The sequence below is a fragment of the Gossypium hirsutum genome, chromosome D12 (assembly GCF_007990345.1).
Source record: "Gossypium hirsutum isolate 1008001.06 chromosome D12, Gossypium_hirsutum_v2.1, whole genome shotgun sequence".
Taxonomy (NCBI): domain Eukaryota; kingdom Viridiplantae; phylum Streptophyta; class Magnoliopsida; order Malvales; family Malvaceae; genus Gossypium; species Gossypium hirsutum.
Window position 1 is genome coordinate 43,263,534 of NC_053448.1, and position 144,179 is coordinate 43,407,712.

The 144,179-nt window shown below is 32.3% G+C and overlaps 9 protein-coding genes and 3 long non-coding RNA genes across 21 annotated transcripts; 7 read left to right on the forward strand and 5 right to left on the reverse strand.

The window, feature by feature from the left end:
* The first annotated feature begins 2,290 nt into the window (after positions 1 to 2,290).
* LOC107946020 (ADP-ribosylation factor) lies at positions 2,291 to 5,140 on the forward strand. Of its 5 annotated transcripts, none has more exons than XM_016880201.2 (7): positions 2,291 to 2,512; positions 3,599 to 3,755; positions 3,848 to 3,918; positions 4,322 to 4,441; positions 4,543 to 4,661; positions 4,761 to 4,842; positions 4,912 to 5,140. In XM_016880201.2, the coding sequence occupies exons 2-7, from the start codon at positions 3,608 to 3,610 to the stop codon at positions 4,915 to 4,917; spliced, it is 546 nt and encodes a 181-aa protein (XP_016735690.1). In that variant the 5' UTR covers positions 2,291 to 2,512; positions 3,599 to 3,607; the 3' UTR covers positions 4,918 to 5,140. The 5 variants fall into 5 exon arrangements, with proteins under 5 accessions (XP_016735690.1, XP_040962746.1, XP_040962747.1 ...); XM_041106812.1 differs by lacking the exon at positions 2,291 to 2,512 and adding an exon at positions 2,538 to 2,724; XM_041106813.1 differs by lacking the exon at positions 2,291 to 2,512 and adding an exon at positions 2,580 to 2,728.
* A 2,506-nt stretch (positions 5,141 to 7,646) lies between these two features.
* On the forward strand, positions 7,647 to 9,697 carry LOC107947546 (pectinesterase). Its single transcript, XM_041106816.1, has 2 exons — positions 7,647 to 8,746; positions 8,831 to 9,697. Exons 1-2 carry the CDS (start codon positions 7,771 to 7,773, stop codon positions 9,526 to 9,528), a joined length of 1,674 nt encoding a protein of 557 aa, XP_040962750.1. The 5' UTR covers positions 7,647 to 7,770; the 3' UTR covers positions 9,529 to 9,697.
* Positions 9,698 to 16,499: 6,802 nt separating this feature from the next.
* Positions 16,500 to 18,337, reverse strand: LOC107947545 (galactinol synthase 2-like). The gene is made up of 2 exons (XM_016882163.2): positions 17,995 to 18,337; positions 16,500 to 17,160 (listed from the first exon to the last, which is right to left on the reverse strand). The coding sequence occupies exons 1-2, from the start codon at positions 18,037 to 18,039 to the stop codon at positions 16,831 to 16,833; spliced, it is 375 nt and encodes a 124-aa protein (XP_016737652.1). The 5' UTR covers positions 18,040 to 18,337; the 3' UTR covers positions 16,500 to 16,830.
* A 50,750-nt stretch (positions 18,338 to 69,087) lies between these two features.
* Positions 69,088 to 70,322, forward strand: LOC107947544 (transcription factor MYB108). Its single transcript, XM_016882162.2, has 3 exons — positions 69,088 to 69,377; positions 69,459 to 69,588; positions 69,685 to 70,322. Exons 1-3 carry the CDS (start codon positions 69,272 to 69,274, stop codon positions 70,124 to 70,126), a joined length of 678 nt encoding a protein of 225 aa, XP_016737651.2. The 5' UTR covers positions 69,088 to 69,271; the 3' UTR covers positions 70,127 to 70,322.
* A 12,274-nt stretch (positions 70,323 to 82,596) lies between these two features.
* On the forward strand, positions 82,597 to 84,329 carry LOC107946019 (probable pectinesterase 53). The gene is made up of 5 exons (XM_016880200.2): positions 82,597 to 83,014; positions 83,087 to 83,276; positions 83,362 to 83,565; positions 83,641 to 83,882; positions 83,968 to 84,329. Exons 1-5 carry the CDS (start codon positions 82,653 to 82,655, stop codon positions 84,119 to 84,121), a joined length of 1,152 nt encoding a protein of 383 aa, XP_016735689.1. The 5' UTR covers positions 82,597 to 82,652; the 3' UTR covers positions 84,122 to 84,329.
* A 5,223-nt stretch (positions 84,330 to 89,552) lies between these two features.
* Positions 89,553 to 91,967, forward strand: LOC107946018 (gibberellin 2-beta-dioxygenase 2). Its single transcript, XM_016880199.2, has 2 exons — positions 89,553 to 90,034; positions 91,169 to 91,967. Exons 1-2 carry the CDS (start codon positions 89,652 to 89,654, stop codon positions 91,806 to 91,808), a joined length of 1,023 nt encoding a protein of 340 aa, XP_016735688.1. The 5' UTR covers positions 89,553 to 89,651; the 3' UTR covers positions 91,809 to 91,967.
* A 15,624-nt stretch (positions 91,968 to 107,591) lies between these two features.
* LOC107946017 (uncharacterized) lies at positions 107,592 to 108,889 on the reverse strand. Its single transcript, XR_001696804.2, has 2 exons — positions 108,616 to 108,889; positions 107,592 to 108,338 (listed from the first exon to the last, which is right to left on the reverse strand). It is a non-coding gene; the product is annotated as an uncharacterized lncRNA (long non-coding RNA).
* A 1,227-nt stretch (positions 108,890 to 110,116) lies between these two features.
* LOC107946015 (nifU-like protein 1, chloroplastic) lies at positions 110,117 to 111,365 on the reverse strand. Its single transcript, XM_016880198.2, has 3 exons — positions 110,864 to 111,365; positions 110,611 to 110,747; positions 110,117 to 110,516 (listed from the first exon to the last, which is right to left on the reverse strand). The coding sequence occupies exons 1-3, from the start codon at positions 111,210 to 111,212 to the stop codon at positions 110,328 to 110,330; spliced, it is 675 nt and encodes a 224-aa protein (XP_016735687.2). The 5' UTR covers positions 111,213 to 111,365; the 3' UTR covers positions 110,117 to 110,327.
* A 15,362-nt stretch (positions 111,366 to 126,727) lies between these two features.
* Positions 126,728 to 128,974, forward strand: LOC107946013 (pentatricopeptide repeat-containing protein At1g53600, mitochondrial). 3 transcript variants are annotated; one of them, XM_041106819.1, is made up of 3 exons: positions 126,728 to 128,125; positions 128,222 to 128,413; positions 128,515 to 128,974. In XM_041106819.1, the coding sequence occupies exons 1-2, from the start codon at positions 126,763 to 126,765 to the stop codon at positions 128,368 to 128,370; spliced, it is 1,512 nt and encodes a 503-aa protein (XP_040962753.1). In that variant the 5' UTR covers positions 126,728 to 126,762; the 3' UTR covers positions 128,371 to 128,413; positions 128,515 to 128,974. The 3 variants fall into 3 exon arrangements, with proteins under 3 accessions (XP_040962753.1, XP_016735683.2, XP_016735684.2); XM_016880194.2 differs by having other exon boundaries at positions 126,728 to 128,413; XM_016880195.2 differs by having other exon boundaries at positions 128,222 to 128,974.
* A 1,654-nt stretch (positions 128,975 to 130,628) lies between these two features.
* Positions 130,629 to 134,229, reverse strand: LOC107946014 (probable pre-mRNA-splicing factor ATP-dependent RNA helicase DEAH2). Of its 4 annotated transcripts, XM_041106817.1 has the most exons (7): positions 133,779 to 134,229; positions 133,436 to 133,638; positions 132,254 to 133,338; positions 131,730 to 131,855; positions 131,399 to 131,637; positions 131,154 to 131,272; positions 130,629 to 131,023 (listed from the first exon to the last, which is right to left on the reverse strand). In XM_041106817.1, the coding sequence occupies exons 1-7, from the start codon at positions 134,055 to 134,057 to the stop codon at positions 130,897 to 130,899; spliced, it is 2,178 nt and encodes a 725-aa protein (XP_040962751.1). In that variant the 5' UTR covers positions 134,058 to 134,229; the 3' UTR covers positions 130,629 to 130,896. The 4 variants fall into 4 exon arrangements, 2 of the variants coding, with proteins under 2 accessions (XP_040962751.1, XP_040962752.1); XR_005921667.1 differs by lacking the exons at positions 130,629 to 131,023; positions 131,154 to 131,272 and having other exon boundaries at positions 131,416 to 131,637; positions 131,730 to 131,948; XR_005921666.1 differs by lacking the exons at positions 130,629 to 131,023; positions 131,154 to 131,272 and having other exon boundaries at positions 131,416 to 131,637; positions 131,730 to 131,956.
* Positions 134,230 to 136,178: 1,949 nt separating this feature from the next.
* On the reverse strand, positions 136,179 to 137,594 carry LOC107946012 (uncharacterized). Its single transcript, XR_001696803.2, has 2 exons — positions 136,769 to 137,594; positions 136,179 to 136,409 (listed from the first exon to the last, which is right to left on the reverse strand). It is a non-coding gene; the product is annotated as an uncharacterized lncRNA (long non-coding RNA).
* A 173-nt stretch (positions 137,595 to 137,767) lies between these two features.
* On the forward strand, positions 137,768 to 139,686 carry LOC121224132 (uncharacterized). The gene is made up of 2 exons (XR_005921668.1): positions 137,768 to 139,126; positions 139,410 to 139,686. It is a non-coding gene; the product is annotated as an uncharacterized lncRNA (long non-coding RNA).
* The last annotated feature ends 4,493 nt before the right edge of the window (positions 139,687 to 144,179 follow it).

Here is a 144,179-nt window from a genome sequence, read left to right on the forward strand (position 1 = left end):
AAATATATTTATTAAAATTTTACATAAAAACTAAAGTTTACTTTAGTTGAAATGGAAAGAAAAAGTTTTACATGTATATTGTATTTAGTTTAAATCTTGAGAATTATTTTATTGATTTATAAAAATATAAAAAGTTAAAAAGACCCACGTAATTATATAATTTATTTTGCAAATAAAACATTTTTTTAGTGATTTTCTAATTGAGTTGAGACTCGATTGATAGATGACATTAACTCAGTAAAGAGCTTTAGATGAATATTAATTACCATATTACTAATCTATTATTTATCTTATATTTGAAAATTACTTAGAAATGATTTTTGTTGCAACATTTCACATAAACTTATGTATTTTATATTGATAATAAATTCATACTACTATTTAAAGTGTTTGACTGAATTTGTACCACTCATCAACGAGTTTCAACCTAGTTTTTCTTTTTACAAGATAAAGAAATAATACAAGGGTGTTTATGTTTTTTTTTTTGCTTCATATTTTTATATTTATATAAAATTTTAAAAAAATCTACCATAAATTTGAACCTAAGACAACATGATTATTTTTAATATATTAACTTTATCATTTTAAAGAAAACTTTTTTTATTACATAATTTTGAAAAAAAAATTGTTATATATAATTTTTTTCTCTTATTGTGTGTGCCATAGTTTAGTATATATTTTATTTATTTATTTATCATTTTTAATTATTTTTTGTGTGTTTAAAGATAGATTTTTTTAATATTAATCTTTGATTTAATAAGAAAATATTTTATATTATTTGATTAAATAAAAATTAGGGTAAACAATACAAGTGGTTACCTAATTATGCTCGTAATTCTGTTTTAATCACAACTTTAAAATTTTTCAGTTTAATCTCTAATGTTCGAATTCGTTTCTATTTTGGTCACCCATCGTTAAATTGATAATGGAAAGCCTTTTTTTTAACTAACATAATAATACGTTTACTCCTCAATACTTACATATTCTATCAGTTTGATCCTCAAACTTCCTAACCAAAGATTTCAGCTTTTAAAATAGAGGCATTCCATATCTATTAATTATTTTATTTATGGTTAAAATTATCTAATTTGGTACATAACTCTTTTTGTTTATACTTTTAAGAAGTTTTAACAAACCACTATTAAAAATAATATAAAATAAAAAATTTAAAAGTATAATATATAATAAAATTATATAAATAATTTAATATTTGTAAAAATAATTTTTCACTCTAGCTAGCATAATTTTAGTTTTTAATTACTTTGATAAATGATTTGACAATAAATCAGATTCTTAGTGATAATTATTGCTTATTGTGGATTTAAAAATTAATAACAAATAATTAAAAATAAATAGAACACATATAATCTCTTAATTAGTTTATAAAATTTAAAAAAGGATTATAAATGTAACAAAAGGAAATTTAATTAATTCTTTCACATTTTTTTTCTTATGAAAAAATTAAATGCTCATAGTTTTTCTTATATAATTATTGATTGAATAATTGAATATTTTAAAATCATATTTTTTTAACTCTGGATTTAATTTTTAATTTCAAATACCAACTTCGAGGACTATTTTTATATACTTTGAAGGAAATATCACACTATTAACAATAAGAGTAAATCTAAATTGCTTTTTTAAAGGTTTCTTCATTTTCTTTGGCCAAAATTTTATCAATAAAATGGTTATAAATATTGTATTTAGAATTAAAAAAATGAAAAAAGAAAAGAAAAGAAAAGAAAAGAAAATAAATAAAGTTTCAAGATAAACTTATTGATATTAAGAATTGGCTTGGAAATTGACTTGTCAATCAAGAAAAGTTTTTTATTTTTTTTATTTTTTAGGTTTTACAAATTTATAGACGTGGAATGTCTCTGTTTTAACTGAAGTTTGAGCATTAAATTTATTGAATTATTTAGAATTAGGATCAAATTGATAGAATATATAGCTATTGAGAACTAAATATGTTATGCCAGTTAGAAAAAGGCTTTCCATTATCAATTTAATAAAATGTGACCAAAGCTAGAATGAATTCAAACGTTAGTACTTAAATTAAAAAATTTTAAAGTTGAGTGACCAAACAGAAATGCGGACATAGTTGGGAGATCATTTGTACAGTTTACCCAAAAATAAATATATTTTTAACTTTTGTCCACGTGGATTAAAACTTAAAACGATATTTAAAAATTTATCCCGCGATGGAATACCGACCTCCCATTCGCCCAACAGACAGCGATTCTAAAACGCGTGCATATCAAGCGTCGTCATAACGGCGTCATAAGGGACGAAGCTAACTAATGGCCGAAAATTTTTGAAAATTCAAAACGGGAAGACGGCGTTCCGTTAAAATACGATCCCTTTTTGAGATCTATAAATAGTTAAATTGCTCGGAGCTTTAACTCCGTGTAAAATTACACTGAAGGACGGTTCCTTTGATTTCGAGAGTAGATCTTCGCTCGCTTCTCTCTTTCGTCGAACTCCCCGTAATAATCGCTCATATTTCTCGCAGGTAAATTTCCATCTCTCTTTCTCAAATTTCCTCAAATATTTTTCGTTTCTCACTTTGTTTTATATATCTCTCCCGATCTGCATCTTACTTCTTTTTCTAAAGAGTTTTTCTTTTAAGATTTGACTTCAATTTTGTTTCGAAATTGTTGTGTCAAATCTTTTGAATTTTGAATTCTTCGCGTAGTTTAATCTGATCTAAATCTCGGAAGCGTCGTGAGTTCGTTCGTTTGCTCAGATTTGTATTTCTCAAATTGAATTTATGTTTGTTATAGATTGGATTTAGATTTCTCCTTTAAGTGTTGATCTGCTCAGAAATTGATGTGTCAAATCTTTTGAATTCTGAATTATTCGCGTAGTGGTATCTTATCTGAATCTCTGATCTTGAGTTCGTTGGTTTGTAATTCTCGAATTGAATTTATGTTTGTTACAGATTGGATTTAGATTATTTTTTACATGTTACTCTGCTCAGAAATTGTTGTGTCAAATCATTTTGAATTATTCGAGTAGAGTCATCTGATCTAAATCTCGGAAGTGAGCTCGTTGGTTTGCTCAGATTTGTATTTTTCGAATTGAATTTATGTTTGTTACAGATTGGATTTAGATTATCTTCTTTTGGTTGATCTGCTCAGAAATTGTCGTGTCAAATCTTTTGAATTTTGAATTATTCGCGTAGTGTCATCTGATCTAATTCTCAGAAGCGTAGTGAGTTCCTTGGTTTGCTCGGATTTGTATTTCTCTATTTGAATTTATGTTTGTTACGGATTGGATTTAGCTTCTTTTTATGTGTTGATCTGCTCAGAAATTGTGTCAAATATTTTGAATTTTGAACTATTCACGTAGTGTCATCTGATCAGAATCTCAGAAGCGACTTGAGCTTGTTGGTTTGCTCAGATTTGTATATCTCGAAATGAATTTATGTTTGTTACAGATTGGACTTGGGTTTTTTTGTGTTGATCTGGTCAATTCTGGCCTGTTTGGCTTCAAATCATTCCTCGAACAATCTTAATTTTGTTTTGAATTTTGTTCGTTGGATCTGCTTTTTTATTTTAAAATTAAGTTTGATGATTTGCAATTTCGTGTTTGGCAGACGTGAAGAATGGGGCTGTCTTTCACAAAGCTGTTCAGCCGGCTTTTTGCCAAGAAGGAGATGCGTATATTGATGGTTGGACTTGATGCTGCTGGTAAAACCACCATTCTTTACAAGCTCAAGTTGGGAGAGATTGTCACCACAATTCCAACCATTGGTAAGTCAATGATTTGCCCCATGGAGTTGTAACATTTTTTTTTCCTTCATTTGAGTTTTATTTCAAATTGAGATAACATTATAATCTTGTAGGTTTCAATGTGGAAACTGTGGAATACAAGAACATCAGCTTTACTGTCTGGGATGTTGGTGGCCAGGACAAGGTAACTAGTTTTAGTTTTTATTCAAACATATCACCATTGACTGTAAAGATTAAAGATTGCATGAAAGGAAAATCTGGTGTCTCTTTTGATGTCTTCTAGTTATTGCATTCTTACCATAGCTTGTAAAAGGGGATGATTATGGATGGGATTGTTTGCTTTCATACATTCTATGAGCAATTATCTTGACTACCTGAATATGGTGTTGTTCCGATAAAGGTAAAACACATGTTTGATGTCTGTGAAGTATATGCATAGGTTGATTGTGAGCGGTTAACATTGGTGTTTATGTTTTGAGTACATCTTAGATCTTGTTAGGTCTGTTAGATTTATAAACAAAGTGCTTATGGATTTTGTTCATCTCAATTATACACCTTGCTTCTTCTTTTTTTGACTTTCTTCAAAGATTCGTCCATTGTGGAGGCATTACTTCCAAAACACACAAGGACTCATTTTTGTGGTTGATAGCAATGATCGTGATCGTGTGGTCGAAGCCAGGGATGAGTTGCACAGGATGTTGAACGAGGTACTTGAGTACAAATTTTCTTATTACTGGTGCAATGATTCCAAAGAAACTATGGTTGCGAGTTTACTAAAAACATATTATTATTTTATGTTCATTAACAGGATGAGTTGAGGGATGCTGTGCTACTGGTATTTGCAAACAAGCAAGATCTTCCAAATGCTATGAATGCTGCCGAGATCACTGACAAGCTTGGCCTTCATTCTCTCCGTCAGCGCCACTGGTAAGATGAACAATTGTCTTCATCTCTCTCGCTGTCTTTATCTGACCCTCTCTGTTCATAAATCCATGTCACCCTCTATAATATATATATGTTTTGCAGGTACATACAGAGCACATGTGCCACTTCCGGTGAAGGACTGTATGAGGGACTGGATTGGCTCTCAAACAACATTGCGAACAAGGTAAGTTCATGCAAATCATGCTGATTATACCTTCTGTTTGTTTGTGCTGATAAATTTACATGATTGCAGGCTTAAATGAAACGATTGAACCGACGGTCACACTAACAATGGCCCCATTTTGATGTTCTGGATGTCCATCTCGTTCAAGTGTTCTAGCTTTCTTTTTTTTATATTTCTTATTCCCTGCAAACATTACCCATTTGTCACTTGTAGTTTAAAGAATAATTTGAGTAAATTTCGATTTCCTTTGTTGTATTACCTCCATAGCTGCAAAAGGAAAGAAAAAGGTTTTCTCCTAGTTTGGGGCAGTTTCTGCGTTGTGGCAAAATTATATACATAATCTAGTACATCTTTTTTTGAAGCAGTACATGAATCCCAAGGTTTTGTAGCTTTGGAGAATGGATTTGATATGCTCCAAAATTTGATGAAAATTTATATATTCAATTGTAAGAGTGGTTTTGTTTTCTTTTTCTCCAAAATTTATTTCTAATTCACAATGTCTTTTTGTTTTTTGTTTTTTTAATCATTAAATTAACATAAATTTTCATTTTTACCTCTTAATTATGAATGCGCGCAGATGTGTTGATAACATACTCGATTTGAACTCAACAGTTCAATTTTTTTTTAAAACAACGGAGACAGTTTCAATTAAGTAAAAAGAATAGAATTAAAACATCAACATATAAGAATGATTATATTGCTTGGTATTAATAAAATATTATTATATTAAAACGTGCTAAATATTATTATATTTATAATAATTTTTTATTTTTAATTTCTAAAAATATTAAAATATTTATCTCAAATATTATAATTTTTAATATTATAGAACATACATGTTTATTAATAATAAATATTAATATAATTAATTATTTTAATAAAATCATTTAATATTATAATTTTATTTTTTATAATAATTTTAAATTTTAAATAATATTTTAATATTTTATTAAAAATATTTTAATAATAAATATGTAGCTTATAATTTATAAATATTTAGTAGTAAATGTTTAATAATATAAAATATGAATATATTTACTAATATTTAATCCTTTACGGAAGCCACGAGTCAACCATGCATCAACTTAATTGAAAAATGATAAAAATATCCTCATTTTTATCAAATAAATTATATTAATTTAAGAATAGTTTTGTCATTTCATATATTTTAAATAGGATATATAAATATAAATACATATAATAATCCTAGCCTTTATAGTTTTCCATATTTGTTATAGTATTGAACCAAAGAACCAAAGACTCATTTATTAATTTTATTATTTTGTAAAATATATTTATTACTTTATTTGTTATATTATTGAACCAAAAATTCGTATATTTATCATGGGTGTGTCATCATCTAATTTAATGATGCAAATACAAGTAGTTTTAAAAATCTTGTTTATCTATACTTATTATAAAACCTTTGACTGAGCGGGTGTCACGGGTTAATCGAATACCAACTTAGTTGAGAAAAGACAAAAATATTCTCACATTACAAAGTAAATTGTATTGTTTTGAAAGTGTTTTTTTAATCATTTTATATCTTTTATATAGAAAAAAAAACCATAATAAGATGCTATTGAGTCTTTCATATATAATGTAATTATCTTGTACATGGTAGAGTAAAAAAAACTTCACGAACAAGTCTAAGATACTACTAAGTCTTTTTTTTATTAATGGATTATGACATATCTACAACGTGAGTGAAAAAAATTATGTAATAAATATATGTATAAAACATGGATACAAAAACAAATGAGGCTCTAGTTAAAAGGGTAAATTTGAGATATTAAAAACAATGTCGTCTTAGGTTTAAATCCTATCACATGTATATATTCTAGATTTTATATAAAAAATATAAAACGATATAAATATCTTGATAGTAATATTTCTTACTTTGTGAAATGAATAAATTTTTGATAATTTCACAATTTAGTTGAGACCTGATTGATAGGTGACACCAAGTCAGTAAAACATTTAAATAATAGTAAAATTATTATTTACTACATTTAGGGACAAATGACAACATAACTCTCACTTGTGGAGTTTTTATTATTATTATTTAAATTTACTCTTTTTGACACAAAATTTAAATAAAAAAATACTTTTTTAGAAAATATTTGGTACATTGTCAATGAAAATTTTTATTCCATAAATAAAATTAAGGTGATGATAAGTATTTTATAGGGTATAGTAAAGTATTAAAATAAATACATGACAATTTTTAAGTCTATTTGTGAAATTAAAAAGATTACATTGTTAATATACTAAATATTAACCTATTTTTTATGTGAAAGAAAAATACTTTGGTTTTAAAAAACTCAATAGTAATATATTGAAGAGCGTCTCATCTTAAACAGAGTTTGCTTTATATAATTTCTTTTATGTGAAAGAAAAATACATTGAAATGATTATTAGGTAAGATCTTCCACTTAACCAACAATAGCACAGTGATAGTGACTTTTGGGGGTTTTTTTTTTTAATCAATTTCCTTTTTTATATTTTAACACAATTGTGAGTGTGATAGGTTGTAGTACATAAAATACAGCGATGAGCGAAGAACAAATTTTATGTTTGGTATAAAGTGAAAGCCGATCCTAGTTAAACGTTGTGTCTCAAATCATGAAATTCAACGCAATCCACAAAGAAAAATGGGATAAAAACCACTCAATCTTGTAACCTTCTATTTCTATATATCCATAAAAAATAAACAAAGAAACCCTAATTTTAGACCTTCCCACTTTGCTATAAATCGCAACATGCATCAACAATTCCATCAATCAAATGAACAAAGGGTAACTTTTAATTAGGCCCTTCTTCCATCCGAGCCCCGTTTGAAGTGTTTGGGAATCGGATTGTTGGGCTATATTTGCCAATTACCGTAGTCAATCATAGCGAGAGAGAAATTTATTTTAGGGTAGATCAATGTCGGTCAAAGTAGTAATAACAGCGGTTTCCGTTATTCTTTTGGTGGGAGTCGTCGCTGGCTTTTTTGCCGTAATTCAACATCGAAAACACAGTGGTGGTACCGAATTGTCTCTGCAAATGAAGGCTGTTTCTAATTTTTGTTCAGCTACAAGTTACAAAGAAGCTTGCCAAAAGTCCCTCAACTCTGTTAATAGCACTGATCCTGAACAATTTATCGGTCGGTCGATTTTAGTGGCTGAAGAAGCTGTTAAGAAGTTCTTTAATTATTCCGACTCGTTGATTGTTAAGGTCAAGAATAATAGCAGGACTAAGATGGCTTTGGATGATTGTAAGGACATGATGAGCTATGCGGTTCAATCCCTTCAAGCATCGTACTCCGAGGTGGGTAATGCTCAATTGCACAGCATTTCTGACCGTGTATCGGATCTCAGGACCTGGTTAAGTGCTGTTATATCGTACCAAGAGTCTTGCTTGGATGGTTTCGAAAGTGATGAAGGCATGAAAGAAAACATGACAATCGGCATTACTGATGCTAGAGAACTCACTTCCAATGCTTTGGCAATTGTGTCCAAGTTATCGGAAATTCTTTCAAAATTTGGTCTCCAACTTAAGGCTCCTAAGACATCCCGTAGACTTCTTTCCACAGGGAAAGATAAGTATCCATCATGGTTCTCGAATGTAGACCGTAAGCTTTTGGCTAAAATTGATAATAGTAACATAAAACCAAATGCTATTGTGGCTATGGATGGAAGTGGCCATTTCAAGACCATTGCTGAAGCCCTAGCTGCAGCTCCCAAGCAATCCAATGTCCGTCATGTGATCTATGTTAAGGCTGGAGTCTATAAAGAATACATCACCGTGGACAAAAAAACCATTAACATCCTTATGTATGGTGATGGCCCAAGAAAGACTATAGTCACTGGTAATAAGAATTATGTCGACGGCACACCAACATGGAAAACTTCTACTTTTTGTAAGTTTCCAAAGAATCGAAGCCAATTATTTCATCTTAAATCTCCCTAATAAATTTTTAATTTCGTAAATTTTAATGATGCAGCTGCTATTGGAGATGGATTCATTTGTAGATCTATGGGGTTCCAAAACACTGCTGGTCCTTCGAAGCATCAGGCTGTGGCTCTTCGTATTCAATCTGATAGATCAGCGTTCTTTGATTGCCGAATGGATGGCAATCAAGACACATTGTACAATCATGCAAATCGTCAGTTTTTTCGCAACTGTGTCATTTCTGGAACCATTGACTTCATCTTTGGTGACTCCCCTACTCTTATCCAAAACACATTGATAATTGCAAGGAGACCAATGGATAATCAACTTAACACAGTGACCGCACAGGGCAAGACCGATGCTAATGAGAACACCGGTATTGTAATCCAAAATTGCAGGATCGTCCCTGAGCAAATACTCTTTCCCGATAGGTTCAAGATTGCAACATACTTAGGCAGGCCATGGAAGCAATATTCTACAACTGTGGTCATGGAGTCCACTTTGGCAGACTTCATTCGGTCCGAGGGATGGACACCATGGGCTGGAGAAGCCTTCGAAGACACTCTTTATTATGCTGAGTACAATAACCGTGGCCCTGGTGCTAGTCTCGATAGGAGAGTTGACTGGAAGGGTTATCACAAGATCGATAAAAACACTGCTATGAGATTCACGGCTCAATCATTCCTTTTGAGTCGTGAGAATTGGTTGCCCCAAACTGGCATTCCTTACATAGCTGGTTTGAGATCTTGAAAACATTCCGGTGATAAACGTACAAAATAGATCTTTGCCGATGATGTATAGAATTAAGTTTGTAGACCTAATTACGTTTAAATTATTTTTATTAATGTTTAAGGAAGTTGGTATAATTAGATATTGAGGGTTGAGATCTTGTGGATAGTAATTAATTTTCTTTTTTGAAGTTACATGGTAATTAATTTGATACTAAGAGATGAAAAATAATGAGAAGCTTGCTACAAAATGAAGTTTCATGAATTTTGTTATGCAAACCTTAGTAAAATAAATCAGAAAGAAAAAAATACTCATTTTTTAAATAAAATATATAAATACAAATTAGGTTATAATATGCTATTAGTCCCTCTGTTTTGACAACATTTAAGATTTAGTCCATGTACTTCAAAAGTTAAAAATTAATTTATTCTTTTCATTGATTTAAAAATCCCAATCCAATCATTAAAATTGCAAGTATTTTCTATTAAAATTTATTAACTTGGAATTTTGATTAGATTGTCCTCCTATGACATGACATAAGATTGACAAAAAATAAACATTTAAATTGACAAATTTTGATAGAAACTGCCAACAACGATATTGATTGGACTAAGATTTTTAAATTGAAAATGTAGGAGGATTGATTTTTTAACGTTTAAAGTACAAAGACTAAATATCAAATTCTATACATGTACAATGACTAACAACACATTCTGATATCAATACCATTCGTACCAGCTGGAACATCTTAGTCCAGTAGTCAATTGGAACAAAAAAAAATCCAACTGTTGCTTCGATGGTTGTACCAATGTCTTTCGGTTTTATCAGCCCGTACCAATTGGTACAAGATTTTTATATTTTAAATTGATTTTTAATATTTTCTATCTTAACTATTTAATTTTTAATAATGACATTTAAAATAAAATATAATCATTTAATTAAGTTATTAAACATAATTAATAATTTTAAATTTTATTATTTTTAAATAATTTTTATGTATGTAATTGAGATATATTTACATATATATGATTTATATGAAAAAAATTTAAAAATATAGGTAAACTCGAAATTATATATTGAAACATACTAGTATTAGTATGTACCGGTATCAAAACAAAGATAGTATGTTCATTGGTAGGAGTGAGCAAAATCCGATTCAATTCGAAAAATTTGAAAAAAATTAAAATTTATAATTAAATAGTTCGAGCTGTTTGAGTTAATTGAGTTATTCGGATTAACTTGAATAAAAAATCAAGTTTTTCGATTTAACTTGAATATGAATTACACAATTCGAGTTATCCGAAGAAAAGGAAAAACTACGTCGTTTTGATAAATATTTACTTTTTTTTGAAGTTAAAAGTCAAAACCATTAAGTTAAAAGGTAAAACCATTATATTGTTTATGTAATTAAATAATCTTCTACTTCATCTACTAGTTAAATAATCGGTCTATAGAAACGTAACATTGAGTATAAATAATAGGATTTGTTAACTCGACTCGACTTGACTCGAAACTTTTTTACTTGATTCGATTCGATTTTTTGAAAAAAAAATCGAATTGAGTTCGGTTCCTAAAATAGGATTCGTCAAGTCGACTAACTCGAAATTCTTTTACTTGATTCGACTTGACTCGATCGAATACTCACCCCTATTCATTGGTATGGTATTGATTACTTGCCTATGACTCCAACTTAGTTGAAAAAAGATAAAAAAAAATTATTAGATAAAATAATATATTAATAAAGTTATTTACATGATTTAAAATTTCAAATATATAAAAAATTATTTATATTTTTTCCATTTAAAAATCACTATATGCAATTACTTAACCACTTTTGTGTGTGTTTAATGGTCTTTTTTCTTTTAAGGGGCAGGGGTTGTTGAGGCATTGTTTCATAATAGATGTCACTTCAGGACTAGAATACAAATTTTTTGTCACTCCATTTGTGGTTTAGTTAACTAACATGATCTAGTTAAATTAGATCCATTTTTTATTATGTATTAGAGAGTATTGAGGGGTAAATGTTGGAAGCGTCTAAGGTGGCGGTTCACACAAAGGGTTGAGAGTTGCAAATGTTGTTTGAGATGGAGGAAATGGGGAGACTATAGCAAGTTGGTTGTGTTGTGATCGTCCCTTGTCATAGAGCTTAGATAGGTACTTAAGGGATACATTTGTAGGCCATGTGGCTTCTCCTGATTGGTTGGTCATCATTTGGTGTATGTCTATCCTTAAGTTAGCTATGCAGCTTGATGTGATTCAGTTGTAGGTATGTTAATGATGGGTGATATTGGTTTTGTCAGGGTGGTTCAACTTGCGTGGCCCTGGTCCTGGTAAGACATGGTACTTGACAGTGTAGTCTACATGGCGAAGTATGTGTAACAATTACCCCTCAATCGAAAGGAATGTTATAAAGTGACCTCACCCAAGATCAAGGGATTGACGATGTGTCTTGCTTATGTGGCGCAATAAGGGATGATATTGCATTGAAAATTTTTAAATTTATTTTTGGAGATTGTAAGTTTTGGCTTAATGGCATGGCATGATTTATAGAGGGGTGTATTAACCATTACTTAGGTTGTGCACGTCATAAGTATCATGACACATTATAGGCTATATGACAATTGGTTGTTGTTATTGCCTTTGGAGGAACATGCATTGATGGTGCATGAAATATGCACTATGGAGTAGTGGGGGAGCATTAGGTTTCTTTAGTGATTTCTTCTAAAATTTTCTTTTGAATCCTTTGCTACTTCTTACGAATTTTATTTTTGCTTTTTTTCTTCTTCTTTTTATTTGTGGCTTGAAGCTATTTGATGCTTCTTGTTTGGGTTGCTTGCAATGTTTGTGTTATATGATTTCTTCGTTACTTTTGTTTTGTTTTTTTCTTCATCTTCTTTGTTTTGTTCGAATTATCTTCATGGTCGGCATAAGCAAAAGTGTTTGGGAAGGGTAAGGGTGCTGTAAGGAAAAAGAAGAGGAAGGGGAGGGGAAGAAAAGGTCTATAAATATCTTTGTTAGTAGCGACGTCTTCAAGTACATGACAACTGAAGAAGAGATGGAAGCAATGTTGGAATGTTGAGACCTTCAACTAGGCAACTACAAGTTTGAGTTTTCAATTACCAATGGGGAGAATTTGTTGAGCGTAGTATTTACACCAAGTGGCGATAAGAGGTAGGCTATTTTTAAAGCCATTTTACGATTTTGGAGCTAGTTTTAATCTCCATCGTACCCTTTTTTAGTTGAAGTGTTGAATTTCTATGATTTTGCACCTAGATGATTAGTGGGAACATGATGGTGGATCTTCGTGAAGTACTTCATTGACCCCAAAAAATGTGTGGAAGAGCTTTTGCTAATTTTTTTTTGAAATGTCTATATTCTATCTCTAGCTAGTGACAAATATTTGAAGGTGTTCCATTTTTTCATGATGCGAAAGGGTAAGAATATCATGTTCGACAACATAAAGAGTAATATGCATCTTTCTAAGGAGAATATATTTTGGTGCGGCATAGGTTTGCAAAGCAACTCTAGTTTTTTGGTAAGGTGGATGTTTCCCTCTATGATTGGTTTACACTATGTCTATCACTGGCTTTTAAATTAGCTTGTCAACAATTTGAGCTATAGCATATAGGTTTACCTTTGAGAGTAGAGGGTACTATTACAATATGCAATTTCTAGCAAAATTGTGTAGAGGGAATGAGCCTAAAAGGCTACAAAACCATTGACATATGAGGGGTTTTAAGATGTTGGATTTGAAGCTCTAAATGTAGTATTTTCGTTTATATACACTTGTAATTTTTGTATGAATAAATTTGTTAATAAAAAAATTATTGATTATATTAATATACTTTGTATAATTTTCTTTAGGTGGTTTTTGCATGCAAAGCAAAATAGAAGAAAATGTTGCTCACTTGTTATTTAATGTTTAAGCTAACACTAAACGGTATTATGTGGTAGGATCGTAATACGAAAAGACAACTTATATTAGTAGATGAACCTAAACATGTCATTAGTCTAATTGAAAATGAGCAAACTGATTGAAAGACTAATTTGTTGTCTATCAAGTCCAATTTGGGTGATGCTTTGTCTTGGGCATCGGAGTGGATGACTCCTAGAAGATAAATACATAGATATGACTGATTGGACTGACTGTACATCAGACTAGACTCAAGAAGCATAAATCCTGAATCCGTTTATGTATTTATTCACTTGTGACATTCATAGTGTGATATACTTAAATCCTGAGTGGATGACAGACTATGTATGCGTGACTAGTGTACTTTAATATGAGTAAAAGCCTGAGTTCAAATAGATAATGACATTTTTGTAAGCTATGGTCATTTTCCTATTTGTTATTGGGAATATAAGAGTGATAAGGGTGAGGGAGTGGGGGAGAAAAGAAAAGAGGGCCCCTAGAGAAGGATATGGTCATGTTGTAGTATTGGGAGATAATGTTTTTATTGTTGCAAGATCTCGTGTTAGCTTCATCGCTAAAGGTAAAATATAAAATCTCCTAATATTTTATTTGTGTGTATGTAGGTTTTGCTTGTGTTGTTGAAGTCCATTGTGATAAAGGCGAGAACCTTTAGAAGGATATATAAGATTTTTATCATAAGTCTTACTTCAGATGGAAAAGGAATGTATATACCAATTTTGGACAATTACTTTGACAATGATGAATATATAAGGGTTCACGATCTCAACTATGAGAGGCCATCTTTTAGCTCAAGTTCTAGTATGTTTAGGAATCATATGTTTTCTTTCTCAAATTAAAATTACAATAATTTTTTTTTTGTGTTTTATAGGTAGCGGATTGGCAATGAGGAAATGGTGGAGATACCCATAACCTTTTTAACAAATGAATCAACAAAATTTGTGGCCACGATTATGCCAGACACAACTGTACCAATAACAATTATGCTAGCAACAATTGCGTTGAATCTTGATGTGTTTATGCAAGGGTCGATGGTGAATTTTATTAACATAGGTCTCCACTTAGGTGAATGTTGAGGTTTAGATTGACAATAAAGATCAAACTATGCTATTCTTGTGCTCTTTACCCCTTTCATACAAGTCTTTTAGGGAGACTCTGATTTATGACAGAGATAAACTCTCGTTCGAGGATGTGAAGGGTCATTTATTAAATAAAGACAACGGCAATGAGCTTGGTCTGGATAACAAGTCAGATAGGCAAGCATCGATTTTGGTAGTATTAAGGAAACGAGACAAAAGATGTCGCTATTGTAAGAAGTTAGGTCACGTCACGGCAGATTGTTACAAACTGCAAAATAAAAGGATTGCTGAGAGCAATGAGGAAGATTTAACTGGTGCTAATTTGGATGATGACAAGGGTGATGATTTCTTGGTGTCAAAAAGCGAAAGCTCCGAGCTTGCATCTGAGTGGATCCTAGATTCGGGATGTTCTTTCCACATTTGTCCCAACAAGGACTGGTTCTCCATATACAATTCAATTGAAGGTGGAGTTGTGCATATAAGGAATGGTTCACCCAGTAAGGTAATTGTTAGTGGTACTGTTCAGATAATGATGCACGACGAGGTAATCAGGACACTGTCAGACGTCAAGTATGCACCTGATTTAAAGAAAAATCTCATCTCCTTGGGAAATTTAGACTCGAAGGGTTGTAGAATTAACATCTAGTCAAATGACATTAATGTATATTGTGGGGATCTCGTTTTGATTAAAGGTAAAAAGATTGACAATCTTTATGTTCAGGAAGGATCAGTGGTGATCGGTGAAACAGGACATCCCTCGTCTGTTAAGGAGTCAAAGTCAACTAGTTTGAAGCGGAGGCAACTTGGTCATAGGAGGGAAAAAAGTATGACCATTTCAAATAAGAGAGGTTCTCTTTTGGGTGCAGGTTTTGAAAAAATAGGGCACTACATTCGTGGCAATCAGAACCAAGTTAGTTTTGATTTGGTAGTGCACAAGTTGAAGACTAGAAGTCTTTCAGCTTCAAAGTTCAAGCACAGATTCGACTCAGTTAATATCCTGCATAGTTCAAGATAGGCCCGTGACGAGCTTTGGGAAAAAAAGGCATTATGGAAATACGAGTCAAGGTGTAGATTTGTGAAGTATGCCTCGCATTTCAATCAAATTTAGGCACAAACAAAGAGCAACGTCGCGGCGACGAAAACATGGGAGAAGTAAAAACGACGTCACGATGACACAATAGGGGAGGTCGCGACGTGGTGATGTGTCGAGCAATTTTCTTGGTTTTCTTCTCCTAGTTAAACTCTGAGTATTTGTTTCAGTCGAACTCTGATTAGTGTAGATTATTTTAAAGATTATTTAACCTACGAATTTAACTTATAAATAAAGGCTTTTACAACCCTAGAAAGATTAATCCATTACACATTTAGGTATTAGCTTTTAACAATTTTTTGAGAATTTTATGTTTACGTTTTGAAAGGTTCTTATTTTCGAGTTTCGGGGTTTAGTTTTATTTCCATCTTTGTACTCTTTGTTTTTGCCGTTATAGTGAAATTATCTTTACCCGTGATTTTTTTATCCTCTTCAGAGAGGTTTTTTCACGGAAAATATTTGTGTTCGATCTTTTCAATCAATATTTTACTTTTTTGTTGCTTAATCGGGTTTATCCCCCAACATATATCATCCTAATTAAATTTTTCTCAAATCTGGTGCACTTGTCTGTTTAATGATTAAGACTCAGGGATGGTATCAAAGGTCGACTTCATAAAATGAAAATTTTCACTTTTAATTCTTTAAAATTTTATATATAGTAAAATTACGCTTTAACCTCCTAAAAATGATAAAATTTTAATTTAATTATATAAAATAAAAATATAAGTTATTAAAACGATAAAATTATATTTTAACTCTCATAAAAATATAAAACTTTTTTAACTTCATCCCAACTGAAACTAATCATATTCGAGTCAGAGTCCCAACAATAAATTGTTCCATGGTTTCTATCACCAGCCATAAACACCAAAATGGATAAATTTACCATGTCCTAAAAAAAAGAATATTTTATTTATTATTGATATAGGGTTAAAATTTTTTGTATAAGTTACAAATTTTGGTAATTTTTAAGTGTGTAACAAACGCTCCGGTAAAACTCAGAAGCTTTCATTCCTTGAAAAAAAAAAGGGGGTATTCCCCCTTTTTTTACTGTATTTTTTTTACAACATCTATAAGAAGTTGCTTTTTTTTCTTTCTTTTTAACCGTCTCTTTGTACTTTATTTATTTATTGTTCTAAAATGAGAGCTATCCAAGTTTTTCTATGCGGCTGATGGTGCCGTCACGTCTTTAACTTGGCCAACTTCTGAGAATTCTGCCGCCATTAGCAACGGTTGCAAATTTGCCGGTTCCGCCTCCCCTTCACTATTACTTGGTTTTTTATAGGTGGTGAGGTTGGGTTCGAAGATGAACATGCCGGCGTTGAAGTATAGGGAAGGGAGTTGTTGACCCATCTCGTCAGGTCATTTGATATTGTCGGGACATTGTTGACAGTAATCGAGGTTGTATTGTGGGGTGTGGCTCCTAGTTTGTTCTCACAAAAACAGTCCATTACTGCGTAGAAATGCCCGTTTGGCAAATTAAATAAGTGATCGATGTTGTCATATAATTGTATGTCGCCGTCCAGGTATAGCATTTTACTGTACTCGACGAACTGCAACAAAAAAAAAGGTAAATTTATAATTTAATCCCTTTAAAAAATAGTAAAGTTACATTCTAATATAAAGGTAAAAACATTTCTCTGATACTTATGTATTTCGATATTAAGCAAATTGGTTCGGTCTTAAAAAATCAGAATAATTTCATCTTTTTCAATTTCGAAAATTAGCAGCTAAAAACAGTTAAAGCATGTCAATTAATTTTTTTTTGTCAATTTTACATAATTTTTAATTGATATAATCAGTGATGGATCTTGAGACTAAATTTGGGGACCTAATTAAAATTTTCAAAAATTTTAACAACTTAATGAATTTGTTTTTTAAAAAATTGGGAGTTGAATTAATTTTTTTTTTAAAAATTAAAATTAATGAGAATTTCCAAAAAATTTATCAGAACTTAATTAAAATCTTCAAAGAAAAATTGAGGAGCCTTCAAAAAAATTTCTAAAGAGAAATGAAATTTAAATAATAAAAAATTTGGGTTGGGGAAAGGACTCCTAAGCCACCATTAATGCAAACAATTTCTTCTTGATTCTAAATAAAATTAGGTGTAATATTTTTAATAAAATCTAAATAATTTAAAAAGAATCTACATAAAAATATATAAATGGACAACCATAAGTAAATTTTAAAATCTAAATTTATTACTATACCAATTAAAACCATATAAATTTGATAAAATAATTTGTTGTTGTGATTAATTATCTTTAAATTTTCACTTTCGAAATTATCATAATTAAGTTGCTTCGATTTAGACTAATTTAGTTAATATGAAAATTGAGATCACGAAAGAGATATTTTCACCTAATATGAGCTACAAATTAAAGTACCTCCCAAAGACGGAGCTTGGAATAGTTAATGCCGTAATAAGCCATGGCGAACTGGGTCTGATTCACCGGCGGGTAAACGGGTTGATATACAACCCTGGTTCTCAAGAATCAGCCTATGCTCCCCAGACCACCAATGGGGATTTGACTTTCCTCAACCCTTTGCCTAATGCTACTACGCCTTACAACAAGTTCAGGAGCCATTGAAATTGTTGCTTTTCTTGTCTGAAAACTTGCGAAGTAAAGCGGTGGCTGGGGAGAAAGATAAAGATAAGGCTAAAATTCAAGAGGAAGGAAGCAGTTTCTGCTTTGATTTCTTCGTTAAATCTTTCCTTGAGTATTTACGAATGGTACGAGGTGTTTATATAGAACACTGTAATCAAGGCGGGGAGTGTTCATCGAGTTCCAATTGCGGGTGTTCTCCGTACACGTGTCTTTCAAGATGATCGGACAGTGGAAGTATTGGTGCAGAGAAGGTTCCGGTGAGGCACACATATGTTTAATTGTTGGAATGGTAGACGTTAGAAGGTGTTTATTTTTAGCTAGTTTGTTAATGAATATTTTAAATGGATGGAGTGTGTTATTATGTATAATTTAAAATTCTGCTAAATTTGGGATTTACTTTTTAGGGTTAACTATACCTAATGTCACTAAACTATTAATAAATTTATGTTTTAGTCACTTAACTTAAAAAAGTTACAAAATAATCACTGGATAATTTGAAAGTTTTCATTTAAGTCACTGGGTTATTAAAATCGTTGTTGTATGGTATTCCATGTTTGCACTGCCTGCACCAATCAAAAGCACTCTTTGCCCCTTCTCTTCTATGGTTAATTTTTTTATAAAATAACTTTGAACGCCACCTATTCAAAACCCAAACAACTTTCTTTTCCAATCTCCAACATTGACCATCAAATCAACTTGGATCTAATGTATATTCTTCTACTTGTTGATGGGGAATGAACCGCCTTACCAATCATCGAATTGTCGCTTGGAGCACGTTAGTTGGACTTAAAAAAAACTTAACAACCTAGTGACTTGAATAAAAAATTCAAATAGTTCAATGATTATTTTATAATTTTTTGAAGTTAAGTGATCAAAACATAAACGTACTAATAGTTTAGTAACCTTGAGTGTAATTTACCCTATTTTTATATATTTTTTAACATTAATCTCATTATAGGTTCTTATCATATTTGTTTTTTTTATACAATGTCTAAAACTACCCATAGCCCTCTCTAACCCTTAAATAGGAGGATAATGCACTTCAGCGCACTCGAACCCACGTCCTCCTACATTGGCAACAATATCGATGACAATCGAGTTAAGACTCAACCGACCCTAATTTTTATACTTAGGCATAATAAACTAATTCCATAATTCAACCTTGTATAAAAAAACATAATTAAAATTCAAAGAGTATAAATATTAAAATCGTTCAAATTAAACTATAAACACTAAATTCGCAACCTATGCGTAGTATAAGGATTGATAGCATAATTTGCCCTTATTATAATTACATGTGATTTGAAATATGATCATCAAATTTGGTCTAAATTCGTTTATATTTGTAAGATTTATCCATATTTTTAACTTTTAAAAATAAATTATACTATTTGTAATTTACTATTTAATAATTATATATATTTTTCATTAAAATTCTAAAAATAATAAACATAATTTTTTAATATTTACATATAATATTATATATTTATTTTGGGTGAAGTACAAAAACGGTCATTAAAGTATTGCTAGCGTTTTATTTTGGTCATTGAACTTTTAATTTTTTTTTTCTATTTTTGTCACTAAACTATTTAAAACCAAAATTCTTTGTCACCAAACATTAATGAATTTGAAGAAACTGGATGTGGATTTTTTATTGGTCTAATAACAAGTTTAGCCCTCTAATGTTTACATATTCTATCAATTTGATCTTAAATATAAAAAAATCAACAAATTTAGCCCTCAATGTTTACAACATTTGTCATTTAGTTCAAATTCTAATAAATTCAATAAATTTAGCTCTCAACATTTACAAAAATAAAAAATTATTTTTAAAAATTTTGTAATTATTTTAAAATTTTACAAAATGACAAATTTGTTGGATCTAGTGCCCTAAGTGTCGTATATTTGTTTGTATAATTGTATTTTTTCGAATAGATTGGTTTAATAAAATTATTTATTAATTACATAAATACCCTTTGTATATTGTCCTCAATGGTTATTGCATGCAAAGCAAAATGGAACCAAATATTAGCTCATTGATTATCTAATGTTTAATTAATACTAAGCGGTATTACGTGATTGGATCATAATACTGAAAGACAGTTTATTTTAGTAGATGAACCTAAACATGTCTTTAGTCTAATTGGAAATGAACAAACCAATTGAAAGACTAATATGTCATCTATCAAGTCCAATTGGGGAGATGCTTTATCTTAAGCATCAGAGCGGATGACTCCCAGAAGATAAAAATATAGATGTGACTGACTGGACTATGAGTACATCAGAATGACCCAAATAGAATATATTTTGAATCCATTTATGAATTTATTCACTTGTGACGTTCATAGTGACATACCTCAATCCTGAGTGGATGATGGACTATGTATGCATAACTCGTATACTTTTATGTAAGTAAAAGTCTAAGTTCAAATAAATAAGGAACCGAAAGCTGGTGCATTTGGTATATGACTTCTGTAGAATGTAGCATCATTCACAATAGTGTAATTCATAACCCAAGAAATGGGTAAATGATATCCTTTCATTGACATTACATGATAGATGAAAAGTTACTATGAGATAAAATATGAGCATATTGGGAGAATGAATTTATCCCAAAGAGATTAAAGATATCCTATAAGGGTAACACACTTATGACAAAGTCATTGGAAGAGCGTTGAACGAATAGCTTTCGTAATGGTATGTAATCGGGGAGAGCTCAGTCACAATACTATAGTGGAATGACTTTGTGACTAAATGAGTTTATATGTTTTTTTTATCTAAATAATACAAAAAATAAAATTCATAATTGAAATGGCATGCCAATGAGATTATTTACCAAAATGGTATGTTTACTACAGTGTTTTGCTGGTGCCGCTTGACAAATTGGCGGCACTGAATTGAAATGTAATGATATAAAATATTTAGGGACTTAATATGCAAATTTTCCATTTTGAGTGGCTGCTGAAAAAAAGAGAAAATGTGCATCCTGACAATGTGGCGTCACCAAACCTTAAATGTGGCTAATTATCTTGTAAACTCTCCTTATTTATTATTTCCTTTTTATTTCCCTTCAACTCACTACGTTATGTTTAAACAAGCCTTTAACCTATTTTTGTAGTTAAATAAGCCCTTAACCTATGATTTTTACTCATAAAAGCCCTTTATTTTAATATTAAAGTAAATATATTTTGAATTTCAAACTCTTGTCTTAATTTCTTGTTGATGCAATAAAAATTATATACACTTTAACATCAACATAAAATCTAAAAAAGTAATCAAAATTTTCAAAAGAGTAGTTAAGAATGTCATGTATATAATCACTCTCAAGAAATTTTAAAATTTTATTTTTTATTTAATAAACTCTTCTTGTCAAATTCACATAAGCATAAAATGCGAATTAGTTTATATATTTTTTAAATAGTTTTACTTTAATATTAAAATTAAGGACTTTCATGGGTAAAAATCATAGTTTGAGGGCCTATTTAACTATAAAAATAATATAAAGGATTGTTTAAACAAAGTATAATAGTTTAAGGGCTTTTTAGTAAGTTAGGCTTCCATCTATGTTTTCATCGGTTTCTAAGCATTGAAATTAATCAAACAATTTTTGCAATGCAGATGCCGAGTTCAACAACATACAGTCTAACAGGGCTAATGTACTAAAAAGCCCTTTAATATGGGTAAAATATATTTACTTTAATATTAAAATAAAGGGTTTTTATGAGTAAAAATCATAAGTTAAGGGCTTATTTAACTACAAAAATAGGTTAAAGGCTTGTTTAAACATAATGTAGTGAGTTGAAGGGGAATAAAAAAAAATAAGTAAGGAGGGTTTACAAGGCAATTAGCCATATTTAAGGTTTGGTGCCGCCACACTATCAGGCCGCAGCATTTCACCTTTTTTTTCCAAAAGCCACTCAAAACAAAAAATTTGCATATTAGGTCCCTGAATACTTTAGATAATTACATTTTAGTCTGGTGCCGCCTAGCAAACATACCATTTTGGTAAATAATCTCATGGGCATACCATTTTAGTTATTAATTTTATTTTTTGTATTATTTAGGTAAAAAAGCCAAGTTTATATTTAATAGGAAAAAAACTGAAACTTAATTATAAATCATTTGAGCCCTAATCACATATGTCTAATGGGTCCCTCCATTAGCTCCTTAAAATAAAAAAATGAATTGCAATGAAGAAAAATAGATAGAAATGATAAAGTTAAAGAAATGTGTTACGTTCGAAAATAAATGTGGTTCCTCACTAAGTATGGAAATGACTTGAGAATTAATTTAAGTTTTTAGAATTATTATTTAAGTAAATAATTAAAGTTTGAAAATTGAATTAAATTAATTGTCCATTGAATATAGAAACTGAATATATTTTCTTATAAATTTATTTACGGTAAAGTTGACATTATTTTAGCGGAATTAGAATTGAGTTGAAAAAAATTATTTAATTGGATAATTAATTAATTTAATAATATTTATTTTTGAAAATAAAAAATACATCGTGTTGGATTAAATTATAAAATGTTGGGTTAAAAATCTAAGAAGCACGTATAATTAAACTCGATACAAGAGAGACCCAAAATCCCTCATAATATGTATGATGGGCGACAATCCTAGTGTATTTAACTAGGGTTAGCTGCCCATTTCTCCTAATTCAAATAGGGGATTGGTTTTTCTATTAAATAAGTATTGTTTGTATTCTACTAATTCAACTAGAGTTCTTCTATCTCTCCCTAGAAACAGATGACACTAGTAGAATTAAAAATATACAAATTTACTGAAAGTAAAAAAATTATTTATGGTTCTTTATTTTATTCATAATTATTTGAGCACACACTCGAAAAGATTTGTGGTATGAAAATAACAGAGAAGACCATTCGTTTGAAAGTTGGGAACATCAATGATTCATCTTGGACAAAGCACAAGTACCTTTCAAGAAAAGTTTATTGCTATAAATATTACTAACCGACTCTATTTTTAAATTTTTGTTTTTCACTGCACAAGAAAATCATTTTCAAACTGGATTTTTTCCAACAAAATTTTGATAGAATATTTTTAATAAAAAAAGAGACAATTGAAATAAAAGAAAAGATTTATAAAAAAAAACAAAAAGGGAATAAATTATATAATAGTTGTAGAGAGATTTTTTTATGTTTTAAAAATTATAAAATTTATTCACTAAGATCATCCTGGAACAAAAAAATCTTATAGTTAAAATGAAATTGATTTTGTCGATTGCGTCTTAACTCGATTGTCATGAACATTATTGTCAATGCAAGAGGATGTGAGTTCGAGTGCGTTGAAGCGCATTATCCTCCTATTTATGAGTTGGGAAGGGATTATGGATAATTCTAATTATTGTGTCAAAAAGAAAACATATATAATCAGAACCTATAATGGAATTGTTAAAAAAAATGGATTTTAATTTACAATACTTACTATTTTATCAAATAATTACCACCAGTAATGAACTCCAAGATTATATAAATCTTAGTTCGGCTTGACCTAACAAATAAAAAAGTTCCATTTTTAGAAACAGGCCAAGCATGCAGATTATGAAATTTCATACATTAATAATACTTCTAAATTAAAGAACTTCCTCATAAAATTTCTAAGTAAAATAAATGAAAAAAAGTAGTCATCAACCATCTTGTGTTGACAATGGTGCTACGATGGAGGACTTTCATATACTTCTTTTTTTTTTCTTTCATATAATTTATTTTGTTTTTACAAATGTTTTCATTTATTTTGAATTGTCTCACATTCTATATATATTTTCTATTATGTAATTATTGAGGACTAAATTTATTGAATTTTTTTTAGAATTTAAACTAAAATAAAAAAATTTATAAAAATTAAAAGGTTAAATTTATTATTAAACCATTTAAAAAAACACACACAATCAAATTTCAAATGTCTGTTAATATTCAGTGACCAAATATTTTGATTTAATAATTAAAATAATAAAAAATAAAAAAAAATTAATTATCAAAATAAAGCGCGGATAATACTTTAGTGATCATTTCTGTATTTTACCTTTATATATATACAACCCACTAAACTCATCCTTGTAATGGCCTGTCAAGTCCTTTCAATCTATTTGGTGTCCTTATAAAAATTTGACCTAATGGGCTACAAGGATACAATCCCCCAATTTTTTTTTCAGTTCCAAGTTGAATTTTATATAATTACAAATAATAACAATTTACATTATATTTTATTATAATCATATGTTAAAAATAATATGGTTTTCAATTAATATAAGTGAGGTTTTTTTAAAATTACACGTATAATCATAATTGTAATTATAAATATTATATTTGAATAACTATAATCAAAATTAATAATTATCAAATACGATCGGCCTGATAATTATAATATATTTATCTTATATCAAAATTGATCTATGCACACATGATTTACGTAGAATAAGCCAATTAAATTTTCTTTATTTTTCACAAATAAAATTAAAAAATTGATATACGCATTATATTTTTTAATTATCCCTCAAATAGATACATGCCTTATGATTTTTTCTTTTTGGGTAAACTATTAAAATAGTCACTTTTGTTTCCCTTAGGTTACATTTAGTCACTTATGTTTGAAATGTTATGTTTCAGTCACTAAGTCATTAATTTTCGTTGACTGTGTAACAGTAAGCTGACGTGGCACGTTAAATCATCATATCAAACAAAAATTTTAGATTAAATTATACAATTTATTTCCATATCTTTTTTTCGTTTTGAGCAATTTTTTTATGTTCTTTTAACTTTTTTTTTCTTTTTTTTTCATTCCTTATGCTTCTCCCTTTATTTTCCTCCATTTTCCATATCTTTTGATGTAAAAGAAAAAAATTTAAATTCCTCAAAACAAAAAAAATATAGGGACCAATTGTATAATTTAACTTAAAATTTTCGTTTGAAATGATGATTTAGCGTGACGCGTCAGCTTACCGTTACACTGTTAATGGCAATTAACGCTCAGTGACTCAAATGTTACAACATAATAACGTAAGTGACTAAAATGTAATATTTCAAACATAAATAACTAAAATATAACTCGAGGGAAACAAAATTGACTAATTTAATAGTTTACCCTTTTTTATGATTTACTTAACCCGATTCTCTCCTTATCATCCCTTAATGATAATTCTATATTCTTATAGCATACATATTCTAGAATGCCTTCTTTAATTGAATCTATTAGTGCCGTCTTCTTTCCCACTTAAGGAATTTAAGGGATCATTATATTTAATGTTTTACTATATAAAAAAGAAAAGAGGTTTGAGATAGAATTTTTGTGCAAGAAGCTTCTATTTTGAGTAGGAAAAATAGATTATCCAATTTATGGTGCTAGTGTCATGGGTTGCGCAAGCGAGCATGCCACCATGACAAACTTGTGCGAACCATCGCATTTGAGGGAGGTCACTTGGCCCAATCAAACTGGCCCATTGCTTGGAGAGATTAAAAGCCCATCTCAAGAGCCTGGTAAAAATGGGAAGTGATCTAGAAGATATAATTATGGAATCTTAGAGTTCTAGTTGTATATAGCTAGTTAAGTAAGCTTAGAGTTCTAATTGTATACAGCTTTTAATTGTAGCCATTGATGTACTGTGAGGCTCAACTATAAATAGAGACCTCTTTGCTAATTGTAATTCATTCAGTTGTTAATAAGAATTTTGAGAAGTATTCACTCAAACTTTTCTCTCAAGTGTTCTTGCTTTTGTTCATCTTTCAAGGCTCGTTCTTACTTCGTTCTTCTGCTGTTCTTCGTGAAAATCTTAAGGGAATTCTATTGAATCCGTTATTGTTGCGAGTTAAGCTGACTTGGGCGTTTTTTGCTGTTGAATCCTTTTTTTGTTTCAAGTTAGGCTGACTTAGGCATTTTAAGCAGAGAAACTGCCTAAGACCGCACGGATCGCGTGGGAAAACTCTAAGTCCGTGACAGTTGGTATCCGAGCTAAGGTTCGTAGCTACAATTGAAAGATGTCGAAAGAAATTGAGGGAATGGAGACCCGTGGGAGGGCAAGGAAAGCTAGTCGCTTGAGGGACATATTGTCAGCTTTAGAGGATCGTGTCGTCACTCTCGAAAATTTCGCAGGGGATATCAAGGAGAGGATTGATGATGTTAATGATAGGCTCCATGATGGATTACAGTCCATGCAGGAGCAGCTCAAAGTGTATGTGACTGATAATGTGGAACAGTTGACTGGTAGAGATGATGCCATTGAGGCTATGGTGGCGGCCTTGAAGGGAGAGATTGTAGAGCTCAAGGGTGAACTCACAATCTACAAGGTTGCTTTGGGCAATGGTGGGTTAGCAGTGTCGCACCCAAGCCCAATATTGATGTTCCCAAGCCCAAGGAGTTCAAGGGAACAAGGTCCGCAAGAGATATGGACAACTTTTTGTGGGGAATCGAGCAATACTTCTGTGCCAAAGGCATCACGGAGGATGTCACTAAGGTAACTACTGCTGTAATGTATTTATCTGACGTTGATTTGTTGTTGTGGCGTTATAGGTCCACCGATGTGAGACGCGGTGGGACCGAAATCAAAACATGGGAGGAGTTTCGATGTGAGTTCAAAGTACAGTTTTACCCAGAGTATGCCGAGGATGAGGCTCGGGCAAAGTTGCGTCGGCTTGCGCAACAATGCACTGTAAGGGAGTATGTGCAGGAGTTTAGCGAGCTTATGCTCCAAATCTCAGATATGGGGGAGAAAGGGGCATTCTTTTCCTTCATGGATGGATTAAAACCGTGGGCGAAGCAAGAGTTGCAACGCCGAGGAGTTCAAGAACTCACCAAGGCTATGTCAGTAGCAGAATCACTTGCTGAATTTGGTGGAAAGAAAGATAGTCCCAATTCTTCTAAGCCCGGATTCAACCAAAAGAGTAATAGTGGGGGAGATAAAGAAAGGCCCACTAGGAACGGCAATGGTAAGAAGCCTTGGGACAAGAGAAAGAGTGGGCCTATAAGTTGCTTTCACTGTGATGGTCCACATATGATCAAGGACTGCCCAAAGAAGGCCGCTCTCACGGCTATGGAAGCAAAAGGGGAGTCCGACGTGGAGGATAACAATCTTGGTTCAATACTAGGGGCTGTCGAAGATAAAATGAGCCATGGTTTGATGTTTGTAGACATCATTATGGCTGGCAGAAAATTGAATGCTCTCGTTGACACAGGCGCTTCTGATTTGTTCATGTCCGAGGAGGCTGCTTGTAAACTGGGCCTCAAGATAGATAATGAAGTGGGTCGGATCAAAACAGTGAACTCAGAAAGTGTTCCAATCAAGGAGGTTGCAAAGGGAGTGGATCTTCAGCTCTGCAATTGGTTAGGGAATGTATCCATTAAGGTAATACCACTGGATGACTATGACTTTGTGGTTGGACTAAGCTTCCTTGATCAGGTTAATGCTCTTATTGCCCCTTCGAGCAATTAAATGGTGATTTCAGACGCGAAACATCAATGCATGGTGAAAGTGACAAGGAAGAGAAGCTTTGAGAGAAAAAACACAGTCAGCAATTCAGTTTGCTAAAGGTGTACAGAGAAATGAAGTCTCATATTTAGCCACCTTGAAGATCGAAGAAACCGCTGAGTCTGTTAGTGAGACCCCGAAAGAAGTGGGACAATTGTTGCAATCATTCCGAGATGTAATGCCTGCTCAGTTTCCTAAAAGTTTACCACCCAAGAGGGAGGTGGACCACAAAATCGAGTTAGTGTCCAATGTGGTGCCGCCAGCAAGGGCCCCCTATCGTATGTCTCCGCCAGAATTAGAAGAGTTGCGGAAACAATTGAAGGAACTTTTGGATACGGGATTCATTAGACCATCTAAATCCTCATATGGTATGCCAGTGTTGTTCCAAAAGAAACATGATGGGTCCTTGAGAATGTGCATCGATTATCGAGCTTTAAACAAGATCACTGTGAAGAATAGGTACCCTATTCCTCTTATTGCAGATTTGTTTGATCAGCTTGGTAGTGCAAGATGGTTTACCAAGTTAGATTTGAGATCGGGGTATCATCAAGTTCGGATAGCTGAGGGGGACGAACCAAAGACAGCTTGTGTGACACGGTACGGTTCGTATGAGTTCCTTGTGATGCCTTTCGGACTCACGAATGCTCCAGCTACATTCTGCACCCTAATGAATAAGGTACTTCAACCCTTTCTTGATCGTTTTGTGGTTGTTTACCTTGACGATATTGTGGTGTATAGCAAGTCGCTTGAAGAGCACATAGGACACTTGAGGGAGGTGTTCCAAACTTTGAGGGAAAATGAGCTGTTCATCAATGAGGAGAAATGCTCATTTGCCCAACAAGAGGTGTCATTCCTAGGCCACATTGTGGGAAGTGGTAAGATCCGAATGGACAAGAGCAATGTTCTAGCCATTTCAGAGTGGGAGCATCCAACCAAGGTAACGGAGCTGAGATCTTTCCTTGGGTTGGCAAATTACTATCGACGCTTTGTCGAAGGTTACTCTAGAATTGCCACTCTCTTGACAGACATGTTGAAAAAGGGGAAGGTATGGGATTGGAATCCAGAATGCGAGAAGACCTTCAATCAATTGAAGCAAGAAATGACGAGGGAACCTGTACTTGCCTTGCCAGATTTTGCAAAGCCTTATGAAGTACGCACGGATGCATCAGATTATGCTATTGGGGGAGTACTGATGCAAGATGGGCACCCAATTACTTTCGAGAGTCGAAAGCTTAATGAGACGGAGCGTAGATATACGGTCCAAGAGAAAGAGATGACTACGGTAGTACACTGCTTGCGCACATGGAGACACTATCTATTGGGTTCCAAGTTTGTGGTCCTTACCAATAATGTTGCCAATAGTTATTTTCTAAACCAAAAAAAGTTTTCTCCCAAGCAGGCTCGTTGGCAGGTTTTACTAGCGGAGTTTGATTTTACAATGAAATATAAACCAGGAAGTGCCAACATTGTGGCTGATGCACTCAGTCGCAAGATGGAATTTGCAGCAATTAGTCAACCTGAGGGTTCTTTGCTGGAACGCATTCGAGAGGGATTGTCCCATGATCCCACAGCCAAAAATTTGAGTGAGCTGGCCAAATAGGGAAAAACGAGAAGATTTTGGCTTGATGGGGAGCTATTATACACTCATGGACACCGCCTCTATGTGCCCCATTATGGGAAACTCCATGAGGAAGTTATGAAGGAGTGTCATGACTCGAAATGGGCAGGCCATCTAGGGATGCATCGCACTTTGGCCCTTTTGGAGGATCGTTATTACTGGCCTCACATGGGTGCTGATGTGGAAACCTATGTGAAAACTTGTCTAGTGTGCCAACAAGACAAGGTTGAGTTAAAGACTCCAGCCGGCTTGCTTCAACCCTTGCCAGTTCCAGAAAGGCCATGGGAGAGTTTATCCATGGATTTTATTATTGGTTTGCCTAAGTCTGACGGGTTTGCTAGTATTCTTGTTGTGGTGGATAGGTTTTCAAAGTATGCGACTTTTATTCCGGTGACCAAAGAGTGCCCTACTGAGGAAGCAGCTCGGTTGTTCCTTAAACACGTAGTGAAATATTGGGGAGTGCCACTGTCTATTATCAGCGATCGAGATGGGTGATTTACTGGCCGGTTCTGGACGGAGTTGTTCAAGTCAATGGGCTCAGATTTGAACTTCTCCACGAGCATGCATCCACAAACCGATGGGCAAACTGAATGAGTAAATGCACTGTTGGAGACGTATCTTCGACACAATGTGAGTGCCACACAAAGGGATTGACCAAAGTTGCTGAATGTGGCCCAATTTTCATACAACTTGCAACGAAGTGGGGCCACGAATCAAAGTCCATTTGAAATAGTGACGGGTCAATAGCCACTCACACCCAATGCTGTTGTGATCCATTATACAGGACCAAATCCAGCAGCCTATCGATTCGTAAAAGATTGGCCAGAGAAGAATGACTTGGCTAGGGCTTGTTTACATAAGGCAAGTAAGCGTAGCAAGAAGTGGGCCGATCAAAACCGAAGGGATGTACAATTTCAAGTGGGTGACTCAGTCCTTACTAAACTACACTTGATTTTACGATATACTGGCTTGTACAAGGGTCTTGTGCGAAGGTATGAAGGGCCGTTTAAAGTTGTAAAGAGAGTGAGCAAGGTGGCCTACAAGTTGGAGTTGCCACCAAAACTTAAAATACACCCAGTCTTCTATGTAAGCATGCTTAAGCCGTTTCATGGGGATCAAGAGGATCCGAATCGAGGCAAGTCCGAACGAGCACCAATGGAGGTAAAGGTGTCGTATGATCGTGAAGTTGAAAACGTTGAAGCAGATCGAGTAATTAGACAAAAGCACCACCGACCACGACATGAGTACTTAGTTCGATGGAAAGGACTTCCTGATAGCGAAGCAAGTTGGGAACTCGCCGAAGCATTGTGGCAATTCCAAGGAAAGATTGATCAGTTCCATCAGGAGGATGCGACGAGGGCGTCGCTAGAACAAGTGGGGGAGAATGTCATAGGTTGCGCATGCGAGCACGCCACCATGACAAACTTGTGCGAACCATCGCATTTGAGGGAGGTCACTTGGCCCAATCAAACTGGCCCGTTTCTTGGAGAGATTAAAAGCCCATCTCAAGAGCCTGGTAAAAATGGGAAGTGATCTAGAAGATATAATTATGGAATCTTAGAGTTCTAGTTGTATATAGCTAGTTAAGTAAGCTTAGAGTTCTAATTGTATACAGCTTTTAATTGTAGCCATTGATGTACTGTGAGGCTCAACTATAAATAGAGACCTCTTTGCTAATTGTAATTCATTCAGTTGTTAATAAGAATTTTGAGAAGTATTCACTCAAACTTTTCTCTCAAGTGTTCTTGCTTTTGTTCATCTTTCAAGGCTCGTTCTTACTTCGTTCTTCTGTTGTTCTTCGTGAAAATCTTAAGGGAATTCTATCGAATCCGTTATTGTTGCGAGTTAAGCTGACTTGGGCTTTTTTGCTGTTGAATCCTTTTTTTGTTTCAAGTTAGGCTGACTTAGGCGTTTTAAGCAGAGAAACTGCCTAAGGCTGCACGGATCGCGTGGGAAAACTCTAAGTCCGTGACACTAGGACTTGGTCTTTTAAATCTTTCACCATTAATTTTTTTGATAAAATTATTAATTAATAATATAATTTAATAAGAAATTAGATAGTAGGGTTCAAGGGGTGATGTAGCTAATTAGATAAGTTATTTGTTTTTTAATGTATATACTTTGAAATTCATTTAGTTTTCAAATATAATTTTATTTGAAAATTTTAATTTCATTAGGAACATCATCAAATACATGTAAGCTTGACTTCTATGCTAAATCCAGCTTAGCAAACTATTCGCAGTTGTATTGTCTTCTTTAGGTATATACCTAATCCACCATTGTCCTTTAGATTTCAAAATTTGCTAGATCTTCCTAAGCATTGTGATACCTAAATCTTTTAACCCATTATCAATCAAGGCTTTGACCACATCTGGGTTATTAGATTGATTGTGGCCCGTTTATAACATTTACTTAGCAGAACGAGTATCCCATCTAAAATACCCTAAAATTCAGCTTCGAAATGTGTGCATCGACCCAAATATCGATTAAACCCCAAGATTCAATTTTTCCCCTGATCAAGCACCATACCGTCGATAAACGCATTCCCGATAATTCTAGCCACTTATGCTTTTATATTATTAATCAAATGGTTTATTCAATAACTGGAGTTTAATATAATGTATTGGCCAAAGAAAGTGGAGACCAAAATTTATTATATAATCCTTCGTCGACTTTACCATGTATACCAAATGGAAGACCAGATAAGGTCTTTTTTAAAAAAAATTATTATTAATTAATCAATAACAATAATTTTTTAACTGTTTTTTCACGTACTTGACAAAATTGGGACAATTTTCAACAAAGAAATCAAGTGAAAAAACTGTGGTAAATCAAATTATTGTATGTTATTGTTGGGTTATTTACTAAATTATGTAAATATCAATATAATATAGCTCTTGAAATATCAGTTTCATATCAATGAAATTTTCCATCGATTAGCTGTGAATTTAGATGTTAAATGTCATTTCAAATATGATGTGGATCATATTTAAAACACGTGGATTAAATTATAAACACGTTTATACCTACTATATGGACAACTTAGATATAACATATTAAAAAGAAAAAAGAAACTCTAAAATTTATGACACTTCTATCCATATAATAACAACACATTTTACAATTTGGCTCATTGTTTTAAATATGACCTTGACAAATTCAAGTGGCATTTATCGCCTAAACAAATGGTTAAGCATATGAAAGAGTCTTAAACTTCAAATTTTCTATGCAATAAATACATATGTATTTGCAATTTGTTCTATATTTTTTAAATACTATTTACTTTCATATCACAACAACATTTAACACAGGACTTAACTACAATTGTTGAAAATCTCGACGAAAGTTTAGAAATTTTGGATGGAATTAACCCTAAAATTTTATTTGTTTGGGACAGAAAGAGATCTCTTTCCAACGCATGGGCCTCTCTACTATAAAGATGCCTCGAAACTAGACTTATAGACTAAACAAAAATCTACACTATTATTCTCATTTAATGTTTTCTTCACTGTTGAGAGACACAACACCATTATTTTTTGTTTTATATGTTCTTCTCGACATTGTCACCATCTTTACCTCATTCTCGTCACAAAAAAGAAACGGGTCGGGTCGGGTATCCTACTTGCAACATGCATGTGGATGTGTGATGTGTGTGATTCGGACCTCTTTTTTACCCTAAGTCATTTGGTTATCCATTGCATAAGCCTCATAAGCATAACATATCATAATCGTTGACTTAGTCTATGTCACTTGTCTTATTAATCGTGACAATACAATACAAATTATAATGGCATATTGTTCAATGATTTCGTGTTCAAGGCAGCAACAAACGGACCCTAGAAAACTAAGGCATTAAAGATTTTCAATATCTCACTTGTCTTCACGGCAACGAATATGAAGGGAACAACATTAGCATCCCATTCTCCACTTCAGTAATTTTTTGTCAAATGTCAACTGCTGGTTCATTGATCGAAAGGTGGAGAGAATTTTGACACAGTGTTAGCCGACCACGTGCCCCCATAAGACTTGGAAGTTTAACAAGACATAAACTAAGGTTATTTCAAAGTAGTAAACTGAGAGTGACACTTTGATAATGTCTGTCCCTTTTGTCGCCTGTGTATTATTTGCAACTTGTGTTTTTAGGTCAACTATCGAATCTCCTTTCCATTTCCGTTTCCTTTTGTTATGTTTCATTTTTCTTTGGAATTTACAGGCAAAAAGTAAAGAGGAGCATAGAATCTTTATTTCCTACTAAAGGACATGACAATTACTGCATTGTTTCTCTGGTCTTCTTTCTATTGTTACGCCTGAAAATGGTGGAAAATCCTGTATGGCTCGTTTATACAGTTAGGTTATTATAATTTGCCAGTTAAATTTCTTAGGAGCATTTCGTGGTTTGGATGAGCGATGAGGATGGGTTTGGATGAGCAATGCGTTTATTTGCAATCAGTGTAAAAACAGTGGTGACGATAAAATTAGATACTATAACGATACTGTAGCATGAAACAAAAACTAATTAGCTAAACACACTACACTGTACCTCCCTGCCCATCTAAACTCTCCCTAATATTCAATATAATATTAATATATTTTAAGGATAAACTAGTATTTTAATTTTCCTTAAAATAAATAATCATGTTTTTTTTATAATTTTCTTTATTATATATTTAATTCAAAAAATTAAAATATTTTAAATATCATTTTAATTTTTAATTGTCAGTTTTTTCAAAAAAAAATTGTGATATTTAGACGTTGAAGTTGTGTATAATCTACATCTAATGTTCAATATACAAAAGAAGCATAGGTCTGCTACAAAGATCAATTTGTAAAATAAAAACAGATCAGTTATATCCTATACAATTAGAGCCTAATCTAGGGTTAGGGCCGCTGGCAGGGGCTCCGGTCCCCCTAAAATAGAAAATTACTATTTAGGTCCTTTAAATTTTTTTAAAAATTTAAATTAAAAAAGGTAAAATTGTACTTTGGCCTCCCTAAAATTATAAAAATTTGATTTAATCCTTTAAAAATTATAAAGATATAGACTATTAAAAACTAAAATTTCATTCGACCCCCAAAATTTTTTTCTGACTTCACCCCTATATACAATGCAATTACTCTATAATACCCTAGTCAATAAAAGTTATCTTCTATTCTTCTCCCAGCTCCAAATCAAGTAAATATAAGCACACCAAGCAATCACTACTTCACACTAAACTTTCTTAGGAAAATTACACTAAAAAAAAGAGATGATTCCTATTTTCATAACCCCTATAACAAAGAATGCATTGGTGATCAAACATTTAAGATCAATTTTATTAATTAAGTCATTTGGTGATCAAATATTTTCAAAGCATTTCAAAGGCTTACAAAACACTTTAAAAAATTGTTTCAAAAGTGTTTTAACGTATCTAAATATTTTTGAATTAATGCCAAAGTGTTTTTAAATATTTTAAAAAAAGATTTTATGCAAGTCTAATATCAATTTTGATACTTATCTTAAGTGTATCAAAACATATGAAGTTAGTAGCCTTAGAATGCAAATTGCAAGCAAGGTTCTGGTACATAAGCTATTAGGTATCGGAACCAATCCATGAGGTACCGAAACATGTCCTCAAATTCCAATACATGTGAGACTAACAATCATATTTTTAAAAACATGTGTCGATACCTAGCAACAATGTATCGAAACATGTTTTGCAACTGCAATTAATGCCAGAATTAATACTCCGAATAGCTCCAAAATATCCCAACGACTATAAACAACTATAAATCACTTCCTTGATATAAATACTCATCAAGAACACTTCAAGGCTTAAGAGACTAATATCCAAACATCCAAATCAGGAGAAAAACTTCTAGTTCTTCATTTTTTTTTAATTTTCTCTTATACATATCCATTAAGAGCTTATTGTCAAATCTTTTCTTTCTCTCATATATTTATATTTCGAGCTTCAATATGTGAACACACACCTAATTGAGGTTCATTGTTACTTTACTCATTTTCTCTTGTTGTAAAGAGTATCCTTTAAAGTTTTTGAGGTGTAAAATCTTAAGTGGATTGTAAAGGGTTTCTAGTTGAGCCACAAAAGTCAGAAAGTTTTAGTTTAGCCACAAAAACTAGATGGAATGTTTTATCTTAGATTTTTTTAAAAGATAGACATTGTAAAGGCTATACTTTTTCCTTGAAAGGTGTCAATTCAAATTTAGTGAATTAGGAAATCTTTAGTGGTGGAAAGCTAAGGTAGGAAATTGGGCCAAAACCACTATAAATCGAAGTGCCCAAGCTATTCTCTCTTGTTCTTTTATTTTAGAATTTTTTTGTAGAAATTTTCAGAATATCAATTCACCCCCTCTTGGTATTTTCAAGCTTAACAATTGATATCAGAGCTAGTATTCCAACAAAGGTTTCACCACCAAGAGAGGCGATTCAAGAAGAAAATACCAAGTTTGAAAATGACACAAGATTTCGGTTCAACTAGTTTGAGAGAGGGTTAATCCGTTGTTAGACTTCCTTATTTTAATAGAGAGTGCTATTCATATTGGAAGATAATGATGATGTTATTCATTCAAGCCAATCACTACCATAAATGGAGGATCATCTCAAATGGAGACTTGAAGGTGCTCGGTGATGAAAATGGGTGGGAAGAATGTGACAAAAAGAAGGCTCAACTCAATGCCAAGTTCATGCACACTACCTTTTGTTCATTAGGGCTGAATAGGCATAATAGAGTGTCCCAATGTTAAAGTGCTAAGAAGGTTTGGGATAAGTGTAACACCACATACTCAGTTTGATGATCCAACTTGAGTACGAAACGTTACAAGCTATTGGGACATTAATCAACATCTTTTGAGTTAAAGCAGGCCTTATAAAGGATGTTGGAAGCCCTAAAAAGTGACATTGTGACCCAAGTACTGATACTAGGGTCAAGGGTACTGATATAAGCAAGACAATAAACTCTTAAGTCAGAAGTATCGATACTTCAAAATTGTGGTACCAAAATTTTGCCTAGGGTATCGATACCTTAAGCCCTTGTTTTGATACCCTCGACTTTTGAAGTCGCAAACAATTCATTATCGATGTTGTACTAGTACGTTGGGACATAAGTACCAAAAAAATCCCGTAAAGTACTAATACTAGGCTAGAAATATTAATACTTCTTGCCATACTTGTAGAGTTTCTAGAAAAACACTTCGAGACTTGTAAAGATATTTCTCTAGGGTACTTACACAAGCCTAAAAGACTACTCAAGTATTAATAGCATAAATAAACCATCAAATCATGTCCACAACTTATACTTAGCAATTTAGAGAAATTTTTAATAGTGATTCAACCAATAGCATGGACATAAACCAAATCAAACCACAACATGTTCCGATAAACAAACAAAGTCCCAAAAATATCGGTGAACAACTCCATACTCACAATACTAAGAAATCAACCATAAAAACTATATAACCATCAAGGTTTGAGCCAATCAATCAGTAGTGATTCAAGAAAGTAGAAATGGAAAGTAAATGAATCTAGGATTAACTAGTCTTACAGGCAACAATGTATCATTAATATGATGATTTCAATATCAACACAAACTTTAGTTGAAGAAAGGTGTTGCTTAGAAATTGGTAACATCGTTCATATACAAGGGAGTGCCTAAGAATACCATTATAAAATGTCAATGTCTGTTCAATGATGGTGGTATATTGTTGAAGAGCATAGTAGTGACCATTGGAGAATTGCATTATCCACTAGTTCTAGATCATAGTAAACTATTTATGCATCTAGTTTCCTTATAAGAATATCATTATATTAAAATAATAATAAATTAAACCATGCAATGCCTAATATTCCTATTAGTACTCATATGAAACAGATTTTGAACCATATATTTTTTTTTATAAATTTGGTCTAATAAAATTTATAATTTAATAGTCATGTTTTTATTTATATTTATTTACAAAAAATTTAAAAACTTAATTTTTTTAATAGGAAAAATTACTTAAACTTTGGGTAAGAAATTGAAAAAAAAAAAGAAAAAAGAGTGATCTTGATAAAAAAAATTTGACATTCATTTCACATCAATATTTGATAGATTTGCCTCTTGTTTGTGGTTTCACTTAAGATGTTAGCTTTGATGTCTCAAAATTTTGATATAACAATGACATTTAAGATAAAATTTGATTAACCAAGTCATTTAGTGATCAAACATTTTCAAAGCATTTCAAACAAAGACTTGCAAATACTCAAAAACATGTCTCAAATGTGTTTCATAATTAACCAATTGTTTGTGAGTCAATACCAAAGTGTTCTAAGGTGTTTAAAATATTTTTAATACATTTTGATAGCCAAGTCTCAATACCCAACATTGCAAGTAATAAGACTAGCAAGTTAGTAGCCTTAAACCAATTCTAGAAAGCCAAGCATCGAGACTTAACTTGCAAGTATTAAAAGTCTTGAGACTTGGCTTGTAAGTTTCAAGAGTTAGCCTTATAACGACTATACATGACTACTTTTATGAGAGGTATCATGACCCCCTTGGTAAGTCTCAAGACCTTAGTTGCAGGGGCACTTTTCTAACTCAAATTTAATGTTTTCAAAGGCTCTATTTCACCCCCCAATGGCTACAAACTCCCACAAACTCATAACTTGTTATAAATACAACTCAAAGACACATCAAGATGTAAGAAAGAAACATCCAAGAAAAATGTTTTCTAAAGAAAATTATTCAATTCTTCTTTTTCTCTTGTACATACTTTTGGAAGCTCATTGTAAAATCTTTCATCTTTCATATTTCTTTGTATTTAGATCTTCAACTTGCAAACACATGACTACTAGGGGTTGAATTATTGTTTGCTTATCTTCTCTTTGTCGTGAATAGTGCACTTAAGGTTTTTGGGTAGACATAGGAAAAATCACTTACCATTTGTTGGTTATTAGGGGCACCCTGAAACCATCTAGGTCGAAATATAGCTTTCAAATTAAGTTCTAAATTAGTGGACGATGCCAAAAGGAGTGGCGATGCCATACGCAAAAAGGAAGAGACTAATAGAATGGCAAAGGCAATTAGAGCTTTTACACATTTTCGTTAATCCAGGAACAATATCAATATAGATACATATATAGATTCATGGATCCATACATCTTGATCTGAAAAGAATCAATGGGAAAAGAAAGAATCAGAATCAATCGATATATATTTCTCGAAACAAACGAAAAGGAAATGAAAGTTGTAACATAAATCATGGATCAATTAGTCCCTCTCAGGGATCTGCTTAAGAATAAGAAAGAGGAAACTCATGTAATTACAATGGAATAAGGTTTGATCCTATTCATGGGGATTCTATAAATATTTTCATTTCAAAAATAGAAAGTTCGAAACAATTAAGATTATGTTTTGGGTAAAAAACGTTAAGGGGATTTAAAGGGTTAGTACTTGAGCCTTGTAAAAAGTTAGAGAATTCTAGTCTAACCACAAAAACTAGGGGAGAGATTCTATTTTAGACTTTAACAAAAAGATAGAGTGATAAAAGTTATACCTTGTCATCAAAATGTATCAATTTTTTAAATACGAATTCACCCCTCTTGAAATTTTCGTGTCTAACATAGAATAAAAGCAAATTAACCCCTCGAAAAGAAGTAGGAGAAACCGAGGAAAGAAACAAGTAGAAATTTTTATATATTTTTTGAAATTATAACTTATTAGCTATATTATTAATTTCCATAAGAATTAATTAATAGAATTGTTTTTCTCAAAAGAAATTATTAGAATATTTTTTGATTGCATTGTTGGTACATGAATCTCATGTACCTTAATAACATAATGATTTATTATCAAATAAAGAAAAATTATAAAGAACTTATAAATAAATAATACTTTTATTTAAACATTAATTGATTATGTATAAATATTAATACTTTAAACTCTAAACTCAAGATCCTAAATCGAGATTTATTGATATTTATCTACAATAGTTATAATTAATTAATATGTAATTGTATTTAAATAAAATTATAAGTATTTATTTATAAGACACCCGCTATATTTTATTTTACTCAATAAAAATGATATGTTATGTTATTATTCATTTATGTTACATAAAACTCATGCGCTGACGGTACATCAAATATTTTCTCTCCATCATCATTATAAACATTTAATTGAACAACTTAACCGAACTCTAATTAATTAACCAACTAACTAGCTCAGACACTAGGGCTAAGCAAGAACAATCGAAAATTGACTCAAACCGAACCGAACCGAATTCTATTTTTTATATTTAAAATAGTAAAAATAATTTAAAAGTTCTTAAAAAATTATTGGTCTTTAGAAAATATTTATGAAAAATACATTAAAAATTTGTGAAATAATATTCAAAAATCATAAAACAAAGCTCATATTTAAAAAATTTTAAAAAACCCAATCGAACCGAATCATATCACATACATAATTCTTTACAAAGTAAAACTCCAACATTTTAACTTCAAAAAATTCAATACTCACAGATTAGTTCTAGAATTTGTGCAACATAATACGTACAATTGTAGGATGATGGGATGACATGACGACGTCGACTTTAATAACTTATAGAAAGAAATAGCAATATAAGAAAGGTAAATTTAGGTTGGGATAAGATTGAACCTTTGTGTACTTTAAGCTGAAAAACAAGTTTGACGAACATTCTGCTCTAAATAACTAAAATATAAAATATGCTATATTGGTACACTTGTACTCCATGTTATGAAAACAACTTGATGATCAAGCTTCTTTTATTTTAATCTTTTTACCTTTGATTTCTTTTGACCATTATTCGCAAATTCATCTGTCACCAGGTTGAGTGCCTACTTTTTATTTATTCTACTCATGGATTCCACCAAAGGCATTAATCTGAATATGTATTCATCACAGATAGGGTTACATTATCAGTTTTGTTGTTTTCCATTTAAACCCTAAAATTTAAATGCTAGACCCATAATTCATAAAATTTAAACCCAAATTTTTTAGATTTTTAAAATCTAAAACCCTTATCTTAAAATGTTTTAAAAAATTGAATGGCCAAGATTTGTCCATGACTCTACTTTGAAATCACCCCTTAAAAGTAGTTGAATAGCAATGCTTAAAAAAAGTACAACACCTAGCTCCTTAAGTGAAAATGGAAAAGTCACCAAAGCATTCCAATTATTAAATAAATTTCAATTTTATGGGGACCTTTTACCACCGCATTAAAAGATGGCACGGCGGATGTTCTTTGCTTTTGAGTCCTTACTATTGCTATGTGCTTATGGAATATTTTCACTCTTTGGTAAAAAAATAAATTTCCTTACTCCAATTTCCATATTAAATAATTTATTTTTTAAAAAATTAAAGTAATTTTCATATAGTTGAAGTTAAAGTTCTTTTTATATATTTTAAAAGAAATTTATATTTTTATAATTTTTTATAATTTTTCAGATGACTTTTTAAAATCAAAATCAAATTAATAGAATATGTAAATATAGTGAGGAATTTCTAATTTTTTTTTACATTATGAAACTGAGAGTTTAGTCCCCTTAATGGGGGTAAGATACTAAGAATTTGCTTTAAGAATAAATTAAGAATCGTTACTTTGACTATGTATTGTTGAAAGTTAGAAGAAAAGAACAAAAAAAAAAGAGAGAGAAAAGAGCTTTTGCTTTAATTGGAATAATCTGATATTAAAATTAGGATAATTCATGAATGTTATTGCGAACAGGTCCCTAATGGGCAAATTACATATAAAATCCCATTTTTTAAAAAATTTACCGAAATAGACCCGGTAAATAATTATTTACCGGAATGATCCTATTTCCCCGAAAGCGCGTCCATGTCAGCGCGATGTCAGGGGACATGGCAAGAAAACGCGTCCCTGAGGAAGCGTTTTGCCTGTGTCTCCTGCGATAGAGTTTTGGGTTATTGGTTTAGGGTTAGGGTTAGGGTTAGGGTTTTGGTGTTTTTAAGTTTAAGGTTTTAGAGAAAAAAATTAAATAAATAAGAGTTTAGAGTTTAGGGTTTGTTAATTAAATTAATTAAAAAAATTCAAAATTGGATTAGTTTTCGTGTTTATTATTTTTTAAGAAAAAAATAATTAAATTAGGGTTTAGGGTTACTTGAGTAATTTAATTAAAAATTTTAAAAATCAGATTAGGATTTAGAGTTAAGGGTTTTTAAGGAAAAATCAAATAAATTAGGGTTTAGGGTTACTTGAGTAATTTAATTAAAAAAAATTGAAAATCATATTAGGATTTAGAGTTAAGGGTTTTTTTAAAAAAATTAAATAAATTAGAGTTCAGGGTTACTTGAGTAAATTAATTATAAATTTATAATAAATTAGTTTAGGGTTTATGGTTTTTAAGTAAAAACTCAAATAAATTAGGGTTTGGGGTTTACGGTTACTTAATTAAATTATTTGTTAATTTAAAGAAGCTCCCATGTGGACGCGCTTTTGCTACAGTGGCTCCTCAGAAAATAATTTCAAGTAGACGTTTCTGAGCAAACAGTGTCAAAAACGCTTTAAGCAGGATGCTTTGTCAGCAGAAGTACTGAAAAAAGCTCCCACGTGGATGCGTTTTTGCTACAGTAGCTACTGAAAAAATAATTTCGAGTAGACATTTCTGAGCAAACAGTGTCAAAAAAGCTTTAAGCAGGATGCTTTGTCAGCAGAGGTACTGAAAAAAGCTTCCACGTGGACGCGCTTTTGCTACAGTAGCTCCTGAAAAAATAATTTCGAGTAGACGTTTCTGAGCAAACAGTGTCAAAAACGCTTTAAGCAGGATGCTTTATCAGCAGAAGTACTAAAAGAAACTCCCATGTGGACGCCTTTTTGCTACAGTAACTCCTAAAAAAAGCTCTCACGTGAACTCGCTTTTGCTACAGTGACGCATGCCCTGAGGCTATAAATAAGGCAAAATTTTCCCTCAGATTGCATAAGTTACTTACAGCAAAAAAAATTTAGAGAGGCTAAGAATGATAGAAATTGAAGATGAGTGAACGTATTAGTGCTGTTATTTACTATGATGGTGAGGTTTGCCACACCGAGAACGGTGTTGTTTTTTTGTCGGAGGATATAGTGCGACTAGTTTTTAACCAAAACATAGGTTTGACAGAACTTCGTAAAAGAATTAGGCATAAAATATTCGAAACGAAGCCAATGAAAGTTCTGTCTATTACGTATCGATTTTGTTCTTCTGTTGATCTGGTGACATATGACTCGTTCGATATAAAATGTGCTCATAGCTTGGAGGCAATGGTGCGGACTAATCTCGCTAGTGGAGCACCGCATATTGAGTTATATGTACAATTTATATCACCAAATGATGCACTTGCTACTGGTGTTCGAGAGGTATACGCGACCCTTGCCCGACACTCGGTTAGTGGGTTACAAAACACGGAGTAGCCCATGTTTGGTAGCGGTGTGGAATACACAACCCCTGCACGACACTCTATCGGTGGATAGGACATGCACCTCAGTAGGTCGGTGTTTGATGCTGGAAATACGTACTGGGGAACGGCATCAACTTCTACTGGTTGGCAATCTACATATAATTGGGGACGTTATGAAATGCCCAAAGAAGGGATGATATACTCCCTACGATGTCCACCGGTGAGGGGACCTCATACGTTGTAGATGATGGTGGGTTAGAAGATGACTCTGATGTGGATCCATCTCGAGAGCCCGGGCCCGATGGTACAGAAGTTGGATTATTTTCTGAACTGGAGCCTATTCCAACCTAACCTGATGATGTTGAATGGGGTTCAGATGAAGACGAAGATCCACGATTCAGGGCATACTCACCTCCAGCCCACATGCATAATGTCGATCTGTCTGTAAATGATGAGTTAGAGTTTCCAGACCTACCACACCGGTTGCGTGATCATACAAGTTTGGTACTAGATTCGGGTGAATTTGAAGTTGGTAATCAGTTTTCCAACAATGATAGTTTTATTGGTGCTTTGAAATAACATAGCATCAATAACGGCGTTAACTACCACGTTGTTAAGTCCAAAACTGATAAGTTTGAAGCGAAGTGTGCAGTGCAAGATGGTACATGTTCATGGAAAATCTACGTCTCGTTAAGGAAAATGACAGGGTTGTGGGAGATTAAAAAGTAAAAAGGTCTACATACATGTGCTGCAGGTATAGTATTTAGGGTTTCTGAATAATACTGTTATTATGTAATGTTGCATTATTTAATGTACTCTGTTTATAGGTATTTCACAAGATCATCTCAAGATGGATTCACCTATGTTAGCTAGCTTGATACTGCCCACGGTGAAGGCATATCCCAGGACTTCAGTACCGGTGTTAATTGCCAATATTCGTAGGCAAATGGGGTACACGCCTCTTACCGCAAGGCTTGGATAGCTAAGCAGAAGGCGTTGGAGAATATGCATAGTGGGTGGGATGCTTCATATAATGAAATATGGCAGTGGTGTCAAGTGTTAAAGAGATACGTCCCAGGTTGCATAACGGACCTTCAAACCGAACATGCGTACTACAACGACCGATTGCTACGTGGATGCCAAGTGTTCAAACGCCTATTTTTGACCTTTAAACAATGCCGAGACGCATTTCCATACTGCAAACCATTGGTACAAATTGACGGTACCTTTATGTTCGGTAGATATACCCATCGGCTAGTGGTAGCAGTGGTACAGGATGGCAGTGGGAGAATTCTTCCACTTACGTTTGCAATAACACTGGGGGAGTCAACTGATGACTGGGATTTCTTTCTATCTAGGTTAAGGAGGCATGTGTGCCTCCAACCTGATATCTGTGTTATTTTGGATCGGGGCACCTGCATACTAGCTGCAATTGATCGACAGGGAAGCTTATGGCAGGGCACACACCATCGGTATTGCCTAAGGCACGTTGCTTCCAACTACTATAGGCAATATCCATCTAAGAGTGAACGACGACAAGTGACCAACATGGGTATTTAGTCTCTATTAATGTAATTCTATTTGTCATTTTAAATTTATTCTAATTGAAAGAGTGGCATGTAATATTCGCTATGAACTTATATTGGCAGGGTATAAAATAAATAAAGATCGTTTTCATGAGATGTTGGCAGTTTTGCGTTCAATTAACGGTGAATGGACGGACTACCTTTGCAACATATCTTTCGAACAGTGGGCACAAGCATACGACGGCGGCCTACGATATGGTTATATGACCTCAAACCTGGTTGAATGCATAAATTTCGTTCTAAAAAGAATGCTCCATCTACCGATAACATCGGTTGTGCGAGAGATATTTTCGTTTAGTGGCGTTATTTCCAAAGCGAGCAGAGAGTTATGCAGGCCAGATGCAGGGAGGCTATGTATGGTGTAGTAAGGTAGTGCAAGAAATTAACAAGGCCAAGGTGCGGGCGAACACCATGCACACAGTCTATCACGACGGAGAGAACTTAAGGTTTCGCGTGACAGAGTTTGACAGGCTGCACTTATGGTTATTGGCGGGAAATATCGGGTACACTTGCAAAATAGGACTTCCAACTGTAGGATGTTTGACTTATTTCGTTATCCATGCGCTCATGTAATTGCAGCTTGTCAGAATCTCCGTATGGATCCGATGAGCTATGTCGACGAATTTTACAAATTAGAAACATGTACAAAGTCTGGAGACACATATTCACACCGGTCCCAAATGAACGTAAGTGGCCGTCATAAGTTGTGCGGATGGTGTAGGAACCCAGGCCATACAAGCCGATCATGCCCAAATCGTAATAGTTGAACGTTATTGTAAAAAACTTTGTATTATTTATATTTTGTTAAATCAAAAATTGCTTTATTTAAAACGTGTCGGTGTAAAGAATTTTGATTATATTAAAAATATTAAAGTAAATTACAATTACTTTATTCAACATATTACCTTATTTAAAAGAATTTCTATTATATTAAAAATGTAAAAGTAAATTTCTATTTTAGTACATGAAATAATATAGAAGAATTTCTATTTTATTACATCAAATAATATCAAATTATTTAAAATGTTTGTATAAATATATTAAAATAAAAATCAATCTCCGTGCCCGCCGGATTCAGTGCTACATGGCAGCCGTCGACGGTTACGCACTGGATTCTTCCTTTGTCCAGCTTTCGGTGGGGGTTGTGGTTGCTCCAGCTGAGATTCTGGTTCCTCTGGCAGGGTATCTGGTTGTCGGTGTTGGGACGATGAGCCACATTGATAGAATAGTGACTGTGGAGATGTTTGCATCACCAATGGCGAAGTTGTTTGAAACTCATACGGTGACGGCGATTGGTAAAAAAAAGAGCTCCCCGATGACCCCTCTTGTGATCCCTCGTGCGACGTTGACCTATACATCGGCGGTCCACTCGGCGTAACAAAAAATAGAGATGAACCAGGCCATGGACTCCAACCTGTCATAGGATTCGAAAAAGGAAACATATAAGGGCTAGGATACATAAAATGGCTAGGATACGCACCTCACATCATCTGAAAAAGCTGTACCGTGGGTATCATCGGTTGAACTGCTAGGTCGGGTGACTGTGTCGATGCTCTCGCTGGGCCTGGTGATTGAATGGCCGCTGATGATGGGTCGGGTGAATGTCTGGACCTCGTTGATGGGCCTGCGCCGTCGTCTCTTCGTCTTGGATTTAAAGGGCCACGTCGTTCCCTTTGGACACGTAATTGCTGCTGTCTCTCCTCTGTCGACAGAAAATATGGCTTGCCATGGATCCTAAACCATGACATGTATTTCGGCACGCACGCTACCTTTGGACATGTGCATGATAAACGGCGCCTTCAATGTGTTGATGAAAAGCATCGTCATTTCTTTTTCCAAAAGTGGTGGCTGAACTTGAACTGCAATCTCTCTCCACCTCTGTGCATACTGTCTAAAACTTTCGTTTGACTTATTTTCCAAGTTCTGCAAAGTGATTCTATCAGGCATTATTTTAGATACATGACTGTATTGTCTCATAAAAGCCTGCGCCAAATCCCTCCAAGTGCTGATTTTGGCTCGACTCAACTGGTTATACCATTTAGACGCCGCCCCAATGAGGCTATCCTGAAAACAATGTATTAATAGCTAATCATTGTTAATGTACCCAGTCATTCTCCTACAGAACATTGTAATATGGGCTTCAGGGCAATTGGTCCCTACTATACTTCTCAAATTATGGCACTTTGAACTTATACGGGAGCACTAAATCTGGGACTAGACTCAGATCTTTTGCATCTATTCCATGATAACTTTCAGTGTTTTCTATTGCCTTAAACTTCTCTTCGATCCATTTCCATTTCTCCTCAAACTGTTTTGGTAATTCTTCCTTTTCTTTATCCTTCTTAGCTACTTCATCGAAGTCCGAGACAGCAAGATTAACCGGGTTCTCACCAGGGTTAGAACCTGATCCAGCTTGGGAGTTCATTGGTATTGGAATATCGATTTGAAACTACTGAGGCCTTATTGAAACAGAGGATCTACGCAGATGCACCTCAGTCTGAACCTGCGCATGTGGAGATGTAAAGCCTGGAGGATAGGTGGGTCCATTCTTGTCTTCTTCTTCATCATTAATCATAGGACTTTTCCCCTTATTTATTCCTTTTAGTAATTGCGTCAGCTCAGTCATCATGTCCTTTTGAGACTCTAGCATCCTTTCTGTCATGTCATGTTGAATTTTTTCCAATTGCTCCTTCATTTGCATTTGTAACTGATCTTGCATTTCCTTTTGAAGTAGCTCCAACTTTTCCAATCTTTGATCCATAATCTTTGATTTTGCACGAGTACCGTAGCGGTGCTTGATTGTCGAGTTTTTGTTGGTTTCCAGATTAACTGTAATAATTTTAATCAATTAGGGTCTTTCGGTGGACCTTAATGCATATGATGCAATGTAATGCAATGCATGAATGCAAAGAGGCGTCGATTCTAATTCAATTTCATTTAGAAAACTTTCACTAGAAAACAAAATTCTTTACATAAAACAGGTTACATATATACTCTTGCCTTAATGCTCAGAACTTTAATATTCCTAAGTAATGAAGCTAATTCCTGTCCTCGAATTGATTCCAGCTCATACTTTACGCTCAGTGCATCAGCTTGTACCGCCAAAGTCTGCAGCTACCTCCCGGATCTAAACCACGGCTTCTCCCATGATACGATCTCTATTTTCAACTTGATTCTGAAGATGGTAAAGCTGCTCATTCTGATGACTTTCATTGGTTTCCAAATACTCAGTCCGAATCTCACAACTTCGCAATATCGATTCCAACTCTTCTATTCTTCCTTTCATTTCTTCGATCTTTCCCAAGCTCGCCCTTAATTCCATCGCAGAATTTTGACTTCGATACTGATGCAGAGATCTTTCCAACTCAGCCACTCTATCTTTTAGTTCACATTTTTCCTTTTGGCTTTCTGACAAACTTTTTTCTAAAGCTCAATTTCGCGTCTGAACCTCTCAGAATTTCTTTTCCCATCCATCAGCCTTGATCTTTTCTTCCCGAATCTCTTGATGCCATTGTTCTGGAGTTTTCCGTAGCCCAACAATTCTTATTGATAACCTCAACTTCTTGTAGTCTGTCTTCAAACTGTCCAAGTCTTCCTCAGCCTTGTTCTTTCCTTTTATTAATTTTTCGGTCTCTAGCTTTTGAATATCCATATCTAATCCCAAGTGCATCTTTTCTTCTTCCAACTGCTCAATCTTCTTTTGTATTCCTCTTCTCAAAATCTTGCTTCATAATTTCCAATTCAGAGGGAACAACCCGCAAATGTTCTTCTATTGACTAACTATCTCCTTGACTTGGCCTTGGGATGTTATCATTGATCCTTCTAACCCACCATTCATTATATTCAAGAGTCGTCGTCGGGCCTACGACTAATCTCTTTATCTATCGAGTTTGGTCTCATGCACTGGTTATCTCTCAAATCTTCTTTTTATAGCCATTGTCTTTATACGAGAATTCAAACTCAGCTAAACCTTGGGTTGCAGGTATAAACTGCCTTGACCTGTACTGTCTTAGCACCATCAATGGAACATAACCAAAAGCTCTCCAGATTCCAAGTAACAGGACCCAATCAAAGTTACCACATCAGTACAAGATCTTGTCCGGAAGCAACCATGGGGCTCTCCACTCGACGTCCTCCTCATGAAGATTTTGAAGAATGACCAGCCATTTCTCTTCCGAGATGTCATCTCTCCTTGGTGTAACTGCTATCTCCTTTAACGGCGAATAATTTTCAGAGAAGACTTCATACGAAACCTTATCAATTTTCCAAAAATGACTGTGGAATTATGCAAGTAGAAGCTGCACACACCCAATGAATCTGCCTTCACCCGCCCTTCGACTTGCATTTAATGATCTGAAGGTTTCTGCCAAAATTGCCGGAACTGGTGTAACCCTCTTATCAAGTCGGTCAAAGAGATCTGAGGTTGCCTCATCTACGTGCCCTAGTGCCTTAGAAAAAATTACTAGCTCATAAATGCTCAGAGCAAAGGCATCGACCCTTTTCCTCGCATCAGGGTGCCCCAAAATCAGCTCTTGCAGGCTTTTCCAAGGGATACATTTGCTTTACCCCTTCTGCTTGATCCGTGCTGTAACCCACTGCTCACTCATTCTAGTGATGTTCATCAACTTCTTTATTAAAGTTGGGATATTAACGGCTCTAAAGTAGACTTTATCAACTTTGACCTTTGGACAACGTAGCAAAGCTGTATATTCTTTTATAGTGGGCACTAAATCAACCCTTCCAAAGGTAAAACAATCATACGCGGGGTTCCAAAATTGAGCGATGGCCCGGAACAAATGTACGTCTACCTTAATGTCGAGTAGATACGGCAAATCCCCATAACTAGAGTTGAACAATTGCTTAGTTTTGTCATTCCAATAGTCCCATATTACCTTTAATTCTTGAAGGCTATTTTGCGTTGCACTGGTACGGGTGTAGTCTCATAACTCCGACGTGTACCCCCCGGCTAGACTATCTCCTTTCTCTAATTGTGTTTTCTCTGACCACACACGGACAGCAGCATTGTCCTCTACTTTATCAAGAAATCCGTTCTCCATGCCAACCTTTCTAATTTAGTAATCGAACCTGAATCGGCACTCTTTTGAATATGAAATGACATGCAAACATAAAAAACACAATAAATTAGTGCAACAAAAAACGCAACTTTAAGTAAGTAAAATAAAGAATCAAACATCTATCGGGGCAATCGCTAGGGTCTCCGCAGTACGATCAATAGTGGGCTCCTAAGTTTTTCTACATGCAGCCCGGTTCTAAAGTTGAGGTACCCGAACCAGTAGATTCCTCGATCCTCACCCATTATAGGCTCATACGGACCGAGTTCGGTTCAGGGGAATATATTTCCCTATGGCTGCACGGAGATGAAAATCTCACGAAGACATAGGTACGGATGTATCCCGGAAGCGATCCACTATCCTGCACGGAGGTGAAAACCTCACGAAGGAGTAGCTTCTCACTCCCACTTAAAGGGGTAAGACCTGAATAGCTTTTATGCAATATGATGCAAAGATATTAAAACCAAATTTACAGTAATCATACAAACAAATGCAAAGAGAATCGTAATTTTTCAAATCAAATTTCAATTTTTGACAATAAGGCAAAAGACAATCAATTTTACGGCTTGACTCCTTTATCGTCCCCAGTGGAGTCGCCAAGCTGTCGAAACCATTTTCTTGAAAACAAAAACGCAATTGTCAACTTATTAAAAAATGAAAATTGGAGAAACCACTGACCTTCTATTGAGGTGTGATCGGACCACCTTGAAAACGATTATGGTCTACGGATTTTGAGGAAATAGGTTCGGGAGTCGGTTACGCACGAGGAAGGTTTAGCACCCTCGTAACGCCCAAGATTGGTACCGAATTGATTGTTTAATGTCCTAGTGTCGAAAATTTGAAAAGATTTAAAAATACGATCCTTCCCTTTTTATTAATGTTAATTTTATAAAAGATGCGTGGATAAATCAATGCGGATACCAAAGACCTCATTGTCTCAGAGTAATAAAATAACACACCCAATACATTAGGGCACGACATTTTTAGTCCTCGAGAATAAGTTTGTATTATGATTTTCAAAACTTGAGTGGTGAAGTTTTAAAAAAGGATATTCAATTGCTTTAAGTTAGATGAAAAATCGAAACCCAATATGTTAGGGCACAATTTCTCAAAATTCCGAGCATTGAATATCACACTTATTATTTTTTTAAAATCTTCGTTTTGAGAAAACGACATGCCACATCCAATACATTAGGACATGACGTATCGAATTCCCGAGAATGAGTTTTTGGTTTATTTATTTTGATTGAAGAAAATTTTCGATTATTTAGATTCAACGAGGAAAAATAAAACCCAATACATTAGGGCTCCATTCTCTCGAAGATTTCAAATTTCGAGTATTGTGTTATTTTGAAAATTTGATTTCTAAACTTAAGCCATATTAAACACAATCTTTTGACCGAATGGAGCGCGATGGAATAACAATGCTCAATACGAAGCAATAAGCTAAAGTATGTACCAATAATCATCAATAACCAATAAACACGAATAAATAATATAATACATATGTGGGCCATATTATCTAACACACATCATGCCAACATAAATATCAACATTCAAAAAATCATAAGCATTAACAATCAATCCTAAAATACATATTGAAAGACAAAAGAAGGAATGATAATCAACAAATTACAAGCACAAAATTTTAAAATAACTTCATATGAATTTATAACAAATTCAAAATAAAGTTAATAAAACAAGCACCATATAAGCAATAGTTTTTAAATACATTTTTGGAAGAAAATCAAAATTTATAATCATACTAGTACACGTATTAATTTAAATAAGTAATAGCTATAAAGCGAACAATTTGATATAAATAATACATATATATATATAATAATAATAGAAAGTTGAACTAAATAAAATATATAATAAAGTAGGATTAAAAATATATGAAACCTAAAATATATGTATAAAGTGATAAATTAAAATAATACCAATACATATTGAGTTTCAAAATAAGGATACATGAAAAAAAAATTTAAAAAATTAAGAAATGTGATAAATTCATACTATTAATAATGATATGTTATAGAATTTTTAAACAAAGTAATAATACCTAAAATTTAAAAAAAAAACTTAAAACATTAATATATATAAAACATGAAACAATATCGGATAAAAATTTAATTGTAAAATAACATTAGATTTAAAATAATGGTATTAAAAATAATGGAATATTAAATAATTAAATGAAACAAGACGCAACATTGGACCAAAACGAAACAAAAGCAAAATATGGCGCTCAATTGAAAAGAACAAAAAAACGATTTAAAAAAATATCAAAACATATGGACCGATCACGCAAATATCCCTCTCCATGCCAAGACGCGTGGATCTAGCCGCATCTGGGTCGGGTCCTCGGGTCGTTGCCTAAACGGCGTCGTTTGGATGCTAGGAACCCTAGCCCAGAACGGCGTCGTATGGTATTATTATTTAAAAAAAATTCCTAACAAAAAAATATTAGCAGCCTTGTTTAAAAAAAATATTCTTGTTTCCTCTGCTAGGGTTTCAACCCTAGCCTTCAGCTCCTCCCGAGACTCCGTCGATCCTCGCCGCGATTACCCCGTCAATGGCGGTCGAAGCTGCACCCCTAGGGGCTTTTTAGCTCTTCCTTGCGCGGATCCGAAGGCGCTACCAGGTAAGACCCTTTTTACCCCTCTTTGTACGCGATTCAAAAAAATAAAAAAAAAGAAGAAAACGGTAATGAAAAACCGAATAAGAAAGAAAATATCACCTTCCCCGAAAACTCTTTGATTTTCTGCTGTTGTATTCTTTTGTATTGATTTTTTTGTGTGTAAAAACTACAAAATGTTTTCTCTCTGATCTTATAGTCGAATATTCAGAATGAGAAAAAAAGAATAAATAGACAGAAATACAATATTTGTTCTCTCTGCTGCGTTGTTTGCTCCATTTGCAGGTACAGCGTACGAGATCGGGGACGTGGCGCGTACGGAGGCACGGACGTGGCACGTACGGAGGCGTGCGGTGCTGGGGGTCACTGTTGCGGCGCTCGTGCCATTTCCGAAACCCTGGGGCTCCTATTTTGTTTCGGTCTTGGGCTAGGGATATTCGGGCTTGATGTTGGGTAGTGGGTTTAGTTTGGGCCATATTGAGCCCAGTGTAAATGGACTATTTTTGGACTTTTAATAACTTGGTTATTATTATTATTATTATTATTATTTTTGTTTATTTATTTCTGGTTTGGGCCGGGCAAATTTGGGTTATTACACTCTCATTGAATAATTCTTATGATCGTCCAATTTCATTCCTTATCGAATAAATCAACTTAATTAAATTGTTTCCAAAGTCGTAGAATTTTTTCTAATTCAAATGCAGTCTGATCAAGCTTTTATTGAGCTAGCGGAGGGACCAATTGGACATATGCAATTAGGCTCTAGTAATTGCAATTATGTCCAAAAACATCGTTTCGATAATTCGCAATTACTTAATTATGGAGTTAGTCTACAAAAAGTACCATTATTGAAAACTCCTTATTGTATACTCTTTATGAAAGCAATTCATCCAACTACTTTTTCCAATGACCTTGTCATGTATGTGTTACCCTCATAAGATATCCTTAATTCCTTTGAATTAAATCCGTTTACTCAGTACAATCCTATTTTATCTCATTGTCATCATTGTCTTCTTAATGATTAGTATGACCACTGTCAACAAATCACTATGATAAATTACTCGTTCGAGAACAAGCAACCTATGGCTATGTTCTATATTTATCAATCCACACAATGCCAATGAGAAGATATCGTTAACTCTTTAATTGGGCTATGAATTCTACTGTTGCTAGTAAAGTCATGTCATACACAAGTCATATGCCAAACATACTAGCTATCGGCTCGATCATCTTTTGAGCATAAGTCTCCACTTATATCAAAGTACATGAGTTACATATGCATGGTTAGTGACTGACTCGGGATTTTGGTAAATCATACCATAAATGTCACAAGTGAATTAATTCACAAATAGATTCAAAATTAATTCATCTTGGCTCCAGTCTAACGTATTATTCTGCCAATGAATACATCTATTTCGATTTTAGGGACTAAATTGAATAAATTGCAAAAATGTATGACACTTTTGAAAAATGAAATTGAATTAATATATGATCACAATTGGCTGTTACAAGATGTTTCGAATTGATAAATTGAAATGAATTATCTTATAGGTCGAGAATTGAACCAATCAGAGGATAATCGCGAAAAAAAAATTACGGATTAATCATTGACGTCTTACTTGTTATTGTTTTTGACAGGTAAGTTCATATAAGGCTTACTCTATTATTTCGCAATATGTTCATATTGTCACATCCCAAAAACTGGACTAGTAGAAATTGAGTTAGTGAAACCAGGGGTGGTCACGACCTGATTTTGAATTAAAAATTGTGAACATTTTGTCAAGTGATTTATATTGGTTCAATGGTTAAGTGCTCTGGATGCGTGTCTAAGGTCTTGTGTTCAAATCCTTCTCTTTAAATTTTTTATTTTTTTTCCTAACCTTATCCTTAAATCATCTAGCATAAATAATATTTTCACTCAACTGTTAGCAAGAATGAGTCTGTTAGTTTAGTGGTAAGGCTTCAGCTTACCCTTTGGTCTTGTGTTTGAATCTTCGTGCAAGCAAATGGAAATATTTATTCTCATACACTATTCAAGTCATATGGATGAGTTTAGGTCAATGTCAAACTTTGAATAATTTGATTGGTTATCAGAAATAGAAAATTTAGATAGTAGGTTATTGTTGTTGTTTTTTAAATAAAAAGAAATGATAATAATAACTAATAATTAGTTTTCCCCAAAAGTTCTCCAATTTCCTCTCAAGTTGCTACCCACTTCTAAAGTTCTCCAATTTCCTCTCAAGTTGCTACCCACTTCTAAAGTTCTCCAATTTCCTATCATTATTTTTATTTTATTTTCTCTCTTTCTATCTCTTTCAATTTTGTTTTTTTCATTTGAATTTTGGTAAAGGATTTTTCTTAGTTTCATTAATTTTTTTCTTTTTCTTTCTCTGGAAATTGTCCTTTAATTTTTCAATTATTGTTATTTTTTAATCCGTTCACCATCCCTGTCAAGGAATTTCATTATTGCAATATCAAGTTTCGGTGTAAGTAAAATTGTTTCGTGGTTTTATGAAGTGGGAATGCGAAGTTTTGATTTTGTGGTCTAATTAATTATTAAGGGGTTAAGTATTGGTTTTGATTGATTATGTGTTAGGAACTATCGTTTCTTCCAAGGGTAAGTGATTAATCACCACTAATAGAGGTTAATTTCATTGTAGGGTAGTTCAATTGTCGACATAGGTTTTTGAATTAGTGTTTTGGGTTTGGAAAAATCGTGTAAATTAATTCGTGTGAATTGTCAATTTAAGGTTATGGAATTCTTGCTGTGGTGTTTGCTTCGGAATTAGTAAGGTGTGTAACAAAAACCCGAGAAATCAACAATTAGCAAATGCCAAAATTGGGACTGCCAATGCCACACAGTCATGTGCCAAACCGTGTGAGGTCGTGTGGGCTACACGAGCTTATGGTCCCATTTTTAAAAAATTATCATTTTGGGTTGTTTTGTTTCGTGAACTGTATTTAGCCTCTCTGTAGGATCTATACCACTTAATTAAGACCTAAAAACAAGGTATAGGTGAATATGTTTCTATGTTGATGTGTTTAAGGTATTTGTAATATATATTTGCAAGTTAGGAGACTAGTAGTTTTGATGGTATGTTTTGGTTTGATATCTTTGTATAAGTTTGCATAATGTATGATTTTGTTAATTTGTATTTTTGAATCTATTATGTAACCATTCATGTGATTTCATGGCAAAACTGATGTGTTTCTAAAAGGGTTAATCAATTTGTTTGTAGAGCATGGACTTCCATGCCATCTGCTTATGTTACTATACTTTAGCATGTCCTACATGCTCACCATTCTGTTTTTGTACATGCATGCCATGACACATTGCATGGGGTTTGGGATAATGTTAAAGGAGAAAGATTTTGTACTGGCAGTTTAATGATCTGCGTATTTAGTGGCTTGACCACATATATTTGGTTTGACAGTTTAACTGCATATTGATAAGCCATCGTTGCCGGGCAACTTGGGGTGGCAAGTCATCATTACCAGGATCCCCGGGATGACTTTATTGGTGTGTTTTGGATGGATGAGTTTAGGGGAGAATCCTATTTTTGCCACAACCCGATTTTGACCCTAATCGGACAAAGTGGTTTCGGGATCACAAATTTGAGTCAGAAAAATTTTTTAAAATTATTTTTGGTATTTGCAATATGTGAATTACTATGTGTGAAAATTTCGTATAAAAATTTGATCGTTTGAGTGCTCAATTTGATAAAAAAGGTTTAATCGCGTAAAATGAAAACTTAGAGAATTTAATTTAAAAGCATCTATTTGTTGATGTCTTTTTAAATGAGAGGTTTAAAAGTGAAATTTAACCACTATATAGATAGTGGACAGTTGAAGACAAGACTAACCTTAGTGTTTTAATATTATATATTAGATAAGTAAGGTTAATAAAGTAAATAAAGATATATTATAATATATGATAATTAAATTAAACAAAAATCTTTATGTTATCATCTTCCTAAAAGTCGAAAGTGAGAAACCAAAAAAAAAGAAACATCCAAGCTAGGGTTCGGCTATTAGGAAGCTTAAATTAAGGTTCGTTTTTGTTCGGTTTTTGATAATTTCTACGTTTTTGAGATCGTTGCTTTGTGTACTACAAGACCCATGCTTTAATTTTTGAATTTGGTGTTGACTTTGAGATATGTCATTAATGAATGCTTGAGCTTTGTGATAGTTGATGATGAATATGAAAGATATGTGAAAAATTAACATGTTTTGTCTTTGAATTTTTGGTGAAATTGAGAAATTAGGGCTAAATTGTGAAATTAAATTTTTAAGGAACTAAAATGTGAAATAAATGAAATATGTGGACTTGTATGAGCGCTAGGTACATTCAGCCCTTGTATAGTGTGGACAAATTTATTGTATTTTGTGTTTTATGCAATAGGGACTAAATTACAAAAAGTGTAAATGTCAGGGGCAAAATGGTAATTTTTCCATTTATGTGTTTTTGAACTAAATTGAATGTAATAATATTTAAACTAGCTCATTTTGAATATATTTAGATCAAGAACCAAAGAAATCGGAGTTGGATCGGGGAAAAGCTAAAGTCATCGACTAATTATCCGGTTTCGATTTTACACTATTCGAGGTAAGTCTATTAGTTATTTGATGTTTTTAAATCAGTATATATGTATGTATATCTATTGTATTTTGTTGACCTATAGTTAAAATAATTTGATTGAATAAATTTGAAGTATAAATGGTATATATGTATATACAATGTTCGAATATATAGGTAAATGCTTATATATATACACTGTTTGAATATTTAAATATGTATCTATATGTTTATGTTCTTGAATTTATTTGATGGTATGAGGATTATATATGTATATACAAGATTTGAATACATATATGTATATACATGTATAAATTCTTGGTTTAATCAAAGGTATGTATAATATATATGTATACATAAGGCCCGAATATATATAAATATACACGTATAAACTTTTTGGTTTGATTAAAGGCATGTATATTATATTTGTATAGGTAATTTTGAATAAGTCTGTATATGTGAGTTGGAATGTATATGTATATACTTGAATAAGTCTTGATTATATTTTAAGGTATGAATGTTAAGTATACATGTGTAGTTTTGAATATGTATGAATATACATGTATATGTTATTTTCAAATAAGCGTGTATATATACATGTAAATTCCTTGTATTGAATTTAGTTAAGTAATTATATATGAATATATACATGAATAAGTTATGAACTTAGATAAAGGCAAGAATGTGTATATTTATATATATACATATAGGTTCGAATGTAAATGTATATACATGTATGAGTTTTTTTATTTTTGTTAAAGGTATAAATGTTAAATATGTACATGGGAGTTCGAATATATCTATATGTATATTTGTATATAGGTTATTAGATTGAATTAAAGATTTAAATTCTTATATTTTTATAAGTGTGGTTCAATTATAAATATATATTTATATATGCTTATAAATTATAAGTACTTGAATTGAATTAAATTGAAAATATGATTTGTAAACTATTTTATGATTGAACATGGACTACAAAGAACATGTGTTTGCTATTAAGAATTATTTGAGGAATTATTTTGTATATGTGAAATTGAGATTTTCAGGCTTAGCACCTAGCAGGCTTATTGCCAGTGAAACAATTCAGACTTTATGTCTAGCAGGCTTAATGCCGGTGAAACATTTCAGACTATATGTCTGGCAGGCTAAGTGTCGATGTACTGAATCAGGCTTTAAGCCTAACAGGCTAAGTGCTGGTGAATCTGTTTAAAGTATATGATTAAGTGTACAGTTATATGATTTTGGTTATCTTTAATTGATGAGCATATATACATTCGATTAAGTGTGTTTAATGAATATTATATATTCGATCTATGCATTTGTAAAATATACATATATGATTTCGGTTTATGCAGATGATAAATGTATACATATAAATATTCGGTATATGTATTTGATAAGTATCTACATATGCGAATGAGATTTATATACCTTTGTTTATAAGTATTTGATGGAGATGAATGCATTTGGTCATATGTATTAGATTTGTATTTGGTTATAAGTTTATCATGAATATACATACACAATCGGATATCATATGTATTTAAGATATATATATGCTCAGTTATATACATTCGGTTGTAATGTTGTTTGGTATAAATATACATATATTCAGTTGAACGCATTCGACTGGTATACATATTTGACTATAAATAAAATGGTCTGAATACAGCAAATGTATGAATATTAGTTATATGTGTTAATTGCAATCTCGATGAATTAAATTAAAAAGTTATATTATATATATGTTTAGTTATGCTATAGACTTACTAAGCTATAAAAGATTACTTTGTTTGTTTATGTCTTTTCATTTTAGACTTAAAAATCAAGCTTCAAGCTCGGGGATCGTCAGCAAGATCATCACTCTAACTACTGTCTCGGTATTAAAATGTTTAAATTTTAACTTATGGCATGTACAGGCTAGATAATGTTTTGAAGGTCGTACTTCTATAAATATTGTATATGAGATTAATAGCCATATTAAAATGGCTTATTTTCTTATGGTTTATTTGTATTGCAATGTCTTTGTTTTGTTCAAAATGGTCAAAAGAGAAGCTTAAAATTTTGCATGTTTAACATTAGACCTAGTTTACTGTAATGGCCCAAATTTGCCCGGCCCGTTTTATTAAACAAAATAAAATAAAATAATAGTCCAAAAAACCATAGTGTCCAAGATTACAAACCAAGTTAAATTAAGCCCAAACCCGATTACAAAAATACCCAACCCACTGAACTAAGCCCAAATTAGCCTAGCCCAAACCCGATTACAATAGAAGGGGAAACCCTAGCATTTAGCCTCCAGCACCGCAGCCAACAGTAGCCTCCCACACACGCGCCTCCACGCCACGCTCCTCCGTACGGCCGTACACCTACAACACACAAAGCAACAAGAGACGGACAAAAAGAAGGAGCAGAAATAGACAGCAAATCAGAGAAAAACTAGCAGAAAATAAGAAAAATGTAAAAAATAGACGGATTTCATTTTTGTTTTTCTTTTTCTTTTTCTCAGTTCGACTATAAAGGAGGCCGATTGGAAATCTGTAAGAGGGGGGAATACAAAAAAGACATGCATATTGTATACAAAGAAAAATATTCAGAGAAATCGAAAAAAAGAGTTCGAAAGGTGTTTGTTAATCTTTTTGTTTTTCTTTGTTTTTCTTTCTCTGCTCCTTTGTTCATTGATTAGTACTAAAATAGAAGAGAAAGAAGGGAAGTGAGACGCTTACCTGGTCTCCGTTCGCTCTGTCGCAATCGGGGTCGGACGAGGTTGAGGGTCCCCTGAGCAGTCAATCCACAGATGCGGCGAGGTTGGGTCATCTATGTTAGTTTTTTTAAAAAATAGGTCGTCTTAGGCTAGGGTTTATTTTAGCTTTTATATAGTGAAAAACGGCGTCATTTGAGACCAATTTTGATGGTCTCAAAACGGCATCGTGAGGGGCTGGTATTCGTGCGGTGACCCGACCCGAGGAAAGGATCCGCACATTTTCGTGTGATGGTTTATTTCTCATTTGGTCCCTCCGCATTGAATGCTGTTTTAAATAAGTTTTTCTTCAGGTTTTTTTAATTTTGCCGCATATTTTATGCTGATTTCGTTTTAATCCGCAAACAAACGACATCGTTTTTGTCGACTGGATTTGAATGCCCAGACCTGTTCGTTTATTTCCTGTTTTAGTCCCTCGAGTTTTGTGGAATTTCGATTTGATTTTCTTCAATCTTTTTCTATTTCGTACCGCATATTTAATTTTGTTTTCATTTGAACCCAAGTTTAAACGGTGTCGCTTTCTACGTTGGATTTTGATTATTCTAAATTTCTGTGTTAATTTACTATAATAGTCCCTATGATTTTCAGTAGTTTTCAATGCGGACGTTTGGTCATTTCTTTCAAATCAACCCTTAAAATTTTGTTTGAATTCAAAATAAATTCATTTTCATTAAATTAACTGGTTTATTATTATTAATTTCATTTGTTGTTATTATATTTATTAGTATTTTATATATATATATATCGGTTAACCTAATTTTACTAAATGCTTTTGTTATATAATATTATTTTATGTATTCATCACTTAATTTTATAAACGTTTTTATATATGTTTTTATATACTATCTTAGCATAATTTACACATATTTTTTGTTCATGTATGTATATATATACAATTAATTTCAAAATTTTTATAATAATATCTCATATTTTTTATATATATGTATATATAATATTTTTTAGTATACGTATGTGTATATGCAATAATATATTATTAATTTCAAATGATTTTTTTTATGCATAGAAATCTTATTCCTTAGATTTTTTATTTTATTTCATTTATTTAACTTTTGTATATTATTACTATGTATGTATTATTATTTATGCTAGATTTTATTCTTATAAATCAAAATGTAGGTACTAATTTTGTGTTATTCACTTTTATTTTCTTTCCTTTTTTAAATTTTTCATTAGAATTTATTCAAACTTGTTATTATTATTATTTTTCATTGTTTCGAAGATTTTTTTTATTTATTGATTATTAATTTTTAAGTTGCTTAATTATTAATATGGATGTTTGTATAACATGATTAAAGAATGTTTGTATTAGCTTAAATTTAGATTGTATTTCATCTTTTACATTGTATGTATTGTTATCCAATCATGTTCTTTTTGCGAGAATTGTATTTATTAAGGCATCATAGTTGTTTTATTACTTAATTCCTAAAAGCTTGATGTTCATAAATTCTCGAAAGAATGGTGCCTTAACTTACTAGGCTTCGATTCTTCTTGTAGAACTCAAATAGCAAAGTGTTTTTTTTAAAACCATACAACTTCTAAACAAAGCTCTTCGGGATTTCAAAATTTTGGATCCTAACTTACTGGATCTGATGTTTTGCTACCCCGAATCAAGGATTTTTAAAATAAAGGCAATATTCAATATTTAGGAATTTTGTGAAATCGAACCCTAACTTACTGGGTTTTGATTTTTCTCATTTGACCCGAATAATCAAATATCATTCTCAAATGCATGGGTTTTAAAAGTTAAAAGATAAACTTAATTTTGAAGATTAAAAATGTTGCGCCCTAACTCACTGGGTGTGACATTTTATTTCTTTGAAATAAGAGTGTTTTATTATTCATTTTATTCAAGATAAGAGGATCAAATTTTAAAATCTTTTCAAAATTTCGACATTAAGACATTAAACAATCAATTCGATACCAATTTTGGGCGTCACGAGGGTGCTAACCCTTCCTCGTGCGTAACCGACTCCCGCACCTGTTTTCTCAAAATTCGTAGACCTAAAATCATTTTTAAGGTGATCCGATCACACCAAAATAAAAGATCGGTGGCGACTCCAATTTCCATTTTCAAAGCCGATCCCCATTTTTTTTAAAATTTAAAAACGGTTTCGACATCTTATATGTAACTGTAAAAAAATTGAACTTTAATGAATGTTTGTTTTGATTTGTGTTTTGATTAGTAATGCCTCTTAACCCTAATTCGGCGACGGATACGGGTTAGGGGTGTTACAATTTTGGTGTGCAGCGGAGTTGGGTAGGACATTTTCTAAAAAATCCGCATTATGATTTTCTGAAAAATACCGCACTGGCATAATCATGCATACTCAATTCTGTTTGACTGATCATTATGAAATTTTCTATGATTTTATGTTTTGTATATCATAATGTGTGTGATCTCAATTTGATTTTTAGTTATACACTGAGCTCTATAGCTCACCCCTTTGTTTTATTTCTAACGTTTCAGTTAATCTATACAATTAGAATCGGATGGCATACGGGAGCTTAGATGGTTTTATCAGTTAAATTAAAATTGGTGATTTTCATAATTATTTATTTTAGACATTTGGGGACTGTAATTTATTTTTGGGTTTGTTTTGGGTTTTTGTTTAATTTGTCGATGTTGATATCTGCACACATGATAATGCAAGACCTCGCGGGTTAAAATTTAAAATTTGATTTTCAAAATTAAAACTCTAAAATTTTTTCACTGCAAATTAAGTAATTCTTAAGTGTTTTTCTATAAACAAATAATTTTTTAAAAAAATACATTAGCGTTAACCTAAAAAGATTTATCCAAAATTGGTAATTTTGAAACAAACGAAACTTAATTAAATTTCTGTGTTTGAAATAAGTGTTTTTAGGTTTAAGTTTTCCTAAACATGTGTGAAAGTTTTGTCAAATATTATGTTTCTGGAACGTACTTTGAGTTTGATCGAGACGAAAGTTTTTAAACAAACTAATGTAATTTCTCTAGATTCGGCCATAACATCTAGGTCAGGGTTGGGGTGTTACACGTATTATAATATTTTTTGCTTCGTAATTGAATTTCTTATGTATATAATATTTTTGGCATCTAATGGACTAAATTATAAGATATGAAATATATGATACATATGAATAATGTGGTATTGGATGGATGTGGAACTGTTATATGATGGGATGATATGTACATGATGAGGTTACAAGGTTTAAAATGTATATGGATTGCTATTTGAAATATGAAAATCGTGTATACTACTTCAGAAATTGAAATGGTACGAATGCAATAAAAGCACCTGTGTGAACTTAGTAAATGATTGGGATACGAATAGTATGGCTTTGAGTTCAAAAGGAATCAGGTGTTTGATCTGGGATTTAATGACCGATGGCATGAGATCCGACATATGTTGTGAATTCTCTCAAGTTTGTGTGAGCAGAATAGAATCTTTCTTTACTGATGGATTGAGATCGGACATATGTTGCAGATTCTTTAAAGCTTGTGTGAGAAGCATCGAACCATTCTTTATCGATGGCTTGAGATTTGGCATATGTTGCATTCTCTGAAGTTTGTGTGAGCATCATGGAATCATTCTTTATCTGTGGCTTGAGATTCAACATATGTTGCGGATTCTCTGAAGTTTGTGTGAGCAGCATCGAATCATTCTTTATCGGTGGCTTGAGATCCAACACATGTTATGGATTCTCTAAAGCTTGTGTGAGCAACACCCAATAAAGCTTATAAATGTGTCCCAGATCTGAAGCTTGTGTGAGCAGCCTGAATATGTCAGCGTATTTGAGCAAATCAATATCGTGTGTCTGAGTTCAATTTACTAGGGTTCTCCGAGCAAAAATAGAAATGAAACAATATTTAAACGGAAATGAAAGGATTGAAATGATTGGATATGGAATGAATTGTTATATTTGCAAATTTAGCATAGCTTACATATTATTTGATATAAGATGGAATGATTGTATATATATGTATATGTATTTTTGATTTGATTATCATGATATAGTTATCCAAGTGAACTAACCTTTTTGGGTGTATTGTGGAATTGTACATAAAAGTATAACGATGTCAAAAGATGCCATATTAGATACCAATGTATTACAATTGTTTAAATTGTTGTGATGTCAAGGTAAGTTAAGTAAATTTTATTATAAACTTACTAAGCACTCAAAATGCTTACCCTTTGTTTCCCTTTTTCCTTGTAGATTTCTAACTTGTGGAACTTGTCGATCGAATCACCTCAAAGCTCACACTATCCCATTATTGCCTTGGTAGTCTTTTATTCGTTTTGGACTCGGTTATGTGGCATGTACATAGGTGTTAAAATATGTGTAATCTTTAAGTTATTAGTTTGGTTGAACCTTAGTTAATGGTTATACATGTTATATGTGAATATGTTTGGTGATGTATTAAGTTATACATATGGTATATGAATGATAAACATGAATGTGAATTGGTATGGTAAGATGATAAGTTTGAATGGTACGTAAATGTCATGTTGAGTATGAAATGGTATGTTAAATTATGGTAATAAATGGATAAGTGTATGAATGGTATAACTTGAACTAGATTGGTTTGGTACTAATTGTGATGTATTGAATTGGTAATGGTGTTATGCTATGTTTGGTATGCATTTTGGCATGTTTTTATGCAGGGAAGTTAATGATTATGCATTAGTTGTATAAGGCTTGTTTCGGTTTGAATTGAAGAATGTTCTAAGTACCAAATTTATCATTTTTGTCTTGAGGTATCAATACCTCGATGGAAAGTATCGATACTTAAAAAATTTCACCATTTCTTGAAACTTCGAACCTCAAAACAGTATTGATACTGTTATAAGGTACTGATACATTACATAGAGTATCGATACCTTATGACATGTATCGATACTTGTGATTTTTACTCAATTTTCTTCAAACATCGATGTTAAAAATAGTATCGATACCTATTAGGGGTATCGATACCTGCTCAAAAATTTTGAAAGCTTACATTTTGGTCCTACTTCATACTCGGGTCAATATAAGAGCTTCCTTAAGCTCGCTTAAGACTCAAATTTAAATGATTTTTTTTACTATATTAAATGTTTTAGTTGGTTTATTTACAGAGTACTTGTCAGTGAATGCTCCGGTATCGACTATAGCACCCTGTAACTCAAACCCGGTGATCAGGTCGGGCGAGAGGTGTTACAATATTAGTTCAGTTCAATCAAGCTTTTTGAATTTTTTGAACTCTCCATCATAATTCGATATGGTTTAGTTCAATTCTCGATTTTTGCATATTAATTTTTTGTTTTCAATTTTTAGATTTATTTCAACAAAACGAGTTTTGTTTTATAACTTTCAATTTTTTTTGCAAGGTTTTAAATTTATTTTTCTCTATTTTAAATATAAAATATTTATTTTTATATCATGATAATTATAATTAATTATAATTTAAATAAAAATAGAATTTTATTCGTTTCTAGCTAATAATAGTTTTTTAGCTTGCATTTCATAAACCATCTAAACACCTTAGTTTATAGATTTTCGATTTTTCTTGTTTAGGCATTCTAACCAAAATGAGATTTTTTTTTTCAATGAAGTCAATATTGTAAGCTAAGAAACATTTTTTCCCTCTTGTCATCACACCATTTGCAAAAAATAAAAATTGTATCAATCTTTCTCCACTTTTAATTTCACTTCATCACTCAAAAAGGGTATACACAAGTCAAAATCCACACCTATCTCACTTGTTAGTAGCTTTGAGTTTTTATCTTGTTTCACTTCATATTCGAACAGTAGTTAGTTTTGGGAAATGTGCCCATATTGTGATAAACATGTAATTATTTTCTATTTATTTGAACAATGAATAAATAAATAAATTTAATTTCACATTTCACTATTATATCTTTTGTATTTTTGTCTTTTATATTTTGAATGCATAGCGAAATTGTGACAAGCAAATATTAACTCATTGATTGTCTAAGTTCAAACTGATGATAAGTGGCAATGTTTACATTGCAAGAAAGACAACTTACTTCAGTAGATAATCTAAATAAGTCCATAATCCCGTAAAAGAATCGAAGTGAGCATTTGATTCAACTACTAAGAAGGATTATTATGTCGTCTACAATTCCAATTGGGGAGATGGCTAGTCTTGGCTATTGGAGCAATTGACTCCACGGTTAGAGACATAGATGTATTCATTGGTAGAATGATACATTGGACTGGATCCAAGATGAATTAATTCTGAATTCGTTTGTGAATTAATTCACTTGTGACGTTCATGGTGTGATTTACCTAAATCCTAAGTTAGTCACTGACCATGCGTATGCAACTCATGGGCTTTGATATAAGTGGAGGCTTATGCTCTAAAGATGATCGAGCCCATAGCTAGTATGTTGGATATATGACTTGTTTATGGCATGGTTTTACTAGCAACATGGAATTCATAGCTCAATTAAAGAGTTAATGATATCCTTTCATTGGCATTGTGTGAATTGATAAATATAGAACATGGCCATGGGTTGTTTGTTCTCGAACGAGCAATTTGTCGCAGTCATTTGTTGACAGTGATCATATTAATCATTAAGAAGACTATGGTGACAATGAGATAAAATAGGATTGTATTGAGTGAATGGATTTAACTCAAAAGAATCAAGAATATCTTATGAGGGTAACACACACATGACAAGATGAGATGGGGGTAATATTCAAATAAAACCATGAGATGAGAATATCTTGTTTGAGTCAGGGTGATATTCAAATAAAATCATGAGATGGAAGCTTTTCCTCAATGATAATGCTAAGTGGTTTTATACTTTTAAAATGGGCCTAAAAATCTATGTATCTAATAAAAACATGTAAAATCGGTATCTTTCTAATAAAAGAAAATCTTGTTAGTTCTATTTGTTGGATTTAATTAGATAGTGTGACATTAGTTAAAAATACAACATGACATGTTCAATGGATCTATTATAGCTTTAAAAACCTCAAGCTATTGCATTTAGGTAGAAATATGCTCCTAATTCTTTTACTCTTCGTGCATTTGGAATTTAATGCTCCTATTTTTATTTTAAAAAATTTATTCCTTCAACTTTTTTATTTAAAAATTCAAGTCCAATTGTCAACACTGTTAAAATTCTTTTATTAAATTCAAGTTCATTACAAACACCATTTTTTGTTACATGTCTATCAAGTGAGGTTTTTTTTTAATTTCAAAATATCACACTAGTGAATTTAACAGAAGAATTTAGTCGAAATTAACAATTGGACCTAAATTTTGAAATATGAAAAGTACATAGAATAAAAGCATGAGAACTAAATGATACAAATATACAAAGAGTATAGAGACTTAAAGCAAAATTTAACCTTGCATTTAACTATTGCAAAAAAAAAAATTAAAGCTAATATAGGTCAAGTAGATATGCTATGTCACTTAAAAATTGACATTAAAATTTTAGCTTAGCGCCTGATTAATAAACTGAAAAATTAAGTGTTAAAAAATTAAATACTGAATTTTGTAAGCATTGAATTTATATTATAAAACCATTTGATATATGTAATTATTTTGTTTAATAGTAGTAAATCTTGATTTTTGTAAATTCATTATTTCATAATTTTAATCTTATTAATATAGTATTTTTTTTATTTTGAATGGTTTTGGTTAAAAGTTAAAATAATCTACTTACTTATCAATATCATACTCAACACTTTTTTATTGAAAATCTTAAGTAAAAAGTTAATGAATATGGTTATCAAACACAATTAAAAAAATTAAATGTTCAATGAAATGAAATTTTTCAATAACTTATCAACCACACCCTTAATACACATCCTTCCAACTTTTACAAAAATACCAATTTGCTAATTGTTTTTCTAATGCACATAAACATTTACGATCATTTTAAAAATACAGATATGCTATAAATATATATATTACACATTAAACTTGTATAATATTTATATCCAATGGCGAAGTCAAAAATTTATTAATAGGGTTTTAGTATGTTTTAGATATCACTTGCCTTTTATTTATCTTTAATTATTTTTGTTTTAATTTTATCTTTACCCAATAATAACATATTACAAGCACAACTAGTTACGAGTCAGGTGACCCAACTGATCAAGTCAACCCAACCCATGTTTTTTTTGTTTTCAGGTCAACCTAACCCGCCCAAATTTAAATTAAATGATTTTTAAAAATATTTTTATTTAGATTTAATTATAAAATATATAAATATTAATTTAAATTTAAATTTAAATCATACATTTTAATATTTATATTAATATATTAACATTGATATAAAATTATATATTTTATGTTTTTAGAAAGTAATAATATTAATATATTGTTTTAGTAGTAGTACTTTTATTTTATTGTTTTAATATTAATATAAAATTAAATATTATAATATTTTTATTTTATTATATTTTAATATAAATATTTTTAAATAGTAATATTTTATTATATTTTATTTTAAATTATATAGAAATAAAAATGCTAAAAGTAAAATGGTACATTAACAAATAACACTTGTGTTTTAACTCATAGAAAACACATGGTAAGAAGAGCGACATATATCACAATTTTTAACTACCTATCACTTTTATCAGTCATTTTGAAACGTGTTATTTAACATAACACTCCTCTTTTACATCAAACCTACCAAATACGACTTTAGAATTATATTCAAATAATAACTCTATTTCACACCAATAAACTTAGTACATCTTTTTATTTCAAACCATAATTCTATTTTAAAATTAGCACAATTTTTTAATTAATAATTTTAATTATAATTATTTTTAAATGTATAATTATCACAACTTTAATTTTATTTCAATTTTTTTAGTAATAATTCTAAATTAAATATTATAATTATTTTTAATATAAATTTAATAATATAATGAAATTTTTTTCCAAACCTATACCTTTATATATTATACATTACAGATTATAGATTAATGGGTTTACTTATTTTATTATACATTAAAAATGAGTATTTCTTTTTGTTAAAGTTTATATGGTCTTAGTATGACTCTAGAATAAGAATATTGCTTATATTTCTATTAATTACTGTATATTAAAATGTTTTGTCCAATTTTGCGTGTGGGATAGGTATAGGAAAGTCCAAACACAAACATGCACCACATGGGTTCAATAAAATATCAATTTTATGCTTTTAACTAAATCACTTCATTATTTACTTTGATTATCACTTTGGAGTGAGTTTGGATAGGTGGTTTATCTACTGTTAATGTAAAAATAGTGGTGACAGTGAGATTAGATACTATAATGATATTATAGCGTGAGACAAAAAATAAGTTAAACGCACCGCACCCACCGTCTATCTAAACTCACCCTTAGTAGTAACATTTTATTATGATAGTTAGGTATTTGATAATGACATTTAATATCAATTAAATTTAGTGTTGATTCGGATAAATTTTTTAAATAGAGATAAAACTCTTCCTAGCAGACTATTTTCTTATTAAAATTTAAAATTTTATTTAAGACAAATTAAGCTTCTTATTAAGTATTTATATCCTATTTTTACTCTCTTTTTTTATGTATGTATAACATTTAAATATAATTATCTGGTATCCGATAATCATATTAAATCTTAATTAAATATTTTCGATAATTACTTTTTCATTCACGATAGTAACACTCAAAATCTTACTTATATCCATCTTTACCCCCCCCCCCCAACTCTATATATAACCTCCACTTATCTAATATCACCATAAGCTCAGCTTCATTGTCTACAACACTAATCAAAATCCCCCTCCAAAAATAGAAATAACAATAAAACCCTCTTTCTGTCTCTTTGTCTCTTAGATTCCAACCCTTTCTTCTCCCAAAATCAACGGAAGTTTACGAGAGAGGTTTCTTCTCCATATCTGAAAGTGGTCACCAAATTGAAGAAGTGATGGACGTAAGGAAAGGTCAGTGGACTGAAGAAGAAGACTCCATGCTCAAGGCTTATGTCACTCTTCACGGTGAAGGTCGCTGGAATTCCGCCGCTCGTTTCTCAGGTATTTCATAGTTTCTCCCGCCATTTATTTATGCATCTTTTTGGAGTTTTCTTACTTGTATAAATTGTAACTATGTTACAGGGTTAAGAAGAACAGGGAAAAGTTGCAGATTGAGATGGCTGAATTACTTGAGACCTGCTGTTAGACGAGGCAGCATCACCCTTGAAGAACAATTATTGATTATTCAACTCCATTCTATTTGGGGCAACAGGTTTATTATTATTATTATTTGTGAATTCAATAAACATATATATATGGTGGGGTTTTTGTGAATTTGACTAAGTTTGAGCATGGAACCCTGTTTAAGGTGGTCGAAGATTGCCGAACACTTGCCTGGAAGGACAGACAATGAAATAAAGAACTACTGGAGAACCAAAGTCCAGAAACAGGCAAAGAAGCTTGAATGCGACGTTAACAGCCCCAAATTCAGGGACGCCTTGCGTTACGAGTATACCCCTCGTTTAATAGAACAGATCAGCCGTGCTAAACACGAGTCACCCTCTGGTCAATTGACCTATGGAAACGAAACTGAGTCGGTCCAGGTCGACCAGATTCTCCTACCTGAGTCTTCGTCGGAAACCCAAGTCACATACGGTTCAACTGTAGCAGAGACATGGGGTATAGATGAGCAGAGCAATGGCAATGGTTGGCTTGGTGGTGGAGATTACTGGATGGAGAGTGAGTGGTGTGAAGAGAATATTTGGTTCTTACAACAGCAGCTTTATGATGATGAGGATGATGTGATCTAATCAGATTAATCATATATATGAATAAACCAAAGTAAAAAAATGAAAGGGTTTCTTTTGGAGATTCTGTTCTCGAATGGACTCTTTTTCATATGGAAATTCACTACTTTTTGGAATGTAAATATTTCACTCAACAATCAAAAAAGAAAATGCCTGGCATCATCACGACAAATAATAATATTCTCTACTTTACGATTACAACAGTTTAGTTTTGGTTAAATTCCCATTACATTAATTTACTCAATTTTTTTTGCGGAGATTAATAGTAAGAGTGTTTAGGGGTGAGCATTCGATCGAATCGAATCGAAAATTTTCGAGTTAATCGAGTTTTCGAATCTCATTTTATCATCCTAACTTTATTTGAAGTTTTTTCAAATCGAGTCGAGTGAGATGGAATTCGAATCGAATCAAATCGAATATATTTGTTCGAGTTAAATTTTAAAAAATAATTTTGGATCCTTGTAACCATTGTCACCCATCATAATAAAATTTGTACACCTTAATCAAATTTTTTATTAACTTTCATCACTTCATAATTTATTTATTAATTTTTTATATATTGGTTAGCTTTTTTGCTTGTTTAGTTGTTTCAATTATCTTCAGATTCTTGTTACTATATATTTTAGAATTAAAAAATATATTAAATGTAAAAATATGATTTTTTAATAAAATTTATTTTAAAAATAAAATGTGAAATTGATACCAATATAAAATTTTAACACGAATATTTTATGGCATAATTAATAATTCAATTTTAATATAAATATTCAATATGACTAAACAATTTAATAATATAAGTAACATAAAATGTGAAATTTAATTTAATAATATAAATAAATTTATTACTATTTATGTTTAGTGATTTTTTTTGGATAATTTTGATTTTTTATTTGAGAGTAAAGGGTGAGAAGTAAAAGTTTAGGGGAAAAATAAAAAAGTTTTGGGAATAAAAGTTTGAGGGAAAGTAAATAGGGGAGTAAAATTTTGGAGGTAAAATATTTAAAAAAAATTGGAGAGGGAGGGTTTGGGATAGATAAGAGGTGAGATGGGAAGGGAATAAAAGTTTTAGGGAAAAAGTGGGAGGGATTAAAAATTTGGGGGGAAAATAAAAGGTTTTGAGGGTTTTTGGGATTAAAATTTTGAGAAAAAATAAATGGGAGAGTAAAATTTTGGTGGGAAATGGATTTTGGGTAGATTGAGGGGTTGGGAGGGGAGGGGGGTAAAAGTTTTCGGGGGAAAGTGGGAAGGAGTAAAAGTTTTGAGGGAAAAGTAAAAAGGTTTGGGAGTTTGGGGTAAAAATGTAAAATATTATAGTTTGATATTCGAATTATTCGAATTATTCGAGTTATTCGAATTCGAAAACTCAACTCGATTCGAACTCGAAATTCGAAAAAAAATTCAAGTTGATTTGAATAACTCGATTAACTCGAATAACTCGATTCGTTTAACTAGAAATTCGAATTTTTTTCGATTTTTTCGAGTCGAATCGAGTTTTGCTCACCCCTAGGAGTGTTCAAACTTCGGTTAAAATCGAATTAATCAACTAAATCAATCTAATTCAGTTAATCAATTTGGTTCAGTCGGAGATCAGTTAAAGGGATTTTGGAATTTCAATTAACTGTTAATTTAGTTCAAAATCGGATAATTAATAGAATTAACCGAACTTAATAAATAATTAGGCTATTACTAATTCAGATAATTCGGTCAAATGAATATTATCAAATTTTTTTATGTTTTATACTTGTTTTAACAAAAAAAACATATAAATTTTGGTTAATTTGGTTAACCGACCGAATTAACCGAAATATTCCGGTTCAGTTAAGTTTTTTTTTCAAAATTTCGGTTCGATTAATGGTGAAAGGATTAAAAAGTTTGGTTAATTCGATTAATACTAGTCTAGTTTAGTTATTTGAACACGCCTACTGTTTGAGCTGAAGTAACATTTAAAACCCTCTTAATGACGACTCCAGTTTAAATCTTGATCAAGCAATAATGGTTAAATTCATTAAATTTTGCTATTTCCAAAATTTGATGCAACAAATATATTGCATACATAATATCATATCAGCTTATTATTTTCACATATTACTCATAAAAAAAATACATTTAATGTATTTAATGGTTGACATATGCGTAAAGAGAAATTCAAAAAGTTCAAGACTAAGAATAATCTGGTTAGAGAACATGGATTACATCTACAACATTACACATAGCGCAAGAATAAAAATAGAATTTAACCAAACAAATTTAACTATTACTGTTTGGGTTAGACTAAAACTTCTAAATTGGAAAATTAAAGAAACTAAAACGGACTTATTCAAAAAGTATAATAACTAAAATTGATCAGATTAAATTATGAAACTAAATTCATAACTTACATAGAATATGAGATTAGTAACAAATTTGGGTAAACTACACCGGAAGTCACCTTAAAATAGTATCGTTCCTATTTTGGTCACTTTACAATACTTTTTGTTAATATAATTTACTCTAATTAAGATAATTGTTCGAATTGGTCACTGCCATTAAAATTTTCATTAATCAACTAACGGACTACTGACGTGACACATTAACCAATTGAATGACATTTTCTTAGCTAGTTATATTCAGGACCTAATATGATTTTCTTGTTTTTTTTTAATAAAAATTTCATTCGTTCGTACGTAAATCATTACAATAAAAAAATTATAAATATTACAATACATTAGAAATTAAGTCCAAAGAAATACATATAAAAATAAACATGAACGTTTGGTTGAAAGTCAAATTATACCAAAACAAAATACGGATTGGTACGTCGGATCTGACATTGACGATTGTATCCCTTAAAAAACCTATAAAATCTCATAAATAAAACATTAACGCCATGTTTGGTTTGGTGTATTGGCTATGCCAATACACCCCTAATCGGTGGGCCCCACCTAATCCCCCTTTAATCCGCCGTTTGGTTCAATGTATTGCTAATCCCCCTCTAATCTGTTACTTTCCTAATCGGTGAAAACCACCGATTTCTATTCCCCCTCTTTTCCCCAGATTAGGTGACGCTTCAGCAAAGCCTCCCTGTTTTACCCTCCCCGATCCCCTTTGTTTCTCTTCTGTTCCTTCTAGCTTCATCCGATTTGCTTCCTTGTTTCTTTGCTTTTCATTTCTGCCGATTTACCCTCCCAGTTTCTTTTCATCCGATTTTCTTTTCTTTTCTTTTCTGCCGATTTGCTCCCCCCGTTTCTTTTCTTTTCTTTTTCGGCCGATTTGCTCAGTTTCTGTCGATTTGCGTCATCGGTTAGTTTTCCTAACCCGATAGAATAATATCCGTTTCTCAAGTTTGATTGCTATTTTTGCTTGTAGCATTTTTTATTTTTTATTTTTTTTAGTTCTGACCTTTTCTTTAGATAAAATTGCTTTTGTGTTTGATACGTGTGATTTTTTTTTGTTAATTAGCTTGGAGAAGAGCTTGGAGATATTTATGATATAGAATTGCTTCGTGTTTTCCTCCAAGGTTTATCTTGCTACAGACCTGCTTCTTTTTCTGAGTTCATTTGGTTTGATGTTGAGCAATTAGACTATGTATTCCCCTTATTCTAGATTTCATGTTTACATTTCTGATGAGATATTTTCTTTGATATCCATTTTGCAATTGCATTATGCTCTTGATGGAACAATTTGGTCTTTTGCCTTGAGTTTGCTTTATTGTCATCCCATTATCTTCATATGTAAATATGACCTGCTTTGTATGTTTGAAAACTTGACCCTTTGACTGAGGTCTGGTAAATCCACAGTTTTTTTTTTGGATGGAGCATATGGGATTGTCTAAGTTCTAATCCTCAATAATTGATTAGTGACCCAGAAAACTTTAGTTCAAGAAAATATACAATGGAGGGTTGAAGCTTTGTCCTCCTAGGCCTGGTTATTCTATTATAAGTTCTGGTTTCATTTTTGTCTGTTTCCTTTAACAAGTTGGCAACTCATGGACAAGATAAAAGGGAAACTGGGCGAAATTTGCAATATAACCAATGTAGAAAAATAGTTTTGATCATATAGCTACCTATTATACAAATTCTTTGAATGAAACTTTTATAATTTTCAAAGAAGCATACTAAACAGATTAGCTTTGTTTTAGACTTTTAAAGAATATTGTCAACTTTGCTACGGTCACAGTGTGTGGGTAAAGACCATTATATTGAATCTGCATTTCTAACTAGTTTCCTCCGACACACTAGATTTGCTGGAGTGGATTATTAATGATCAAAAACTTTACAGGTTGCCGTAAGCTTGTGGGTTGCTGCTGTTATTGGAAGTCGGTGCAACTTTTTGACTGTTTTGTACATTGGTAAGAAATTTTATTAAATTATCTTGCATTAATAGCATGGTAGTTCCATAGAAGGGGAAAAAAAGCATGGTAATACTCTAATGTTTGGTTGTCTACTATGTTACTCGGACTTCGGTGTGAGTGGCAGATTTGGGTATGTATCTAACACAGATATGTTCAATTCTTTCTTAGTTTTTCCATATATTTGGAGGGTTCTTGAAGGGGGGTATATCCTTGTACCCTTGTCCAAAAATGTGCTGGACACGGGTGGTTCAAGAAAAACGAAAAGTCAGAACAACATAGGTTGTCTGTACCATACTGTCTTATGCCGAAAATATTCTGTTTATGGAACCCACCTTTGGTTCATTAGTCCAATAAATTTAGTATTGCTCAATGCCTGCGAAATGATTATCTAGTTGTATTTACTTATTTATCTTGGTTGACTTGAGCATAGCCATGAATGTTAGCTTTATGCATTGAACAAACACTTGCCCTTTCTCTTTTTGCATTCGAAATTTTTACCTAAGATAATTGTTGCCTTACGGACATAGGCCATGGCCCCCAACTAAACAAGTAAACCCATTGCAAAAATGATTTTGTTCTGTCAAGTTGGAACCGAGGTTTCCAAGATTTATCAAGTGTAATTGGTGACTGATTTTTCCAAAGTGGGAATCTAGCATTGAACTTTTATTTATTTCAGTCAAGTAATTGGGTGGATTTACCATTAAAAGGACAGCTAGAATAAATTGAACTAGGTATAAGCATGTTGAAGTTCGGTGTTAAACATTTTATTTGCTGATTTTTGGAACTTGGCTTGTTCTCTGTTTTAGCTAATGGGATTCTTGCTGCTTGCATAAATTGTTATTTGCTATTTCTGAATTAGGGGATGTTGAGTCAGTTTTAAAATTACACTATTTGATCTGCACTAACTTCTAAGAGATAAAGGAAGTTAAAATTTAAGCTTATGCTTTGTGCCTCTATGCACTTATTCTGTGGTGGTTATATAGACTTCTTAACAAAATGGCAATTATTGTGGTGTTTTTAAAGTCCCAAAATGGCAATTAGCCTAATTGCAATTATACTATGTAAACCTAGAATCTAATTTTAAAAAATAAAAATAAACATGCAAGTTTCTTAACAAAAATATGATAAGCCGACAATTGTAGAAACCCCTTATATCATAGGCTTAGTATGATTTGATTTTCCTAAAAGAAGTAATAATTCCTCGTTGCAACTACTTAAATCATTATATCATATAGATTGGGATAAGAGTATGATTTCAAGAGCATGTGTTTTGAACAAAGGCCATGATAATACAAAGGAAAAAGTCAGCCATTAAAATCAAACAAGTAATTAATTTCATCAAAGAGCATTCAAAAAAAGCATTCAAATTGGCTTTCAAAAAAATTGTAAAAGCATTCGAGAAAACTTGTAAAAGCAAGTAATTAATTTCATTAAAATACCTTTCCTTTAATTAATTTTCATGCCCTTCATGATGTTTTAGGGTGAAAGAGTTTGTAATCTATTTCTAAAGCTAAATTATCATTATATTTTTCTTTATATGACATTTCACCGACCAAAGTAAGCTAATTGACTGATATATATATATATATCTAAATAACATTAAACCAACAATTAAACCAACAATTATACATACACCAACAATGTTTTTTAGGGTAAATAACATTAAACCAACAATTATACGTACACCAACAATGTTTTTTAGGGACAATAACATTAAACCAACAAGTAATTTTAGGTCAATTATACATACACCAACAATTAATTTTAGGTCAATTATACATGCTTTATAATTTCTTTATTGTTTGGGTGATTCATAAAGAAATGAAATTAAAGTTGCAACGATATCATTTAGTATCAACTATTTTGCTTCGTGTGTTCTAAATTTGTATTGTTTATTTTTATTTTATAATGTGTAATTGCAACTTCAATTCATTGATAGTGTGTGTTATAATTTTAATATGTTGCAGTAATGGCTCGTCTGCCTTTAATTGCACAAAGTGTGAGGCGTAAAAGAATTGGTCTTGCTTTGACATTATGGTTGGAAATCTGTAGAATTGCGATTTGGTTCTTGTTTAGAATGGGTGCCAGCCTTAGCCTACAGACTTATCAACCAAGGATTAGGTCCTACACCTTAGATTTTTATGCAAAACGGGATTATGTGAAGAGGCTTGTCTATGCTAGTGACGAGACTTGTATTGAACAAGTTAGGATGAATAGAACTGCCTTTTGTACACTATGTGAGATGTTAGAATCGATAGGGGGATTGAAGTCGTCAAGGTTCATGCTTGTTGATGAGCAAGTAGCAATGTTTTTACATATCATCTCCCATCACCTGAAAAATCGAGTTATCAAGCATCACTTTAGAAGGTCCGGGGAAACTGTAAGCAGAGCATTTCATAGTGTTTTAGATGCTGTCATACGCTTACAAGATGTCTTATTTAAAAAGCCAGAGCCAATTACAGCCGACTCTTCTGACACAAGGTGGAAATGGTTTAAGGTAGTAGACTGAGTTTTAGATATAGCTTGTACAACATTTTTAGTTGACTTAGATTTAAATTAGTATTCTAACACAAGGTTTTATATCATGTGATATAGAATTGCTTAGGTGCTCTTGATGGAACCCACATAAAGATTAGGGTGCCAACAGCTGATAAACCTAGATATCGAACTCGAAAAGGTGACATAGCAACAAATATGCTAGGTGTTTGTACACCTGATATGCAATTTGTTTATGTTCTTCCTGGTTGGGAAGGTTCAGTTGCCGATGGACGGGTGCTCCAAGATGCCATCAGTAGAAGACATGGACTTAAAGTTCCTCATGGTACAGTGTATACTTAGAGGAATTTGAATTACTCATTAAGATCAAACTTTGTTTGATGAATTAATCATTTTTTAGCAAATTTATTTTATAGGTTGTTATTATCTAGTTGATGCTGGATACACAAATTGTGAGGGATTTCTTGCACCATTTAGAGGACAGCGATATCATCTGAACGAGTGGCGTCAGGGTTATCAGCCAAGTTCTCCGCAAGAGTTTTTTAATATGAAACATGCCTCAGCACGTAATGTCATTGAAAGATGCTTTGGCTTATTAAAACTTAGATGGGGAATACTTAGGAGTCCATCGTTTTATCCTGTAAGGGTGCACAATAGAATTATTATTGCATGTTGTTTGCTCCATAATTTTATTCGAACCCATATGAGTATTGATCCCATTGAAGCGGAGGTGGGAGAAGGATTACCTACTAATGTGGTGGATGACGATGAACCGAATATCACAAATATTCATCCATCGGATGCTTGGGCAACTTGGAGGATGGAACTAGCCAACCAAATGTTCGATGAATGGCAAGCATCTAGAAATTAGTTAGGTTTAGGGACAAATTCAGTTTGAATTGATTTGTTGATGTTTTTTTATGTATAAACTTTGTGAAACTTTGGTGGTCTTTATGAAACTTTATGAAACTTTGTTGAATTATAATGTAATTATCTTTTCATTAAGCATGTGTTATAAATTTAAATTTAGTATTGAACTACCGATATAATATTATAAACTGTTCACCCAACAATTAAATGATATTCAAAATAGTAAATAATGTTAATTTGTTTTTTTTTTTAAGAACAATATGTCAGGTGTTCCACCAACGGGTGCTTCTTCTCAAGCTTCTCGAGGAAGCAAAAGAAAATGGGTTCCAGAGGAGGATGCAGCCTTGGTTTCTTGCATGGTGGATTTGCACAATGTAGGAACATTTAATGCTGATACCGGGTTCAAAGCCGGTTATTTGAACGAGCTAGAGAAAATGCTAGAAAAGGCTTTACCAAGAGCAATGTTGAAGGCGAAACCAAATATTGAATCTCGGATTAGGTGCCTAAAAAGGGAATGGTCAGTCGTCTACGACATGCTTAATGGCCAAAACAACAGTGGTTTTGGTTGGGACGAGCATAGGCAGCTCGTTGTTGCTGAAGATGGAGTTTGGGAATCCTATGTAAAGGTAAAATGTATTTCAAGTATTTATTTGTTTTTTTACAAAACTTATAACTAATATGATTTCCTCATGTTTTTTAGAGTCACAAAGAAGCCTCTCAGTTCAGACATCGTTCTTTCCCTTACTACAACCAGCTTACTGCCATATACGCAAGAGATCGGGCGACTGGGAAAGACGCTCAAACAGCTGCTGATGTTCTTGAAGAAATACATGCTGAGGATGATCGTACTACAGATATGAATGAAGAGAGAAACACATTCTATGACTGCGAAGCTGACGTCTCTTTAGACGACATGGATGTTTCCGGTATGGATCCGCGAGGAGATAGAGATCAAGGGGGTTCCTCATCTTCAAACAAGAGAAAAAAGAAATATGATGCTCGTGATAATGTGTATGCTTCATTTGAGGAGGCTGCCACCTTGTTGGGGGAAAAAATCCAGGCCGTTGGCGATCAAATCAGTAGGACTATGGCCTCCGAGGTGGTAGTTCAGCAGAAGTCTGAAGAAAAGATGGAAGAGAAAGCTTCAAATTTATATTCAGCCTTATGGTCAATTGAAGGTTTAACCGACGATCAGCGGTATGATGCTTTGAGTAAAATTCCCGATCATCCAACTCAAATGATCGTTTTCTTCAGTTTACCTTCTGTTGCCCGATTGGAATGGGTCAGAAGATTTCTTTCTCACCATTAAATATCAATGTTCAAACTTTTTGATGTTGTAAAACTTTTGAACATATTGATTATGATGTACAATTTCATTTTCATCTAACTTTTTCTTAGTATAAGTTAATTATGTTTATGTAGAATATAATTTTCAAGTTATATATTTAATAATAATTATGTTAATTTATATTTTACAGTATCATATATTATGATTTGAGTAAATTAATATAAGAATATTAATTATTAAGAATTTTTTTAAATTATATAGTTTAATTAAAATATATTTAATAATAATTATGTTAATTTATATTTTACAGTATCATATATTATGATTTGAGTAAATTAATATAAGAATATTAATTATTAAGAATTTTATTAAATTATATATTTTAATTAAAATATATTTAATAATAATTATGTTAATTTATATTTTACAGTATCATATATTATGATTTCAGTAAATTAATATAAGAATATTAATTATTAAGAATTTTATTAAATTATATATTTTAATTAAAATATATTCAATAATAATTATGTTTAAATATGATTAAATTATTTATTATTGATAATAAAAATCTTATTATAATTTAAATAACAATAACAATAATCATTTACCAAAACAAATTTATGCTAAGGGTATTCTAGTCATTTTAGTTTTTTCTATTATGCTATTACACCTCTATTCCATTCAACCAAACACAAGATTACTATTACGCCTCTATTCCATTACATTCAACCAAACAGTGGATTAGCTATTACACCTCTAATCCAATACACCTCTAATCCCAATACACCTCTAATCCAATACGCCTCTAATCCAATACAGCGAACCAAACGTGCCCTAAATCTTCATATCAAATGTAGAAAAAAAGGAGCCGGTTCAATTTCAAAAATTTGAGTTACTACGAACTCGAGAATGCTAAGTCGCGAATGACTCGAAAAAACACGAGTCCTCATTAACTCAAAAATGACTTCTAAGGAGGAGTCAAGGGTCAAAGTCCCAAGAAAATTATTATTTCGAGCAGCACATCCCTCCCATGCCAAAAAAAAAGGAGGGTGGTTGGTGAAAGGTGAGGACACGACAATGGAGGTGGGAGAAGGTGACAAAAAAAGAAGAAGAAGAAAATGAGGAGTGAGTGAGAAAGGGATGGGAAAGAATGAGGCCAAAGAGCAACCCCGACCGAAAAAAAAATGACGACCAAAAGAAAAACCCCTACTAATCGAAATTTAGAACATATCAATATGAAGTTTACGGAGTATATTTGAATTTTGTTATTCTTAACTTATCAAAATTTCTTTCAAAATGCTTATAAGAATTAAAAATAAGTATTCACTTATATAAAACAGTGGTTAAAATTTTTGTAGACATCAATTTGACACGAGTTCAAGTCCTATGATTCCATCCCCATCCCTACCCCTAATATTGTATAAAAAAACTAAAAAGAAATTCAAGCTATAGGCCATTAATCTGCCCCTAAAAATTCTAAATGGGCCTCTAGAATGGGCTTCAATTGATGAGGTTGAGTTGAAGCCTGATCTCGAGGTTCCAAAGTAAAATGAGCTTCCGATTCATTTCCAGTATTTTTACGTTCTTTTTAAAGAACAAGAAAATTTAAAATGGAGAATTACGCCTTATTAATTAATTAGATTCTAAAAAATTATAAATTTATAAAAATTATTCCAAAATAAAATATTTAATTAGATTTAGAGAATTATAAAAATATTAAAAAATCATTCATATATATGAAAATTATATAATATTACATGAATACTATAAAAATTTATAAATTATAAAAATTTTAAATAGATATAAACTATAGAACTTCATAGAAATTATATTAAAATTATTAAAATGGTAAATAATATATAAAAAAATATAAATAAATTTTGTTGTTACGAAGGTTCGGATTTGATTTTGGTAATAAGGAAATGGGGGATTAAAATGTGATAGTGATTGGAGTTATAATGGGGTACCTAAGGAGTTTGAAAGACAATGAATTTAGTGTTTGGTGGCTTTAAGGATATAGGTGATCGGACTTGTATGGAGTGTTGAGTAAAGGGTTTGAGAGATAGTGTTTGGTGACTTCAAGATTTAGGTGATTAGGCTTGTACGGGGTGCCAAGCAATGAATGTTGATTTTTATCGGGGTTTAATTGATTGTCGACTTTTGATTAACAACCCAATTGATTGTGCTTTTCGATCATAAGCTCAATTGAATTTTTAAAAAATATTTTTAGGGGCTTTTTTATCCAATAATATAAAAATAATTATTAATTACGAAAAAGGTGTGAGAAATAGATTAATTACGAAAATAGTCATTTGTTACAGTGTTCTGACGGTGCCGCCTAACATATCTTCCCACCACATTATTTATAATCTCTTTTCAATTATTTAATAAAATTCAGCAATTTTCCATATCATTGACATATAATATTGGTAATTTTTTTTATCTTGAATCCTAAAACATGAACATCGAATCTTAAACCTTAAATCTCAAATCAAAAACGCTAAACCTTAAACATAGAATCCCAAACTCCAACATGGAACCCTAAACCCTAATCTTAAACCCCAAACTCGAACTTGAACCCTGAACTTTGTTTTAGGATTTAGAATTTAAATTGAAATTCAAATTTAAGATTCGAGATTCAAGATTCGATTGAAATGATATGATAAAAAGAATTCATAAAATAATTTTTTTCGAGTTGTTTTTTCCCTAAAATTTTCCAATCTCCCACTCAAATTCAGTACGGTCCATTTCTACCCAACACAAGTCATCAAAATGGATTATACATACTCGAATTTTAGAGTAGATATCGTAAAAAAATAAAATTACAAATCATAAATATATAATAAATAAATAAATAAAACAGAGCTGACAACATGAAGTAAGAGCATATGTTAATTCACATATGCTTTGGGACACTTGAAGAGACAAGTGGCATGTTATTTTGTCTTTTTGACCTTTGCCTAACAGTTGCAACATGGGATGGTTACCTCATACTCTGCAAAATCATGGCATTTTCCTGGACACCACTAAACTAGACTAGGCCCAGTTTCTGTACTCCATCCATAGTTCAAATGTCCCTTATTCATAAATTCACATGATTCATACATTATAATCTTGTTAGGACTTTATATTTTTCTTGAATTCTTTCAAATATTGGAATTCAATATTCATGTAAATAAGAGGGATGTAATTTTAAAGAATGGAAAGTTTTAATATATATATATATATATCTCCAACAGGAGTAACATAAATTTTAAAAAAAAAACCAGCAAAAATGTATAAATTGGAAGTATTGGGTTACAGCTATGCCCGCATTCTCTATACCCTTCACCTTCCCCACCATTATGGAAGAGGATAGGATTTAGGTTCAAGAATATTACCAAATTCATATACTCCCCAGAATTTGATCTTTTGTGGTCCCTTTTTGATCTTTTCTTGGGCAAAATTAAAGTTATATACTTGAACAATACATTCCCAATCTTATATAACTGTTAACTCATATATATATTTACTGGTGATTTTTGATTGATTAGCCCCATCACATGCACATTGTGTTATGGCTTCATCTTCATACACCTACATCTCACTCATTGTATTGGTTCTTGTTATCTGTAATTATTCTTCAAACAACTAGTGCTTCAAGTAATCCAGGCAGTGAAACAGAGTTCGAGAAATGGCTCGGTTGGAATGTCCGAAATCACAGAAGTAAACGGCTGGCGGCGGATCGATCCCTTGTTATGTCGGTTCTTGACGATAACCTCGTGATTGCGGAGAAGAACAAGGTGATGATCAATGTTAGTCGAGATGGAAGTGGCGATTTCAAAACTATTAATGAAGCACTTAACAGCATCCCCTTACGTAACACCAGGAGAGTCATTTTGGTCATCAAACCAGGCATTTATAGGTACATACATATGTACACATATATGCATACATGTAAGATGTTACTAGTTGTGACGAAGTTCAAATTTTGCAGGGAAAAGATCATTATCCCTAGAACAATGCCCTTCATTACATTTCAAGGTGATGCAAATAACCCACCAACCATAACCGGGAACGACACGGCGTCGAGTTCCAGTAAAGACGGGAGGCCATTGAAGACATTTCAAAGTGCAACAGTTGCTGTGGATGCAAATTATTTTGTGGCCATTAACATCAAGTTTGAGGTATATGCCACTAGCTATAAAGTGAAAGATAAATTAGTAAAAATTAACTTCATTGTTGGACCAAATGTTGTTTAATAATATACAGAACACGGTCCCACATACGATTGGATCCAAAGGGGGTCAAGCAGTAGCAGTACGCATATCAGGGACCAAAGCTGCATTTTACAACTGCAGTTTCTATGGGGACCAAGACACACTTTACGACCACAAGGGTCTCCATTACTTCAACAATTGCTTTATCCAAGGGTCCGTCGATTTCATTTTCGGCTACGGCAGGTCCCTTTACGAGGTCGGTCCATAAGCTACGCTTCCACCATGTTCATACATGTTCCTTAATGTAAAACTACTGTTGTGTGCATTGCAGAACTGCTATTTGAACTCCATAGCCAAGAAAGTAGCCTCTCTCACGGCACAAAAGCGATCCAGTGCGTCAATGGCCAGTGGTTTTTCATTTAAAGATAGCGTGGTAACAGGCAATGGCACTGGCCTGGTTTACCTAGGTAGAGCATGGGGTGATTATTCAAGGGTTGTCTTCTCTTACACGTTCATGGACAAAGTGGTTCGTCCCCAAGGGTGGAGCGATTGGGGAAACCCTAAACGTGATGCGTGAGTACAAATGCTATGATCAAATAATAATATACATACTAAAGTGACAGTGCTGAAATTTTTGTGCTTGCGGTTGTGGTTGCAGTAGGGTTTATTATGGAGAATACAAGAGCAGTGGACCTGGAGCCAACTTAACAGGAAGAGTGCCATGGGCACGAATTCTTACAGATGAAGAAGCTGAGCCATTTTTAGGAACTTACTATGTTGGAGGAGACACTTGGCTCGTCAATCCTTGGTGACAACAAGCATAATTTAATACCAACCTATGTTTTTTTTTCATGAAGGATCAACTGAGGTTCTAAATCTAGATGGGTCTCTAAATATTTCTGCAAAACTGTTCATTTATATTTATTGTGTATGTTATTTTTGTAATAATGTTTACATGAAAGAACTTCAAAATGGTGAAGATCATGGAAAAAGCTGAATAAAGGCAGAAGATTGGATCGATCTTGCGATGACCGTATACAAATTATACTCTGTCCTTAGAATTTTGGCTGCTTTTATTTTTATTTTTAACAAATGAGACCATAGTCAGTGAAATTAAAGCAGGAGGGGCTTCATCGTTGGTATGTTTTGTCTTCGCCCTCTATCTTTATTTGCTAGTTATCGCTAATAATTTTAATATATATAATTATTTATTACTTAAATCTTTGTCATCACTTCTATTTAGAAATGGGTAAGTTTAAAATAAATGAAGTGTGGACATTTTAAATCAATACTTATTCTTTTAATGAATGAATTGTGGGGAAAGTTTTAGAGCCCACTAGGGGTTTTATAGAAAGAAGCTCTCAAATGACACATTACACACTCAAACTTGAATGCCTTTCTGTGTTTTTATTAGGAAGAAATGAATATGAGTTAATTTATATTTATTATTTTATTATCTAATTTTTTTATACGAGGATGAGGGTAACAGGGCTTGATTGATAATCAAGTATTTCTTGTTGCAGCAACTATGAAAGTAGGAATCATAAATTTTTTTATATAAACAAGTTGGTTTATGATTGACATTTATATTTTAATATTTTATATCTAATATATATATTTATTTATTACTAATCAACATGTACATAATCTTTTAAATAAAAACATAAATACAAATTTGAAATTTTGCCACCCAAGTTCAACCTTTTTAAGCCATGTTTTACTATTTAAGCAAATGCTTTAAATAAGCAAACAACATCATTAATTATCCTAAAAACAATGTTTTTAAGATTTTCAAGAATCAAGAAGCTTGTTATACATTGATGTGTAACACATAATATATACCAAAAAAAAACCCCATTAAATTTTCTTCACTGAAAATTATGCAAAAAGAGAAATTTTCTTTTTTTTTAATGGTAGATGTTGGATGCTGATTAGTATGTCATCAACAAAAAGTTATTCAATTTTTTAAATTATTCTATCCAATACTTTAATTAGATTATGCACTAATGATGTGTATATATTTTTTACTCTTCTTATATAAGCATGGCATCACGATTCTTAGTTTTTTTATTTTTTGATACGATGTTTAAACCTACCCATAACCCCTCCTCAACCCTTAAAGAAGAAGATAATTCGTTTCAATGCACTTGAACCCACGTCCTCCTGTAGTAACAACAATTTCAATGCCGACTAAACTAAGATTCAATCAGCTTAATGTATATAAATGTATTACAAATTAAAAGAAATGATATATCTTAACTGGGAAGAGATATAGAATTATACGAAAAGTATCTTTTTAGAGATAAATATATGAAATGATTTTAAAGCACTTAAGAGGGTGTTTTCAAATGCTAATTAAATATCTTTTTTATTTTAAACGATGAAGTCTTTTTTATTCATTATTTGAGATGGTTTCTCTTTTATTACTAAAATATCCTAAAATTAATTTAATTTTTTTTATAAATTTTAAAACCCTAAATTTTACCTTAAAACCCCCAATGATAAACTTAAATTTGTTTGAGTCCAAAAGGAACTCTGAGTTACCTTTTCCTCTTTTTTAGATATTATAAAAATAAGAAAACTAAATTCCAAATGGAACATATTTTACCTTAAAATCCTAAATGATAAACTAAATTCTATGTGTTTTTTATTGTGATCCTTTAAAATTAAAATACGAATTTATTTAATAAAGTGAATTAAATTAAAACTTGAAATTTTGTCGAATTTGATACTTTTATTTATGATAAAAGGATATTTTTATTTATTCGAGTTTGAAAAGGACATTCCATCATTAAAAACAATCAACGAGACCATCTTTCAGTAATTTTGGTAATAATCTCATTAATTTTTTTTATATTGAAATGTTACCTAATTATAATTTGAAAACAAATCAGAAATATTTAACGAATATGTATAATATTGCGATTAAATGCGTGCAAACTTGATAACTCCAGATAAATAACATGTCAAACGCACTCGTATCAACATCATGAAATTTAACTATATTTCAACAAAAATAATAAATGCATGTATATTTAAGATTTTCTTTTATATAAAGCTTAGAACTATCCATAGCCCCTGCAGCAGCGCACTCAAATCTATATCCTCCTACACTAATTGAGCTAACACTTATTACTTTTAATGTGTATACTAACTTTGTAATGAATTGCTTAAAGCTCATCACAAAATGAGAAAGTGGCAATGGAAGGATGGTATGGCAATATAGTTACGTTGAAACCTAAGAAAAGAACATTAAAATATTGAGATACAAGGGCTATGAATATACATACATGAAATCACACTATAATATTAAAGAATTAAAAAATCTTCTAAAAAACATCAAATAGCGAAGTCACATCTCATCAACATTAAAAGCAAAAGAAGGTTGCCCACTTATAAAAATACGATAGATTTAAGTAAGAATGCATATAAAACTTAATTAATTAAATGGGCTCATTTAATTTATTTGAACTGGTTCGATTTGTGAAACGCATGAAGAAATTTTAGTGGCTCAATGGAATACTCTATGGTGAATATTTTAAATCTCAAGGAATATGACTGTATAAAGTTTAAATCTCATAAAACTCTCGTATTGTAAATAAGTTTTAATCTTGATCGTCAATATAATTTAAATGGTACTATTGGATTTGAAAGAGCTTAACTATAAATAGAGGTCTTTCCCTCATTTGTAATCATCCCATCCGTAGTTATTGAATATATTAGAAAACATTTACTCAAACATCTTGTGTGCGTTGCTTTCTTATGGCTTTTCTATTCGATTCGAGCTTCTTTGTCTTCTGAGTTTGCTTCCATTTTATTTTGGTACCCTAGAGAATTTCTTTTGTGAATTCTCATTTTCGAGAATAAGGCTGACTTAAACAGATTTGAAACAATAAAATCACTTAAGACTACGCAGTTTGCCAAACTAAAATTCTAGCCCCTTAACAAATATTGAAATTGAGATGCAACATTTTGACAATCCTATAATAACAAGGTAAATTCAAATATATCAACAATCAGATTATTTAAATATGCTTCGTGTTAAATATGAGTTGATACTTTAATACTCAAGCTCATACTAAATTAATAAAAACATATTATTAATGCGATACTCATACTTTAACTATTTTATTAGAATAATTTGAATTCAAAATATATGATAAATAATATAATTAATTCTAGTATTATCAAATTAAAATGGATAATCCAAAATGTGTTTATATTTTACCAACAAAATTAAGATGAATATTTATACGTACAAAATTATAGGGTTAAAGTAATAAAATTAAAAACTAGAGGTGGCAATTGAAAATTTAACCCCTGTTTTACTTTTCTCAAATTTAACTTGAAAATGTGAGAGGGTTTGGACAAAAATATAGGCCCGAAAAATGGACTTGGAAAAAAAATAAGGCCCGTTTAAAAAATGGGTCGGGCCTCGGGTAAGGCATTTTTGGCCCTGGGCCCAGCCCGACCCGAATTCACTAAATGATAAAAAATATTTTTTTTATTTTTAATATTATTTTCTTATTATTTTCTCCCTATTTTGCTACGGTTTTACTATTATATTGCTACTATTTTGTTGTTATTGTTTGGATATTGTATAAAACTTATTTTATTGTTAATTTTATTATTATTTTAAAGACATTTGTTAATTTTGTTATTATTTTAGAGACATTTGCTTGTTAAGTTGCATATATCTTAATATTATTTAAGTATACATATTTTTTAAAATTTATTTTCAATTTGTTGGAAATATTTATTTTGATGTTTTTAGTATTTTTTGATGTATTATATATATACAAATTAATATAAAAATTAATATGGGCAGGCCAGGTCGGACCCGAGTTTTAACATTTTTATCCGGGTCGAGCTTGGGCAAAATTTTAGGCTCATTTTTCGGGCGTAGCAAACGGGCCTAAATTTTTAGTTGAGCCCAGCTCGGCCCGACCCATGCACACCTCTACTCAAACCCACATCCTCTTACATTGGCAACAATGTCCATACCAATTGAGTTAAGACTCAATTAACAATATGCTACATTTTTTATATTTTATATTTTATTAAAATAAAGAATAAATTTTAATTATTTTTAATGATAATATTTATTATCTTAAGGGTATAATTATGTTAGAGTAAATATTAATGTAGATTTTATTATCATGTATTTTAGTAATTATATTTATCTGAGGTGGAGTAACGCAGATTTTCTCTAAACTCAACTCTAATCAGATCCAATCAATTGAAGAATTAAATTTACCCGATCCATTTAAAAGGTAAATCTTAACCAACCGAATGGAGTCAAAACCAGTCGAATCCGAATTCTTTTACCTTCCCTAGGGGAAAAAATGGAATTAGAGGGGACAAACAGCCGCTAGCAGGCAGGGTTGGCCCCCCAACCTTGTTCGCCTCTTCCCCCAACCTAATGTTTTTTCCCATAAGCCCCTCCTCACCTTTCAGCTTCCGACCCCACTCTTCCCTAGTTTTCGCTACGCGCACCCTCCTACCCGTGCACTAACTCAACTTTCTTACCCTTCATTATTATTTTATATATCTCAAAATTTTCCACCCATCATTTATTTATATAGGATTAAATGTAAAATTAGCCATCAAATTCTATTAATTTTCTCCTTTAGGTAGTTAAACATTTTTTTAGTTAAAAATTATACTTAAATTATCAACTTCATGACATTTTATCTTAAAACATGATATCAACCGATTAAGAGCATGAAACATGATCGGAGATGAAGCTACAAAATTTTTCTAAAAGGCCAAAATTAAATTGTATATTTTTATTAGAATTAAAATGTAATTTTATCATTTTAATAACTTAAATCAAAATTTTATCAATTTTGGATAGCTAAAATGTAATTTTACCATGTACTAATTTAAAATTTTATAAATTTTAAAGGGTTAAAAGTGAAAAATCCCATTTTAAGGGGAGTTGGGTCCTTGCTAGTCCTGCTGGTGTGACACGTTGTTATCGGACGTAGTATACTTTTTGGGGTAAAAAATGGAGGAGATTGATAGTTTAAGTTCCATTTTTGTGAAAGAAAAACTTTAGATACTTAAATAAAAACTTGTATAGTTTAAAGACCAAATCTGAAATTAAACCTTATTTACATTATACCTATTTCCTTATGTTGAAAGTCCACGTCTTCCTAAATTAACGATACAATTTTATAAAAAATATCATAGCCTCTTCTCTTTCTTTTATCTTTGCAAGTATAAATAGTAGGGCAAACTCATGAGCCATGATTACACCTCTTCTAACTCTCCTAGGGTCGTCGAAGCTTAGACTACTTCATTGAAATTTTCATTTTTAGGTAAAAAAGAAACACACAAATGGTTGTGCTGTCATCGGCAACTTCAATGAGAACCAAAAAAACCAAAGCAGTAGGGATTCCCGTTGTTGATCTTTCCCTCGATAGGTCCACCGTATCGGAGCTAATCGTCAAAGCTTGTGAAGACTATGGTTTCTTCAAGGTCATCAACCATGGCGTACCTAGTGATACAATATCGAGACTTGAAGACGAAGGGGTTCGTTTCTTTGACAAGGAAGCAGGTGATAAGCAACGTGCAGGGCCTGCAACTCCATTTGGTTATGGTTTAAAGAACATCGGTCTTAATGGTGATAAGGGTGAACTTGAGTACCTTCTTCTTCATACCAACCCTTTCTCCATTGCTGAAAGATCCAAATCTATCTCTAATAACCCTCAAAACTTCAGGTATGTATATGATTATGATTATTCACATTATAAAAGCTATTAATGGTAGTGGTTTAGAGACAGACAGGGTGTCTGGTTTTTTGTTTCTTTAGTGTGATACATGATACCGGGGTTTATGGTTAGCTTTTGCTTTATTTTATTATATCGTTTAATACTAATATTTAATATATATAGCAAAATCTAAATGAAAAATGTACAACACTAGCTTTGAATTAGAAATGAGAATTTATTGTTTTTGCAGAAGATTGTTTATAATTAATGCTTTGGTATCCTAGAAAGGGACACCTTCCCTTTTATTATTAAAAATATATATCATCTTTATTAAAAAAATTAATTAAATAAAAATTATTATTAATAAAAAATTTAAACTCGAAAATTTTTTTTATTCACAAAATACGAAATGTGCTGTCAATCATAACAAATATAACTCAAAATAAATTTAGAGGTACTTAGAAACCATCTAGGGGGAGCCTTTTATTGCTTATGTATTGTCAATAATTTATCTTCAACATGCCATGCAATGCTTCTTTATAATACCTTATGGCCCCTATCCCATTTTCCCCCATGAACTTAAAAGGGGAAAGAATTAGCATGATCCAATGATGTTGAGGGAGAATTGATCTTTTTATTGAGAGAAGAATTTAAAATATTGTTTTCTAAGCACTCGATTCAAATTTCAAATAGTGGAAGTACTCAAAGTGTTTATGTTCCTTGGGATTTTGTATTCCGACTCTAATAGAGTTTATCAGGAGTGCTTAGGGTTCACCTAGTCAAATGAAAGTGTTAATACCCTTCAAGATTTTTAAGGACTTGGGTTCGAACCCTGTTAAGGTCAAAATGATAAAACATTTTCTTAGTGGACCCTAGGTGCTCCAGATAAATTTCATGAATATTTCTGTGGAGACAAAAATCTAAGTTAAAATCGAGTATAGATATCCCGGAAACAAACCATCACTGTTGAGGGTCTGAAACCCAACTCCCATCAACAAATGAGTTAGATTTTATTTCCAACATTAATCTCAACTTGTAATTGTTTCCTTTTTCTTTTTTTCAATACCATTAACTTCATGCATGCGTGGAAGAGTTCAATTATAACTAGCTATAGTCTCACTGATTTCTTGTTTTATATAACAGTTGCGCCGCAAACGATTATGTAGAATCAGTGAGGGAATTAGCAAGCGAGATCCTTGAGCTAATGGCTGAAGGACTTTGGTTCCCAGACAAGTACGTGTTCAGTAGGTTAATCACAGACACCCAAAGTGACTCGGTCTTAAGGTTCAATCATTATCCTACAGTAAAGAACCGAGAGCCATGTTCATACAAAGACGATGATCACCGGATTGGTTTCGGAGAACATTCTGACCCTCAGATCCTCACCATACTACGATCCAACGATGTTGCGGGGCTTGAAATCTGTTTGCATGATGGGTTTTGGGTCCCTGTCCCACCTGACCCTACTCAATTCTATGTCATCATCGGTGATGCCTTACAGGTTCTAACAAATGGTAGATTTACGAGCGTGAGACATAGAGCATTAGCGAACTCATCGTCGAGGAATTCAAGAATGTCGATCATGTACTTCGCCGCACCGCCGGTTAACACGACAATCGGTCCCCTCCATGAGCTGGTCTCACCCGAAAACCCTAGCCTTTACAAGCCATTTACTTGGGGTGATTACAAGAAAGCTGCCTACTCTTTACGCTTGGGGGATTGCCGGCTTGACCTATTCAAGCTTCATCCCACCAATGACCAAAAATTTCCCTTATTTAGCTAGATTAAAAAAAGAAAACACAACATTGGACCGACCGAATATACTAAATTCATCTGAAGACGTTGTTTAGGGTCTAAATCGGAGAGACTGAAATAGTGATATAGTTGACTATATACATAAAATTTATGTATACACTTGAATCAAATATATTCATTTATCTTATATTTAAAGGCACTTCATTTCATTAATTTTGTCCATAAAACACCAAATGCTGGTATGCTATGTTACATTGAACTAATTAAAATTAGGTAAACCTAGGAAACTTATTACACAATACCAACATCTTTTCCTCCATTTAATTCTATCTTTCCATCCACTAATTTAAATTGAGTCTACAAAATTTAATTGGTTTTATGTCACAATCATTTGACCAAACAATGTTTGAGTTGCATTGAGATACAGACACGTCCAGTTTCGGATATGTGTAGGAATGACAGCCATTGCCATATCTGGTCTGTAAACACTTATCTTAAAAAAGGAACCAATGGGGGAAGGAATTTTTTGTATTGGTGGATCATGTCATCATCTCTTATTCTCAATCTCACCAACCATGACAATTTAAAAAAAAAAAAAAAAGAAGATGGAACTAATAGCCTTTTTTGGTAATGAAAATGACAAAGGCTTAAAAACCAGTTTTAAACCATATTTAGGATACTTACTTCTTTAAGCCTAGAATTTTCATTCTTTGCTCTAATAATTGACTGCTTGACTATAGGTTTAATTAATATATGGTAATTAATTTATTTTGGGGGGGGGGGTAAATAGTACTTCAAATTGTGAACGACAAATGTGCGCTTTCAAATTTATTTATTTGATTTTTACTTAAACGTGACATGTTAGAATTTAATGAAAATTTCAATCATTCACTTTCTTCTAGATATATAGTTAGATATGTATTTAATCATGATATCTTTTTAACATTTCTTTTTGTTGATTAAGTCTTAATTCGATTGGTATCGATATTATTGTCTGTGTAGGAGGACGTGGGTTCGAGTGCGCTGAAACGCATTATCCTCCTATTTAATGGTTGGGGAGGGAATAAAACCTATAATAAGATCAATGTTCAAAAAAATATTTTTTTTAAGTTTTTAAATTCAATACATCAAATATAAATCCATAATTAATAATGTAGTTCTCAATTTTTTTTGTTTACTTTATATTAGATTTTTCTTTCCCAAAGAATGAAGGATAAAAAATTTAATTATTAAAAAAATTTTAAAAAAAGTTAAATATTTTTTATTGATATTTAAGTTTGAAAAATAATATTTCACATATATAATTTAACTACTTTTCTTTTTCGTGCTATAAACCTATTATAAACAAAAATATTAGATAAAATATGGATATGAGAATATGATGATTTCTATTGCATTCTATATTTTTCATCATATTTACCAGTAGCATACTTTTCTATATATATTCTAATACATAAATAGGAAAGGGTTTACAAGAAGATGAAAAGTTAAAGGTTAAAGAAGATGAAATGTGGAAGGTTAAGGGAGATGAAAGGTGAAAGGTTGAATATCCACTTAATATCATTCATAACACTCCTCCTTGAATGATCATTGTATAAAATATATGCCTCATTAAAAACCTTACTAGGAAAAACCCTATGGGACAAAAACCTAGTGAAGGAACAAAGAGTACAAAATCCTTTGATACAGAGTATGTCACAACCTTAAAAGAAAATGCAGTGCGAATTTACTCCCCCTTATGTAAGCATCACTTAAGATCTTTGAAACGACACAATCCAATATTAAAAATTAACTTTTCAAATGTAACAGTAGAGAGTGCCTTAGTAAAAAGATCTGCCAAATCTCACTTGAACGAATCTATTGAACATTTATATCTCCATTCTTTTGTAGATCATGAGTGAAGAAAAACTTTGGTGATATATGTTTTGTTCTATCACCCTTAATATATCATTCCTTAAGTTGTGCAATGCAAGTTGTATTATCTTCATCTAAGACTGTTGGAGCTTCTTTTTCAGAGCATAAACTACAATCTTTTCGTATGTGATGAATTACAGACCTTAGCCACACACATTCACGACTAGCCTCATGAATTGCTAAAATCTCAGCATGATTAGAAAAAGTAGTAGCAATTATTTGTTTCATAGAACGCTAAGAAATTGCAGTACCACCATATGTGAAAACATGACCAATTTGTGATTGAGCATTGTGAGGATCAGATAAGTACCCTGCATCTGCAAAACCAACCAATTCTATTTTAGGTAGGTTAGAGAAAAATAAACTCATATCTCTTGTACCTTGAAGATAACGAAAAACATACTTAACCCCATTCCAATATCTTCGGGTTGGACAACAGCTAAATCTTGCTAATAATTTGACAACAAATGATATATCAAGTTGTGTATGACTAGCAAGATACATCAATGTACCAATAGCACTTAAATATGGTACTTCAGGACCAAGAAAATCTTTATCATTTTTCCGATGACGAAAATGGTCTTTATTTACATCAAGTGACCTAACAACCATTGGGGTGCTGAACGGATGTGCATTATGCATGTAAAATCGTCTTAGCACTTTTTTTATATATGTTGTTTGATGTACAAGGATTCTATTCTTTAGATGCTCAATTTGTAACCCTAGAAAAATCTTATCTTTCCAATGTCTTTCATTTCAAAATTTTTCTTTAAGCACTCCATTGTCACTAAAATCTTTTCAAGAGTCCTAATGATATTTAAATCATCAACATACACAGCAATTATAACAAATCCTGATCCAAACCTTTTTATAAAAATGCATGGCGAAATGGGATCATTATTATAGTCTTTCCTCAATAAGTACTCACTAAGGTGATTATACCATACGCGCCAAGATTGTTTCAATTCATAAAAGGGATCTATTTAATTTGATTGAGTAATGTTCTCAAGAACATGAATTAGCTACTTCTGGCAGTTTAAAACCTTCTGGGAGTTTCATGTAAATGTTATTATCAAGTGAGCCAAATAAATAGGTTGTAACTACATCCATTAGGCGTAAATCAAGACTTTCTCTTATTGCCAGACTAATCAAGAACCTAAAAGTAGTTGCATCCACCACAGAAGAGTTTGTCTCTTCATAATCAATATCAGGTCTATATGAAAATCTTTGTGCAACCAAATGCACTTTATATCTCACAATTTCTCTTTTTTAATTCTCTTTCACACAAAAACCCATTTATATCCCATAGGTTTTACACCTTCAGGTGTACGAACAACATGTCTGAATACATCTCTCTTCGCAAGAGATTTTAACTCTACATTAATTGCTTCTTCCATTTTGGCCAATCATCTCTTTGTCTACATTCTTCAATTGACATTGGTTCATGATCCACATTGTCATTCAAAATATCTAGTGTTACATTGCATGTAAATATGTCATCGACATCGATTTGATTTCGGTTTCACTTAATTCTTGACATGACATAATTTGTTGAGATCTCTTCATTATCAAGTATTTGAGATTTTTCTTGAACTTCAGTCATGTCTAAAATCTCTTCTAGAGATCCTTTTAAAGTTATTGCTTCCTCGATCTAACCATCATCTATTTTTACTCCTTTTATTTTTCAAGGATTCTTATCTCTAGAACCGACTGGTCTACCACGCTTTAGACTCATCAGCAACTAGAGTTTGTCCTTAAGGGACATCAATTTTGATTGGAGCATTTACAGTTGGTATATGTGACTTTGTCACTATTTTTGGATTAGTAAATACGTCTGTCAATTGATTTGCTAAGCTTTGTAAGTGAATTATCCTTTCAACCTCCAGTTCACATTGTTGTGTTAGACTACCAAGATGAGACAATGATAATTCATTCCAATTTATTTCTTTTTCTAGCTGTTTATTTTCTACCCCTAACGTTGGAAAAACTAACTCATTAAAATGAAAACCAACAAATTGAGCTGTAAATAAATTCCCCTTTGGTGGCTCGAGATATTTAATTATTGATGGGGATTAATATTCAATATATATTCCTAACCTCCTTTAAGGACCCATTTTAGAGCATTATGGTGGAGTAATCAAAACATATATAGCACATCCAAAAATTCTCAGATGGGAAATATTTGGCTCCTAACCAAAAACAATTTGTAACGAGGAGAACTTATGATAACTTATTGGTCTGACTCGAATTAATGATGCTGCATGTAGTATGGCATGTCCCCAAGTAGAAATTGGAAGTTTTGACTTCATAAGTAATGGTCTTGCAATCAGTTGAAGACGTTTGATTAATGATTCAGTAAGACCGTTTTGTGTATGAACATGTGCTACAGGATGTTCAACATTTATTCCAATAGACATACAAAAACCATTGAAAGCTTGGAAGTAAATTCACCAACATTGTCTTGATAGAGAAATCTGGAAAATGTGCTCATAATTTGATCAACTGAGCAAGTAACGTTGCAAATGTCAGGTTGCGAGTTGATAACAAGGATACATGCGACCATCTAGTCAAAGCATCGAGTAAAACCATAAAATTTCTAAATGGTCCACACGGAGGGTGTCTTGGTCCACATACATCCATTATATTCGTTTTAGAAAAGCGATAGATTCATAATTTATTTTGACTGGTGATGGCTGAATGATTAATTTGCCTTAAGAGCAAGCATCACATGAAAAATTATTAGCTTGAAGAATCTGCTAGCTCTTCAATAATGTCCACATGAACTGTCAATAATTTTTCGCATCATAATTGAACCGGGATGACCTAACCGGTCATGTCAAATAATAAAATCATCAGTAAACTTCTGATTTATTATAGCATGTGCTTCAATTGTATTAATTCTCATGTAATACAAACCAAAGGAGTGTGAGAACAATTTCTCCAAAATATTTTTATTTCCTTGGATTATACTCGTAATTTAAAGATATTCATCATTCCCTTCACTTATTGTCTCAATATGATATCCATTATGGTGAATATCTTTAAAACTCAACAAATTTCTTTAAGACTTAGGAGAGTATAACGCATCATTAATTTGAAACTTAGTTCCTCTAAACAATAATATATTTGCTCTTCCGGAGCCTTCTATGATTTTGGTACTACCAGATATAGTACTCACACTAGCTTTTTGCATTGTCAAACGAGAAAAATATTTCTTATTCTTAAGTATTGTATGAGTAGTTGCATTGTTTACTAAGCATAAGTCTTCACCATTTATCGCTAATTGAATTTGAGAGGTATTCATATTCTTCAAAGAAAACAGATACATGTCACATAGATTTTTAAAATATATAAAATTTTCATAAATAGTTTAAAACATAATAGAATAACCATGTTGTTAATAACATAACAAACTTGCATAAAATTTATTCTTTAAAACTATAATAATAAAATTAAAAGATCAATTATTCCCTTTAAGGGTGGTGAAAAAATCAACAACTTCCAAATGAGTTGTACCAACGATGCCATAATCATCTTTGCCATTTTCACAAACAAAATTTGTCTCTATTTTCTTCCCTTTATCCTTCAATTATTGTTGATATAGTTCCACAAGATGCTTTGGAGTACGACAAGTACATGACCAATGATTTTTACCTCCATAACGATAACACAAACTTTCCACTTTCCCAGTTGTATTTTTATCATTCTTTCTATCATTATGATCCCACTTCTGGTGGGTATTCCTAAAATGACCACCTCATTCATGTCCACATCCTCGACCACGACTTCTAGTGTGGTCTTTATCCTTTTCGTTATATGATATCACATTCGCTTCAGGGAATAGAGTAGAGCCAGTTGGACGTGACTCATGATTTTTCATTAATAGTTCATTATTTTGCTCAACAACAAGAAGACAAGATATTAACTCAAAATATTTCTTAAAACCTTTTTCATGATATTGTGTCTGTAGGGCAATATTATTTTCGTGAAATGTGGAGTATGTTTTTTCTAACATTTCTCATCAGTTATGTTCTTTCCACATAATTTCAATTGAGAAGTGATTCTAAACATATTCAAGTTATATTCACTCACATATTTAAAATCTTGTAATCTCAAATGCAAACAATCATAGCGAGCTTTAGAAAGTATTACAATTTTCTGGTGGTCATATATTTTTTTTAGACTAGCAAAGGATAAGTAGGTCTTTAACAGTCAAATATTCAATCTTTAGTCCCTCATGGAAGTGATGACGAAGAAATATTATATCATTGGTCTTATCTTGACTAGATGCTTCATTTCCTTCATTAATAGTTTCACCAAAGCCTTTTGCATATAAGTGTATTTCAGCATTTAATATCCAAGATAAAAGTTCTTTCTAGTAATATCAAGAGCCACAAATTCAAGTTTTGCAAGGTTTGTCATTGATGATATAGCTTGATCCAAACTAACGAAAAACGCAAGGCTCTGGATTAATTTAAGCACTCGTGCTGATAACATACTATAAACAAAAATATAGATAAAAGATGGATATGAGAATATGAGGATTCCTATTGCATTCTATATTTTTCATCATATTTACAAGTAGTTGTTTCGCTATATATAGAGAGAGATGAGACTCTTCATATTCTAATACATAAATAAAAAAAAGGGGTTACAAGAAAATGAAAAATTTAAGGAAGATGAAAGGTGGAAGATTAAGGGAGATGAAATGTGAAAGGTTGACCATCCACTTAACAACATTAATAACAAAACCTCTATTTTATTGCCTTAAGTTCATTTTACTTCTAATTAAATGAACGAAACTTTTATTTATTTATTTATTTATTTTTAAAATTATTATCTTAATTTAGAAAAAAAATAGAAGCAAGTTTATCCATTTAAATAAGTTAATACAATGCTTGTGATTAAAATAAATAATCTATATATAACCGTTAATTTAAGGAAATAATCGTTCAATGATGAAGATATGTGTTAACTAAGATTTGATTTTAATTTTATACTCTTTTTTTACATGATTTTAATTTTATACTTAAATCACAATTTTTGTTAGTGATATCTAGACGTACTTAATTTTAAATAATAAAATTAATTATTTTAAATTTATAAATAATTTATGTCTTTGAAATAATATTATTTAAAAAAATTAAATATTTAATAGTTTTATAAAATTAAATTTTGATCCATTAATATGATGTTTTTAATTGTTAAAATTTTATCAATTTTATAAAATTTGTACATAGTAAAATGTGTAATTTAAGTATTTTAAATATTTAAATTTATAAACTATTGATATTATTCAAATAATGTATTGTAATTTTAAAATTATATTCTATTATTTAAAATAACAAAAATGGAGGTAAATAACACAATTGTCACATAAGCGTCAAAAAATTAAGCTTGCATATCACCTGGGGCCTAAGCCCTTGCCATATATAATATCATTCCCATACAATATACGTATTATCCTATCAAATTAAATTTTATTTTTATTTAATTTTGTAAGTATTTTTAATGAGATAATAAAATATTTTATGTTTAAAATAATGAAAATTATATATTTTCAAAAAGAATACTTTTTTTTTCAATAAATTTACCAAAAGAATATCCAAAATCCATAAAATCGAATTGATTTATCACAAATAATTTTTTTTAAGAAAAACATATCAATCCAACCAAATTAGTGAAACAAAAATCCCTCATTTTCATGATGATAATACGATTAGCCCACTAGTTAGGAGAGGACACCAACTCATTGTAATTTCTAGTTTGGCGTAATTGTCATGATTTAATTAGGATGATGGAGGTCAATCAAATGAAAGCTACATGCTCATTCATTATGAATTACGATATAAATTAGTAATCAAATTGGGTGTTGATTTCGGGGGGGCCAACAGCTTATATGGCAGTACACCCATGCATCTACATATCTGTAATTATATTTGTGAGTTAATTGTCTATGTTGGCCAACCATGCCCTAATTCCACCATTATATTCTTTAATTTTTCTCATTATTAGGGTAATGAAGGCGAAATTTGCCCAACGTTCCTTCACTAATGTATGGCCTGCATTGCATCAACAAATTCCTCCCCAACCTATAGTTTGTTCATCAAAAAACATTTACTATATTTAGCAATTTAGATATATATCATATTTGAAACAATATATATATAGCTAACCCCAACTCATATCTAATTCCCCCACTAACTTAATTATTTGATTCACTTCAAAAAAATCATACGTATATTTTGATTAAGTTCAAATTCTGGAATCATCATTATTATAACGATTTTGTTTGAATACCAGTCCAACCCGAATCGAACCCTGTGATATTAGAATGTTAAGATGACTACACCTTGATTTTTCCAGGTTTGTGACTATAATTCTTAATAATATTATTTTCAATATTCCTTTAAAAGCGCGTTGTCTCTTATCATTACACTCTGCACCTATTAGTGTTTAATTTTTTTACACTGCCAGCAAATCAGACAATAATAATCATTGATACACTTTTTCAAATATATACTATATGGATAATTGAAATGGATCATCATATATTCTTAATAAATTCATTTATGAAATTCAAGATTTTGCTATGATCAGCAAATCGTGAAAGGCCATAAATTGTGGTAGCATTCCTTCAAACACGAACCCTAATTCAATGGTGGAAAGGCCGGCCAGCCAGCTAACGTAGAACCTGTAAACCAGACAATGGATTAAAAAAATAAAATTCCACGTCATCCTTTGATTCTTTCAAATTGTTTGGGACAAGAAGGTGGGTCCAATAATCTTCCACAGCGGCCACGTGGCATTATTGAGAGTAGGAACCCTTTAAAGTGATTGATAAAAGGGAGGTAGAAATATTCTATTAGCTTTAATAAAATCATAAACCTGCAATTAATTTATTTTATTTTTTTAATATTGGTCGGTCCATAGCATACAACACATATTAATTTAGTTTTTATACTTAAATGAGAATCATTTGGAAAATTCTTAAATCTTATGCTATCAATCAATATTTTTTTTATCTTTTTATAATTTTTGAGTTTTGACAAAAAGAGAAGAATAGCCCCAAAAGAGGGAGACATTATCATATGCATCATGTGCATTCAACTTTGTTGTTCATATAATTATTAATTCTTATGTATTGCAATGTAATTAAAATTTTGATAGATCAAAGGCACAATTGATAAATAGTTTGATTTTGATATATTAAGGGTTAAAATGTAATTTTCTTCATTATAGTTTATAGATTGAATTTTACTAATAAATTTGGTCCTTAATTAATTTTACCACCTAATATAGGTTTTGGTGATTTGAAAATAAAGTTTAACAAAAAATATTATTTTAATAATTAAAAATAACCTAATTTATAAAATATTAAATTTTAATAAATTTATAAGGTGGAATTTTTATTTTAATGAAATAAATACTTGAAAATTAAAAACATTAAAAAGAAAAAATATAAGTTTAATTTTTAATTGTTAATATTATATTGGTTAATTTATTTGTTTTAAATGTTTAAATTCTGTTTAAATTTTAAATTAAAATTGAAAATGTTAATGGAAAATTCAAATCAAACAAAAATAAATTGATAAAATTTAAGATAAATTTATCTTTAGCTCAAAAGTAAATATCAATCACAATAAAGTATAACTAGTGACAACTTCTAATTAACTTTCACTTAAAGCATACCGATAAATTTTTGGTGAGTTACAATAACAGGGTAAAACCCATACAATCGACGCGGCTAGCACGACTCGGACACAGGCCAGATCTGGGGTGGTAAATACCTTTAACCATCAAGTCATCACATAAGTTTTTAATAATTTAAAAAAAATGTCACATATCTAATTAATTTCACTCATAAAAATTTTTAAAATTAATAAATTATCTATATAATTATAGCAAAAGAAAGAAAGCCTCCCCTTAGCACATAGATTAGGAAAAGGGGGTTTGGGGATTTTTTTTAAGTGAAAAATAAATAAAATATAAAAAAATGTTATTAAATATGCATGAGAACTTTTCCTCCTCATAATTAGTATCTCATGTCCCCTTATCCATCACTAATTTATTTAATCTAATTAATAATTATATCTTTTATGGTTTTTTTAAAAAAAAATTATAATTCAATCTTGTTTTTTTAATACAAAATTTATGCTTTTATCCCTTATAAAAATTATAAAATTTTTAATTTTATTTTGTCCTATTTTCTAATTTCCCATGTCTTTTCTTTTCAATTAATTTTTTTTCTAATATACCTTAACCGTATATGTTAGTTTATTGGTTTGTTTCTTAAAATCTAAAAAGTTCAATTAACCGCCGATTGAGTTTTAGTTCGACTAGCATGAGCATTATTGTCAGTACAGGAGGATGTGAGTTTGAGTGCGCTGAAGCACATTATACTCTTATTATGGGTTAGGGATGAGCTATAGGTTATTCTAGGCTGTATCATAAAATTATGGCATGTATATCCATATTAATGATTTTAATTCAATTGGTGTCATCCATTGATCAGGTTTTAATTTAGTTGTGAATTTACCAAAAACTAATTTATTTTATAAAGCAAAAAATATTGTTTTAAAGGTATTTATGTCTTCTCTTTTTTAAAAAATGTAGAAAAATACATACATATGACAAGATTTGAACTCAAGACTCTTTAATGTTCATTCTTTCAACCAAAACTATATTTATAGAAAATTTTATATAAGATTATTATTGGGTTTTTATTGATTTTATATAAAAAGATAAAAAAAATACTCTCGTTATAATATAATAATTTACTTTGTTAAATAATATGATTTTAGTAATTATCAACTAAATTAGTGTTTGATTGACTCGTGACATCAACTCAATTATAGTATAAATATATATAGAACAGGAATTTATCTTAAACTTTTTTTTTTAAATGTAACTGGTATTTAGAAGAAAAGGAGAGCTGCGGTTTTAGTTGCTTATAATATATATATGTTTGATATAAAAACTTTATAATAAAAAATTAGCAGTGATACAAGCATTTTGATTAATTCATCAGTTTTTAAGGGGATTTTGCAGCATTTCTGGATGATGATGACAATGGTGAGATTATTAGCAAATAGAAACTAATAAAAAAGGGCATAAAAAGTTTTGGATGTTAACCACTCCACTACTAGTACATGCAAAGCAAAGCAAAGCAAAAGGTTGGTAATGGACCTACACGCCTTATTTATTAACTGTCAATTTAATTAGTAGGTGTGTTTGATTTTTGCCTGCCCCATAATCATGAGATGACTCATATCTTAATAATATTCCATAAACAATAATTGGAAGAGCTAATTCAATGAACAAAGTTGATACATTTGTGATGTTTGTAGGACAAAAACAATAACAATGTGATCCAAATGTGAAGGTTTTATGTGGATTAACAAACAAAAAGTATGTAGTTTTGATGATTCAAGTTCGAGTCTCAAGAATAAATATCATTTGTCGGTTTTTTATCGTATTATTTTAGGGTTTAAGTTTTATTATATATAGGTAACTTTGGTCTCTAACTAAGTATGACAATTTTTTAAAACTACTTGTTGAATAAAAAAAATACATTGTCAATGTATCAGATATTGACTTGCAAGTTTGACAATTATTTTGGGTCACTCTAGCTTTAGGTTGGATGGTTAATTATATTCTATTTGCATTATGATGATAATGATAACTATGTTGTTAAAATAATATATTGATAATGACAAATAGGGATTGCTAAATATATATTGTGTGTACATGTTTAAGTGCAGGCGTGTGGCACCCAGTAGAATTAGGATCTACATTTTGACTAATTTGTTCTGTTGCTTTTAAGTTATTAGGAGGATTGAAGAGATATGCTATCATCTAGCTCCTTATTCAATATTTATACTATTGATATAAAGATAAAGAATTGTCGAATAAGATGATCAGAGTGGTGATAAGAAGGAGAATAGAGAGAGCTTTAGGATTGAATGGGAGAAAAGTGAGGATTGTAGATTGCTTGGGTTGCTTCTTATGCTCCAGGCCTTGTATATTTGTTGTCCTCTATCTTAAAGTATTATGTGTCGAGTTGTTATTGACGGGTTTGGAGTAAGTGGTCATGTTTGATTCTCATAAACAAATCAATATAATAACACAGAAACAATATGAGAATAAGAAAGAACGGGCAAAGAAAACTAAAAGAAAGGTTAAAAAACCTATTGAACATGTGATCAATTGAAGAAGAACCTGATACTATAGGCTTAAGTAGAGTAACGCTATGATATGCCTGAATCATTTCAAATAAGACACGGTAATTGAGACTTGATATGGCAGATAATGCTTAGATTTACTCATTAAACAAGTTACGAAGGATCCCTACGAAAAGTCTATATGTATTGTCCAAAGATTTTTGTTATATAACACAGACATGATGAAGATGATGTTTATGGGCCTCCCATGACCAAAACAAAAATGTACCATCAACTTTTAAAGCCATGCCAATAGGATTAAAGGCTATGAGGATGCCCCCTTTTATAATAACAACCTGTAAGACAAGCAAAAGAGCCCATATTAATTATTTGGGCCGACAGGTCTGAAAAACAAAAGAACAGCCACCCAAAATGTGTGTATAATAGGGTCAATAAACAATGGAGATCTAGAAAAACCCACGCGTAGCTCAACTGTGAAATGTCGGATCGGGGGTCTGCTTTTGTCGTTGACACAAAGAAACTTCATATGGTATCTGGTAGTTTCACTGTTTGCCCAAAGCTTTTACTGGTATGTAGGGCAAGCAATAGTTAGGCCATTGACAATAGGGCCTACTCAAACGTTTTTTTTCACTTTTTTTCATCATCTTAGCAAATATGATTGAAAGGGTGTCATTTTCTACTTTTCTTTTTTCCCTCCACCAGGCAAAATAATGATAATAATTTGAGTTAATTTTACGGTAGATCATTGTTCGAATTTCAAAATGCTTTAATTAAGTCTATAAAGTATCAGTATCGATTAAGTTTGGCCTTTACATGACGGTGCGGTGGTAGGGGCTCCACTCCCAAATATGGGAAATTCAAGTTTCCTCATTTGTTCTTTGAACTTTCAAAAGATAAAATGTTGATTTAATCTTTTAAAAATTATAAAAATATAAGTTATTGAAATGGTGAAATTACAATTTAGTTCTTATAAAATTATACAACTCAGTTATGTTCCCCTAGCAAAAAAAATTTAGCTATACCCCTACATGACAGCTAGACAAAAATACCAAACTTAAAAAATTAGATTAAACAAAAAAAACTAAGTCTATTTAAAATATGGGTCAAACTTAATTTCAATATTTTAAATATTTTTTACTTTAGATTTGAGTTGCCATTAAAAAATATATAAATCAAATTGTAAAGATGTATATACTTTCTACTTAAATAACTTAAATCTAACAATGTTACACTAAATGTAACACCCCTTACCCGGTCCGGTCGCCGAATCCGAGTAAGAGAGTACTATAGACGATTACGAAATATTTACATGCAATTCAAAACTCAAAATTTTAGTTCAATATCAATTTTTCAAATATGATCGAATATAACATGCAATACAACCAAATTTGGGTTTAAGTCGAGCTTACGAAAGCTTTAGATTAACCCAGTATCAATCAGGGATCAATTTGAAACAAATACAAAAATATGAGAAAATTTTGTAAACAGGGGTCACACGGCCGTGTTCCCTGGCCATGTGAAAGGTTGAGGCCGTCTAAAACTGGAGTCACACGATTGTGCGAACAAACCATGTAACTCACTGTGGCTGTGTGGGTCAAAAGTACAATTAATCAAAATTTGTCACACGATCGTATCATCGGACCGTGTAACAATAATCCTTCTAAATTCTATTCACAATATCTATTCTTTTTTTATCTTGTTATATTCAAATTATCCAATGAAATTAATTAACCCATACTACTATAGGAAAAAAAAAAGTGAAGAGATTATATGCTAAGCATAAATATTGACAGAATCTGGCAATCAAATGTGCCCCATGTTAGGATGTTACCTAAAAGATTGAAATGGCTTTTTCTCTTTATTTTTGAAAAGATGAACTCAAATGTGCTTCACACTTCACAAAAGTCATCGTATCCAATGCCCTATAATGATTCATCTTTATCTAAATTCAACCATTTATGGCAAGAAATCAAAGGCCATGCAGTGAACCCATGGTGACAATTTGTGGTGGCATTCCAATATCTCTTTTGGGGATAATAATATTATAATAGATTTCCCTCTTTTTTATTGTATTTGCCCATTGCCCATTACCCCTTTTCCCCTCCATCATCCTTTGAAATGTACTTGTAAAAGTGGGCTCTCATACAACCTATGATGAAGTTGAAAACAGATAAATTTAATGGTGAAATATGTTATAAGTTTTTACATTTTTTAAAATTTTAAAATTTAATCTATGTATTTTTATTTTCAAGATTATATTTTAAAATTCAGACCTATATGTTAAATTTAACAAAAAAATTTAACAATATTAACAGTTAAACTTGAATTTTAAAATCTAAAAAATAGAGAGACTAAATTCTTAGAAATGTAAGCATGAGGATTAAATTTTAAATTTTAGAAGAATACAGGAACTATGAAATATTTTAACCCCAAATTTAACTCTCATTAGCTCTTTAAGGTGACAAAGTTCAAATCGTTCAATGAGTTGTAAATCAATTCATTTTGAGTACCGTGTTTTTCTTTAAAAGTGGATGTGGGGCGAGGTAAAAAATTTTTCTTGTGAATATGAAGCAATTATAAGAATTGCTTATCCTATCTTTCTGCTATTGTATGAAATTACTATTTTACTATTATATATGTAATTATTAAAAGGATAAAAATATTTAAAAAAATGTGTTATATATTTAACTATTGCAAAGATAAAATTATTTTATACTTTATGTTAAAATATTTTTTAAAAAATTATGTTTAAATTAAGACAGACCAAAATAGATGTATTCAATGTACCTAGAAGTGACAATTTTTAAAAAGTACACATCCATTATGGAGCAAAGCAAGTAATAAAACAAAGCATGCTAATTGAGGCAAGGTTGAATTTGGTAACTCCCCAATTCACCCTTGAATTGCTTAAGCAATACACACACCAAACAATATCCATTGGCGTTCCATGACAATTAGTACTCATTATACATATATATATTTGGTTGAAATTAGATATTTATTGCCAATAATAGTAATAAATATTCGTTAAAGGAATAAACCATCAATCTTGATATATACATACATGTATATATATTTACATACATATGAGGCTCTAGATATGTTTTTTTTTAATCCGAGACTCCTAGTACCTCAACTAAACTTGAAGTTGAGCCAACCAAATTTTTAAATGATAAGCAAGTTTCAAACCCAGAATTGAACATTGAATTCCTTCCCACTCGATCAACCAATAACATACTTGGTTTATATATATATAAATGAGTCCCCTATTCTATTTCCTCCATTCCCCCCCCCCCTCCCCGGTACGGATGAGTAGGCCTACTCTTTTTTTCATAGTTGTTTTTTAGCCGATTTAAGAGATGAAAATTCAGACAATGCAATAGGGAAGGTCATTGATGTACACCAAAGAGAAACCCCAATCATAAAAGTATATGCGACAAAACGCGTTGAAATTAAAAACCAATGCCACCCCACTGACCCACTTAGCTCTTCTTTTTTACCAACAATAAATTTATATGTGTTGGTAAAAGGTCACACGACACGACAACATCATCAATTATACATTTTGGTTATAATATACACATATATAATTTATCACTGTATATTCTTGCAGAGAACAATCACGAGGCATTGGCCCCTCCATTTTTTTAAAAAAAATTTGATCTGATAGAGAAAAGAAAGAAAGAAAAAGAAGAATATTAGTGACCTTTCAATGGTGAAAAATCAAAAAAAAATCTCATTTAATGATAAACAAAATGTCAAACAGTCTGACAGCTCCTGCATGAGTTTCAATATTTTTTTTCCTGCAGGCACATACATAAGAATACAAACTAGAATTCAATGGTTTTTTTTTCTGAAATGACTGCTTATAGCCCAACAATCATTTCACTAAAATGGAAGTAAAACTAAAACCCATGAAGCTCCTTTGACTGCATGATGCCATTGCCATTTTTGTAAGGTAAATAATATTCTAGTTTTTTTATTGTGACATGGTAGCTCAGGAGGGATAGACAGGGAAGGAGATGATGAGTTAGGTGGGAACAGTGGGTACTAATTGTTTAGTTCTTTCAAGGAAAATTCTGATAAGAAATGGTTTAAGATATTGGTGATGAGTGTAGTAGGTGATGGTAGGGGTCTTACAAGGTCAAGAAAAGGCCTTACAAGGTCAAGAAGAGGAAACCATGGTGAAATAAAAAAAAAAAGGGTAGTTCTTTTTTTTTGGGGGGGGGGAGGGGGGGATTGTTAAAAATAAGCTCAGGTGGGATAGCACCAAGACAGAGGTCAACAAGCCATTGTTGTAAAGAAGCTTGGTAAGTATTGTTCAACAACATCCATGGTGGAGATTGCTCTTTTGAAGCATATGCTGTCAATAACCATGATGGTATTAGGTTTATTGAAGAATATGTCCATGATGATGATGATGATGATGATGACAGCTTGTAACCTGGTAATCAATCAACCTGCAGTATAGCAGAAAGTTGATACTTGTTAAAAAAAACAGGAATTGCCGACAGCCCAAACAAGGGTCTTAAGGGTGTGTTTTTAACCAAACATATGTTGTGTTTTTTTTTCTCTGAAATGAAGCATAGGAACATGTGATATAACATGGCATCTGTTTTTGACAAACAAAAATGAATATGGGTTTGTTTAATTATGAGATCTTCTTACCTGGTGAAAATCACAAGCAATGGAATGAAAAGGTAAAGAAGATGAAGAGATGAGGTGATTTTTGCTTACCTTGAAGAAGCCTGAGGGTTTGAGCTTTGGTTTTTGAGAGGGAGAGAAAATGGAGAATAAGGGATGGGATGGTGGTGGTGGAAATATAGAAGAAGAAACTAGAAAAAAAAGGTTTACAACAGCTAGAGGGCTGTCCCTGTGGACCCTGACTTCTAACAATTCTATAGCCCAAATCTACTAATCCCCATTTTATATTATTTTTGTACAAATCCACATATGATGATTTCTTTTACTAGGTATTGAAACAATCGGTAATGGATTGCGGGTATTGAGTATCAAGGTTTAAGATCTGTGATGTAATTATATATATGGATTTTTAAATCCATTTAGTGAAGTTAGTCTAGATTATCAAGTTTAGTTGGGATTGTATTAGTTATTAATTCATTTGTATTGTAATAATTTGATACTTACGATTATTTTAATATATATTTATATTGTACTTTAATTATACTCTAATTATAACACTATTAAAAAGAACCAATCGAGAAAAAAAATAGTTAACACTTGTTTGAAATTAGAGTTAAAATATCTGTTAAATATTTAAATGACAGGAGTTCAAATTTAATCATTTTTATTTTCTATCCTGATATTGTATTTATGAAAAAGTTAGGACTGAATATAGTTCTTAGGATCACGGTGGATGCTAACATCCCAAAATTTGTCATAGAAATTGATGCTATGTTATTAGTTATACTGTTAAATCCCTTTTATGCCTTTGTAGTTTCATTGCTCTGAGACTCGGTGAAAGTTGAAGGCGTGAGATCTATAATATATGGTGAGCAACCAAATTGAGTTCATACAAACTAACAATTCTCTGTTGAGTAGCCATGTTTATTTATGTTTCATACTTGGTTTTGGAGAGGTAGACTTTTTTTGGAGAAGTTTTTGAACTGTCTCTTAATGACTTGTTATTGTCTCTAACCGAAATTTTGTCTTTTAGTCTTGGGAAAAGCCTGAATGCTTGAACCGACAAGTTCAACAGAGTGAGAGCACTTCCGTATGTGACACACAACCACATACCAAAGAAATGAAAACATATGTGCTTGGTAGGGTTTGAGGCTTTGAGCTCGCATACTACAACACGTAGGGCAATTGAGCTATAATTGCCTATAAATGCCCTATATGTTTTAGGGCACGGACTCAAACCCGGTCAAGTGCAAATACTCTCATTTCTTTGATAAATATGTCCCACAAACTCCATCCCAACGAGACACTTCTACTCTATTGAATTCGTCCCATCTTCAAATAATCTCAAATACTCGAGCTCTCATCAGAATTGAGAGACAACTCCAACCAGGAACAATACCATATATGTTGGTTAGATTAACCAGCTCCGAACAAATGATACTTAGAAGATTTTTCGAATCCCTAACAAAACCTTCTCAGGTCTCAAATTCACCAATTTCGATAGGCTGGATTTGGATTAGCTTGGAAATTTCCGAAGCAGAAACATGCATAATTTTTACTTCACCTGTATAGTAAATATTAACAGCAATTTCGATTTCCATATGAAATTATTGAATACCTGTATAAGATTTTACATGTATGACCATGAAAATAAGGATGAATCTTTGCATACAGATACAACATTTAATCACCATCCCCATGTACTTTGTCTATCTATTATCTAAAAGAAACAGGCATTACCAGTGAAAAAGAAAAAAATAAACAAAAGGCCAAAACTTTCAGCTTCTGATATGAAAATGAAAAAGCTAGCCAGTTAATACAACATTGGTAATATCTGGGAATTTCTCCTTAATTGCAGCTTTGATCCCTGATCCAATAGTTTCAGGCCCTGTATAACTCACAACACATTCCCCTTCCTCAATAGACAATACTTCCACACTCCCACCATAATTCCTAATAGCTGGTCTCAAAATATCAAGATGACGATTCACTGCCTGTGTAAGTCACCAATCCCAATCAAATTTCAATTTATCTGAGAAAAAAAATTGTTTCTTTTTCACAAATTTCATGTTTAAGTAGAAAACCCACCTCAACAGTAGTTTCCTTTTGTTCATCATCGTATACTTGTCGAATATCCTTGACTGCATCCCCAAATTTTTCTTTCAAAACCCTTTCGATCCCCATTTTCATGGTTGTTGTTGAACTAGGGCAACTCTCACATGCTCCTGAAATAAAAATCAAAGGCAGATAAGTCTCGACTCACTAAAACAATTTCTACCAGCCATAACCATAAGCACATAAATAGTAATAAATCATGAAAGCGAACAAAAAAAAAGGTGACCTTGGAGTTTAAGCGAGATGATGCCATCTTCAACGGACAAAACGTCGACGTTTCCGCCATCGGCAATCAAGTAAGGCCTCACGTCATCAAGAACAAGGTCCACGTTTTGAGCGGTGAGCTCGAATTGCTTTGAAGAGTACAGTCCGGTAGACGACGAGCCGGCGGGTGCGCTTGGGCTGGAGCTCGAGCTCGACGCTTTTACGGCTGTTTTCTGGTGGGTTCTTCCAGAAGGGAACCGTATGCGTTGATTTAGGGATAAGAATTGTGGGATTTGAAGGGGTTTTGTTAGTGTTTGCGGAGAAGAGAAAATTAGGGTTTTGGTTAACCGGATTCCAGCAATTGAAGCCATTTCCGATCGGTGCTGATTTGGGGAAGGATTGCCAATAAAATAACTTCAGCGACGAACAATGTAAGCTGCCCTTGTTAGTTTTGCGGTGCTAGAATTTTTATTTTGTTGGTTATTAAATTCTCAAAATAATAAAACTTAAAAGGCAAATTGCATTTAAGGTCACTAAAGTATTACTAAGTTTATATTTTGACCATTTAACTTTTAAAAGTTACAAAATGATAATTAAATTATTCAGAAGTTTTCATTTAAGTCGTTGGGTTGTTAAAATCACAATTGTATGGCCTTCTCTATCCACACCACCAGCACCAATCAAAAGCTCTTATTTACTTTCTGTTCTACAGTTCAATTTTTTCCATGGAACAACTTTGAACATCATTAATTTACAAATCAAAATCCCAACAACTTTTTTTCAATCTCCGACATTAACTGTAAAATCGAATTGGATTTAAAGCGTGTTCTTTTTCAATCTCCGTACCGATTGTCGAATTGTTACGTATAGCTCGCTAGCCGAATTTTAAGAAAAAAAAACTTAAGAGCCCAGTGACTTAAACAAAAACTTTTGAATAATTCAGTAACTTAAATGAAAACTTTCAATTAATTCAATGACCATTTTGTAAGTTTTTTAAATTAAATGATCAAAACATAAATTTATTAATTGTAAAAGAAGCAACTTTGGTTTGAATGGCAAGAATACTTTTTCATTGCTTTGCATTACAAATAAATATAAGTGTTTAACTAGGTGTTTGAGATAGAATACAACAGTGGGTTGAATCTTTCAAATTATTCAAAAAATAAACAAATCCAATCCTAGCTGATTTGAATTGAAAACAAGAAACAAGCCATGTCAGCTAGGTGAGGAAGTTGACGTAGATTGAGTCAGTTGCTTAACACCCCCCCGGCAAACGGATGGGGGGAACACCAGCAGTTTGTCTTTCATCAACAAGAAGCGTGATTTTGACAGTGGCTTAGTGAGAGCATCAGCCAATTGATCCACAGTGGGTATGTAGGAAACAACAAGATGTTTCTGCCGAACCTAATCTCGAACAAAGTGGAAATCGAGCTCAAGATGCTTTGAGCGAGAATGAAAAACTGGATTTGCAGCCAAGTATGTAGCAGCCACGTTGTCACACCATATCCGAGGAGCAGACGGCAGAGGATGCCGCAGCTCACGAAGTAGACAACAAAGCCAGTATAACTCAGAGGCAGTTGTAGCAAGCGCTCGGTATTCAGAGTCAGTGCTGGAACGAGCAACGGTCTTCTGTTTCTTTGAGCACCAAGAAACAAGATTGGCACCGTGATAAATAACATAAGCCGAGGTACTCTTTCGATCAAGTTTGTCTCCACCCCAATCGGCATCAGAGTAGGCAGTTAAAGCATTCGAATTAGATCGACGGAACACAATGCCATGATCAAGAGTTCCCCGTAAGTAGCGAAGAATGCGCTTAACTGCTTGCCAATGATGAACAGAAGGCGAATGCATGTATTGAGCCATTTTATTGACAGCCTGCGAGATATCCGGACGAGTGAGAGCCAAGTATTGTAAAGCACCAACAATTTGTCGATACAGTGTCGGATCCTCAAATGTAGTAGAGGAAGCAGCCAAGTCAGCTTGTGGAGTCGACGGGGTTGCAACACTCGAAGCCTCATGCATATTAGCACGATGCAAAATGTCCAAAATATACTTTGTTTGAGTGAGCTGCAAACCATTTGAATGCCAAGCAACATCGATGCCGAGAAAAAAATATATAGGTCCCAAATCTTTTAGTGCAATCATCTGTCCAAGAAGATTAGTGAACTGTTGTAGAAGAGATGGGGAAGAACTCGTCAGTACCAAATCGTCAACATATACCAAACAGTAGGCTGTGTCACCACCGGCCGAATAAATAAACAGCGAACTATCCGCCTTAGAGCCGTAAAAACCAAGCTTCTGAAGTGCACCAACAAGACAAAAGTACCAAGCACGAGGCGCTTGTTTTAAACCATAAAGGGACTTCTTGGGAGCACAGACATGAGTCGGTTTTGTTGGATCAATAAAACCCTGAGGTTGCTCCATAAAGACAGGCTCGTCAAGTGCACCATGGAGAAAAGCATTGGAGACATCAAGTTGTCGAATGGGCCAGGAATTCGTCACAGCAATTAACAAAACAAGACGAATCGTAGCCGGTTTGATAACCGGACTAAAAGTCTCAACATAATCAATACCTGGGTGTTTATGGAATCCCTTAGCAACGAGGCGAGCCCGATAGCGATCGATCGAGCCATCAGCTTTGACTTTAATCCGATACACCCACTTACAACTGATAATATTCGAAGCAAGAGATCTTGGAACCAAATCCCAAGTGCCATGAGACATAAGTGCTTCAATCTCTTTTGACATTGCCTTCCGCCAAGCTTGGTGTTTAGCTGCCTCAGTATAAGATGTGGGTGTGGTTAAGATGGTGGAAGAGGCGATGTAGGCTCTCGGTTTGAGGCTACCCGTTTTTGAGCGTGTAGTATATGGATGATTGGGTATTGGTGGCGGTCCAGAGGTGGAGGGACGAGTCGGGGAAGGCCTAGATTCGGCCAAGGGAGAAACAGGAGCAGCCGCAATGATCTGATCATTGGTTGGGGCAGTAGAAGGCAATACTGTATCGGTTGAGCTTTGAGGAGAGGCTAGCGGAGAAGTGGAGAATGGCATCGGTTGGACTGATAGCATATGTGTGGGTTGTGGTGTAGTGTTGCCGAGGGAAATAATAGAGGCTGGTGGTGGTGGAGTGCCAAGTATCGAGGGCCTGACATCACTGTCTTTGAACGGAAAAACCTGTTCATCAAAGATAACATGTCGTGAGTGAAAAATTTTATTGGTGGATAACGATAAACATTTATAACCTTTATGACGAATACTATAACCAAGAAAGACACATTTTGTAGAACGAGGCTCTAATTTATTCTTTATATACGGGCGAAGCCAAGGATAGCAATAACAACCGAAAACACGAAGAAAATTATATTCCTAGTTTCGTTGAAAAATAACTTGATATGGGGATTTATGGTTGAGTTTTGGGGTTGGCAAACGATTTATGGTATAGACAGCAGCAGCAAAGGCATGATCCCAATATTTAGTTGGTACTTTGGAATGATGTAAGAGTGCTCGGCCAGTTTCAGTAATATGTCGGTGTTTTCTTTCAGTGCAGCCATTTTGTTCAAGGGTGTATGGGCATGAACTGCGCTGTAAGATGGCATTGGAAGCTAAGTATTTTTCTAGAGCTTGAAATCCCCCACCCCAGTCAGATTGAAACTATTTAATCGGTTTGCCAAAATATTTTTCAACGATAGCTCGGAATTGAACAAAGCAATTGAATACATCAGATTTAGTTCGCAAAAAATAAATCCATGAATACTTGGTATAGTGATAAAAAAAGACAACATAATATAAATATCCATCAACAGAGGCAATTGGAGAAAGTCCCCACAAATCCGAACATATTAATTCAAGAGGTTCTTTTGCTTCAAAAGTAGAATCAGAAAAAGACAATTTTCGAGACTTGCTAACACAACAAGCCTCACATAACGACAAGTCATGCTTAGAGGAAGCAGACAAATTATACAAATTTAAGACTTTGCGAACAGTTTTGGAACACGCATGGCCTAAACGAGCATGCCATGTAGACAGGGAAACTGAGTGACAAACTGGAGAAACAGGATCTACGACCAGCCAATATAAGCCATCTCTAATGACTCCCTGATGATGTACCTACTTCGTCTTGAGATCCTTAATCACAAAATGGTCAGAGAAAAATTCCACAGAGACATCATTAGATTTAGTAAACTGAGGAACAGAAAGCAAATTGAGATTAGCTTCTAGAACATGAAGAATATTATGAAGCGAAAAAGAATGAGAACCAATAGTAATTTTATTAGAACCGAGACGAGCAATGGACAGAGATTTACCATTAGTGAGAGTGACTTCATCAGTTCCGCTATACTCAGAGTGGAGACTAAGGTTTTCCAGTTCAGAAGTTAAGTGATGAGAGGCACCCGTATCGACAACCCACTGCTTGTCGGAGTGATGAGATGAAGAGTTGTAATTGGCAGTCAGCTTAGGTTGGGTATCATTGTATTTCGGGCTTGGACATTGTCTGGCAGTATGGCCACGCCCTCGACAATTATAGCAGGTTGGTTCAGAAGGATAGGAGCCACCATGGCCCTTGGAGGAAGAGTAACCAGCTCGGCGGTTGCCACGACCCCTTCCACGAGAGTTGCCATTAGATTGTTGCCGACCGGCATAGTGGGCAACAGCCGCTGGATGAAGAGTCTCAGAGGCAGATTGTAACTGTGATTCTTCAGACAAAAGTAAGCCGTATAGATCATCAAATTTCACAGACACTAATTGTGCCTCGATGTTGCGAGTGAAGGGCCGATACTCAGGACCAAGACCCCGTAAAATGTGATCAACAAGATCATCCTCAGAGATCGGTTGATTGAGAGCAAGAAGCTGATCATATATACGCTTTGCACGATCCATGTATGTAACAATCGAATCAGTGCCGCGAACGAGAGAATGCAATGAATTTTTGAGGGACCGGATCTGAACACGGGACCCAGAGGCATAGGTGGTTTGAAGCTTTGTCCACGCATCAATGGCAGTAGTTGAACCAACAACTTGAGACAGCACTGGTTCAGAGAGAGAGCCAAAGATCCAGCTTAATACAAGCTGATCTTTAATATACCAGGCCTGGTACGCCGGATTCGGTGCCCCGTTAACCTCTCTCGTCGGAGAGGCAATTCCATCAACATGACAGTATAGTTGATTGCCATGGAGGATTGGGGTGAATTGAGTTTTCCAGAGAAGATAATTTGAGGCGGTGAGTTTAATGGTGAGTTGGTTGTGGATGGAAGGGAAAGACATAAGCGAGGACATAACAGAGGAGATATTAGCATCGGTGGTTCCCATGGCAGAAGAAGAAGGATCGGGAAAAAAAGGAGAGAGCGGCGTTGAATCCTAAAAGATGGCTAAGCTGATACCATGTAAAAGAAGCAACTTTGGTTTGAATGGCAAGAATACTTTTTCATTTGCATTACAAATAAATATAAGTGTTTAACTAGATGTTTGAGATAGAATACAACAGTGGGTTGAATCTTTCAAATTATTCAAAAAATAAACAAATCCAATCCTAGCTGATTTGAATTAAAAACAAGAAACAAGCCATGTCAGCTAGGTGAGGAAGTTGACGTGGATTGAGTCAATTGCTTAACATTAATAATTTAGTGATCTCCTAAAAATTAAAAAAATCGTTAGTATTTTTTTTCCTACCAGGTACTTATAATAAAATTGAATATTTTTTTGTTATGTATATATTTATATAAATATATAATTTTTATTTGTAAATAAAATTTAAGAAAAGATCCACTTTTATTTATTTTTTAAAGAAAAATAAAGAAAATCTAGGAACATTAGAAACAACATAAACATGCAAAATTAATATGTAGGTCCCTCACCATTTATTTGATTTTTAAAAATTTTACTCTCTAAAAAATATTAATATATATCTCTATATAACTATATATAAAGGAAGATCCAAACTTACAAGTGGCATCCTAAACCATGGTTTTCTTATCTTTTCCATTCTATTGGTCAAATTACAATTTTAATCCCTTTAATATATTTAAATTTGATATTTAATCTCTATACTTTAATTTTTAATATAAATTAGTTTATATATTTTTATAATATTATTAATTATTTTAAATAATTAATATTGTAAACTTTTTTGGTTAAAACATTATAGGATTATATATAATTTAAATATTTTAAAAGTCTTAAAGACTCACGCGCCGTTTCCTATTTTTTTAGGTTTGCATTGGTCTGACCTTCTCTCTCTTTTTTTTTTTGTAATTTTAGAAATAATGATTAAATTTTAATTTTGATATTTCTATTATGCCTAAATTTCAATAAACATTAATTTGTAATTTGAATGCCCCAAGGTTTTAGAGATGGATACATATCTTTCTATTTTTTTAGGCTTGCCTTACTGCGTTTTTTTTTTTACATTAAGATAAAGGTTAAACTTTAGTTTCGGCTTTATAGTATGCTAAAACTTGACATTTAATCTATATAATTTATTTTTGACATGATTTGATCTTTTTTCTTTTATAATGTTCTAAATATTTAATATTGTTAATTATTTCAATCAAAATATTTACCTTGATTTTTCTCAGGAACAATATTCCAACAAAAAATTATTTTATCATAACGAGTTCTAATAAATGTTTTCAAGAAAAAAACCAATATTGACAATTTCAATATTAATTTTATTTTCACACGATTACCAAGTGATTTTTTAAATTTTAAAAAGTCACATCAGTAAATTTAATAAAATAATTTTAATTATGGTAATAATTTGACCTAAATTTTTAAACCTGAAAAGTAGAGAGTTTAAATTTCTGAAACTAAAAGTAGATTAGAATATATTTTAATCTTCAAAATTGTACTTTATAATTTGACACAAACAAATATCTAATCCAACGCGAAGAGAGAGAATCATACTAATTATATTTTATAAAAAAAAACACACACACACTCATTATGAAATATTAGCGCAAATTAAAAGTGATATAATTTGGTTAAGGTTTATTGGGCTTTAGTTATTAAATAATGTATGAGTCAAATATGTGCAGATATTCTAATAACTAATTTCTAATTGATAATGGGCTGATTAGAAATTAGGGTTAATGTGCAAAAGTTATATATTAGGGTTATAGTTCACAAATTATACATATATAACTTTTCCAATATCCCATCTTTAGAAAAGAGAAAGTCATTTTCTCTGAATTTATTATGTGCTAATTTGGAATATCAAAACCACAAGATTGAAGATTCCAAGGAATCAATGGATTCAAGTATGTTTTCACATTTAGGGTCTGTTTGATTGAATGAATTGATTTTCCGGAAAATCATTTTCAACTTTTCCAGCATTTGATTGGCGGAAAACATTTTCCATTTGGAAAATGAACTCCAAAACAAGGAAAAATGGGTTACATTTTAGGGAAAATGTCTTACCCTTTCAATTTCCGTAAGACATTTTCCGTGCTCTCCTCTTTATCGCCTCCTTCATTCCTTCCTTCATTTCCGGTAGAAAATTGCTTCTGTTTATCGATTTTCCAGTAACTTGTTTTTTTAATTATTCAATACTTGTTTTTTAACACAATTACAAATAATTTATTTGATATTAATTTTTTTCAATTTATAACGATTAATATTGTAGCTTAATAATTGAGTATTATTATAAAAAAAATCATTGCAATATATGTAAAAATAATTTAAAATATAAAAATTTATTAATATATATCAATATATGTAAAAACAATTTTTTCGAAAAATATTTCCAGGAAATCTGCCAAACAGCCGAAAATATTTTACACAGATTCAATCAAACACCAGAAAATATTTTCCAGTAAATCATTTTACAGAAAAGTAAAACATTTTCCCGAAATCATTTTACGGAAAATATTTTACTGGCAATCAAACAGACAAATCTTGATATATTAAGTTTTGTATAAGAATTTTAAGGTTCAATATTATTATTTTTTCTTTATACTTGTAGCTTAATAAATCTGAGAAAAAAGATGATGGATTTCCTTAGGCCTGAAGATTTTAAGAATATAAACTTCGATCTCAAATGGAATGTTTTTGATTATTTGTTAGAGATTACGAGAGTTGATCAAGAGAAATTGAAAGAACGAAACTTCAAAATCAAGAATGTTGAAAAGAAAAGTCATGGTTTTGGGCGTGGAAGCTTCATGCAAGAGAAAAGTTTTAACAACAATGGTAGATTGAGAAGGAGATGCCAATTCATGGAAGAAAATATCAAGAACAAGAGACCCATTGTCTCTTATCCACCACCATTGTTGTCTGAAAGCTTGAAACAGCATGTCGTTGAATAATTGGGTGGATCGAATTAATTTTTGGTGATACAAAAACAGCTATTCTGTATCAATGTCAACCCTCAAGCAAGTTGATTTTTTTATATATTTTCGCAACTCAAATCCCATGAGTTTCTCAACGAGTCCAAAGCTAAGCAATTGAAGGCTAATATAGAAGCCATTAAAGCTCATTTGTTGGAACCAAATGGAAGAAACTGAAATCAATTTTAATAGGTGGGATATGAGTAAAAGTTCAATGTATGTCATTACAACTCATTGGAATTCTATCGTGAACAACAACTTATTGAGAAAAATGGAGATCAAATATATAACAATAATAATTATATGTTATTACATTAGCTTAAATTAAAAGTCATTAAATAAAGTACGGGGTCAAATATGTGTATCTTAGGGATATTGTCTTAAATTACATATAGATAACTTTTCTGACATCTCATTTTCAGAAAAGAGAGTCACTATTCTCTAAAATACTTGTGCGTTAACTTGGAAGATCAAAGCCACGAGATTTCAAGACCTTAAGATATCAATGGATTCAAGCACTCTTTCTTTAGTTTTGTTCTTGATTTATTCTTAATGATCTGACCTGAAATATTCTAATTTATTAAATTTTATATCAGATCTTGTTTTATGGTTCTAACAAGTGGCATCTGAGCCATATCATGTCGAATCGTTGAGAACTAATTAAAATTTTTATTCTTTTTGGTATGATTCATTCATGAAATTTCACGGATTTGATATTTTGATTTGGTATTTTAGTTAATTGAGATTTATGATAAAAGTTGGGGTTTTGATTTCCAATTTTAAAACTTAGTGATTTTGGATTGTTATGAATATATATAATTAAATGATAATTCTTGAATTCAATTTTAGAGATTCTTTATTAATATGTTACATATTGCTATGACCTTAAGAATCGACTTAAAGAGAAATCAAGTTCCGTTAGTAAAAAGAAAAACAGTGACATTCAGTCGATTGGTATGGTGATTGGGTTTCGTTATAAAACTATACAGATTGATTATTTATTTTTAGTATACAGTTGAGTTCGATACAAATTGTATATTTGTATTATATTTAATTTTGATTTTTTTTTAGTTTTAATTTTATTATAGGTTCATATCATATCTGTTCTTTTTGATACAATGCCTAAAACTATCCATAGCCTCTCCCCAACCCTTAAATAGGAGGATTACGCGCTGCAACGCACTCGACAACCCACATCCTCCTGCACTTGCAACAATACAGCTAAAAAAATTTATATGCTTTTGGAACAAAAGCAATGTGGTTTCTTATTGCATCATTTAGACAACCTTATTTTGGGTTATTTTGAAAACTGTAGTGTGATCAGAAATTTAAGCTTTGATCTTTGATTGTTACGAAAATTTCAAATTTAAATATTGGCATGTTTATATATATATATATAAATAACTTAATTAACATACATCCCAAACTATTCAGTGAAGCGTACTATAAACCACAAAGTCTTTTCCCAATTCAAGCAAAGTCAGAATCAGTGCTTCAGTCAACATCACTTTTAGCTTTTCAAAACTCTTCTGACACTGATCATTCCACACAAATGCCACGTTCTTTTGTAGCAACTTTGTCAATGGCGTAGCTATCTTGGAAAACCCATTTACGAATATTCGATAATAACCAAGTAAATCAAGGAAACTCCAGATCTCTAACACATTTTTCGATGCTTTCCACTAGAGGATAACTTGGACCTTTTTTGGATCAACTTAGATTCCCTCACTTGAAATAACATGCCCCAAAAATACAACCTTGGATAATCAGAACTCACATTTACTGAGCTTCCCGAAAAGTTACTTTCCCGCGAAACTTGTAAAACAATTTTGAGATATTTATCGTGCTCAACTTCTGATTTAAGTATATCAAGATATCATCAATGAATACCACTACGAACTGATCCAGATAAGGCTGGAATATGCAGTTCATGAGATTATGAATGCCGCAAGAGCGTAGTTCGAAAGGCATCACTAAAAATTCATAGTTACCTTATAGCCTGCGAAACGCTGTTTTCGATACTTTACTATCTTTTAGCTGGTAATATTTCGAACTCAAGTCAATCTTAGAAAAGACAAATGTACCCTTCAACTGGTCAAACAGATTGTCAATACGTGGCAAGAAGTAACAGTTTTTTATTGCCAACTTATTTAACTACTGATAATCAATGCAAAGCCGTATCAACTCGTCTTTCTTTTTGACAAACAACACTGGAGCTCCTCAAGGCGACATACTAGGACGTATAAAACCTCGATCTAGTAAATCTTGCAACTGCATTTTTAATTCTAAAATCTTATGCGACAAACATATTATTACATGTATAATATCATGTCAGTCTGTTATTTCCTCATAACATTAAAATAATGATCATGTTATTTTAGTTAATGGGCTATAGGACTGAAATTTAAAATTTCGAATAATATAAGAATTAAATTTTGTGTATAAAAAAATATAAGAGGTTTTGAAGTGTAAAATATAAAGATGAGTAAAGTCGAGATAAAACAATATTATCAATATATTTGAGTCAATTTTATTTTTAAATTTGGCTAATTTTAGCTTTTATGTTTTTTTTTATTTTAAAATTTCAATCTTAATCAAATTATAACAGTTAAATTTGTTTGACAATACACTACACGTAAAGTTGTAGAGTGTTATATTAAATTATATTTGATGATTTATGTGTTTTTAATATGTTATAATTTTTGTGTCTTTTATTTTAATTTATTTGACATTAAGTTGAAAAAAGTTATTCTCTTAAATATAAGTTAAATGGAAGATTTAATCTTAATTATTAAATATTAAGGAAACCTACATCATTAGTCATTAAATTATGGGTAATTTTTCATTTTGATCACTTAAACTTTTCATTTAAGTCATTAAACTATTCAAAAAAAAAAGTATTTAAATCAATGAGCTTTTTTTTTTTTAAGTTCTGCCATTGAGCTCCAAGCGACAATTCAACAATCAATATGGTGGATCAATACCCATCGACGAGTAGGAAAACTCAATACCCATCAACGAGTAGGAAAACATACTTTAGCTCCAAGTCAATCTAACGGTCAGTGTAGGAGATCAAAGAAAGAAACTTTTTGAATTTTCGTTCGTAGATTCATGACGTCCAATGTAATGATCTAAATTCAAGGTTATCGGAACAATGGTTTCGGGACCACAAATCCGATGAGCAAAAATTTATTTTTCTTCTATTTTTATGGTCTACAATTTCACAAAATGATTTCGTGAAAATTTCGTCCGAAACTTTTGACGTTTGGGCACTCAATTTAGTCAAAAGAACTAAATTGTAAAAAGTGCAAAAGTTGAGTTCTACATGTTAGAGGTGTCCAATTGTTATGAAACTTTAAATTGGAGGTCCTTATATGGTAATTATACCATTGGTTAAGTTGGTAGACAAAAATGGACATGAGATAAGTGAAATAGGAAATTTTTAAGTTAGGGGCAATTTGGTAATTTAGTAATTAAAATGAATTAAAAGGGAAAAAGATGGCAAATTGTGCTCATCTTCTTCATTTGGATGAAATCAGCAAGGGGGGAAGCCATAGTTAGGGTTTTCAAGCTTCCAAGCTCCATAGTAAGTGATCCCAAGCCCCGTTTTTAATGTTCTTTACGTTTTTGAGATTCCGGTAGCTTAATTTAGCTTATTCTAGCAATAATTTAACCTAGGGTTTATATTTGAAAAAATACCCATAGGTGAAAAGTGTTTATTTTAATGTTTTATGATAGAATATGAAGCTTGAAATTATGTTAAACAACTTTTGCTAAGTGATTTTAAATGAAAACGAGTAAAACGACATAATCGGTAAAAATACCTAATGTTCATAAGTAAGTGTTAGAGTGGGAATTTGATGTTTCCATAGAAGGGAAAAATGTTCAGCATGTTATAAAACATAAGAATAAGAGATGAAGTTTAATTTCCGAGCCTTGGGGAAAAATGTAATTATGTAAAAGTTTAGAGGCAAAATCGTAATTTTGACAAAGTTAGATTCGAGGGCTGTTTTGATAAATGTGAGTACTAAATGAGTTAAATTTTCTATTTTAGATCAAGAAGAACGAAACTCGAGGTTAGACAAAGGAAAGAATAAAGTTGAAGACTAAGTTGGTGAATTGGGATATATTTGGTACCGAGGTAAGTTTACGGTAAATAAATGCAATATTTCAATAATTATTATTAATGCTGATATTTTCCAGCAACTATGAATTTATTCCATGAATTTATTCGATGTTGATTCAAGTATAAAATGATAAGGAATTAATATTAAAAAGTCTCGTTGATACATAAGGAAAGTACTGGATACAAATGTCATGACATCTGGGTAAAGAGATCCCATGTAAGACCATGTCTGGGACATGACATTGGCATCCTTGAGGTCACGAGAGGTCTCATGTAAGACCATGTCTGGGACATGGCGTTGGCACCGAGACGAGAGGTCCCATGTAAGACCATGTCTGGGACATGGCATTGGCACCGAGATGAGAGGTCTCCTATAAGACCATGTCTGGGACATGGCATGGGCACCGACATGAGAACATCCCATGTAAGACCATGTCTGGGGCATGGCTTTGGCATGTTATTATCAGAAGAGACCCGAGTATCCTTATTGTTCCAATGTAGCTCAACGGGCTAAAAAACAAATCATGTTCAGGAAAGTTCAGTTAAAAACATAAATGGCAAGCTCAGGTAAGTTATAAGAGCTAAGAACTTATTATATTATCAATTGATATTCAACGATGCAGCAAGAGAAGAGTAAGTTATGCACACAAGTATACTAAGTAAACAAGCAAGAGAACTAGAATGAGATTAACTAAAGAGTAAACTAGAGATTTAGACACTTGAGTTTAATTATTTGTGTTTAATGTTGTTATTTATTTGCTAGTAAACTTACTAAGCTTAATGCTTACTTCTTTTATTTTTCTTTCTCTTATAGTATTGCAAAGCTGCTTCAAGGATCCTAAAGAAGTCGGAGATTGTCAACACTATCAAGAACAACTGCTCGGTATTTTATGATGAAACACGTTTGAGTTATGGCATGTATAGGAACTTAGTTATTTTGCATGTTTGTAATTATGATTTTTCTAAAGAATGGTGTGTGAGTATTTGATGATGAATGGTTATTAAAAAGATTAAGTATGAAGATGTTTGTTGTTATAAAAGTCTAGGTGATAAATTATGCATGGAAAACATGAAAAGGTAAAATTTTACAAAGCAACAGAATTTAGGCAGCACAGTGACGTGACTTTGAAAAATCACCTAGGATAGTATATAATGAGTTAGAAGGTGAATGATATATGGAACTAAAGCTTATTTAGTCTATTTTCATGGAAAAATAACGGTGTAGTAAAAGGAATTTTATATTTTAAGGTATGTGAATTTTAGTGAGACAGGGTCAGAACTGTTTTTGGAGTCCCCTGTTCTGAGTTTAGAAAATTACTAAAAATTGTACAAAACTATTTTTGAATTTTATTTTACATGCTTGGATTCCTTATTGAGTCTATTTTCTGTAGGAACAAGTGAGAACACCATATGAAAATCCTACAATGAGAAAATTAATTTTTAGTAACAAGAGATCAGAACAATCTAATGGTGAAACAGGGGATACTTTAACTAATAAACTGTACTAATTGGCTGAACCAAAAATTATAAAAATTTTATGGTAAGTATATATATGAGTCTAGTTTTAGGGAAAATTTACGGATTTAAATTTATAGTTCCGTAGCTCGATTTATAATTAATTTAGTAACTGCTGCGCGATTGGACAGATTGCTGTAAATAGTGAAATTAATTTTCAAAACAAGTTTTTATGCTTTGAATTAGTAAGATAAGCTAAGTAATGCCTCGTGCTCGACTCCGACAACGGTTTCGGGTAAGGGTGTTACATCCAAAGTTGTCTTATGAAAAAAATTTAATCTGTAGAAGAAAAGGGAAAAGAGAGCTTAGTATTCATGCTTTTACTTTTAAGAATTTATTCTCTTTATTTTTTTTTCGAATTTAAAAATTCAAGTCAAATTGTTAATACCATTAAATTCTTCTGTTAAATTTTGCTGGAGTTATATTTTGAATTTTTTTAAAAAAAGACATTGTAATGGAAATGAATTTAGCATATAAATTTTAACAGTGTTAACAACTCACAAAAATTGCATCATCATTTTAATCAAAATAAAGTATTTGGGCTAACCATTATCATTGTAATAGTTGACGTATCAAAGTATGTTAAGAAGTTGAAGTATAAAGATTAAATCTTAAATTTGAGCGTAATATAGTGACCAAAATTGAAATTCAACCATAATAATATAATTTGTAAAAATAAAATATGGTGTCATGCCACTTTGCCACGTTCATGGTCTTTTTTTTTTTGTTAAAACGTTCAAATATGGTTGAAAAAAAATTAATTTTAACCATTGAACTATAAATAACCTTTTTATTCTTAGATTCTGGTCAACATTTAAAGGATATGATAGTAACATAATAAGATAACTATCACATATAAAGATATAAATTATTTGGATTAATTAATGCCATTGTAAAAGCAAACGACCAAATTATATTAAATTAAAATATAAATATTAAATATCAAATGTGAGTATAATAGAAAAATCAAAATTACGGTTTTATTATTATCTTATAATGACTAAAAAGGAGGGGAAACAATGACATTAGTTAGCCAAAATAATTGACACCGTTAATAATTTTGGTAGTTGATAAGGATTTAAAAAAACATATTCCAACACATCATGTCAAAATAATTTTTTTGTTAGAATAGTTTTTTTTTTAAATCTACATAAAAAGGTTAATAAGAGTAGTCAACAATATTAACTATTTAAACTAAACATTATAAAAAAAAGAGACTAAATTATCGTAGAATTTCAAGTATAAAGATTAAATCTTAATTTTAGGCATAGAGTAAAGACCAAAAATGATATTTGACCATTTTTTATTAAATGCAAAAAAATGACCAAGACATGTGGTAATGTAAGAGTGTATTTTCAGCCTTAAAAATATATATATTGGTTATAAATACTTTAATATATTAAAATTGTATAATCACTAATGTATTAAAATATAGTATTTAACCTTTCAAAAAAATATAATATTTTAAGATAATTATGACAATTAAAAAAAATGACGAGATAAATATCAAATATATACATGAAGTTATTTTGATATGTAATTTGATATATAAATTTTGAGTTGATGCAATTATATAAATGAAATTGGAATTGTAATTCATATGTATATATAAAAATTAAATTTTGATTCAATTATACGTATTTAAAGAAATAAATACATACATTTATTTTCATATTAGATTAATATAATTATTTATATATGTAATATATCAATATAAAATTATGCTAATTCGATAATATTTTTAATAATTTGTGAAATTAAATCATAAAAATTTTCTATAAAAAATTACATAAAATTAAAGTTTATATATAATATTATACACTAAATTAAAATTTTAAAGTATAATTTTGATATTTATATGGCAAAAATTATATTAAGTAAATGATTTTTTGCCAATAATATTAATGTACTAAAAGTAAGCGAACGGCTAATCTCGCACATGCGTCGGCTAAGTAATTGCCCGCCATGCGCATAAGAACCCCAATCCTCCCTCGGAAAAATCCCCGTCATCTTTCTACACTTCCGACGATCAATCTCGACAACGATATCAATAATTGCCTCCAAAAAACCCGCTTTAACGAGCCCCAAAAGCTCTTTCACCAAACCCCAATCGCCGGAAACATCTTCTCATGGAACGCAATGATGAAGCCTAACCTAGGAAATGGCCAGACTGAACATGCCCAGGAACTGTTCGTTGAAGTGTCGCTTAAAACCCGCGCTTCTTGGAACACATTTTTATCGAGCTTAAACAAGAGCCAAAACCCAGAGGTAGTCTATAAAGGCTTTCTAGAGATGGGTAGAGTTGGTTTTAAACCGAAAGAGTCCACCATCTCGACTTTAGTCAGTGCGGTTTCTGAAACAAAGTTCAACGTATTGGTACCGCAAGTTCATGCACTTGTTGTTTGTTTGGGGCTTAATATGAGCATGTTTGTGGGGCCTGTGTTGATGAAATGGTACTCGCGAATGGGGGATGTAGAGGGACTGGGAAGAGTGTTTGATGAGATTTTGGTGAAGAATGCTGCTTGTTGGAATGCTTTGGTTTCAGGGTATATGGAAGTAGGGTATTTTAAGCAGGCTCGTAGGGTATTTGATAAGATGCCAGAGAGGGATATTGTTTCTTGGACTTCTTTGATTGATGGGTACATTAGGAATAAGTGGGTTAATAAAGCTAGGTCTATGTTTAATAAGATGAACCAGAAGAATGTGGTTTCTTGGACTGCGATGATCAACGGATATGTGCAAAACGAGAGGTTTCGGGAGGCATTGAAGCTGTTTGTTTTGATGTTAAGATCTGATACGAGGCCTAATCAGTTTACTTTTTCAAATGTCTTGGATGCATGTGCTGGTTGTTCATATCTTATTACCGGCCTACAAGTCCATTCATGTATCCTAAAGTTTGGGATACCGCAGGATTTAGTATTGTCTGCTTCCCTAGTCGATATGTATGCAAAATGTAGGAACATCGATGCTGCATTTTGTGTATTCGAGTCCATGCAGGAGAAGAGTTTGGTATTATGGAATTCCTTGATAGGAGGTTATGCAAGACAAGGACTTGGAAGAAGAGCGTTGCAGGAATTTGATAGGATGATTAGCACTGGTATCAACCCAAGTCAGGTTACAATGTTTAACGTTTTATTAGCATGCAGGGGTAGTGGATTGGTCAAAGAAGGTGAAAGGCAGTTCAACTCAATGGACTGCAAGTACGGCATACAACCAGGGTTGGAACATTACGCCTGTATGATGGAGATATATGGGAAAGCAGGTCAGCTGGGTAAGGCTGAGACATTGATCAAGGGGATGATTTTGAAGTTCGATGTTGTTCTTTGGGGTGCGTTTCTTAGAGCCTTTTATTTATACTCCGGTTTGGAACCTCCCGAATTCGCCACAGAAGGTATTTTAAAATTGAAAACTGATTATCCTGCAGTTTATGCAGCATTTAGAAAGATACACGGTGGAACAGGGAAACGGAGTGGTGTAATAGAATTTAGACCATCGAAGGAGATGAAACAAAGGAGGAATATCGCAAAGCAGAAGGCTCTTAGTCAGATTGAATCTCCGGTGGAAGTCAAATGAATTGAAATACCTCTACACTCATTAATACAATAATGCTTCTTAGGTGCAAATCTTTAGCCTGACTGTTTGAATAGTATAGCCGTTTCTACGTGGCATCTGCTTTTTTATAGATGATGTCTTGATTCGTGAAGAATTGGTATACAGATTACGATGGCCGAAATCACAGGGCTCGAAAAATGAGAATGATGAATAGAATAAAGGATTCTTGATTCCTTGTTCTTCGATTTCACAAGAACCCCATTGTGACATGAAACATCAAGAATGTTTTCAACACTGGCTCGTTGCATATAGTTGCAAATTGGTTGTTACATCACACTTCAAGCATGTTTTACAATCTATTGGTAATAATTTATAATCAATGACTTGGAATATATGTATATCTTGAGAAAATTTTTCGCCATAATGAGGTGAAGCACATTATAGAATGATTTAGAGATGGATGTTTTCATGGTGAAAATGATTATGGTTCATGGTCTACGATTATAAGGTGCAGATGTGAGAGATAAGTGGGCAGGGAGTTATTGTATTTCTTTATTACCATTTACTCTTTTGATCCTATTATGTACCCAAAAAGACGGGAGCAATGCATAAACGTTTTTCAGTATGGTGGGATTGTTTTGATCCGTGTTCTCTCTCGTGACAAAGTCTTCGATGTTTATTTTATGGTTCATGAGACTAAATTTTTTAGGGTTCGTAGTTGTCCCTTTTAATAATGTTATATTTTCTTCAGATGCACTAAATCATCAAGTCGTCACAAAAGATCCTATTTATCTCTAAAAGAGAAATACCGGTTTGTTAAAATGAATGCTATTGGCTATTCAGACAACCTAAAAATATTGCAGCTGAAGAAGTTTTGGTTGTTTGGTTTTTACACGCAGCAAGCAAATTTGGTAAATGTCTAGAGATTTCCATAGCCGAAGGATCATATTCTTCTGGATCTATTATGCATCAAATACAAGCCTGTGAATTACACATGCTTGTCTTGCATAAGAACAGCAGGCAAAAATATGATCCGTATTCTCATTCTGTGTTGCATAATTTGCAGGCAAGCTACACTTGTTGGAGGTATTACTGCTAACCATGAAACAAGAGAGATGCCTAGGAATGGATGGTCCTCCCCATACAACCTTGTGCCAGGGCACCTTAGATTGCTTTTGGTTCATGCCTTGTAATTACCCTGAGGCACACCAACTTGTAGCATCAGGTCTCTCAGTTTGAGAAGCTTCTTCCAACTCCAGCTATGTCCTTGAGTTGGCTCTGCTTCCCAAAAACTAACACTGTTTAGCTCATACGCTTCTGACCAAGCCACCCATAGTGAACCCGTTTGCACTTTGCACTTTGCACCAAAACTAGCCAAAAATTTCTAAGCATGCAAGCACTACTCCATAAAATCAGATCTTCAACCCCAAATCCTTCCTTTCCAACTTACTCTAGCCCCCCTTGCTGAGCCTTCATTGTCTTTCAACACCGAGGAAGTAGAACCCTTTGTAAAGATCAAAAGAACGTCTGCAAAGAAGGTATGAGTAAATTGCACTGTTCTATATTTCGGGTCAAAATAAAAAAAAAAATTGTATCTTCCAGCTTTGCTCAAGAGGGTTGATAAATCATTCATGCCAATAATGAATAGGTAGCTCCTTTCCCTGCAGAGAAATACCCAACTAATCATCCATTCCATTCAAAGCAATTGAGAACTTTGAATGCGAAACACAGCCTCAAATCCATTCAATAAACATCTTTGGGAAGAACTCCCAACTAAGGGAATCAACAGGATTTTCCTTGGATCAACTTTTAAACCACATCTTGGGGGAAGATCCTTACTCCCATGCCCATAATCCAATTCCATAAATGCACTCTATATAGATGGCCGAGTCCTCTTCATTCTATTTGTGGGAATCTTCGTAATGCACATACAAAAAGTAGTAGTACAATATATAGGCCTAAAAATCCATAACCAGTCTTGGGTTAGGGACTTTGACTTGTATCAATTTAAATCCAATCAAATTCTTCAGAATCATCCCCCTTTTATTTTGCATTCGCAGCTTAAGTTCTTCAAATTAAGTCCTCACGAACTCGAATTATTTCATATTTTATTCACTTCAGGCTTGAATAATATTTCCAGATACAAATAACTTCTAATTTAAACTTGAAACTGTTCAATTTAGATACAGGGTAATTGAAGCTCATACTTGGGAATTGATTGAATCAGGTTTTCCTTCACAGATCAGGAATCAGCAGGAGAAAATTTATCACAAGGGTAATGAGTATTAAAAAGATCCAAAATCATGCTCGTTTCTTCTTTCTTCAGAGATCATTTCAAGTGTTCCTTAAATGATAAAATAGAAGGTTAAAAGAACAAATTTGGAGTGCTAGTACAAAATACAAGATAGCTAGGGGAAGAAGTTCCTCATGATGTTACAAGAAATTTCTGTTTCTTCCAATTTATCAACTAACATACTACGTAATAACTCCCAAATAGCACCGTTGAAGAAAAATTCATGTCCAAGCAACTTGTATGGTCGTAGCACTTCATCTCCTGTTTCGACTCTCCTCCCGATCCTTCTCCTTTTTTCTGTAAAGCTTTTCGAGGACTCGCTTAGCCTCACACTGTGGGAAGTTTTCGAGATCATAATAATGTGGTGCTATATCGACTAACCTGTATCCATCAAAAGAGTGCATATGTAAATTAACGAGCTATTGGACAAAACTAATCTTGGGGTTTCTCAATTCATGTATCATGAACCCACACAAGAATGTCAACCATAAGAAATGAGGGAGAGACTAACCATTCACCACGAATATCTGTCACAGTACGAATAAAATTCCGGCTTGTCAGGACATACTCGTTGTAGATGACCCACTCTGGCTTGTGATCCAGGCAATTTGATGGATGCAAGTGCACCACCTGTAAAATAAATAACACAATACACAGTTACATTCCACGCATGCACCTCCAAAATGAGAAAAAACTTCACCAAGAAACCAAGAAAGAAAGCCTGATCCAGAAACAGAGAAAACTATTTATATGGACCTGGTTGTCTTTAACTGTCAAGTAGTGCCCCGTGCGCTCCAGATGAGCTACCTGCATGAAATACCCAGCAAGCATGGCCTTTCTAATGTTGACATAGTAGTCACGGCTGTTGAAATCAGTGCTGCACAGCTTGAGATTAAACCTGGACATAATGCGCACGAGCTGTTGTCTAACATTATCAGCAGCCTTCAGCGCTCTATGGTTGATGAAATTCTCATAGCACCAAGATTGATCCTCGTCTGCAGTTTTCATATATTATAAGACTCTTAGGTTATTGCCATCAGAAAATAAATCTGGGTTGTTTTTGGGGGAAAACGGATGAAGTACTTACTGTTTTGTTTGTAAGCATGGTACACGTTCAAAAGTGTGAGATGATCACCATCGATATGCCCAAACCGAGCTTTTGCTTCATCTGCAGCTTTTTGTGCCTCCCTAGGCCGTACAAAGCAATTGGGTACTAAAGAAAGAATTGAGTTATCACAGAAGAGGCCCATGGTAGGTCAGCAGAGGCATACAGGCAAGGCGACACCATTTGCTTCATGAGAGAATACTGAGAAACTGAAACTATCTGCATCAGCACTTGCTTAGAAATCCTATGGTGCATGCCAACAGGGGCATGGAACCCAGACAAGACAGTTGCTGATGACAACCTAAGACACATTCCAGCTTAACTGTATCAACGCATACAAGCATATGCATGTAAACAGTTAAAACATCTAGTGTTGTGCACTAGCCGAAGTGCAAACACTCTTTCAGATAGGGACGATATCAAACAAGATATAGCCCCAGGACAACAACTTCCTAAGACCTGACTCAACAGAAACACAAAGCATGCTAGAAAACAAATAGAAGTACCTGAAAGCATGGCGGCAACTGAAAGAATCTCATTTGAACAGTTGAACTCAGAACTAACTACGAGCATCTTTGACATTTGAGGATCCAAGGGGAATTCACTCATGATCTCACCCAGCTTTGTTAAGTTACCCTCATCATCCAATGCTCCCAAGTAATTCAACACTTCCAATGCACGCATCAATGTCTCCGGAGCAGGTGGGTCCATAAAATCAAAATGTACCAGATCATCGATTCCCAGTTTCTTCAAGATGAGAACTGTATTTGCAAGGTTTGAACGTAATATTTCAGGATAGGTCTGCGGCTGCAGATCATTATTAAAACTCTTCTCAGTGTAGAGCCTGAAGCATTTCCCAGGTTGTGTTCTTCCAGCACGTCCAGATCTTTGATGTGCACTTGCCTTTGATATAGGAGATACCAATAAGGACTCAACACGCACTCGTGGGTTATAAACTTTTTGTTTAGAAAACCCAGGGTCAATAACATAAACAATGCCATCAATAGTCAAGGAAGTTTCGGCAATGTTTGTAGACACCACAATCTTCCTTCCAGGAGGGCCACCCTCTTTCACAGGAGGTGGAGCAGGCTCAAAAATCTTCTGTTGCATTGCTGGTGGAAGAGTTGAATATAGAGGCACTACTTTAACAGGACCTACTTGATCCCCCATGTTTCCTACTTCTTTCGTTATTTTGCGACAGGCATCTTCGATCTCCTCCTCTCCGGTTAGGAAAACAAGTATATCACCAGGAGGTTCACACATGTGTATCTGCACAACAGTCCGTATCGCAGCCTCCAAGTAATCCCTTTCAGGTTCCTGAGTGTAGAATATCTCCACAGGGTGAAGCCTACCTGGAACCTTCATAAGTGGTGCACCATTAAAATAACCCTGAAACTTTTCAGCCTCTAGTGTAGCACTCATAACAACAAGCTTAAGGTCAGGTCGATTCCTTAAAACTTCTTTCAGAAGCCCAAACAGCACATCCGTAGCCAAAGTTCTTTCATGAGCTTCATCGAGAATAATCACTTTATATCTTTCTAAAAGAGGATCTGTCATCGCTTCCCTTAAAAGCATACCATCTGTTAAATACCTGTCATACAACAAAAACAAAATAACCTTAAACCTCCTATTCATATCCATTTCTATACCATTAATACCAAATAAAAATCAGGAAAGTCAAAGCTTACTTCAAAACAGTCCTTGCACTACTGCAATCCTCGAAACGAATACTATAACCCACCTCCTCTCCAATAGTCACATCCATTTCTTCAGCAACACGACGTGAAACAGACATGGCAGCCACTCTTCGAGGCTGGGTACAAGCAATCATCATTTTCCTACGTTTATCCGGAGTTTCTATATCAACGGCGTCCAATACAAACTGAGGAATCTGCATATCACACAAAAAAAACCCTAAAATGTAACTACCTAATCCTTTTTCCTCAAAAACAGAAAGCCCACAACAATTGTTCATAGATAGTAAATCAAATTTCAATTTTTCAAAAATACACAGCTGAAAAAAGTACTAACCTGAGTAGTTTTACCGCTACCGGTTTCACCGACCAAGACAAGGGTTTGATTCGCCCTCAATACTTGCAAAAACTCTTCTTTTTGTTGCCAAACGGGGAGGGTTTTCCTCTTCTCCAAAATATCGTAATACCTTTGAGAATAAGGCCGTCCATTCCACTTGTTGATCGAGCTGTTGGCGTTCATCCCCGTTAAACCTAAACCGTTCGATTTCGCGATCTTAGCCGACGGCTCGTCCACAACATCAAACAAGCTCACCTTCCTTTTTCTCTCCGTACCCATTCAAAACTCTAAAATTTATGAATTTGATTGGGTCGGTTGATTAAGAGCTCCTCTATTAAAAAAAGAGGGGAAATATGAAAACCCTAGAAGTGGAAATCAGGTTTGGGTAAAAGAGGGAGGCTAGGGTATTTTGATTCTGGGTTATTTATATTTAATTATTTTAATATTTACGAAAATATCACTACTTGCTTGCTTGACTGCAAAGATAGGAGTAGAACTTTCTAGATTTACCAATTGGTCCCTAGTATTTGATTTATTTACTTACAGACCTACAACTTCGGTTCACATTTTTAAGCATTTACTTATAATTTTATTACAGGCCTTTCAGCCCAATTCTCCATATTTTTTCTTACGTTGGGCTTTTCAAGACCTCAGTTTGTCTGGATAAAAATTCATCTCCACCCACCCCTCAAACTCAACAAACTCACTATTGTGGTGCTTATGAAACTGTCAAGGTGGCTGCGGCTACTGGAGGGGCGATGTATAAGCAAGGGGATTGGATCTTTGGATTTAATCAATATTTAGGGGTATTTTAGATGGTTTGTTCTTTGTTTAAGAGAAAGAATATCAGAAGGTTGTGATCCACACAAATAACTTAGAGATAGTCAAAGTCATACAAGATGTTCATTTGACAGTCTCTTTTTCAGCTTTATTACAAAGAATTCATATGAGACTTAAAGGTAGATAACATTGGAGGATAAAATATATTTTCAAGGAGAGGAACCAAGTTGTGGATCAAATAGCAAAAATAGCCATGACAAGGAGTACAGACATGCAAGTGTTTAAAGACATTCTTGAAGACCTACTATCTGTTCTTGAAATTGATAGAATTGTTAATTTTTTATTATGTTTTGTATGTTTTTCACCATTTTTTTTTTGTGGTGCTTGGAAATTTTGAATATGCTTAAATTTGTTGAATTTTTTAGATTTAGGACTAAATTAATAGAATTTGTAAATATTAAAGGACTAAATTTGTTATTATGCCAATAAAAAATTCATTGTTAATGATTTATCGGAAGAGTGACTAAAATATTAAATTTCTATAATGTTTGCGACTAAAATAGAAAATTTTAAACCTAAGTAATCAAAATAGAAACATGCTAAAAATTGGGTGACTATTTTTATAATTTACCCTAATTTTTTTATCAAGTTGGCCTTTTCAAGACCCGAGTTTACCTGGATCAAAAATTCAATCTTTGTCTTTTTGAGAATTATAAAAGTAATTAGACATTATTACACGTAAGTAAAAGAAAATATTTTATGTCTTAAATTTTATTTAATAATGAAATTAGGTGGATAGTATTATTATTGAACATGTCTTCAATCCTTAGATTTATAATTTTTAATTATTTTATTTAAAGATAAAAAATAATATGAAGCCTATACGTGGTGGCAAATTGTTACGCGACACATTTCTGCTAAAACAATAGACTGGAAGTTCTTTCAGTCAGAGTTTTAGAAGAAGTACATCGGGGAACTATATTTAGAGGATAGAAAATAAGAATTTCTTTTGTTAAAACAGGGAGATCTCTCCGTAGTGGAATATACACGACTTAGCAAGTATGCTGTGGAGCTTGTTTCGATTGAAGAAGAAAATTGTAAACGCTTTCTATGTGGAATGCGAGATGAGATCAGGATTCAATTAGTTGCATTGAAAATTAAGGAGTTTGTTGATTTGTCCAAACGGGGAAAAATGGTAGAACAATATTTGGGATTAAGCAAGAAGTCTGAACCTTCTCGTGTTACAGGAAAATGACTCGATGCTCTTAGTTCACATTCAGTACCAAAACGAACTAAAGAATCTCGTGAGCATAGGAAGACAGTTGCAAGATCAACTACATCAAACAGAATGTGAGATCACCAACGCACCATTTATGTTTGCAGTGTAAAAGGGTTGAATAGAACTTCCGAGTTGTGAACATTGTGGGAAGAAACACTAGGGAAAATGCTAGAAATTGACTAAAAGGTGTTTTCGATGTGGATCACTAGAACACTTCGCTCGTGAAAGTCTGACAAACGAAAATGATAGACCTGATGTTACACAGAGAGCTGTATCAACAGTTAGGGGTCAAGGTTTTAGCTGAGGTGGTTAGTGTAATACCTAATTTTGCCTGGGCCCAATTTAAAAAACCAAAATAATAAATCAAATGTCCAAGGTCCAGATTACAAAGTCAACAAAAAATATATAATCTATAAACCCAAAATTCAAAGTTATCCTAGCCCAAATACTTAGCCCAAATACCTAGCCCAATTGCTAAACCTAATGGAGCCCAATACCAAAACAAACAGCATGCAAAGACCCCAGAAGTTTCGGCAGCTGCTTCTCCACGTTCGTCTCCACGGCCTCCGTACCTGCGAAAAAAGTGGATCCAAACAGCAAACAAACCAGCATACAACGTAGCAATAACAGAAACATAGCAAATAATAGCGGAAAATACAAGAAAAAATGGAAAAAAGGAGTTTTCAAGAATTTCTTTTTTCTGTTATTTCGGCTATATAAAGCCAAATTAAATTTGTAAAAAGGGGCTGATTTTATAGAAAGAAATACAGAGAAAAAGATTGAAAATAGATATACAAAAAAAAAGAGAAAAAGAAAAGAAAAGTTTGAATAAAAGGTGATTTTTTGTTTTTATTTTGGTGTTCATCGTTCTTTTTTTTTATGTTTTTATTTTTATGCATAAAATAAAAGGAAGAGAAGAAAGAAAGCTTACCTTTGCCCTCGGATCTACTCCAACGGGGTTCAAAAACCCAACTCGGTGAGCATCCGGCCACCGATCGCGGTGGAGCCGCGGTGGAAGGAAAGTGACGCGGCGGCGGCTCAGGAAAAAGTTAGAAACCCTAGCAGAGAAAGCTAGGGTTGGTTTGTTTTTTATAAAAAAATGGCAGAAAATGGAATGTTTTAAAAAAAATATTGATTTTATAACAGGTACGAAACGACGTCGTTTAGGGCCTGTTTCAATAGCCTCAAAACAGCGCAGTTCTGGCAATGATCTGCGCAGTGACCCGACCCGAGGGAAGGATCCGCGCGTTTTCTCCTAAGGGTCAATTTCGTATTTGATCCTCCTCCTTTTGTGGCGTGTTCAAATCAACTTTTTTTTATTTTTTTGAATTTTTTTGAATTTTGGCTCTGCATTTTATTTTTGTTTCATTTTAGTCCTATCACAGCGCTGCGTTTTGGGAGGATGGGGAATATTTCCCAATTAGTCCCCCATGTTATTCGCGCGCTGTATTGTGGCCCTCAACTTTATTTTATTTTCATTTCTTTCCTTTCAATTTTGTTTTAAGTGTGATTTCACCCTCATTAACTTAATTTAATGTACTCGATTTTTTTAAAAAAATTATTTAAATATTTATTATTCCATTATTTTTTATATATTTAATTTCTTAAATTTAACCTTATTTTAATACTTATGCTAATATTATTGTAAATCCATTATTAATATTGATTAAATTTATCGTATATTATCATTTTAAGCTATTTTCACATATTATCATTTTAAGTTGTCATGTATTATTATTCAAATTCATCTTACATTATTTTATTTTTTTATGTAAATTCAATATTATATGCACAATTTATATTAAATTTTTTATATTATACATACATACATATATGATATATTATAGAATTCATTTTTTTTCTTTTTATACTTATTTTCATATATAATTTATTTCTTTTAAATGGCCAACTTTATTATGTTTTATTTATTTCAGCTTTTTACATGTATTATTATATATGTATACTATTATTTATATCAAGTTTTTCACTCCATGTGTATTACTTATTCTAAATTAATATGTATATTATTTTATATATTTTAATTTTCTTCTTATATAATATTTGTTTCAAAATTCATCTAAATACTATTATTTTATGTAGTGTTTATTTTTGTCTCTATTTTGAATACATTTTATACTTATATATCTATATTGTTCATTTTTAAAACTTTTTGTACGTATAATTTATTGATTATAATTTCTTGTTTTTAGTGTATCTTTAAAAATTGATTAGTAATTCATTTAATTTTTGAATGTTGTAATTATTGTTGCCTTGCTTGCTAGTATTTATCTATTATTTATTTATTATTCCTTAGTGTATGTTTTATTCACAAATTATCCTTTTGCGTTATACGTTACCATTCAATCGCACTATATTTGTTTTAAAGATTACGTTTCATTAAAGCATTAAAGTCGTTTTATTCCGTAAACTTTCAAAATATTCATGTTCAAGATTCTCGAGAGGATTGTGCCCTAACTTACTGGGCTTCAATTTTTTCGTTGAATTTAGATAGCCGAGTATCCATTTTTCAATAAAATCGTATAAATTTCAAATAAAGGCTTATACTCGGGAATTCAAAATGTTGTGTCCTAACTTACTGGATATGACATTTTGTCATCTTGAGGTAAGGATTTCTAAAAATAAAGGCAATATTCTGTATTTGGAATATTGAGAAATTAAACCCTGACTTACTGGGTTCCGGTTTTTTATTTGACTCAAATAACCGAATATCCTTTTTAAACTTAAAAACATGAGTTTTAAAAGTCAAAAGACAAACTTAATTTTGAGGATTAAAAATGTTAAACCCTAACTCATTGGGTGTGACATTTTACTTATTTGAAATAAAAGGGTCTTAACGTCTAATCCAATTTATTCAAATTTTCTTTTAAAGAGGATCGTATTTTAAAATCTTTTCAAATTTTCGACATTAAAACGTTAAACAATCAATCCAGTACAAATTTTGGGCGTTACGAGGGTGCTAACACTTCCTCGTGCGTAATCAACTTCCAAACCTGTTTTCTTAAATTTGTAGACCAAAATCGTTATTTTGTTTTATTAAAATCTCAGGGTGACCCGATCACACCTCAAAAAAGATTGGTGGCGACTCCAATTTTCATTTTTATGTCGACAACTTTTTTTTGTTTTCAAAAAATGGTTTTGGCAGTTAGGTTTTGAGGGGTGGATCAAGAAAGGGGTGAAATAGTTACTCATCAACCGGAGGCTAGAGCGTCAACTCGTGCTTATGTTGTACGGATACGAGATGAGGGGGATGCTATCGATGTCATAGCAGGTATTCTTATATTATTCTCTACACCTATTTATACTTTGATGAACCTTAGTTCCTCTCATTTGTATGTTAATACTGATTTGGTCAAGTCTAGGAGTATGAAACCTGAGATGTTAAAAGTAGTTATGTTTGTTTCGAGCCCGTTGGGTCAAATGGTGTTAGTTGATCTAGTGTGTAAACGATACCGGTTAAAAATTTAAAATTTGACGTTTCCAGTAGATTTATTAATTATGCCTTTTGGTGATTTTGATTTAATTTTGGGTATGGATTGGTTAACCGAGCACAGAGTGATTCTTAATTGTCGAAAGAAGAAGTTTTCAGTTCAGGGCTCAAATAGTGAGATTGTAGAAGTGAATGATATTAAAACAAGTGGTTCGACTAAAATTATCTCGTTGATTCGAGCTAACAAATTATTGAAGTAAGGTGGCGAAGCCTTTTTAGCTTATGTTATCAACTCGAAGGCTGGAGATGGTAAAATCAGAAATAATCGAATTGTTTGTGAATTTCTTAATGTATTTCCTGAAGAATTATAGAATTACCACTTGATCGGGAGGTTGAGCTTACAATTGATGTGTTTCCTGGTACAATTCCAATAAGAATATCCCCTTATCGTATGACATCGACTAAACTAAAGGAATTGAAAATTTAATTGCATGATTTACTGGACCGCGACTTTGTACGCCCTAATATATCGCCATGGGGAGCTCCAGTATTGTTTGTTAAAAAGAAAGACGATTTGATGCGACTTTGTCTATATTATCAACATTTGAACAAGTTGACGATTAAAAATCGATACCTTCTACCTCGTATCAATGGTTTATTCGATCAATTAAAAGGAGCTACGATTTTTTCTAAGATTGATTTACGATTTGGTTACTATTAGTTGAAAGTAAAATATAGTGATGTACCGAAAACGGCATTCCATACGCGTTATGGCCATTACAAATTTTTGGTAATGTCTTTCAGTTTAACAAATGCACCGACAATATTTATGGATCTCATGAATCGTATTTTTCAACCTTACCTAGATCAGTTTGTAGTGGTATTCATCGATGATATTTTAATTTATTCAAAATCGGAGGATGATCACGAACAACATCTTAGAACTGTTCTAAAAATTTTGCGAGAGAAACAACTTTATGGGAAACTTAATAAATGGAAGTTTTGGCTACCCGAAGTTGTATTTCTGGGGCATGTCATTTCTACAGACGAGATCTACGATGATCTGAAAATGATTGAGGCATGCTTCATTAAGGTGAAATAATTTTGCTTCATTCTTTTTCAAAAATAATTTTGCCAAAGCCTCCCAAGATGCATTCGATGTCTTATCATCATGAATATGCTCAATAGGTCCTCCCCGATTGTGGTCTTCAATACAAATAAAGCCTTTTTAACCTTGATGTTTCATTTTCTAAAGGCTTCAACTGTAACAGTCGAATTTTTAGTGTTGACGAAACAGTGGTTTTGGGACCGAAAATTTCCATCGTGCTCGTAAATAGTATTTCTAGAATTTTTATGGATTCATAATAGTTGTATTAAATTTTGGCAAAGAAATTTGATCGTTTAGATAGTTAATTAAAGAAAAATTACTGAATTGAAAAAGAGGCAAAATATATCAATTATAGCATTTAAGTGATTATATAGTTTAATTATTCAATTAGAAAGGCCCAATGTAATAAATATTCCATAGCATTAACATTGGACGGCATTATGGATGAAAATTATTAAATATTACATGTTTTAATGGCAAAATTGAAATTAAGTTGACATTTAAATAAAACAAATGGAATGAATTAGCTTTCTTCATTTTTTTTCTTATTGATAACTGAATAGCCATGGAAGTATAGCTTGGGAGAATCGGCCAAGCTCAATTCTTTGCATATCAAGATCCAATCGATACTCGTGAAAAAGGAAAAATTACGAAATAGTCCCTAAACTTCTACAACTACTACAATTCAGTCTAGGTAAGTTCGTACAATTTATAGCTTAACGTCTTTATGGAATGTTTGATGATAATATGTAATTTGATAGTTTATATTTGATTATAAATGTTGTAAGTTATTTGAGGGAAATTGTTGAAATTCTATACTTGGTTCAGATTGAATGCGAGATAGAGTACAGTTGAGATATGGTGTGATATGGGGGATTAGAGTAGAGACTGTTGTGGAGTGATATATATGTTTCCCGAGTAAACCAAGGTTCAGCTTTTGTTACGAACACTCGTGTTATACTCTCTGTTTTGGTGTGTTTCGATTGGACTAGCTCTTATGAGCATTGGTGTGTTTCAGATGGATTAGCTCTTATGAGCATTGGTGTGTTTCGAATGGACTAGCTCTTATGAGCATTTGGTGTGTTTCAGATGGACTAGATCTTATGAGCATCTGGTGTGTTTAATGGGATTGTCAATGTACTTTTATCTGTAAGTCGTTCATTGAGTTGAAAATCTCGGTAAGGCATATTGTTTAGAGATTTTAATGAATTTTTCAAATATTTGAGTATTGAATTGAACTTTTATGATTTACTAGTTGAGATTGTGGATGGCAGGGAACATTCATGTTTGTATTATTATTTGATTTGTTATACTTACTTCGGTAAGATTTATCATTTTAATATGTCAAACTTACTAAGCTTCATTGAGCTTACTTATGTTATTTGTTGTTCTTGTAGATACTTGGAAGGTTGGACAATCAAATCGACACTCAAGTTATACATCCATAAATTTCGGTAGTTTTTAGAATGTTCATTTTTGGATTATATGGCATATAATAGGCTTGTATGTCATTACTAATGTTTTGGGTTATGTAAAATGTTAAGTATGATCTTATGTGTAAAAATTGCTAATTTATGATACATATGAATGAGGTAAGATGTTCCAATGCAAAAATGAATGATATGTGTTAATGCAATGTTGTGTTTGAGGTGCCTATGATAGGTACATTGGTTAGGTGTTAGATTTGATGAATTAATAAGTTGTGATTGATGTTTTATTTTGATTTACAATTGAATATACTTGTGGTACCAATGAGAATACATTGGTTAAGCACTTAGGATGTTGTTTTGGCATGTTTTTGGCTTGATTAACGTCACTTTGAATAGGCCTTTTGGTTGGTAAATGGTTTACTTAGAGTCCAAGTAAGCTTGAAATGGTAAACTTGTTTATTAAGGTTCATTTTGTGTCAACACGGCTGTGCGTCATCTGTTGAGTGCTTAGGGTACAAGTCAGTTAGTTACACGACCTGGCACATGGGTGTGTGACATGGCCGTGTGATCATACTCAGAGAGTTATACGGGTGAAGACACGACCGTGTGTCTCTAGTTCGGTTGTTGCACAGCTTGAGACATGGACGGGTGTCTCAGTTGTGTGAGTCACATGGCCTAGCCACACGACTATGTGGCCTCTGTTTTGCAAATTTTTGTAACTTTTTCTCAAACTTTCCTAATGTTTATAATTTAGTCCCAAATCGTTTTTCATGTAATTTTAGGGATTCGAGGGCTCGATATAAGGACGAAATGTGTATGTATAATTGACTTATGATATGTTTATGATAATGAATGATTTTATATTTAAATGTTTCATTCATACAGTAGTACTCTGTAACCCTAATCCGGCGACGGATACGGGCTAGGGGTGTTACATCAATATTTTCCTTTGGTGGAGGAGTTGTGTCAGTGCCAGCAACTATTTTCCACAAATACTGACCTTGTAGGTATGACTCTATGCAAGTCTACCAATAGCCATAGTTATGGTTATTGAGCTTCTTAATTTCGCTGCTTACGCCACAAGATTTACCATGGTGACTGACTCTAGTCATCAAGTAAACTTGGACCCGGGCCAATAAGCTTTACAATCCCTGACTGTGCATCGGTAGAGCCTCCCCTTTGTGCCTTTATGCCACACCAACCAATGTAAGTGCACAATGCTTATCAAGGCTTCGTCCACTAGTGACGATCCCAGACTGCTTGCTCTGATACCACTTGTTGGAAACTCGATAAGCCCAACACACCCACTACAAAGGATCTAGGACCTACAACTAATGTTACACCAACTCTCTAAAGTTAGTTAACCTTTTACTTTCTAACATTTTAGTGCACTATAATACTCAAGCGACATGACCAACCATATATCATTCAGGTGGTAGAGCCGACCATATATCATTCATGCGGTATAGAAAACCATATATAAAAGCTAACCCAAATGCATTAAGTGTTTAAAAACTTAAAGCTTAATCGAGACTTACAATTACAAGAGAAGAGAACACTTTCATTAATACATAGTACAATTACAGATGACGCACACTTTTCTCTTTTTCATCATCACATGAATGAAAGCTTATACCCTTATTTATAGAGTTTAGTGATCATTAGATTGTTGACACATGTCAACATGCTTTCCATTAATTTCACAATTATCTAATAACTAAAATGTTCATGTATAATATCTAGTCTTCTAAATAACATCATATTTCTTTATTTTATATATATTCTAAAATCTTCCAAAGAAAATATCTCTTAAATGGTAAATTTAGTTTTTATCTAGAAATCACATTGGTTTTCAACATATTATAACTGGCTTGATGGATTGGAGCTTAATGATATTCCACTGAATTGTGGAGGGTTTAATGTGTCCAACTCTGACATCTTTAGTAGATATGTTGGTAGTGAAACTGAAACAACTACGGTGAACACCCATTTTCACCTGGAAGCTCCATTGACAAGTGATGCAATGAATAAAACTGCCGGTGATATAACTTGTGACGGGAGTGATGCCAAAGCTAAAGCAAATAAGAATGCACAAATAGCACAAAATGAGTCCATGAAAGAAGTAGATTACAGCTGGATTGATCAACTGGAACTTATGGTTGATAATGAAATTCCATTAAATCATAGTCAGGATGGTAGATGGCTTTTTGCCAAGGATGAGTTATTGAATTAGACGACCTTTTTGTTGACTTGTAATTTAAAGGCTCAACATTCTTTTATACACAATTGTTTATACAAATCTTTATAAACTTAATGAAATATATTCTTTATACAAAAATTTAGGTTTCAATTCAAT

Bases quoted from the DNA above. Each gene is read 5' to 3' on its own strand.
- LOC107947545 (XM_016882163.2), bottom strand. From the start codon at position 18,039: ATGGCTTATTACGGCATTAACTATTCCAAGCTCCGTCTTTGGGAG. The intron at 17,161-17,994 runs GTACTTTAATTT...TTTTTGTTGCAG, and splicing joins CCAAGCTCCGTCTTTGGGAG to TTCGTCGAGTACAGTAAAAT.
- LOC107947544 (XM_016882162.2), top strand. From the start codon at position 69,272: ATGGACGTAAGGAAAGGTCAGTGGACTGAAGAAGAAGACTCCATGCTC. The intron at 69,378-69,458 runs GTATTTCATAGT...ACTATGTTACAG, and splicing joins TTCCGCCGCTCGTTTCTCAG to GGTTAAGAAGAACAGGGAAA. The intron at 69,589-69,684 runs GTTTATTATTAT...ACCCTGTTTAAG, and splicing joins CATTCTATTTGGGGCAACAG to GTGGTCGAAGATTGCCGAAC.
- LOC107946013 (XM_016880194.2), top strand. From the start codon at position 126,763: ATGCGCATAAGAACCCCAATCCTCCCTCGGAAAAATCCCCGTCATCTT.
- LOC107947546 (XM_041106816.1), top strand. From the start codon at position 7,771: ATGTCGGTCAAAGTAGTAATAACAGCGGTTTCCGTTATTCTTTTGGTG. The intron at 8,747-8,830 runs GTAAGTTTCCAA...TTAATGATGCAG, and splicing joins ATGGAAAACTTCTACTTTTT to CTGCTATTGGAGATGGATTC.
- LOC107946014 (XM_041106817.1), bottom strand. From the start codon at position 134,057: ATGGGTACGGAGAGAAAAAGGAAGGTGAGCTTGTTTGATGTTGTGGAC. The intron at 131,638-131,729 runs GTAAGTACTTCA...TGAAAACTGCAG, and splicing joins CCATGCTTACAAACAAAACA to ACGAGGATCAATCTTGGTGC. The intron at 131,024-131,153 runs GTTAGTCTCTCC...TGATGGATACAG, and splicing joins ACAGATATTCGTGGTGAATG to GTTAGTCGATATAGCACCAC.
- LOC107946019 (XM_016880200.2), top strand. From the start codon at position 82,653: ATGCACATTGTGTTATGGCTTCATCTTCATACACCTACATCTCACTCA. The intron at 83,566-83,640 runs GTCGGTCCATAA...TGTGCATTGCAG, and splicing joins ACGGCAGGTCCCTTTACGAG to AACTGCTATTTGAACTCCAT. The intron at 83,883-83,967 runs GTGAGTACAAAT...TTGTGGTTGCAG, and splicing joins GGAAACCCTAAACGTGATGC to TAGGGTTTATTATGGAGAAT.
- LOC107946020 (XM_016880201.2), top strand. From the start codon at position 3,608: ATGGGGCTGTCTTTCACAAAGCTGTTCAGCCGGCTTTTTGCCAAGAAG. The intron at 3,756-3,847 runs GTAAGTCAATGA...ATAATCTTGTAG, and splicing joins CACCACAATTCCAACCATTG to GTTTCAATGTGGAAACTGTG. The intron at 3,919-4,321 runs GTAACTAGTTTT...CTTTCTTCAAAG, and splicing joins ATGTTGGTGGCCAGGACAAG to ATTCGTCCATTGTGGAGGCA.
- LOC107946018 (XM_016880199.2), top strand. From the start codon at position 89,652: ATGGTTGTGCTGTCATCGGCAACTTCAATGAGAACCAAAAAAACCAAA. The intron at 90,035-91,168 runs GTATGTATATGA...TTTATATAACAG, and splicing joins AATAACCCTCAAAACTTCAG to TTGCGCCGCAAACGATTATG.
- LOC107946015 (XM_016880198.2), bottom strand. From the start codon at position 111,212: ATGGCTTCAATTGCTGGAATCCGGTTAACCAAAACCCTAATTTTCTCT. The intron at 110,748-110,863 runs GTCACCTTTTTT...TTTTTATTTCAG, and splicing joins CATCTCGCTTAAACTCCAAG to GAGCATGTGAGAGTTGCCCT. The intron at 110,517-110,610 runs GTGGGTTTTCTA...TGACTTACACAG, and splicing joins AAAAGGAAACTACTGTTGAG to GCAGTGAATCGTCATCTTGA.